The following is a 129,659-nucleotide window of genomic DNA, read 5'->3' as shown; positions in this document are numbered from 1 at the left end:
TTCTCCTTGACCTCAGTAAAGCATTTGACACGATTCCTCATGATGCCTTACTTAATGCTTTGAACTGTGCCGGAGTTAATGATTGCGCTCTTCAGTGGATCCGTAATTTTCTGGTTGACCGTTCCCAATCGGTAGTTCTCAAGGGCATTTCTTCAGACGTGCATTGTCCTTTGAGTGGGGTACCGCAGGGAACTGTGCTTGGACCACTCCTGTTCTCAGTTATTATAAATGATTTGCCATCTTCAATTTCGCACGCGACACCTTACTTATTTGCTGACGATACGAAACTTGGATATCCAGTTCTCATTCCCAGTGATTGCCTCAACCTACAGAGCGACCTTGATCAGCTGCACGTTTGGTCATCCAATCTTGGTTTGAATTTCAACCCATCGAAAACTTTGGCTCTTCACCTTGGAAGAACTAATCCGCAACGCCCCTACACGCTTAACGGTTCACCTATTAAGACAACTTCGATGGTTCGCGATCTTGGAATTTTTACCGATGATCGTTTTATATACTCTTCGCATACGTTAACCATCAGTAAGCGTATTAATTCGATCACTGGTCTAACTCGCCGAAATTTTTATTTTCGCTCGAATACATTTATGAGAACTATATATTGTTCGTTAATTCTTCCTAACATCGACTTCGCGTCTGTTGTGTGGTCTCCCACCCTTGAGGCTGATAAATTAGTACTCACTAAAGCGCATAATCGATTTACTAAGTTAACTCATAAACTGGACAAATCGTCCCCAGTAGACCGAAACAATGCCCTAAGAATTGTGGATCCGATAACTCGCCACCGCATTAATGATCTGGTCTACGTGTTTGATTTGTATTCGCGTTCACTGAAATTGCCAAGTTGCGATCCTTTTAGGGAGCTATTCGTATTGTCACCCAATACCCATACTAGAGGTCACTCTGCTAAATTAGTTAAACCTCTTGTTAAAAGCTCTGTTCGTCAACGTCATTTAGCATGTAGAGTGATTAACTATTGGAATGCTTTGCCACTGGAGATTCTACAATCGCCGTCAAAAACGGTATTTAGAAAGGCTGTTACAAATTGGATTTGCAAATTTGATCACATTAATTCTGTTCCTCTTCATTATTTTCAAAATTAATTGTTGTTCATCTACTTGACTGTTTGTTATATATTATGTTTTTTTTTATTTCCTTCTTTATGCATATATACTATCGATCCCCCACCCCCTTTTCGGACCGCACATAAGTCGCTTGTGGCTTAGTGGTCTTTGTATATATATAAATAAATAAATAAATAAATAAATAAACGTTGCTCGATGACTTGGGCCTAAAGTGGTGCCTTGGGTATTAGCCTAGCTGATTATTATTAATATCATGGCAGCAGGGGATCATGCTATAGTACATAGCTCTTACTTGCATACGTTCTTGAATCTTGATTCAACCAAATAATGGTTTTGTGTCCTGTATTAGAGCAGACTACGCAGATCCAAGAATGGTGCTACTTAATTCGGATGAACGTGGTGCCACCATTGAGTTGGGAATAATACTATCTAGAGCCCTAGTAAAAATTTTCCCCATAGGATTTAACACAGCATTAGTTAAGATAGGAACGAAAATCATGGGAGGGTTATCAACTACGACAAAACCCACCTATTTAAATGAAAAATTCTTCGATGGCCCCTGCCGCCACCTAATAGCGACTTTGTGAACTATTATAATTTTAACTTTTGAATTGAAGAGGGAAAGCGACGCGTTTTTAAGAAAATTTTGAAAACGCATTTTTTAAAATTAAAGTCATGTATATCTGAAAACTCTTTATTAACACAATAAAGGTTTCTTTTGTGAGTTCTTTACTATTTTGTAATAGATTTTGAGTGAAATTTTAAGCATTCCCAACTCAATGGGTGCCACAGCCCCATCTAGAGTCCAGCGGTGGCGATCGGAAAACATTTCTGTGGGGGCACGAGTAATTGGTAGCACGTCAATAGTTCGCGGGAAAGAGCCAGGCGAACTATTTTCCAAACGAACTATTTGTTGGCGAGCTATTTGTTAATGCGAACTAATGGCGCGCGAACTATTGACCGCGATCTATTGACATGGATTCGAGTAATTAATGTTATATCCAAAAAATCCATATTCTTAAAACTTAAGCAAAAGAATGTACAGCTTAAAATTTTTATTATTATATATTTTTTTAAAAAAGTGTTCTTTCTAATGTTGTAAGTCGGAAAAGTTTCCGGAAAATGACCGAGGCCTTTTTTCCGAAAAAAAAAAACGTTTTCATTCCAAGATTAGTCTAATAATATTAACGTTGCAAATTTAAATAAAGCGGCATTTTCGCCTCATTTTTTCTAATCTAAAAGTAAAACTAAACCTCTACACTAGTTTAAACTGATTAAAGGCCTAGGTTTTCTTCTGCCTGTCCCCCTTTAAATTAGGCCAACATGTTCAGCGGTTGGCCTACCACCAGGGTATTTGTGCTCCACTAAGTTTAATTTAAAGGGGGACAGGCAGAAACAAACCTAGGCCTTTAACAATGTCACTTTATTAATGTTTTGTACGAGGGGTCGGACATTTACCAAAATCCCGTACACTTTGTCTAAAATCGCGAAATCTTTTGACTCTCTCTATGGTAAATTAACATTGAAATCCCAAAATCACTTCAAAAAGTAATGATAAAATCGGCAAAATCTCTTCGAAATCCCGTACAAAATAATGGCAAGTGTCCGACCCCTCGGTTTTGTAGTATGTTTACTGATATTAGACATTTTATATCGATAAAAAGTTAAAAAAAATAAAAACCCTTGAAAAGAAATTTATGTTTCAATTCTTTATTTTTCCGATTTGGGAACATTTTCCGCAATTTTATTTTTCCGGAAAATTAACAACACTAGTTCTTTCTAATATCTCATCCAGCCGGGAGTAGTGGCTCACTCCTGTAATCCCAGGCGTCCGGGAGGCAGAGTTTGTGGATGGCCGTGTGAGGACGACCACTAATCCCCCAACGGGTGGTTGTCATACTTCCGCCACGGGTGTCCCAACCCTATCCCCAAGTATCCCCCCGTTGGCCAGTGGCCGTAACACATATCTCGCACCTGATTAATCAAATGGACGAACGGACTGAATTGTCCCACCCGTTACAATCGCTCATAACGAGCTTCTAAAAAAAAATATCTCATCCGTCAATGAATACATTGATAATAAAAGTTAAGTCGATATCTTAAGAAAAATATCTGTGTTCATGGCTAGATTATTAAGCCCTTCTTGGCCATATACTTAACGAAGGTATTTTAGGTAAAAAGGGGTACACGACGGGTCGATTTTTTGTTTGGACGAATCTATCGAAATCAATTTTACGGTTATATCATCTTAATGCTACTCGCATCTGCAATCTCAAAATAACTTTTGTAAAAAGACTGAAGTCGGATCTAAATAAAGGCAGTGAGATTATAAATTTTTCCCTGCTATTTTCCTCAATTTTATTTCTGTGGGGGCTCCGCCCCCATTTGTTTTTCCCTGTGGGGGCTCGAGCCCCAGAGCACCCACGGGATCGCCGTCACCGATCTAGACTCGTTTCGTGAAAAAAAAACATATATTAGCATCGCGGGAGCTAAATTGTCACGACCAAAAGAACCAAGAGTGTAAACCAGTTATCTCTGGTGTAAACACGTACCGATTCTCTAGACCGTAGAAATTGACCTTCTTCCTTAATCCAGCCTAAGCGGCGGCCCAGAGAGGAGCTGCAGAAGAAGTAGTCAAATACGAGGGTGCGAGGAGAACGGTACAGTGTGTCAGAATTTATAGCCCGGTGTACCTAGTAACAGAGACCATACCACCGGAGGCCTATCGTCATAGTGCCCTACGCCAGCATCCACCTAGCCCGGACAGGTGACAAATCCAGCATGGGTAGTAGTACCCTACTACTGATGGTCGCACCTTTGACGCGAGCCACTCAACCCAGCAGAAGGTGCAGCAATGGGTGGACCAATCCCCACTTCGCACACAGCAGTGGGATTAAGAATGGATGCTATAGCAACTCCAGCCGACACCCTACCTACAGAGATAAAGAGTCAAACCCTTTGGAGAGAGCTCCTAAAGGGGAACGACGAGCACACAGCAGCCCAAGTAACCCGGCACAGCTGGCACCGGAGATCCCGGTGTGACTCCAAAAGGCCGGGAAACAGGACCGTCGTGCCCTCATATGGAGGCACGCCGCCCCACAGCAGGCTACCCAATCCGCCGAGGCGGCCAGTTTGCACGGACCCTCTCCGTTAATCTGAGCCGAAGCTCAGTATCCAGCCCAAACCTGACCGAAGTCGGAGGTGGAGATAAGACCATTTGATCAGAGCTAACGTCTCCCAGTGCGCCACCGCCCCTATGGGTTACATGAGCCGGGCAGGAGAACGGTACAAGTAAAATCCAAACCATCGACTTTCCACCAGACCATGGTATTAACGACAAGCCATTTGGTCGATTTCCATTGTCTTGTGACAAACCATGGGACTCGAGGTGGCGAATTATTAGTAACTACTCCGAATAGTCGGTAATTTGAATAACGCGTAAGCCACGAATAGTCGGTATATGGTTTACCGCGTAAGGCATGAATATTCGGTAATCGGAATAACGCGTAAGCCACGAATAGTCAGTATATGGTTTACCGCGTAAGGCATGAATATTCGGTATTTGGAATAACGCGTAAGCCACGAATAGTCGGTAATTTGAATAACGCGTAAGCCACGAATAGTCGGTAAATGGTTTAACGTGTATGCCACGAATAGTCGGTAATTGGTTTAAAGCGTAAGCCAAGAATAGTCGGTAATTGGTTTAACGTGTAAGCCACGAATAGTCGGTATTTGGAATAACGTATGGCACGCCATCCTGGTCAAAATTAAGTTGAAATATAGGGTGATGGTTTGGAAATATAGGGTGATGTTTTGGAAATATAAGGTGATCTTTTGGAAATATAGGATGATGGTTTGGAAATATAAGGCGATCTTTTGGAAATATAGGGTGATGGTTTGGAAATATAGGGTGATTGTTTGTAAATATAAGGCGATCTTTTGGAAATATAGGGTGATGGTTTGGAAATATAGGGTGATTGTTTGTAAATATAAGGCGATCTTTTGGAAATATAGGGTGATGGTTTGGAAATATAGGGTGATTGTTTGTAAATATAAGGCGATCTTTTGGAAATATAGGGTGATGGTTTGGAAATATAGGGTGATTGTTTGTAAATATAAGGCGATCTTTTGGAAATATAGGGTGATCCTTTTTGAATATATAGGGTTATCTTTAGGAAATATAGGATGATCTTTTGGAAAAATAGACCCTCGTCCATTATAGACCTATCTTTTCTCGAAACACCAGGAGGGTCGCATTCCCCGATTTCATGATAAGTGAGCGGTAGCACTGCAAATAATAGTTTTAAAGCAAAAGCGAGAGATGGCGATAGCGTCGCTATTTTAAAATCACCTTGCATAAGCAGCCGATGCCGGGGATGGTGACGTCAGTGGGAACCCGGAAGCTCAGATTTCCTCATTTAAATCAATGCTGTAATATTGTCTCACCTTATATTTCCAAAACATCACCCTATATTTCCAAACCATCACCCTATATTTTCAAAAGATCACCCTATATTTTCAAAAGATCACCCTATATTTCCAAAACATCACCCTATATTTCCAAACCATCACCCTATATTTCCAAAAGATCACCTTATATTTCCAAAAGATCACCTTATATTTCCAAAACATCACCCTATATTTCAACTTAATTTTGACCAGGATGGCGTGCCATAATAACGCGTAAGCCACGAATAGTCGGTAATTGGTTTAACGCGTAAGCCACGAATAGTCGGTAATTGGAATAACGCGTAAGCCATGAATAGTCGGTAATTGGTTTAACGCGTAAGCCAAGAATAGTCGGTAATTGGAATAAGGTGTAAGCCACGAATAGTCGGTAATTGGAATAACGCGTAAGCCACGAATAGTCGGTATATGGTTTACCGCGTAAGGCATGAATATTCGGTATTTGGAATAACGCGTAAGCCACGAATATTCGGTAATTTGAATAACGCGTAAGCCACGAATAGTCGGTAAATGGTTTAACGCGTAAGCCACGAATAGTCGGTAATTGGAATAACGCGTAAGCCATGAATAGTCGGTAATTGGTTTAACGCGTAAGCCAAGAATAGTCGGTAATTGGAATAAGGTGTAAGCCACGAATAGTCGGTAATTGGAATAACGCGTAAGCCACGAATAGTCGGTATATGGTTTACCGCGTAAGGCATGAATATTCGGTATTTGGAATAACGCGTAAGCCACGAATATTCGGTAATTTGAATAACGCGTAAGCCACGAATAGTCGGTAAATGGTTTAACGTGTATGCCACGAATAGTCGGTAATTGGTTTAAAGCGTAAGCCAAGAATAGTCGGTAATTGGTTTAACGTGTAAGCCACGAATAGTCGGTATTTGGAATAACGCGTAAGCCACGAATAGTCGGTAATTGGTTTAACGCGTAAGCCACGAATAGTCGGTAATTGGTTTAAAGCGTAAGCCAAGAATAGTCGGTAATTGGTTTAACGTGTAAGCCACGAATAGTCGGTATTTGGAATAACGCGTAAACCACGAATAGTCGGTAATTGGAATAACGTGTAAGCCACGAATAGTCGGTAATTGGAATAACGTGTAAGCCACGAATTGTCGGTAATTGGAATAACGTGTAAGCCACAAATATTCGGTAATTGGAATAACGTGTAGGCCACGAATAGTCTTTAATTGGAATAACGTATATTCCACGAATAGTCGGTAATTGGAATAACGTGTAGGCCACGAATAGTCGGTAATTGGAATAACGTGTAGGCCACGAATAGTCGGTAATTGGAATAACGGGTAAAAGGTTCTATTTCAGAAAAGTCGGTGATCGGAATAGTTGGAAATCGGAAAAGCGAGGAACGGAAAAAGTGCGTAATCAGAATAGCCCCATCGTCATCTATCGGCTTTAAAACTAACTATTATGATGGTACTGGTCTCACAAAGGGAAGCCTAAGCTGACGTCATAGGTCACGGAGGTCACGCTGAAGTATGAAGTCAAGGTACCATCCTCTTCTGCTTTTTCGTCTAACTGCGAGTGCGTCAAATATTATTGAAACTCGCTTTTTCAGAATAGTAAGTAATCAAAATTAGAGCATAGCGCCGATTAAATTTGGGTCGGCGGCGGCGTTTAGCCGCGCGAAAATCAACCGGCGCGAATGGGTAAAAATGTATCCCGCTTTTGAAAGAAAAAATAAAGTTATGTAAGAAAGCTCAAAATATTTTCGGCGGCGGGATTAAAATTTATCGGTGGCGGCGTCGCGCCAAAAAGGAAATTACTCGGGGGCGGCTATTTGGCGGCAGAGAAAACATTCGCGACGGCGGCGTTGAATCGGCTTACTGGACAGGCGTGTTCAATCGCCCAACATGCATACGATAGCAGACGCTGGTCCAAATTTCCCCCCGCTTCAGCAGTGCTACTAGTGGCGCCTCTAACGGCTGGTCAAAAGCCTTTTCGAAAGTGTTAATAGGTTCTTTGTATGAACACGCCTGTCTAGTAAGCGAAGCGTATATATAGTCTTTGGCTCGTAAACTGTAGAGAATTTAGAAATCTTGAAATCAACAGGAAAATCCCGAAATCTGGACCAAAATTAGAGGTACGTACTAGTCCAGCTCGAAAATCGATGCGATACCCGTGGTAACAAATAAGACTCTTTAAGAGCGTGTTTTATAAGCATACATTGCTTTTATATCTTTAGTTTGTGCAAGAATGTATTTATTTATACCTAGGGAGAATGTCTATGTCGATTGTCGAGACGGTTTTTAGCCTTTCTCTCAATCCACCCGTTGGTCCCCCCAGTACGCTCCTCCGCTTAAAATAAAACGAATAGTCCCGGTATTTCATTGGCTGCTTAAAATTTACGTCACCTAACGCGATGGTAATCAAACGCCAGTGACGTTTTGTCTTTCCCCCCGCGCGAGACGGGGGAAAGGCGTTCAACGTGCCCGGCGATTGTCGCAACATAATCATTCTTCCTAAATATAAATAAATACATTCTTGGTTTGTGCTCCTTTCGCTGTAAATCCGTTTCTCTGCCGTTCTCACAGAAGCTTTGCGGAGAAGACAACGTGTGAGGAGAGCTAGGAAATTACAATATCGCGATGGAAAATATAACTATAGTTGTTAAAGAAGTAATATAATAATAACTATTAAGTATTTTTAATCTAATTTAACTAAAATTTTTACTAACAGCGACTTCCTTATTTGGTGTTTGAGTCAGAGTCCAAAATTCTACCCCCCGTGATCAGTGGTGTTATGTTTAATTTGTTGGAATACGTCGCAACGTCGTTAAATTTCAGGTAATTTATTTCGTTATTTAACTATAATAAGAAATTATTTTCTCGCTGAAGTTTACATTTGAAAAAACCGTAAAGGCCCATTTTCATGCTCGCTGGTAGCGGATAAAAATCGTCAAAATTCGCTTCCGCCACTCGCAAGCGTGAAAATTAATCTAAAATATCTGTTTGAAACAGATCGACGCGGAAAGTGAAAAAGTGTGTAGCGGAAGCGGATTTTGTCGATTTTTACCCGCTACCAGCGAGCATGAAAATGGGGCTTAAGGCGATGAAAAAATTGCGCGTCGATGGGAATTTTGAAATTTTTAATTATCTCAAGAGAAATACTTAAAAAAATCCCTAATTTAATAACACTAGTGATTAACAGATATGAAGGACCTACATTTTCAAGGTCAACAAAGACCATAACTTCTGTATTAGTAAGTCCATTCTCACTTCTATATTAGTAAGTGACTGTAAGTCCATTCTTGCGCAGTGATTTCTGTAGACATTGCTGTAAAAATGAGATCACTAGTTTTTAAAACTAGTACGATGATAAACTTTTGGCCATCTATCTGATATAATTTCTTAATTATTTTGGCGAATAAATAATTATTTATTAATTAGTATTATAATTAATTTCGTCTCAGTTTTACTTTAAATCAATCACTTTATGAATTAACTATTATTGCAATAAATTTTTTATCAGATTTACTTTAAATCTATTGCCTTATTAAATAATTAATAAAATTAATTTTTCTCAGTTTTACTTTAAATCTATCACATTTTTAATGCATTATTATTATTATTAATTTCATCTCAGTTTTACTTTAAATCTATCACGTTATTATTTAATATTATAATTATTGTTCTCCGTTTTACTTTAAATCTATCACGTTATTATTTAATATTATAATTATTGTTCTCCGTTTTACTTTAAATCTATCACGTTATTATTTAATATTATAATTATTGTTCTCCGTTTTACTTTAAATCTATCACATTTTTAATACATTATTATTATAATTAATCTCGTCTCAGATTTACTTTAAATCTGTCACTTTATGAATTAACTATTATTGCAATAAATTTTTATCAGATTTACTTTAAATCTATTGCCTTATTAATTAATTAATTAATATTATAATTATTTTTCTCAGTTTTACTTTAAATCTATCACATTTTTAATAAATTATTATTATAATTAATTTCGTCTCAGTTTTACTTTAAATCTATCACGTTATTATTTAATATTATAATTATTGTTCTCAGTTTTACTTAAATATTTCACCTTTTTAAGTGTTTATTATTATAATTAATCTCGTCTCAGATTTACTTTAAATCTATCGCTTTATTAATTAACTATTATTGCAATTGATTTTTGGTCATATTTACTTTAAATCTATCACTTTATGAATTAACTATTATTGCAATTAATTTTTATCAGATTTACTTTAAATCTATCACTTTATGAATTAACTATTATTGCAATTAATTTTAATCAGATTTATTTTAAATCTATTGCCTTATAATTAATATTATACTTATTTTTCTCAGTATTACTTTAAAAATATCACATTTTTAATATATTGTTACTATAATTAATCTCGTCTCAGATTTACTTTAAATCTATCACTTTATGAATTAACTATTATTGCAATTAATTTTATCTCAGTTTTACTTTAAATCTATCGCCCGATAATCAGTATGGTTCTAATGCCAACGGAGTTTGGAATGGCATGATAGGAATGTTAATCAACCAGGTAAGTTTATTTATGGATTAATGAATGATTTAGTAGTTAGTGAATGAAATTTGTACTCGAAGAAAGTGGACATTGCATTGACCCCGACGACCATGACCTATCACAGAGGGGAAGCGGTGCAATTTTCGCAGCCCGTGTTCACGTCAGAAAAGACCCTTTTGGTCGGCAGGCCGCCCAAGAGCATTTCCATGTTCGCCATTTTGACGGCATTTGATAGTACGGTGAGTCGCATTTGATAGAACGGTGAGTCGCATTTGATAGAACGGTGAGTCGCATTTGATAGAACGGTGAGTCGCATTTGATAGAACGGTGAGTCGCATTTGATAGAACGGTGAGTCCCGTTTCATTGAACCTTAATAAACCAGAATGCGGTCATAACATAAGTTTATAATATATTTCGTACGAGATAAGTATCCGTGTTAGGTTATTAGGTTATTAAAATGAAGTAGGTTCGATGCAGGTCCGTAGCTGGATTTTTCAGTTGAGGGGGCACGGCCAATAGGCCTTTCTATGAAGTAACATTAGCCTGGGATGGTTGACATCAGTAACATAATACCTCTAAAGGCTCATTCACACTGTCCAAATTTAGTCAGCTGACTAAATCAGGCAGACTAGTCAGTCTGACTTTTTGCATTAACATTATCCAACTGACACGTTCACATTACCTGCCTTGCTGGTCCGACAAAAATCTTTCAATTTGTCAGCTGACTAAAGTTGGATAGTGTGAATGGGCCCTAAGTATAACATTAGGAAAATTTTTTACACCATCCTTTCTTCACACTGACGCCAAAATTTTCTTCCCAAACGCAGTGCCCCCAGAGCTGAGGTCCTATAATTCCTATAAAATCCTATATTTTCAAAAATGTCCTATAACATATTATATCCCCAAAACGTCCTATAAAATATTATAATTTGGATATTTGGCCCATTTCAAATCCCGCCACTCACAATTGTCAGTTAAAGTGCTAGATTTAAGTGCATTGTAACCCGGCCACCTGAATTAAAGGCCTTAAAAGTCGCCTAAGGTGGCGCCTTGGGTAATAGCCTAGCTGATTATTATTATTATTATTATTATTATTATTAAGCTAAAGGATAAATTCCTATTAAACAAAGTCATTCTATTCTATACTTTTGTTATTGTTAACATGGTTAGCTACTAGTATATTTTTGTGATAAAATGGTTCAATAGTTCCTATTTTTTTAATTGAAAATCACAGATTTATTTCACTAAATATAGATTTTGTTTTTTAGTAAATGAAATGGCATATATAGTCCTATAAAATCCTATAATTTAAAAAAATAGTCCTATGAAGTCCTATATTTTTATAAATGTTACCTTATTTTTCCTATGAAAAATTTCATAATTTGAGTGGAGGGCCTTGCAAACGTGTTCGTGTTTTGAAAAATCAACGGGAGCCAGCGTAGATACATGTTTCAAACGAATAACATTAGAAAGATAGGGAGATTAATAGTTATCTCGCACGAAATATATTATACACTTTAGGTATTAATTAAAATCGTTGTTATATATTAGGTTAGTTGCTTGTTTTTGGCCGGATTTCTGACGACTTTGATTATACCTCTGGCTATCAGCAAAATCCTGAATTATGGATCGAAATACGGACCTGAAAGATTGTCCCTTTCGGATCATTTGTGGTTGCTGTTGGAAATAACCTTGGGGAAAAGTAAGCCTGATTTCATTTTATTTGTTTTTATTCTATTCGTCCCAGGAAAAATAACGTAATGGTTTTAAAAATGTGACACTTTACTTAATTAAAAACCTAATCGACGCGTTCGATAAGAAAGCCGGGCCCCGTTTTTCATTCACTTATTTTGAAGCTGGAAGTTGGCCAAATCTTGATCAAAATTATCGGGTAGCTAATCAAAATCCAACAAATAAAATCTGTAGGAATTTATATAAAAATAGTAATTCATTTTTGAAACAAAGAAATATATATATATATATATATATATATATATAACCCGAAGAAAAATAAGATTTATATAAATATCGTTAGTTAGAGTAGTTTTTACGTTTTTCATAGTTATGCGCAGTAATTTACGTGGTAAAATGGTTTTGACCTTGAAAATTTCCATCTCGATATTGAAAATGGTGATTTTGACCTTCCAAATTTTGATCTCGACCTTGAAATGGTGATTTTGACCTTCCAAATTTTGATCTCGACCTTGAAATGGTGATTTTGACCTTCCAAATTTACATCTCGACCTTGAAAATGGTGATTCTGACCTTGAAAATTTCCATCTCGATATTGAAAATGGGGATTTTGACCTTCCAAATTTTGATCTCGATCTTGAAATGGTGATTTTGACCTTCCAAATTTACATCTCGATATTTAAAATGGAGATTTTACATCTCGATATTTAAAATGGAGATTTTGACCTTCCAAATTTACATCTCGACCTTGAAAATGGTGATTTTGACCTTCCAAATTTACATCTCGACCTTGAAAATGGTGATTTTGACCTTCCAAATTTTAAATTTACATCTCGACCTTGAAAATGGTGATTTTGACCTTAAATTTTTTTATCTCGACTTACAAAATGGTATCTCAAAAATATAATAAAATCTGATAAACATCAGGCCAATTTCGACCTTGAAACTGGTGATCTCGACCTTCAAAATGACTATCTTTAAAATTAGAAATTTGAGTAGCTCAGGCGTAGAATATTTAATTTTTATGACGTACTTATATATATTATAAACTTTTGGTGTTAATAATTTACATTGAAATACTAAAAATCTGCTTTAAATTTGCAAAACAAGTTCGTAAGTTTGGCCATGGCCGATATTATGATACAATTATTTATTTTTAACTATGAACAAAAATGCAGTCATTTGCTCACAACACAAAATCCAACATTTAGAAATGGAACAAGAAAATATCAAAGAACCCATTAGTTTAATTAAAGCCAATAGCTGCTAAACGTAATCGATTATCTGTACTGTGTATTTAATTTTAAAATATAAATTTAGTTTTCTACCCCTATTGGTTTTCTTTCCGGTGTATTACGTCATTATCAAGAACCAATTTCATTATTCACCTTGTAGTTCAATAATATTCAGCTAGAAAGTTCAAGATTGATATACAAAGTGACCATATCGATTATCGTTACTACATCCTATTTATTTTCGTTTGTTTAAGCACGTAATTAAATATTCCATTGGTTGCAGACTTTATTTAAACTAAGATTGCTATCGGAATAGGATGATTACAATGTCGCGTTTTAAGTAACTCTCCTGGGAAACCAGCAAAATTGCAGTTCTATAAATAAAGTCGAATATAGACGTATAGAACCTTAGAAATTCTAGTAGATATTACAAATGAACACTTTTATTATTGTATCCCGGTCACATGTTTAAAGTCATTATAAGTCGCTAGATGACTTGGGCCTTAGGTGGTGCCTTGGGTATTAGCCTAGCTGATTATTATTAAAATGTTTTTTTTATCAAAAAAGCTCATAATAAATGTATCTTAACACAGAGGTATGAATCTCCCTATACTGTTAATGTTATCAGCTTGAAAAATATATCTTCGAAAAAATGTTTGGGAAGACGAAATAGTTCGTAGCTAGAGATCAGCGTTTGAATAAGAAATTATCCAATTATTTATTTTTATTCATAACCGACAATTATCCAAAAAATATCAGAAAAAAACGATTAACAGTTAACCAAAGTTTTTGTGATTAATCGAAATTTGGCCGGTGCAGTAATATTATAATATTCAAATAATCAATAGTTTCACTTGGATGTTATGGATATTTCTCTCGTAAGTGCTATCTTATAAACTTTTGATAATACGCATTTGACTTTATTTAAATTTATAAACACACACCATAAAGCCCTAGAAATCGAAATAAGTTTCGAAATACGTATTATCAGAAGTATATAAGATTTCTATTACGAGAGAAGTATCCATCTACGACGTACTTTCTCAGGCTCGAGGAAATAAATACGATTTTCCGCCCAAACTGAGCAAGCATTGACCGCTTCACGGCTCACAATTAACCTACTGTATTACTCCGCCTAATATGTAAGAATGTAAAAATGTGCACCGCCTACTTATAAACTATTTTCCCAATGAGAGTGTTTCCCAAAATCACAACAATAACGAATTTCAATCCGCGCCATTTTTCCTCTGAAAAGTCTTTTTAAAAATAACATTAGCAGGATAAGTATATGAATACTTTTCTCTAATTGATATCGTATATACTTCTGGTATTGCGAAATTTAGATAATTTGCTGCGCTTTCGCCTGGAGGCTACCTTTTTTATTATTACCCCGTTTCGAACCCCCAAAGTCACCTTCACTAAGGGTAACCCCCCTCCAATATCACCTATAATAGGATCTTTCAGTAGGATGAAAAAAGAATATTACTTCCCAGGGGAATCCCAGCTGATTACATTGTAGCGGAGACATTGAGACCACGTGAGCTATTGTATATTTTAAGCCTTGCCATTTTAGCCCGTGTACTTTTAATAATTTTGATTTTTGTGTATAAAACATAAAACTAATTAAGCTAACCTTTAATATTTGTGTTCTCTTAGTATTACTAAGAAAATTAATGGTAAATCACAATTTCACAAAGCCCTAAAAGTTATATCCCACGCTACAACTATGTTTTAACACTAATAGAATTAACAGTAGGATAGTAGATACTGTATGGAAAACAGCTTTTCAACAACAGGGCTACCAAAACATGTTTACGAGCTTCAATTTCAGACGCCGCAAAAGGTCTTATAGACCTTTTTACACACAATCTTAAGGATTTGTGAGTATTAGTTTAACGTACAGTGTAGCCGTTGCCGTTGCCGTTGCCGATGCCGATGCCGCCGTGTCGAGCATAACTCTTCAACGGTTAGGGCTAGAAGAGTCAATGATATCTCGTTCGAATGTACATACATCGCCATCATAAAGTTTTCAAATCAGAGCCCTAGAAGTTGGGCATTGCCCAATTTACTATTTTCGGTGGTTTCGCTTTATGTGGTAGATATTTTATTTAAAATTAAGTCCGGTAACGTTAAAAAAATATTTTTGGATAGTTTAGGATTCAGCGGACCTACAACTTCGGTTATATCAGTAAATATTAAATTTGAGTATAGTTTTCAGGGTAATTTACGGGACCCCAATTTTCGTGGTTTTATATTTTCGCCTAAAAATCTACACACAGTTCCTTAATTTAAGTCCGATTTTCATGAAAGTTATATTTTTGAATAGCTGTGGTTTACATATAACCTAGAGTTGGAAATACGTTCCCTAATTTTAATTCTAAGTAAGATTTTTTGGGCAGCGTATACAAACTTAACACATTAGAAGGATTGTGTGTATTCTGACCGTCGTACGTCTTGTTTATATGGATTTCGACAAGTGATCAACCATAATTTCCGTATAGCAGATAAATTCACGCGTAGGTTTTTGACTGGTAGTTATCGGTTACATGTCACTATATCAATTTTACATTTGGTCAGAAAATATTTTTTTTCTTCAAAGTTATTAGTTTTCTGTAAGTCGTATAAATTATGCTGACCTTGAATTTTTTGTTAGTCGTTAAGGCCAACAGATGTTCTTTTTTCGTTTGAAGATTACAGAGGTTAAGCGATTTCCCGAACACGGGTGACAGGGCCATCTTGACCTTTCAGGCGCCCCTGGGTCGATCTTTATTGAATACTTCTCGATAAAATTATAGAGATTATGGGCCCTCGGCTAGAGACTGAATAGGGGCCTCCAGATCTGGCGGTGTGGTTGTATGGAATAAAATTCTATTTATTATTAAATTTTATTATAAGTAATTAGGGGCCCCTGGTAGAGGTGGGTCTGACGGTTGACGCCGTAGATATAGGAAACGTATATAAAGGTCTAGATAAAATATTTCAAAGGGAGTGAATACGGAGGTGACAGCTAGCAGAAACGCGTAATTTCTGCAGGCTATCCTTATAAGACGCTATCTATCGGTAAGAAAGCTCGTGCTATCGTCGCGAGAGCCATTGTCTCCTGCTTAAAAATTATACTAAAAGTCACCAACAGATGGTGTCTAAAGACTACGGCCTGCGGAAAGGTCAAGCACTTAGTACTAAAATTCTAAGAGAGCTCGCGCTCTTGGTCAGTGGGTCACGTGCCTTCCTCGGTGTCTGCTAGGTGTCAATTCCGTATTTTATGTTAGGCTTAGACGCCCCGAAATTTATCTAGACCTTTATATACATTTTTATATCTATGGTTGACGCATGAACCAAGAATATAAGGGGACTCACTGTTCAGGTTTTAAAAACCACGCGTGAATACTGGGAATAGGAGAATCACGAGCAATTTTAGTTCTATGTGGACAAACTTGGCGTCGCTGAAGTCGATTACCGGCGTAGTTTCGTACAGAAGCTGGAGCGTTCACGTTCAATTTTGGCCAAATGGCGCCGATGTTGTCGGTTAAATGATTAGGCTTAGTAAGTTTTAGACCTTTTAATTTTGAAATTGGTTCTTTAAAAGTTTAAGTAATGGTAATTAACTATTATGTTAAGTAAAAATAACCAATAAGCCACTGGAATCAATTTCATTTCTAAACTTGAACTAAGCCTAATTTAACTTCTCGCGCGTACTGTCGCCCAGCGTGGGAAATAAGGCAGTGGCAGTGGGCAAATGACCAGTTTAAAAATTGCCCGGACCAGTTTATTAATTAAATCGGAGGGGGGTTAGTGGTTCACTGGACCACTTAATTAATCCGAGGTGTTTTATTTTTTTGAAGTGATTCTGCTTGAATATTTTGCAATTGGTAGGTTCAAATGTTATATTATTAGTCTTTGGATTTGAAGTAATTCACGGTGAAAAGTTAAAACAAGCTATTCTAATATAGCAGACGACGTGCACTGGTCATGGTCCAGTTTATTTATTCTAAGCCAGGGGAGTCACTAGTCACCTGTCCACTTAAAAAAAATCCTTATTTCCCACCCTGCTCTCGCCTAAGCTCCGACTAAGATTATCGTAGTGACAGTTGAACAGAATTATTGAGGCGCTTTAAAGCGCCTGGTGTACCCTAGTAAGCCTTCCGATTTAGGTCACGCCTACCGTGTCCAAATATCGGGAACAGTGAGTCCCCTTAGATTCTTGGTCCATGTTTCACGGAAACTTCGGAAGCAAAACCTTTTCAATTAGAAGCATTGCCATAAAGTGCTAATAATTTATTTAAACGTCCAAATGCATCGCGTGTATTTTTCAACTTTGCATTATCCAATAGTTCTTTTTATAAACTAACGTGGCCTTCTTGTTGAAATGTTGCTCTTACGTCACAGTCTCTTACTTTGACAAGCCTACTAGCGCGCGCTACAGTCGCGAGGAATATAGCTTTTTCTAGAGCGCGTGCAAATCGCTCGTGCGAAGAATACACAAATAAAGCTGGGTCTTGTGACGTAAGAGCAACATTTTAACAAGTTGGGCAAGACCACTTTTTATTTTATAAAATCAACTATTACCGGAGTGTAGTTAAATGTCGTTTCCGTGAGCAAGAAAGTATTCAACCTTTTTTCCACTAATTAAATATGATAAAATCATAAATTTGCACACATTACCCAAAATTAGGCGAATTCACCCAAAAATAGATAAGTTCTTCAATAGGTGTTTCCTGAAATTGATATATTACTGGTGCTTAAAATACGCGGGAGGTCAAGCGTAAATGTATTTTTCTACGTCACTAGCTATATTTACTGAAGATAGAGAGCAGGCGCTCGAGTCGATAAAGTTTCAAGGTTTTTAATGAAGTATAGTGTCACGTACGAGGGAAATGAGAAGAAATATATCATTTCATTACGAATTTATCTGTTTATAAATGGTCAAGAGGTTCAAACGCGGCTGAGGGGAATTTTTCGGGCAGTCATAATTATTGCTATGTTGACCGTTTGTGACCATTAATGTGGAAAAAAAATTAAAAGTATTTAGGTTTAATGGTTTAATTTAATGATGTACGCTCCAATCAGAACGTGCCACCTATAGGAGCAACAAACACAAGGAGAACGCAGCTAGCCTTTAAACACGCTAACGCAGTGTTGTGTACAAATTTAATTGGACGAGCCTTTACGCTGAACGTTTTACGGGCGGGGGAGGGGACAATTTCCGAATTTTCCCCTTCGGACGGCAGCAGGCGCTAAATCGTCTAACTAATGAAAATTGTCCGCAGGAAAATGCACGACTTTCGAGGGGTTGGAGAACTTGGGTTCTCCTTGTGTGGGGTACTGTGGCCCTAAAGGGGTTAGAGTGTGCAATAACTGGTCGGGGTCCGGCTCTTGTAACCCATAAGGGCGGTGGTGCACTGGGAGATGTTAGCTCTGATCAAATGGTCCTATCTCCACCTCCGACTTCGGTCAGGATTGGGCTGGATACTGAGCTTCGGCTCAGGCTAACGGAGAGGGTCCAGGCAAACTGGCCGCCTCGGCGGTTTGGGTAGCCTGCTGTGGGGCGGCGAGCCTCCATATGCGGGCACGGCGGTCCTGTTTCCCGGCCTTTTGGGGCCCACCGGGATCTCCGGTGCCAGCTGTGCCGGGTTACTTGGGCTGCTGTGTGCTCGTCGTTCCCCTTTAGGAGCTCTCTCCAAAGGGTTTGACTCTTTAACTACGTAGGTAGGGTGTCGGCTAAAGTTTCTACAGCATCCACTCTTACTCCCACTGCTTTGTGTGAAGTGGAGATTGGTCCACCCATTGCTGCACCTTCTGCTGGGTTGAGTGGCTCGCGTTAAAGGTGCGACCATCAGTAGTAGGGTACTACTACCCATGCTGGATTTGTCACCTGTCCGGGCTAGGTGGACGCTGGGCGTCGTTATTAATTTTGGTCACCGATAGATGGCACTATTACGAAGCGCATCCAGAAAATATGGTTCTTCTGCTAGCTATCTCTTCCGTGTTCTTCCCAAAGGCCCGTATGCAGCGTAAGGTATCTACGTTATTTCATATATCTATGGTGTTGTCTAGCGCCATCTTCAGCATTATCGGTTTAGAAATTTTCCTCCTTAAGTATTAAGAGGGCTCTGTTCTGAATTAAACCTTGATTGTCCATTAACTCGATGATAATATTGCTAATTTATGCTTATATTAGTTATGCCAGAGTGGATTATAGATTGAATGATTGAGCAAACAATGTTTCGTCATTCGTCAATCGTGTTTACACATAATCCATAGGGATTGTGTTCACGTACAATGTAGCCGATGCCGCTGCCGCCGATGACAATGTCGCCGTGTCGATCATATCTCTTTGACAATTAAGTCTAGAAGGGTCAATGATATGTCAATTTATTGGGCAGAACATCTTCTTGATAGCCCAATATTGGTTTTTGGGACAGGGTGCTCAGATCTTTAAAGGCCTCCATTTCTGTGATTTTTGAATTCTTCGACTGAACTCTTCGACCGATCGAGTTATTAGAGTAAATGTATTATCAATCGAGATAAAAGGGCCCGACCTCTTGGAAATTATATCAATTTCCGCAATTCGAGCCCAAAACTCGAGCAATTCCCATTTTCAATTTTGTACATGGCCTATTTTTGTATTTCTCATATTATTAACGTTTTCCGCGTATTAAAGCTTTGGAGCCTCAATTGGTAAACATCCCTACGCGGTGTAATTCTTACATTTTACAACTTTAAGCCAAATAAGAGACTCGGTAAATTTTGAACCGTACGTGATGCGATAAACTAGTACACCAACGTCTCGCAGCATGAGGAGCCGGGTTCGATCCCAGCTTGTGACACTAAGTGAATACTTGAAACAGCTACTTCCTCGTTGAGTTGGCGAGTTCTTTCCCTACTGGTCAAAATGGGTTTTCCACCGACTTCTTCGAATTCCCCTTTTCCATAAAAAAGTGTCGAGGTTACCCTTAAAGGGGAACGGACAAGCTTTTCCAAATACGGCCTTATTTCCGTATCAAAAGATTAACAAGGCGTTCTATATACTAACACGTAACTTTTTTTGTCTTGAAAAAATAGCTTTTGGCCCAAAAAGTTGAAACGAAAAATAACGCCAGGTGTTTGGGTTTGAATTTTCGCCACCATCTTAGGGGCTGCCGCCAGCGCCCCTAACCCCGTATGAGCGATTTGCGAACTATCCTATCTTTTAAAATCGCGCAATTTAGGCTTAGGTCTCTTATAACTGGAACGCGCCGTGCGTGCGAAACATTTTTTTTTGCGTGTTCAGCAGCGCGCGCTTTTACGTTGTTTTTCTTCCTCACCGACTTCTCACCAGGTGTTGCGGCGGACGCGCGCTTTTCGATTTCCCGAAATTTCTTTATTTTATTAAAAATTAACCACTCAGTATTTGTTGATGCGGTTTTCGCCATAAATTTTAGTTTTTAATGGGCTATAGGGCTATCTAACTGGTTAAAGCTTGACCGTTCCCCTTTAATAGTAAGTGTAAGGAGCTGTTGGCTCGCGTGGCTTGAATGGCTTGCCACCACCCTCCTACGCATTGTAACCCGGCCACCTGAATTAATGGCATAAAAAGTCGCTTGATGACTTAGGCCTAAGGTGGTGCCTTGGGTATTAGCCTAGCTGATTATTTTTACACTACATCGAACCTACGAAGGTACACGTTTCATTTTAATGACATAGATCCGATACTTATATCTTAATATTTATTAGTATTATCAGGAAACTATATAGGTATACACTTGGAATGTCTAAGGAAGATTTTTACGGCCGTGTTGAAGCTCGTAGAAACGGGCGTGTCTTAAAGCGGGAAAACTCACGAGAAAACTCTCGCGCCTCGCTACCCTAATTCGACGAAAACTTACATGATTATCTCTTTTATAACCATACAAATACCTGAAATTAGGTATCACAACACTTCTTTCGCGAAGTACGTTATAATTACTTCAAAATATTAAGTACGATAACAAATTGAGGTTTTTAAATCCATTGTTTTATAAGCCTACTTTGCGCGGGAAGATCGCCTATTTTTTACCATGACGACGCATTCTTTTCGCGTCAAACCTCGAGCCCATGATTTTGAAATGTCGTGTTACGTCTTACACTTGACGTGGTTAAGCCCCGCCTTTTTCTCGACGCGCTTTCGTATCACCGTCCCAATGGAACCTTAGAAATTCCAAGTGTATACCTCTATAGTTTCCTGCTATTATATTGTTATTACTTAATGATTTTTTTAGGCAGCGTTAAACTCCCCAAGAGGACTTGGGGTCGAGTCTTGCTTTGGTCCTGGATGTTCCCGGTAATCGTGTTAACCGCCCTAATCAGTAGCAAGTTAATATCTTCCTTGTCAACCCATAACTCCAACGATCAAATCAAAACTTTGGAAGATCTATTAAGATTCCCGAAAATCCAACCATTGTTTTCGCAAGGATCGAGCGAAGCGGAATATTTCAAGGTTTGTCTATTTTTGGCCTATTTCCGCCTGTAGAAGTGTTTCACTTGCGGAACGTTGGTGTTATGGGAGAAACAAACATTTGAGGGACGTTATTCTTTCATTATATTTTAGTGTTGTTAATTTTCCGGTAAAATAAAATACGGAAAATTTTCCGCAAATCGTAAAAATAAAAAATTTAAACATAAATTACTTTTTAAGGGTTTTTAATGTTTTTAACTTTTTATCGATATAAAATGTCTAATAACAGTAAACACAAGGTTCGTAAAAATGCTCGCCGCACTATATGCAGTAAACATACTACAAAACATTAAGTGTTACATTGTTAATCAGTGCTGCGAGTCTAGAGGTTTAGTTTTACTTTTAGATTCGAAAAAATGAGGCGAAAATGCCGCTTTAAATTTGCAAACAATAAATTAGACTAATCATGGAATGTATACTTTTTTATTTTTTTCGCAATAATAACGAAAATTTTCCGAAAAAAAAGGCCTTGGTCATCATACAACACTATTATATTTACAGCATATCACCTTCAGTCCATATTCGGATATTTGGAAAAGAGCTAAAAACATGTACGGTTCATTCAAGGATGCGACTGAACTGGAGTCCGACGAGGTTTTAACCGAAGTGGAAAGGAACAAATACGTTATAATTAACGATTTATCCACTTTCGAAAGCAATTTGGCCACTAGATTCGCCAAGTTTAAAAAGTGTAACTTCGATATGGCAAAGCCGTACGTTTCTTCGTACTTAGCCATGATGTTTCGAAAAAATATTAGCCTGATATTCTCCGAAAACGTCAATGGAAAGTTAGTATCTTGCTTACAGCTGAAGCAAGGTTGTAGAGTCTGAAGTTAGCACTCTCGACTCGCAGCCGGGTTCGATCCCAGCTCGTGGCACTGGGTGAAAACTCGGAATAACTCCTTCCGCGTTGAGTTTGCAAAAATATCTCCCCACTGGTTTAAAAGGTCCCCCCCCCCCCCCGGGTTCTTCGGGTTCCCCTTTCCATAAATACTTGAAGAGGTTAACCTTAATAGTTAGTGCTGGAACAGGCCCGTAACCAGATGCCAAAACTCGGGGACACTCAATTTTTTTTGGAGGGGTGCCAATGCCTTGATACTATAAATCGTAATTTAAATTAGTAAATATACCGAAATTGGCTTTATTTTGTAATTTTTTCAATTATGAATTTCGACATCGTTGAAAACAGAATATTTGATTAAAAATACAGGTAACCGATGTTATTTGATATTAGTTGGTAGTTGAGCAATCGATTTTTTTTGGGGTCGGTTGGTTGGTGCTCAAGTATTCATTTGGGGGCGCTGAGTGTGTCAATGGTATCGTTTTTGAAATACACGTGAAGTAAAAGTTAGAAGGGTATTTATTGGGGAGATAATGAAGTGAAAAGGTAGAAACAGTGTTGCCTAGTGAGAGCCTCGAGAACTAAGAAAGCACTGGGGAAGGCTAGCAGGCTTATTACTATTTTGTCAATTCAGTTCAGTTCTCTCCAGGCCCCGGGTAGGTCCCTTTTGGTTCAGGGAAGCTCACTATTTCTTCGCGTTAGGGGCACAGTGGGGGGAACGCGGTTGTGTCACCACGTTGGTGGTTTGGTAGGTATTCTAATCGACCACCATTTATCACGTAGGTGTTTGGTGGCCGTAGTAGTCTTCGTTGTTGTGTTTGATGGCGTTAGTCCCAGCCTTCGAAGGGGATCTGGTACTGGGTTTGGCTCTCCGGGAGCACCGTCTTCGTCGCGGTAATAGCGTAACTCAGTGGGATCGGCGCAGAGTTTGTACTGAGGGTCGCCACCGATAATCTCTTCCTCCGTAGCTGCAGTTGGGAGAGCACCCGTGCGCGCCCGAAACAAAACTTCAGACTGGCTCGGAGACACGTAATGAGAAATTTCAGTTCACTCGACGAAAACGCTACCGCCATCTATCTACGTATCTATATAAAATGTAAATTTAAAATACTGAAGATTCAAAAATTATGTTTCTTTTTCAGAATTTTATTGCTGCAACAATACGGTGTTCTGGATTATTTAGCGAAGAAAGAACTGCAAAGTTTGGACGTTTGTTTAAATTTTCACGAAACTGATGGAGACACAAATTCGCTTGAAAAATTAGCGGGTATTTTTATACTTGGGATGGTTGGTGCTTTTCTCGCTACTGTGGAATTCATTGGAGAAGTATTATCACGCAAACTTTACCATTTGCCCCTAATATTAGCGGGTATACCAAGAAAGAAGATTAAACTTATAAATCGCTTGAAAAGAGGTCGACAGAAATTGAACACTTTTAAAAGAATTCGTTTGTTAAGAATTGCTAGTAAAAAATGAAATATTTTGAATTTTTCATTTTATTCGGCACTTTATCCAGGGTCTGTTATGAACTTAATGGACTATTGGTGTGACCATAAGTAACATAAAAACTATTCATAAATAACATACTATCTATTCATAAATGACATAATATCTATTCATAAGTAACATAATAACTATTATTATGTTACTTATGGCGTGACCCATTAGTAACATAATAACTATTATTATGTTACTTATGGCGTGACCCATTGCCCTTCGAAATCTGAGCATCTCGAACGTTCTACCTGCTACACGACAAACATGGTTACGCAAAATCGCTTTTCCCATGCCCATATAAGCACGTGGTGTTTTTTGAATTGCGCAATATTTTAGTTCGACTTTTTAAAATGGCCGCGACAGACGCCAACAATTTGAAGGAAGAAGGTAATAAAAAATTTAGTTCCGGGGATTTTAGTGGAGCTTTAAGTTGTTACACGCAAGCTTTAAAGTTGTCTGATGAAAAGAGTGAAGAACGGGCAATTTTCCATAAAAATAGAGCGGCAACATACCTGAAGCTCGAACAGTATCAAAATGCTGTCAACGACTGTAAAGCAGGTAAGCCTTGCCTCACGTGGCTTCTAGAACTTTCCCAATGATAAAACATGTGTCTCGTGTCTATAATTAAATCTTTCTTAGCGCTCGATATTAAACCTTCGGATGTCAAAGCTTTATTCAGACGTTGTCAAGCTTATGAAAAACTTGAAAATTATAACGAAGCATTCAAAGATGCCAAAATGGTTCATCACATTGAACCTACCAACAAAGCCATTGAACCCGTTTTACGGAGGCTCAGCACAAAGCTTCAGGACATTGTCAGTTATTGATATATCCTAATTATTGAAGATAAATAATTTATTAATTGATTTAGGCTAAAGAGCAAGCGAGCACAGCAACTAGGGGAAAACAAATGTTTGATATTCTTTGTGATGATAATGCGGCTTTAGATAAAAGAGCCCAGGCTGCGAACAACTTGTTTGTTCTTGCTAAAGAGAATGCTGGCGCTGAATACATAGTAAAAACGGGGGGAATCAAAAAGATCCTAACCATAGTTAATAAAGTTAAAAGTCAAGAAATATTTCTATCCCTAATCCGAATATTTGGGGAGCTGTGCAAAAACAACGCCGAAAGAGTAAGATACTTCTTTTAAGTGTGCTTTTTTAAATTAATTAATTATGGAAAAACATTAATCAAAGCTACATGTTTAGACTAAGCTGGTATTGGCTCATGTTGGTGTAGAACTTATTGTTGAAAGCTTGAATTCAAAAGATGACCTGTTGATCTCAGCAGTACAATATGTTATTCAAGCTATGTTGAACTCCTTGAGCGGAGGTAATCCAATTGGAGGAAAGAAACCGGATAAAAGTTTACTCAAACAAAATGAATTGGATATTGACGAATTAATGTCATGTTTAACAAGACGGACGAATAGCCGAACCATGTCTGCTAAAGGCAGAGATGGTATTTTGGAAGTTTTAATGAAGAATTTGGATTATGAACAGTTAGATTGGGGAAAGAAACTAGTTAACTCTGGAGGTATGTTAAAAATCTGTTCAGTCACTAAACTCTAATCTTTTAATTAATCAATGTTTTAATTTTAATTTATTCACTGGTTTATTTATAAGTGAAAGGGCTTATATTTATAATAAGACAATTTATGATATAATTAAATTTTAAGGCCTCCAAAGACTAATGGAAGTTGCCAGTGAACTCGAAGATGTAAAATACGAGAGCAGTATTGATGTGACTGAGAATACTAAAACCAATTTAGCTGTTATTTTGGATCGCATATACCTTTGCATGGATCACGACAAAGCCAGAGATAATTATAGACAGGAGATTAAAACTTTCATCGAGTAAGTTAATTTTTGTATTCATTTTGATAAAATACTCAATTTAAAATTTTCCTTAAGTGAAAAACTAGGAGATCCTGAGGTAGAAGCCAAAGTCCGTGCCACAGCTGCAATTACAACTTTGCTGCAAGTGAGTACATTTATTTGTAAATAAAAAGCATAATCACTAGACATGTGCGAGCCTTGATTTTTGGGTTTCGAGCTAAATTTCTCTTTTTTAGTATCGAACAGAGCTTTAAAATTTTATCAAGCTTTCAAAGCTTTTAGTCTTGGCTTAAAAAGTAGTTTCGAGTACTGGAATAATTAAGCTTAGCTTAAAAAGGGGGTTTCGAGTACTCGAATAATTAGGCTTAGCTGTATTTCTTCAGGACTTGTACTTTCATCAGATGAGGAATCATTTGAACTAGAATCTTCACTTTCATCACTAGGTTCTATTATTTCTAGGGCTGTGCGGGTAGTGCTTTTTTGGGTTCGGGTCGGGTACGGGTAAATCAGAAATATTTCTTTAGGGTATCGGGTCGGGTAGCCAATTTTTATCGGGTATTCGGGTATTTAAGCCTAAGCAAAATAACTATTCGGATACTAAAAATAACGGGTAATTATCGGGTAGTTACATTATTTAAGGGAATTAAATAATTAAACTTTTATTTATCCAAAATTCAAAAACAATCCTTTTATTTTAGTATTTTAGTACAGTTTCATTAGAGACATATGTTGAAATATCACATTTTAGCTGTAAAATATGATAAAATACATGAACTTCAACTTGAGATCATTTAGATAGCTAAGGAAGACTAGAGTAAAATATGAAAATACTAAAATAGTCGTGGACGGTTTGGTCAAGGTTAACTAATATTTGGCGGCAAAATTTGAATACCCGAATATTTGGCGGGAAATTTGAATACCCGAATATTTGGCGGGAAATTTGAATACCCGAATATTTGGCGGGAAAATTTGAATACCCGAATATTTGGCGGTAAAAAATTTAATACCCGAATATTTGGCGGTAAAAAATTTAATACCCGATCACTTTCGGGTATTTAAAAATTTAAATTTCGGGTATCGGGGCGGATACCCGACCGAGCATCGGGTCGGGTATCAATACCCGCACAGCCCTAATTATTTCTTCATTAAAAGAATATTTACTGCCAGAGCTTTTACATTTATTTGAAGCCATATTTCTGAATTTTAAATTAATAACTGGCCATACAAGGGATTACAAGAAAATAGTGGACTGATGAACCACCAAACAACTGACAGGCTAGTGCACCTGGGCACCCTACGTTATGTAACTTAGGTCGCCTGTAGTGCCTTGTTAAGAATAGTTTCGAATACCCTAAAGTTAAGCTTGGGCCTCAATTTGAGGCTTGAACCATTTTCAAGCTTTTCAAATAAGGCTTTTCGAGCCGGGTCGAAATTGAGTATTCGCACATGCCTAATAATCACATAAATTTTTCTTAATTCAAAAGGGTCCTGTTGACATTGGCAATGCGTGCTTAGGACAGTCTGGTATTGTGGAGATGATGTTGGTAATGGCAGGAACTGATGATCACTTACAACAGAAAGTAGCTGCTGAAGCCATAATAGCGGCTGCTTCGAAGAAAGACAAATGTTCCAGTATTATATCCATGGGAATGGGAATTCTTAAGAAACTCTATCAGTCACAAGATGACAGTATTAAAGTTCGGGCTTTAGTTGGATTATGTAAAGTCGGATCATTCGGTGGAGGGGATGCGTCCATTAAACCTTTCGCAGATGGGTCAAGTTTAAAACTAGCTAATGCTTGTCGAAAGTAATTTTCTAATTTCTAGGCACGTGTGAGCCTTAATTTTTGGGTTTCGAGCAGAGCTTCGAGCATGAAAAATTTCAGTTAAGCCTAGGCCTCGATTTTAGGCTAGAACCATTTTCAAGCTTTTCAACTAAGGTGCTTCAAGCCAGGTACTCTGTTCTAAGCTCGATCGCGTACTCGAACGAAATTGAATACTCGCACATGACTACTAATTGGTCATATTGGTAAACTATTTCAAGAGGGAAATTATTTATTGAAGGTTTCTAGTAAACCCCACAAAAGACAAAGATATTCGTAAATGGGCAGCGGAAGGTTTATCCTATTTGACCTTGGATGCTGAGGTGAAGGAAGAATTAATTGAAGATGCTGCTGCAATTACTGCTCTCATTGAACTAGCGAAGGTGAAGTTCTAAACAAAAATTTAGTTTTACAAATTTTTAATTGCGATATTTTTATAGACTGGAAACAAATCTGTGGTTTACGGTGTAGTGACTACACTGGTGAACCTGACTAATAGTTACGATAAACAAGAAATTATGCCAGAACTTGTTGAATTGGCCAAGTTTTCCAAGCAACATATTCCCGAAGAACATATTAAAGTAATTCATGTGATTCCTAGTTTGGCCACTTTTGGTTTTTAACATATTGATTATAGGATTCAAAAGAATTTCTGGATAAAAGAATTAAAAGACTGTCTGAACTTGGAGTTTCAACTGGCTTAGTTGCTTTATCTACAACCGACAGCAAGAGTTGCCGGGAACTGATTGCCCGAGTGTTTAATTCAATTTGTGAACAAACAGATTTACGTGGCTCCGTTGTTCAACAAGGTGGCGCCAAGATATTAGTCAAAGTAGCGTTAGAAAATACTCAAAAAGGAAAATTAGTCGCAGCTCAAGCTCTTTCGAGAATTGCTATATCAATAAATCCCGAAACCGCCTTCCCAGGACAAAGGGTGGGATGTTATCAAATTAATTCTGATTACTACTTGTTTTTAACAATTTATGATCTTTTTTAACAGGCTGCTGAAGTTGTACGCCCTATTATGGCTCTGTTACACCCCGACTGTTCTGGCCTGGAAAATTTTGAAGCCCTTATGGCTTTGACCAATCTTGCTCAAGTTGGACCTACCATACGGTATGAACTAGGCCTGTGCGAGTACTCAAAAATAGCGAGTTCCCGGGTCCTTTGCCAAGAGTTAAAAAAATTACTCGAATTGGACACTCGAGTTTATAAAAGATAAATACCCAGCGAGTCCGTTTATTTCCCCAGCGAGTCCGTTTATTTCCCCAGCGAGTCCGTTTATTTCCCCAGCGAGTCCGTTTATTTCCCCAGCGAGTCCGTTTATTTCCCCAGCGAGGTCGTTTATTTCCCCAGCGAGGTCGTTTATTTCCCCAGCGAGGGCGTTTATTTCCCCAGCGAGGGCGTTTATTTCCCCAGCGAGGCCGTTTATTTCCCCAGCGGGGCCGTTTATTTCCCCAGCGGGGCCGTTTATTTCCCCAGCGGGGCCGTTTATTTCCCCAGCGGGGCCGTTTATTTCCCCAGCGGGGCCGTTTATTTCCCCAGCGAGGCCGTTTATTTCCCCAGCGAGGCCGTTTATTTCCCCAGCGAGGCCGTTTATTTCCCCAGCGAGGCCGTTTATTTCCCCAGCGAGGCCGTTTATTTCCCCAGCGATTCTTATTTTGCTTTGCTTCTAAATACTCCTCAAATTATTTTTTTTTGGTAGTAAATATTTATCACAAAAGCGATAAATCCCTGATAGTGATAATAAAATTAGGTTTTCGAGAATATATGTAATTTTTTAACGCCAATTGGAAATTTCAAATAAGTCATATTTATTTAATAATTAGTTAAGTACATAATGTATAATTACTTAAAATATTTTTTCATTTTTTTAAATGTTTAGGATAAAATTTAGGGCTAGAGTTAAAATCCATTTCTTATGGACTCGAAGACTTGAATGAGTATTGAAAAATTGGACTCGAAAACTCGCAAGTCCAATTTTCCAAGACTCTCACACCCAAAAATTATTGTATTTATGCCTAAATAAGAAAAATATTTCTATTCCAGGGAACGTATCTTATCCGATACAGGATTTAGTAAAATAGAAAATTACATGTATGAAGATCATTTGGAAATTAAGCGCGCAGCAGTTCAATGCCTTGTTAACTTGATGTTCAGCGAAACGGTTCGTTATTTGGTTTTAACTTAAGTTTTTGTAAGTGCAATGGTATTTATAAGAAAGTTTTTTTATTTGTAGGTCATCAAACTATATGAAGGCGAAAATGACAGAGTGAAGTATTTGGTTATTATCTCAGATGATGAGGATTACGAGACTGCCAAAGCTGCGTCTGGGGCATTGGCAATGTTGCTCTCTGTTAGTAAGAAGGCGTGCAAGAAAGTTTTTGATGTAAGTTTTTACTTCTTTTAAAGTTTATAATAAAACAGCAAGGTGCCAGCCACTGCTGCTCTTTATGTTTTTTTTTCTTAATTTCTAACAATAAGCAAGATTTCCAGATTTTAAGAAATTCCGTGATTTAAAAAACATTGAATATAATCTTAGAAAATCAAAAATAATCGGAAAAAAATTGAAAATCTTTAATTCATTTATTAAAAATCAAAGATTATTTTAGAAAAAGTTAAATATTTGGAATCTAAAGCAATCAGGGAAATCTTTGATAATATATAAAAAATCGTTGATATCATGGTTTTGCCAATAAAAATCAGAATGTTTAATGAAAAGCATAGAAGATAATTTTCAAAATAATAAAATAACGCGGAATCGTAAGAAATAGAGTAAATGTTTAGAAATCTTCTTTTACAAATTTTACTTAAGTGGCTGGTTCCTCTTAAGAAAACTACACAGAGACACTTTAATTTTTGAGAACAAACTTATGGTTTTGGCCAAAGGCCTCAGACACCAAACACAGACACTTAAATTGTATCTAAAAAAAATATGTGATGGCCAGAAAACACATACGTTTAATCTGCATAATATAAAAAGATAACCACTTTTTTAATGTTTAGTGCAATAGTTGGCATGAGATCCTGACCAAATTAACAGCCAGTGAAGATCATGATTTGCAACATCGCGGAGTGTGCATTGTCGCCAGTCTTGTTGAGTCATCGAAGGAAGCTGCTGAGAAACTTGTAGAGACAAATTTACTGGAAATTCTCATGGCTCTAACACGCCCCGAGGTTCCCGTACCAGAAAAGATCAAAATAATCGTTGCCAAAACCTTGGCTAAGGCCGAATCTTGGAAAGTAATTCAGAAACCCGGAGACTCCAAAGAAGCAGACTATGATGACGAATAAATGAACCCACCAAAATGTGTTACTTAATAATTTTATACTTTAGGTTAGTTTTGTACCCTTATTTATTATTAGTTTTAAATATTAAGAAAGCATGTTAATGCCAAGTGCCTTATAGATCATTGTTCAATTTGAAACTTAAACTTGTTTGTGAAATAAATAAAAAGAGAGAGAGTGATATGTTTTAAAATAGATTTTATTTGTTCCATATTGATGTACACGCTCTGTATTAACATTTCATTTTCAAGTCAGGCCTATAAATCTTAAGATATGCAGCGCACGTGTAATTGCCACGATTTCAGGCAGTCTTATATCCTTTTCCAAAGTAACAAATACTGTTGTGGGTGACTAGGTTACGATTAACATAATATTTTCAAGGTAGCAGTGATAAAAAGTAATTATCCATATCAAATTATATCAAAATTTAAATTACTAAAAATTAGTACAATATTTTATAAAAAATGTTTGAAACGAAAATATTGTTCAAATAATAAATATAATACAAGGCTATAGTTAAATTACATTTTTACAAAATATTCCGGCACCCCATTGCAATTATGTCTCATTTTGCCAAAGTTTTCTATATTAACATTATTAATAAGTATATTTTCGCATCAATAGGGGGGATTTTTAAAGGATGTAAATTACACATCTAACTCTAACATGGTTTGCGTTCAAGAATCAATTGAATTAGTACGCGTTAGCTCTTTATAGCAGTGTCGGCAAACTGGGGAGCGTTGCTTGGTTAAGTGTCCTGGAAGAGTGATTTTTTTATCAATACATCGAATGCAGAATACGTCTCCGCAACTCCAGCAATGAAACTGAAAAGTTTCCATTTTAATTATAAAATCTTTGGTGTTAAAATCTTCTACCATTACTTTTCTGCTAAAATGATCAAATGGTGTAGAACAAATACATTCCCGAATGTTACGAAACGTTTTCCAGGACAAAGCGACTGAATCCAATTCTAGAGATAGTTGATGACTTAAGCTGTCTCCTGCTTCTAAAAACCCAAAAAAAAAAACGTTTACTTTAGTTTATAGTCCAATTTTGTATAAACTTACTATTATTACTATCAAGAGCTCTACTTTCAACATCCCCAAAACCAGAATCGCGAATGCTGTTTCCGCTAGAAGCTTCACTTCTAATAGTCCCAGAAGAACTACGTCTAAATCCATCTAATACATCCGATAGACCACTGTCAATCATCTTATTGTCTACGTCTTTACTTGGTGTAGCAGCTGGACCCAACAATTCTTTAAGTTGAGCTATTCTCTATTTAACATTTTAAAAATTGAAAAAAATATATTTCTGGAAGGGTTTTTTACAAAATCCTTTACTTTTTCCAGAAGTTGCACGTGATCTTCTAAACTAGTAATATGATCTCTTGTTGCAACTAAAAGATCTCCAAGTGGTTCCCTCGGATGAACACCATTTTCAAAACGATTGTACATTCCTCTCCAAAAGCTACGTAAGTATTAAAAATTGTTGAGAAAAACAAAGTTGTAAATTTTTTTTTAAAAAGTTAAATACTAACTTTATGGCTTGAGGTGCTAAATCTGGCACCAATAAATCAACATTAGATTGCTTATAGAGAGGGTTTAAATACTCCGTTAAATGATTCCCTAAGTAGCCCCATAATGAGTATGTACGTTCCTTCAATCTAAATTTCAAATGTGAATTTATTTAAGATTGTCAATTTTGTTCAGAAAACTTGTATCACACCTAAGGTCTAAACGATCCTTTTCACAATTTCCAATAAAAGTACCAAATTGGCAAGAATAAACATGATCATGAATAGTAAGCAAGAAACGCTCATTAAATTGGAATGTAGATGGAAATTGTTGCGAAAGTTGCCAAATGGAGTCGATAAATTGGGTGAAAACCGGAGCGACTTCCTTGGGGTCCCCTTGAATATGACCACAACGATCTGTGAATTTATGGCCGAATGATAACCACTCTTTTTCAACCAGTGCCTGATGGAATGACCATTATTAACTTAAATACTTCTCAGAAGAACGCAAGATCATACTTGAAAACCAGTAATGGTACGATAATATGGATCTAAAAGCAAGGCAGCGAGAGAACAAGTTTGAGCTGTTCGGTCCCAACCATCGGAGCAATGAACCAAAACCGTAATTCCATCGTAGACAGCTTTGGATATTGAAGCTGACGTTTCAAGGACTGACCGGACGTGCTTTAACCAACCACAAGCTTCAAGACCACCAAGAAAAGCGCTCATGGAGGGAACTTTAAGTTCGCAAGCTCAAATTAAAGTAATGTTTAATAAACGCATTTAAAACTAATTAGAATAAATCTAACATACTATCAATTAATTTTTGCAAACTGTTCCTCATAACGTGGATATTTTCAATTCCAAAGAATTGAAATTTGATATTCTCGTAATATTCTTCATTTTCATAGCCTTTACCAGCTGCTCTGTTAGCCATAGCGTTTATCTAATGTAGTTAAAAAGTTAAGTCAAATTTGTTTCTACTATCAGTACTAAACCAATTGATTTACTTTAGGCCTGGTGTCCACGACGTACATAAACTTAGACCCCGGATTAGCCCGTAAAATACAAGTGAGCATTTGCTCATCTTCAAGACATCTTGCTTTAAATCCTGATAAAGGTTGACTGCATCTGCATATTGCTGCCTAAAATGTGGAAATTGTTAGTTAATATTTATTTTTGCCTCGCAAATCCCACGTTTTTACCATATTTTTATGTAAATAGGACAAAACTGGTAATCGACCTCGACTCCTAAACCGACTACTACTAACGAGAATAGGTGTTGTTGCGCTAGTAGGCGTGTATAAGAATCGGGGGTAAGTATCACAGATCTATAAAAATAATTCAGATTAAGATGATACCCTTAAAATAAAGTTCCTCAAAAATATATTAACCTCATAATCTTTATTGATAGTCGTTTGAGCCCATAATTTATTAGGAACGCCCATACGTGCAAATTCAGCTTGCAGATCAAATTTATCCCAGCCTGACACTTTAACCAGATCCTCGTTTGAAGCAGTATAGTGAAAACAGTAAAGATCATCCAAATTTACTACAGGTAAAATTAACGTTGTTATTTACCATATTTTGACTTAAGCATTTTTAGTGACTTACAAGGTTGAGAAAGGCTTTGTAATGATACAAAGATATCGTGACAATCTCGTTCACGGGGTATTACGAAAGTAACACAGATAAAATTTTTACACCTAATTTGAAGGGGGGACCCGGTAGTTGAAATAGGTAGCTTTTCCACGTTTGCAATGTGCATGTGAAGCACCTACATTTACAATGGCAATGTTACTTTAACGTATGGCATTATGAGTAATTAAGAAGAATCAAGTTACTCAACCCATGTTTCTTTTTTCCCTTCTGGATCGACGAATATTAAATGGGTAGCGGTCAAATAAAGTGTTCCGTTTGAGGGCTTTTTACTGTTAAACCTGTCTAGCATTCGAACGTTTTCCACCTTTATTATTAAAAACATAGGTAAAAATAAATTCAGTTTTCTAGCCATACTGCTTAATGGATTTTTATGCTTATTAAAAATACTCACTTTCGGTGTCTTAATTAACTCCATTTTTACGAAACGTAGGGTTCTTTAGCTTAAATTAAGATTTCTTCCCTACTAAGTAAGTAAAATTTTAAATATAACGATTACATTAACGTTAATAAGGAGGGGAAGTTAGGCAACACCTGCAAAAGTCATTATTTTTATTTTGCACTCATAGATGGCGGCACAACTTCGGTTTCGATTTTTTTTAAACCCGGCAATACGAGCTGTCTGCTCAAAAGAAATCCAGCCAGAATTGACAATCGAAGAAGTCAAGTTTTTTTTGCCGATTGCCATTTTATATTTTCTACTCAACTCGACAGATAAAACACTGCTCACTTTTTGGTGCTTAACTTTCAATGTAAGTAATTTTAAATTTTTTAATAGTAATTTGATATAACATAATTGAACTATGACGCAAACAAAGGGGCGCTTTTTGCCATTGTTTATTTGGCGGGGAATGATGGGGTGGGGACACGAGAAATAAACAAAGGGAGGCTTATGCAAATAAAGGTTTTGGCAATCCCTAATGAAAATTGCACTTGTAAATATTCACATTTAATTTTTCACTGTGTGTTATTTCTACACCGGAAAAATGCCAAAAACCGCACCCTAAATTCTCTATAAGACGATTTGGGGAAACACGTCATCTCTTCAGGGGTACAACAAAGCGGAAAGTTTGGGAGGCTATTGAATGTTTCACGAATAGTTTTTAAAAAGCTTATCTAATGGAAATTCAATTTTTTTTTATTAATTTGTATAATTAAAAAAAAAGAATACCTGCTAATGTCTTACTTAACTTGCATTATTTCTAACTTTAAACTTTCCAAGTTCTTAAGAAAGTTAAAAAAACACGCCACTTTTTTTATCTGTAAGGACGGGTTTAGTTTTTAACGATTACTTGGAGTGTTTTTTTAGGTGTGGATTTTTTGGTTTTATTCTAAACCTTTTCCAGATCTAAGATAAGCACTCTATAGAGTGTGGGGATCCGAAAAACCTGACAGACATGGGGCAAAATTGTTTATAGCCTATGTCAACGTTCCAGCCAAGGTCTTATGTGTCAAACTTTGGGAAAAGGGGGTCTTCCTTAAAGATATATTAGTTTACTGTATTGATTTCAGATAAAATTAATTTAATGGGACCTTGGCAATGAAATATTGGGGGATGCTTAAGGGGGATGTAAATGTAATGGAAAAGTCGGAAAATGAGCGTAAGATAAACGTTTTTTTTTACCGCCATATTTTGTCGAGAAGTCATGCGTAAAAATATTTAAAAGTCCACAGAAGAGCAATGCCCTTTGGTGTCTACCCAACGCTAATTTATCTATCAAAATCGAAAATAATACCTATTTATTTTTCATTATCATAAACATCGCGATAATGGCTGTAATTACGATGTTAGATTATATATATTCATTTTTTTCATGGTTGAGTACAAAATAAAGTAGTCTTTGTAACCTCTGGTATAAAAGTTCCGTTTTGATTTTGCGGGCGAAGTGAGCGCGCGCAGTGGGCCATGTTCGTACTAACCGTGAACTATGACGTCATTTGGGAACTATTTAATTTGGCGTAAACTCTTAGCCGGAAATGGGCTTTCCCACAATTCCAGACCATTTTTGAAATAATTAATTACTCGCTGATGATTTTTAAAACTAAAAATTATTAAGCAAAGCGTTTAGTGCCAGTGGTGGCCAAATGTTTTCGGATGTTTTACGATTTCGAAAAGAGAGGAAGTTTGGTGTGGAGATAAAGTGTACGTCGGGCCAAACCGGAAACGGAAGTTGGGCTATCATAAATTAGACGGAAGTGTCAAGCTTTGGGGGTTTAAGCTTTTGCGTTTTTATTCCAGTTACGTATTGGGTCGCTGACTTTCTAATATTTGTTTCCCAAGTTAGTCACGCGGGGGCGTTTCGTATGTTACAATTTCCCAAGCCTATTATATCGAGCAATTTCTTTTTATACCATAAGTCTATAATGTTATTCTATAAGTTTCTCACTTTGGGGAATATTTTACTAAGAGCTAGGAACGGATTGACGTCATCGCAAGAAAACAATCTCCCCCTAGCGTGGCGCTCTCAAAGGCTACGTGTGACGCGTTAGCAAGCGGACGCAAAACGGCGGCCAAGCCCGTAATGCAGTCTGTCTGGTGAATAACTCTCAGTAAAACTTGCATGTCAGGAATAAGAAGTGTCACAACAATATTATACACTTATGGTTATACACACTGTTAAATTTGGAGGCCTTTATAAGAGCACCTGCAGAAACGTTTTTGTTGAAAATTAAAGTAGTTGTTTGTGTGGGCTTTAGTTTGGTAAGACCGCGCACATCCGGCACGCGTCTGCCCCCTGGTGGGATGTTTTCACTTAACCTTTTTGGGATGATCTAGTTCCGGTTTCATTGTAAACATATTGCGTTTATTTTCTAAATACAATGAAATCGACGAGACATTTTCGACCTACTCTTAAGACAGATTCAAAATATCGCTTTTGCACGCGACAATACCTTTACATTTTGAGGTATAGCAGGCTTATTTACCCTAACATGGCGGCGTAGTTTCACGCGCAAAATTAATTTATTTAATTTTTTATTAATTAATTTAATTTAATTTAAGGAGTCTCGCTGTTCAGGCTTTATTAAAGCACGCGTTAATACTGGAAATAGGAAAATCACGGTTAATTTTAGTTCAATGTGGACAAACTTGGCGTCGCTGCGGTCGATTTCCGGCGTAGTTTCGTACAGAGTTCATACAAACATGGAAATCAGTAAAAACCTGGAAATATCAGTGAAATTTATTTAAAGCAAAAAAGTCAGGGAAATATCAGGGAAAATAATTATGAGAACTCAAAATTATGTGCAATTTGTTTTAGTATTACTGAAATTATTAGTTAGTATTGAATTCATAAGTTCAATCTTGACTATATTATATTAGAAAGTGTAACAGTAATGCTTTGAGACCCTATTGTTTTAAAAAGTACACCTGGAAAATAATCAAAACTACTCTGGAAATATCAGGGAAAATGGTTTTGAAATATTGTATGAACCCTGTTCACGTTCAATTTTGACAAATCCAACCACTGTTAAATTGCTAGATTTAGCTAAAGGATAAATTCCTATACAAAGTCATTCTAGTCTATACTTTGGTTATTGTTAACAGGGTTAGCTACTAGTATATTTTTGTGATAAAATGATTCAATAGTTTCTATTTTTCAAGTGAAAATCAAAGATTTATTTCACTAAATATAGATTTTGTTTTTAAAATGCACAAAGTTAGTAAATGAAGTAGAATATTTAGTCCTATAAAATCCTATAATTTGAAAAAATAGTCATATAAAGTCCTTTATTTTTAGAAATATAATCCTATTTTTCCTATAAAAAATTGAAGATTTGATTGGCGGCCTTGTGGCTGACATAAACTCGTTACCATGGTAATAGAAATAGGCTTATAAACCATATTCTTCGATGTAATGGTTTTAGAAAGTCACTACATGACATTTCGCCAGGGTTGGCATAGAACCAGCCATACCGGTTATAGCCACCTGGTTAAATCCGGTTATAGCCACTTGAAAAAATCCAGATTTTTGTGGCTTTTTTTAAAAAAAAATTACAATATGAATATTTTAGTAAATTAATAGTTTTATTTAGGAATTTAGTTTTTTTTGTTTCATATTTAGAAACCGTTTTACTTTTACCAGTTTTTCGGTAGGTTTAAAGTTCCAAAGTTCGCTGCCTCGCTTCTGTCGGTGCGTCATACACAAAAACTAGGGGGAATTTCCCGAGGAAATCAAAAGTATTCAATTATTTTATATAGTTATTTCGCTTTATTTGTTTAGTTTCTTATTTACGACAATAACCGCAGACAATTTCTACTTACATAAGTAAAAGGTACTGTTTATATTTTAGCCGGTTATAACCGAAAAAAAACCGGTTATAGCCAATCCTGCATTTCGCACAATTTTTTCTTGAAAAAAATCAGCGGTGAATTGGCAATATACTTTTGATATAAATATTATCATAAGTTAATGATACCTCTAAGTATACAAATAAGCCCATTCAAGGTGGAATCTTTGTCCAGAAAATGTGATGTCAAATCTTGTCTCTCCGATTCCCGCGAAAATGAAAGACTTGAAAAATATCTCGGACCCAGTGCCGCTGTACGGTCGAGAATGAAACTATATTGGGCTGAGAGAAATAAACCAAAAGCAAAAAAACGTTCTTTTGCCTCTGTGGGGGGAACGAATTTTCTAAGGGAATACCGAAATTTATCTCTTTTGGGGAAGCTCAAGCTAGCCTTTCACCAAACGGGATTAAAGAAACGTCAGCTTCGGCAGTTCCAAGTGTATGTTAAGGCTACTTTGATACGCAGTACGGAGAGACATAGGTCGATTTGGACAAGCATATCCGCCATAGGCAGCATAGCCATTTGTCTACTTAGAGGTATCATTAACTTATGATATTATATATTTCTGGTAGTACCTTATTTAATGTAGGTATCTTTTGTCTGTCATTTAGATCTCATCAGATAAATGTCATTTAACCCAAGTTGACTAGAATAGTTTTAATTACATTTTATGTAAGTCATTAACTCTCTCTCTCTCATTTTTGGCACGATGTGTCTTATTCCTCGTGTGGAAAAATCCCGAAAGATAACCCCTAAAATATACCTTAAATATAGAGCAACCATGGGCTTGAACTTAAATTCTCTCTGAACAAAAGGTAATCCTGGAATTTAAGACCTAGAAAATCAAAAGCGTAGCTATTATGGTCAGGGTTCGAAAACAAAAAACCCGACCCAAAAACCCAGTGGGTTTTTTTGGACCCACCAACCCCAAAAAACCCACTTTAAAAACCCACCTGAGAAAAACCCACTTTAAAAACCCACCTGAGAAAAACCCACTTTAAAAACCCACCTGAGAAAAACCCACTTTAAAAACCCACCTGAGAAAAACCCACTTTAAAAACCCACTTTAAAAACCCACCTGAGAAAAACCCACTTTAAAAACCCACTTTAAAAACCCACCTGAGAAAAACCCACTTTAAAAACCCACCTGAGAAAAACCCACTTTAAAAACCCACCTGAGAAAAACCCACTTTAAAAACCCACCTGAGAAAAACCCACTTTAAAAACCCACCTGAGAAAAATCCACTTGAAAAACCCACCTGAGAAAAACCCACTTAAAAAACCCACCTGGGAAAAACCCACTTTAAAAACCCACTTTAAAAACCCACCTGAGAAAAACCCACTTTAAAAACCCACCTGAGAAAAACCCACTTTAAAAACCCACTTTGAAATTTCATATTTTAATGAAATGGCATTTTTTCAAGGTGCAATGACCACTTTAATATATTTAGTAATTTACAAAGTTAACCGGCTTATTAACTTAATAGTTGAGACTTATGACTTATGACTTCAGATTTCTACCAGTCCTTTGGTGTACACTTTCACTTTTCAGCTTTTTCTGACACAAAAAAAGTGAAGCAGTCTACCTAGCAGACGATATCTAGTCCCTACAATCTTTTTTAGCAGGGCGCGACATAAGTCATTTCTAATTTCTCTTGATTTGGGGGTTTTTTTTTGACATATCATGTAATACAAATATGGAAATAGTATACTAAAACCCACCCGAATAAAACAAACCCACTGGGTTGGGCTTTTTGGAAAAAACCCGGGTTTTTTCGAACCCTGATTATGGTTTGCTAGTACTTTCCAAATATTGGTTTTTAACCTTTTTTTACCCCCATAAAAATAAATATATAAATGCACTATGGTGTAATAAAAACGGTATGGTAAGTTTATCGTGACTTTAATAGCGCAACGAAAGCTAGTAACAGGGCTATAGCGGGGTTCTTCTTGTGTTTATTATTTTTAGACTTAAAAAATTATTTTTCTGGGAAGCCCGTACTTTGGCTGAAATCCAAAGGGTTTCTTAACCGAGAGGAACTGGCAAAATCATGCCACTTTTCAGTTCCGCTACCGTCTCTTAAACTTTCGTTTTGACCTATTAACCTTTTTATCTTAGTAAAAAATCGTCTGCTAATTTTCCGACGCTCTGCGTTACGAAATAGGTCGACTTGTGTTTCAAACTTTCGCGTGGTTTTTGGGCTGTGAATTCTTCAGTTTTTATTATTTTATCGCTTGGAATTTTCTATAAATATTTAAATTATTCGACTGCATATTTTATTATTATAAGTGACCCGATTAAAATGAGTGTGACAAATAGGTTGTATTTTTGTGATGACAAAATATCGAAATAACGCCACGTAGTTGCTACTTTCTTAACTATACTAACGGGTATTAATCTGAATGACTAATTTTATTTTATTTTGCTCACCAGTAGACAAATGGAAAACCATAATTTAAACTATTTCAACTTATTCCATATACTTATTTGTCAGCGGTGAAAATTTAGCATTAACAAGCACACTCTGCATGCTTATAGTCGATATTACTTATGATAAGGGGTTTTTTCTCCGAGCTCTTCGGTTTCCCCTTCCATAAAAACTTGTTGAGTTTAACGGTAATAGTTAGTGTGACTTGAAGGGCTTTCCATCACCCTCCTACGCATTGTAACCCGGCCACCTGAAATAATGGCTTTAAAAGTCGCTTGATGACTTAGGCCTAAGGTGGTGCCTTGGGTATTACAGTATTAGCCTAGCTGATTATTATTAGTATAAGTTTTTAAATTTAAATCAACTAAGAAATCGTGATTGGTTTCTAATTAAAATATCTGGGATTTTCTCGAACTTTTCATTAATAATTTTAACGCCAACCTAGAAATTGGTTTAATAATTTAAGTTTCAATAATTTTCACCACAATAGCTTCATTATTTATTTCAAAACAGAAAATTCTTAATGGACTTGCCCTTAAAATGTTTTTTCTTGGATTAGAGATTTTAAGCTCCTTTTTCGTAATCATGCAAAAAGCGCGCTAAAATGTTTAACCATTTTGCAGTGGACAACGTTGGTCGCTAATTTTAGCCGAAAAAACCAGTTCATTTTATCTAAAAATAGCACCGCCTGGAATACTAATTAGGTACGGAATAGTTTCGGGGAATTCAAAACAAAAGGCAGATTGGGGTGAATTTTTACGAATAAATTTGCGAAGAAGATAGGTCACACTTGGTTGGAGCCACCTTGCACTTTTTCCAGGTAACAGCGTTGCCAGACGTACAATATATATCGTACACGTCGATATAGTACGCTATTTACGATAATTCCACCTCCACGTACGATAATTTTTTAATTTGTCGTAAAACCAGTTATTACTTTAAAAAAAAACATAAACATATCTTCTACCAAGTGTAACATCAATATTAACTGTAAAATTCAAATTGACCCAAGTTTAACATCAATATTTGCACCAAAATAATAATTTACCCCGATTGACCAAGTTTAACATCGATATTAACTCCAAAATTCAAATTTACCAAGTTTAGCATCAATATTAACACCGAAATTCTAATTTACTCAAGTTTAACAGCAATATTAGCACCAAAATTCTAAATTACCCCATTTGACCAAGTTTAACATAAATTATATTTTTAAGTGCTAATATTTATCTCCAATTTCCAGCCGTACGATAATATTTTTTCTGAAATCATTAACTTTTCGGCTATTATACGATAATTTGATTTTAAATACCTGGCAACGCTGCCCTCTAGTTTTTTGGACACGAATACCACTTAACCCTTACATTGAATATTTTTCTGTCGTCCAACCATTATTTTGAAGCATGAAAACGCTAATGATTTCGAGGTATGATCCCCTCGTCAGCCACAGCTTTGTCTCTTTTGAATAACGATTCAATGGTGAATTAAAACACCAAATCACGCAATTTTGACGTAGCCTATTGGAAATATTTTACCAGAGCCTTACGTACGCAAAATATTAACATTTTTGTACACGAAAAAGTGGTTGACAATTTTTTTTAAATAAATAATATTAAAAAATACTTAAAATATTTATTTTATTGGTTTGGAACCCATTTTAGTATCGTTGGCTGATTTAAATCATGGTTTATATTACGAATTAAGAAGGAATAAGACCCTTTTACAGGGGTACCACCATTGTGTGTAAACTTTTAATAATCTACTTGTTACTAGATGGCGCCATCAGTTCACAGTCAGAAATATCAAAAATGATAAAACCCGCGGAAGTCTAATTTAAATTGTGGTTATTTAAAAGCTAAAATTTTGAATAACTATATTTTCTAAAATGTTTTATGGAAACTTTCAGCTTGAAATAGGACCTAAATTATAATAATTATATAATGAATATAATAATTTAATTTTTTTTTTTTCAAATTTTGCGAAAAAATATCCACGCTGGCGTCATCTAGTGTAGAAATACGAAATTAAAATTTTATACTCCATGTTGGTTTTTAAATGTTTGTTTCCCTGTATGTTATATGCGAATTGGTCTAATAGACCAATTCGCATATTTAAATACTAAAATAATAATTATACTAAAATGAGCTTTGTGGTATTATTGTGTCACAAAACAAAAAAATTAAATAGTAATTTAAATAAAATAAAATTAAAACTATAAATTAATTTTACGGATAAAAAAAGAAAGTATCCATTAATTATACTGGGAAAAAATATTTTTTTAATTAATGAATTCAGTTAACACAAAAAAAATCCGATTTAAATTATAACGATTTTATGGTATAAAAAATTTAAATTAATCCTAATTAAATTTAAACACTGATTGTTTGGGTTAAATTAGAATTGACATTGCTACTATATTACGTACATTTTCAAATCAGACCAATTAAGTTTCCTACGACCCTGTAACTAATTTAGCAAATGTTTATCAAAATCTCAGGGTTTTTAAATTACACAGTGTACATTCACTAAACATTAACCTCACTAAGAACATTAAAATAACAACTTTTGAAACTAATTAGTGATATAGTTAAGTCCTTCCTAATTTGGTCCTCTTCGCGTAATTATTATTATTCAATTAATTTAGACGCATTCCAGGCTTCGTAAGTTTAATTCCGACTCTCTAATTAATTAAAGTATTAGCGTGAAGATAATTACTCCTTGTTTACGCCTTTCTCCTTGACTCTGTTCTTTTTAATTTCATTATAAAACTAATCCACTTCAAGGTTAATAAATTTGGCTCAACTCCGTCGGCGTTAATTTAAAATACAATAAAGTATCCACTCTTTATTTTGAAAGAAGGATTCTTGAGAGATTCGTGTTGTGGAAGAGTTCGTGATGTTTTACCGTTTATGAAAAGATCGTGTCCCGAATCGCCTGTGTCGGTGCTAAAATGTTGCAACGCAGAATTTTGAGAAATTTATATAAACGTTAATTTTTCTTTCTCTATTTTACAAAATTCCGAATTGTTTGATTTAAATCTTCTATAATACTTCAATGTATTTATTAAAATATACAAAAATAGTTCCTGTAGCAATACCAATTCAGTACAAACTAAATTACTAGTAGCAAATTAAATTTAATTAAGAAGCAATTCGTATTCAGTGCAAACTAAATTGCAAGTTGTAATTAAATTTAATTAAAAAGCAATGCCCAATTCAGTACAAACTAAATTACAAGTAGTAATTAAATTTAATTAAGCAATGCCAATTCAGTACAAACTAAATTATTAGTAGTAATTAAATTTAATTAAGAAGCAATGCCCAATTCAGTACAAACTAAATTTCAAGTTGTAATTAAATTTAATTAAAAAGCAATGCCCAATTCAGTACAAACTAAATTACAAGTAGTAATTAAATTCAATTAAGCAATGCCAATTCAGTACAAACTAAATTATTAGTAGTAATTAAATTTAATTAAGAAGCAATGGCAATTCAGTACAAACTAAATTACAAGTAGTAATTACATTTAATTAAGAAGAAATGCCCAATTCAGTGCAAACTAAATTACAAGTAGTAATTACATTTAATTAAAAAGCAATGCATATTCAGTTCAAACTAAATTGCAAGTAGTAATTAAATTTAATTAATATTAGTTTAAATTTATGTCTACATTACTGCTGCACGTAACTTTTAAATCAATTTGTCACCGTAACATATTAAAAAATCAATTGAAATTTTTGGCATAGAAAAAGATTCTATACCAACCAAATTGAGATTAAAAAACAGTATTTTTAAATTCACGAAAATTCCCATATGGAGATCGTTTTCCCAAAACCAATATTTTTTGAGTTTCGTAATTTTAGCGCCGAGGGTAACATAATGGCCCCTTGGATGCCAAGAAATTTTTCTTCCGCCGCGGATTGGGCTATTCAAAAAACGGGTTATGTTTATGATGCTTTTGGAAAGCTTTTTTTGTATAATGTAAAGGCTTAAGTCCCCCTTTCAATTACGGCAAAGGTCAAATGGAGGTCAATACTGATCGGGGAAAGTTGGCTCATTATAAGCGAGGATTTCTCTCTGCGATTAGTTCCGAGCCAGGTTTTTTGTTGATCGCAGACACCAACGTTGAAATTCGAGGGTTCCTCTTGAAGACAAAAAAAATTTGGTCGTTTAATTATTATCAGAAGTAACATAACACGAAAGTATGCCGTTGCTCACTATTTTTCAATAACAAGGTTTAAATTGTTAAAAATCTCTAAGAGGAAAAATATGTTTCAAAATTAATAAAAAACCTAATTTCAATAAAAATCATTTTTTCGATTTATAAAATATCATAATAATGCTATTGTATTGAAGACAAAAAAAATTTGGTCGTTTAATTATTATCAGAAGTAACATAACACGAAAGTATGCCGTTGCTCACTTTTTTTCAATAACAAGGTTTGAAACCGACCCGAAAAACCTGCAAATGCAAGGTTTCCACACGTCAGGGTAATCAGGGAAAATTTTATAATAAAATATTATTTTTATTTTAAAAAACATTTAAAAAATTTTTGCAAGCTTTCGGGCCTTAGCCCCTTTTCAAGCGTCTTGTTCCTACGAAATAAAGTGTATAAATGAATTGTTAATATTTAATACATTCTTTCCGGTTTTATTCCTCTTATCAATATAAAATTTTTTAGAACATATTTCTTAATTTACAGTTTTCTTAATTTTTAGCTCCCCCCCCATTTTTTATACAAATTCTACCCATATCTAAATTTTCACTTTATTTTGTATGAACAAGACGCTTGAAAAGGGGCTAAGGCCCGAAAGCTTGCAAAAATGTTTTAAATGTTTTTAAAAATAAAAATAATACCATGAAGTATCTGTCGTTGAAAAATATTTTATTATTAAATTAGTTATTAAAACCATGGTAAAAAATTAAACATAACATATACGATAATATACGAATCAGGGAAAAGTCAGGAAATTTAAAAATGGGTCCAAAAAGTCAGCGAAAGGTCGGGAATTTTAAGAATTTTTGAAAAGTCAGGGAATTCAATTTTATCTTGACACTTTTTGAAGGTAATTTTACTCTAGATCTATGACCAATTCTATGATTATCATCAGAAGAAAATTTTCCCTATTTTCTTCTGTTATAATTTATTTCATTGCAATAACCTTTTCACTGAAATTTGTCCTATTTAAATTTATTAACCTCTGATAAAAGTAAAGTATGAAATAAAAATTTTTGCCTTAAAAAGTCAGGGAAAATCTCTTAAAATGGTCAGGGAATTTGAATCTGTCTACATACAAGTCAAGGAAATAACCGGGCTCCCACCAGGTCCCTAAAATGCCTAAAAGCCCCTACTTTTTTTCGAGGTCCCTAAACCACCATAAAATCGGGATTTGGTCACTAAATCACCCTATTTCTAGTACATTTGGTGAGAAGTACCATCGGCTTAAAATATTTCGTAGAAAAGCGAAAAAAAAAACCCGATTTAATGTGATTGAATTATTACAAAAAATTTATAGTCATTTTTGGGATTGATTAAAGTTTTTTTAGAAATTAAAACTAAGTTCTTAATTTTTGTGATAAAACATTTTTTTAAATTAAAACTAAGTTCTTAATTTTTGTGATAAAACATTTTTTTAAATTAAAACTAAGTTAGTTTTAAAAATTTGCTGCTTTTAAAAGTTTAAATAAAGATCTTATTTTTGTTTATTAAAATGGTCCCTATTTGGTTCCTACTTTAAAATATTTGGTTCCTATTTCACCCTATTTCTAACCAGAAAAATCCCCTATTTCCCTATTTTTTTTTTGAGATTTTGGTGGGAGCTATGAAATAATAATTTTTAGTAAAAATCAGCGAAATTTCATTAATATTAAATTAAAATCAAACTGCTTTAATACAGTTATGGAAAACCGTCAGAGTACAAATTTACATCAATAAATTTTTCTTATTAAAGATTTGCCTACATTAATTATCTTATGTATAATATGGAATTAATTTAGTTTAAATGTCAATCGTGAAATGAGGAACCCTATACCTCTCCATGAAAAGATTAATTAAGTTAGCAATAGCTAGCTAAATATTTGCGACACAGTAAGATAAAACCCTAGTTTTTATTAAGGTTATCTTGAAACATTGGGTGCTTTTGCACTTGGAAAAATCAGTGAAATAATCCCTGAATAAGAACTTGTATACAATAAAGATCTTTCGTTGTCCTTTTACATGGGTACCACCATTAGAGGACGATTATTAAATACCCGACGTCATACCAGATGGCGCCAACAGTTTGAAACGTGGAAATTCTTAATATCTAAAAACGGAATTTTATTAAAGCTGAACTTTTATATGAAAATTGATAGTTAATTCATTCCTTAAAATGATTAAATTAGCGCCATCTAGTTTGAAGCTTTAAAATCGAACCACTCAGGGCTGCACTCTAAATGTTTGTTTCACTCTAAGCAATATGCGAAACGGTCTATTTGGGAAGGGGTACTTTGATCGATCGGTCTTCTATCAAAATCATTTGTCACACACAGTCCTCATTTTTCAAAAGATTTAGCGCCCCTTGCGAGTGTAATCGAAACTACGTGATTTTAAACTATTGAACATTTCCGTCGCGACGTTAAGCCTAATTCATTTATTTAAAAAAATGGCAAGACCTTGAATTGATTCGTAAAAACCATCCGCGTGTGACGCACTTCTTAATGTTATGTTACTTCTCAAATTATTAATTACAATAATTATATTAGGGGCAAAAATATTATTTACTGTAGACACGCTAAAATACCTCATAACTTCGTCGGTATTCATTTACATTAATAAATAAACTTAATTTTAAATTCAAAATATCACATTTATTCAAATTAATAAATAAACTTAATTTTAAATTCAAAATATCACATTTATTCAAATTAATAAATGAACTTAATTTTAAATTCAAAATATCACATTTATTCAAATTAATAAATAAACTTAATTTTAAATTAAAAATATCACATTTATTCAAATTAATAAATAAACTTAATTTTAAATTCAAAATATAACATTTATTCAAATTAATAAATAAACTTAATTTTAAATGAAAAATATTACATTTATTTATTTATTTAAATTAATAAATAAACTTAATTTTAAATGAAAAATATTACATTTATTTATTTATTTAAATTAATAAATAAACTTAATTTTAAATTCAAAATATCACATTTATTTAAATTAAGAAACAACCTAATTTTTATTTCAAAATATCACATTTATTTAAATTAATAAACAACCTAATTTTAAATTCAAAATATCACATTTATTTAAATTAATAAACACACCTAATTTTAAATTCAAAATATCACATTTATTTAAATTAATAAATAAACTTAATTAAAAATATCACATTTATTCAAATTAGTAAATAAACTTAATTTTAAATTCAAAATATTACATTTATTTAAATTAGTAAATAAACTTAATTTTAAATTCAAAATATCACATTTAAATTAATAAATAAACCTAATTTTAAATTCAAAATAACATTTATTTAAATTAATAAATAAACCTAATTTTAAATTCAAAATAACATTTATTTAAATTAATAAATAAACCTAATTTTAAATTCAAAATATCATTTATTTATTTAAATTAATAAATAAACCTAATTTTAAATTCAAAATATCATTTATTTATTAATTTAAATGAATAAATACACTAATAAATATTAACTTCGTCGTTAATTATTAATTTAAATTAAAAAATATTAACTTCGTCGTTATTTAATTAATAAATAAACTTAATTTCGCAATCGACAAAATTTTAAATTCAAAATATCAAATTTACAGCAACAACATTATGAACAGAAATAGGCAAGGCTAGAATCAGAATGCGGGAATAATAGCGAAAACTATCTTATATATTGAACCGTGGAATTTGGTTGTTATGACCCGGAGGCATTTCAAGCGGGCATTATTGATTGACGTTTACTTACTAGAGATCTGGCGATTTTGCAAGCTGTAACATAAACAACAGGGTACCTTAAAAACACGGAGCTTTCGGGGTTGTCTTTGGGCCGGGATAATTGCTCCCCAACTATGTTTATAATTCAAAAATCCATATTTTATATCCCAGAGAGAAAGAGAGCTGGGAGGAATTTCTAGGCGCATTGCTAATAACAAGCATTTATTCCGGATGGAATATATTCAATTTAACAGAGAATATGCAGCCGCAACTTTTAACTTATGTTTTCATGATTACCGGATGATAAACTCCGCCTACGTTGAAGCCAGGTTCACACTTACCTCTAAAATTGCTTGGTTTTAGTTAAATAGTTTGCAAAACCAGCGTGAGAAATCGCTTCGTGTTGGTTCGGGAAGCAACTCGTCCAAGTCGGTTCGCTTAGAATCGCTGTCAAAACAACAAGGCGGGGAACTAAAATTGCTCGTATTTTCCAAAAATAATGGGAATAAAATTACAGAGATCCTATAATTCCTATAAAATCCTATATTTTCAAAAATGTCCTATAACATCCTATATTTTTAGCAAAATCCCCCAAAGGTCCTATAAAATCCTATAATTTTTATATTTTGCCCATTTCAAATCCAGCCACTCACGACGTCAGTTAAATTGCTAGATTTAGCTATAGGATAAATTCCTATACCAAGTCATTCTAGTCTATACTTTTGTTATTGTTAACATGGTTAGCTACTAGTATATTTTTGTGATAAAATGGTTAATTAGTTTCTATTTTTAAGTGAAAATCAAAGATTTATTTCTATAAATGTAGATTTTGTTTTTAAATGCACAAAGTTAGTAACTGAAATAGCATATATAGTCCTATAAAATCCTATAATTTTGTAAAAATAGTCCTATAAAGTCCTATATTTTTAGAAATATAATCCTATTTTTCTTATAAAAAAATTGAAGATTTTAGTGGGGGCCCTGAAATTCTAAATAATGTCAAATAATATTACTGTATGTATAGTAAACATGATTAACTAATTGTTTTGGGATACATTTTAGTATTTTCAAAATTCTGGTCATAATTTGAAATGACGATAAGCCTTGGCTATAAGCGAACCGGGGTGAAGCGATTTCGCACGTGTGAACCAAGAATTATCGTCGGCGGTCAAAACTGACATTCAAACCGACCTAAACGGTGTTTTAGGCTCTAGACCGTCTAGTGTGACCGTGGCTTGAGCCCGCGACCATACCGGGAATGTGTTCCCCCCCCCCCCCTTACCGACCGAAAAGGGGCGTGGTTTCGTTTCCTGGGGATCACGAGGTGAACTGGCTGCAACCGGCGCGGCGTATTCTCCATTATCTCGAATAAATTCTTACTAATAGCAGACCCGAGCCGGTCTGGCGCCAGTTAGGCTAGACTGACCCGCTGACCTTTCCTCTACAAAATTAACTGACTTCCCAACAAATGTACCGCCTATTAGAGAGGTTCAGCGCCTTAACTTGAACGCGAACTTTACACGCCTTTATCAACACTAACTACTTATCTTGACTAGTGGATAAGTTACAAGGCTTTATCAACACTGACTACTTATCTTGACTAGTGGAACCTAGTCTTTTCCTTTCGTAACGGCGGGCGCTTAATCTCTCTAACGCTTGGAGTATAAGTGGGATATGGCAGTTTCCATTATAGAAATGTGATCAATTTTTTATTTGGGCGCGTCTATTTTTAGGCGCTGAATAACAGAAATGAGCAGATGTGTTTGTAAAACGTAAAACCCTTACTCCAAATCGAAAATCTATTTTACTGTTTTGTTCCGAAATTTATTGATAATTGGGCTTTCTATAAAGTAACAATGGCCCCCTTGTTTTGATGTTGCCTCTGCGTCACGGGTGACGTATCGATGACGTTTTATTACGAAAAGCCCTGGACATAAGAGTAAATTCGACGAGGCACTCTGTTTATAACTGAACTGAACTTCTACGTTTTTCGTGACGAAAGGCTTATTGTATTGAAACTTGAATTTCACCTAAGAGCCATCTCCCGACGAAAATTCTAAGTCTATTTTGAAAATTTACATGATCAGAAGTACATAGCGTATCTTAAGTAATAAGTATGCTTTAGGATTATGTGTAAAAACGAAATATGTACCCTCGTAGGCTTTAGGAAAATTCAAAAAGATGCAAATGGCGCACCAAACCATGATGTAAATATTCCCAAAACAAATTTCTAAATTCATAATGATTTTATATTTTCTAAATTAATCTTGGATTTCCTGATTTTTAAGATTTCCTGATTTTTCAGGATTTCATGATTTTTCTATTCATATTTTCGATTATTTTAATTCACGGATTTTTGTTTTAAAGAAATGTCGATTTTAAGAAATTGCTTTATCGATTTTTTTAAACGTACACCAGATTCCTAAACCATATTTTATGATAATAATTCATGGTGGCCACACATAAGAGAAAACAGGGAATTTAAAAATGGGCCCAAAAAGCGAGGGGCTAACCACTCTTCGAAAATCTGTACACCGGATTACGCTTAGATTAGCACTGCCAAAGGCAGGGACTTCAAAGATTACGCGTAATCCCATTAGTACAGTCAAAGGTATGGCTCTGTACACCGATTACGCGGAGTGATCAGCCCCTCGCCAAAAAGTCAGGGAATTTTAAGAATTTGTAAAAGGTCAGGGAATTTGATTTTCTCTTGACACTTTTTGAAGGTAATTTTAGTCTAGATCTATGACAAATTCTATGATTATCAAATATTTCTATGAAAGTTTGACCAATTTTTTTAACATTGCAAGTAGAAGGAAAGTGAGGGCGAGACGCCGATCCCAGGTTCAGGTTTAGGTTCGGGATCGAGATCCGGGATTTAAGGGATGAAATGGGGGTAAAATCGTCGAAAAGTCAATGTATTTAGGGTATTTCTCGCGACGATTTGTTTTCCCGTATATCAACATATTGTGTCCAGGCCAACTTGTTCATTTATCTACGCTTATCTCGAAAGATACTTGAACTTATATCTTATCAAGTTTTATCGTACGGAATAAGTTGAAATTATGTAAAAATTGATAACCTAGGCGACGCGTGCGCAGATTACCCCGGGGGACGCGGTTAATTTGAATTTAAGAGTGTTTTGACGTCATGGAATATTCGTTGTTAAAGTAGAATGGAAAAATTTTTTAAACTTCTTTTAATATCATTGTAGTACGCTTGGCACTTGAACCAATCTCACGAGTATTTCTTAAAACGAATACCTCGATCGCGTTTTATCGTACGAAATAAGTGGAAATTATGTAAGTTGTATGATACTTGATAACCTAGGCAGGAAGATAGCGCGCGCGTGCGTGGATTACCTGGGAGGCGCGGATTGCCCGGGCGCGCGGTTAATTTGAATTTAAAACATGGATTCCCTCTCCGAAATAATTCATGTACCCAAAATTGGACCGCAAGTTTTTTTCTTTTTAGGGGAATCTCTATGGGAGTTTAACATTACAATAAAGCTAATAGGTCCAGTTTGGGGTACTTTTGGTCCGAAATGGGGGACATAGGGCCGAAAATGGTGACTTTGGTCGTTTTAAGGGTACTTTTGGTCTAATTTGGTCCATTTTTGGGTACATCAGAAAAGCAGTTGGAAAAACGAAGAGCCTTTTTTTTCCACCCATCTCCAAACTCCAAAAATTTATTGCTTTAATTTATTTATCGCTTCCGTAGGTATAAAATAAGATAAAAACCACTTACCTATATTTTAATTACGGTAAATTAAAAATACTTAATTAGTGTACTAAGTTACGTTTAAAAGAACCTTTTGTAACAATTCCAATATGTAAATATAGCTATAAGGATTGAAAAAATACTTAAAGTGGTTTTACTGATAAACTCTAAAGGAATTTAATTTTAAAGGGTATCTTAGATTATTGTTTTTAATTTTATTCAAGTTGAAAACGTATTAAGAGTCCTTCAAAGTACTATAAAAGGATTTTATTTACGAACTTAATTCATATTTTCTTCAAACTTTCAATTAGCTTTTATTACTATTTAAATACGGTAAAATATAATTCTTATACACAAATATAGTCAGAAAGATACTATAAAACACTAAAATTAAAATTAAATTAAATTTGTGTGGATAAGATTTGTAAATATTATTTTGAAACTAATAACTTTCACGCTTTATTTAAGTCAAGCCAATAAAAACAATTACCTATATTTTAAATACGGTAAAATATAAATACATTTCCGATATGTAAATAGGTAGAATAACACTATGAAAAGTTCCTTTTTCTTCTTTTAATACGACAACACACAACTCTGATACGCAAATATATAAAGAAAATATAAAAAAAATTTACTCTACGTTCAATACGTTAAAATACATTTCCGATACACAAATATAGATAAAGAAATACTATAAAATGTAAAAAGGTAGAAAAATACTACACATTAACCATTATGAATTTAAGCTTACAACATCCTTCACGTATAGAGCATAACATATATGTTCAGAGTTAACTTGTTTCCTCGTTATCTTTATCGCATGTGTTTTAAATAGCGTATGGAATAAGTTAAGAATGTACTGAAATGGTGTATGTTTAAACCTCGTAGAATAAAGAGTAAAACATATGTTCAGAGTCGGCTTGATTACTAAAGCGAATAACACAGAGACGTTTCCGGTGTAGTCACGTAGGAAGAAAAATACTACAACACTCTCTATACTCTACATTCAACACGTTAAAATATACTTCCGAAATGCCAATATAGGTAGTAAAATACTACAAAATCTCTATACTTTACCTTCAATACGTTAAATTACATTCCAATATGTAAATATAGGAGGAAAAATACTACAAAAGCCTCTTTTCTTGGCGTTCAATATGTTAAAATAGATTTCTGAAATGCAAATGTAGGTAGTAAATACTACAAAATCTCTATACTTTACCTTCAATACGTTAAATTACATTCCAATATGTAAATATAGGAGGAAAAATACTACAAAAGCCTCTTTTCTTGGCGTTCAATATGTTAAAATAGATTTCTGAAATGCAAATGTAGGTAGTAAATACTACAAAATCTCTATACTTTACCTTCAATACGTTAAATTACATTCCAATATGTAAATATAGGAGGAAAAATACTACAAAAGCCTCTTTTCTTGGCGTTCAATATGTTAAAATAGATTTCTGAAATGCAAATATAGGTAGTAAATACTACAAAAGCCTCTTTTCTTGGCGTTCAATATGTTAAAATAGATTTCTGAAATGCAAATGTAGGTAGTAAATACTACAAAATCTCTATACTTTACCTTCAATACGTTAAATTACATTCCAATATGTAAATATAGGAGGAAAAATACTACAAAAGCCTCTTTTCTTGGCGTTCAATATGTTAAAATAGATTTCTGAAATGCAAATATAGGTAGTAAATACTACAAAAGCCTCTTTTCTTGGCGTTCAATATGTTAAAATAGATTTCTGAAATGCAAATATAGGTAGTAATTACTACAAAAGCCTCTTACTCTACGTTCAATACGTTAAATTAATGATATGCCTCCGATCAAATCGTTCATTTTTTCCTATTTAAATATACGCATTTAAATTAGAATTGCTTCTAGTGTTCGGCAGTCGATTAATTTTTATCCACAAATTTTCCGATTTATTTAAAAAACGTTGGTAAAAAGAATATCATTTTAACTTATTTAATTGTGTTTTTTACCCAACCAAGCATTTATTTGAAAAAAAGTGGTATTTATTTAAATAACCAATAGTTAAATAAAAATTGGTAAATGTTTAAATAATCGAAAGTGAACAAGCCTATTTTTTAAATAAAACAAACAGACTTTAGAGTTGATAAGATTTGTAAATATCATTTGAAACTAATAATTTTCACGCTTTATTTAAGTCAAGCAATTACATTTTTAAAAATGAAAGAAGTTAAACAATATAAAAAATTGTAAATATTGTAAATATTTTTAGGTAATAAAGAAATTAAGAAATGTTTTAATTAAAATATCTTTCATTTTCTACTACATTTTTAAAAATGAAAGAAGTTTAACAATATAATTATTCTAATATAATTTCAAAATCAGGTATTATTTAAACTACAAATGCATAATTTAGTGAAGCAATTCTTATTGAAATACTTTTATTTAATTAATTTGTGTATCTGAAATTTATTAATTGAAAAATAAGTGGGTTTTACTATTTATCACGGTTTTATATATATATATATATATATATATATATATATATATATATATATATATATATATATATATATATATATATATATATATATATATATTGGAATTGTTACAAAAGGTTCTTTTAAACGTAACTTAGTACATTAATTTATTTTGGAAGTTCAAAACGTATTAAGAGCCCTTCAGAGTACTATAAAAGGATTTCATTTACCAACTAAATTAATATTTTCTTCAAACTTTCAATTCGTTATAATTTGAATTTAAATGAAAACATCATGGATTATAGGTGAGTAATCTACTATTAGACCGAACTAATTAAAAAAAATACTTAAAGTAAGTGGTTTTACTGGTAAACTCTAAAGGAATTTTGGAATTTTCTAGAATAGCAAAGTAAAACTAAAACGTAAACCAAGTTTAAAACGAAACTAATAACTGGGAGAAAGGTTGAAGTAAGTAATTTTTTTGATTTTTCGTTTTTTAATTTTTGAGTTCCCTATATTATTATAAACTAAATTAAATATAATTTTTGAAAATTTGTGATAAAAGATCTGCTCCTTCGTGTTTTACATATATTTAAAAACTCGAGATTTTAATGAATGGTTTTCAAAGCATGAAAAATATAGCAGATCCTTTGATTTTAATTGTAGTTAGTAGTTACTTAAAAAAAAGTCGCTAGCTGACTTGGAGCTGGTGTAGTTAAATTTTAAAAATGTGTATTTTAAATTTTGTTTGTAAAAGTTTTTTTGAAAAAGTTTAGTATTATAGTTTAAATTTATTAAATAAAATAAAATATAAATTATACATTTGGTTTAGTATTTTACTATTGCAAGTAAAATTAATAGTAATTTCAATTACTTTTTTAGTTTTTTTTTTGACAAATATGCAAACTATTTAGTTATTTCAAAAACAAATACGTCGAATTATTTGGTATTCGAAATACTATTGGTTAGTTTTTATATCTTTAATTTATTTTTCAGAACAATTTCTCTTTGTCTAGAGTATAGAGAGTGTTGTAGTATTTTTCTTCCTACGTGACTACACCGGAAACGTCTCGGTGTTATTCGCTTTAGTAATCAAGCCGACTCTGAACATATGCTTTACTCTTTATTCTACGAGGTTTAAACATACACCATTTCAGTACATTATTAACTTATTCCATACGCTATTTAAAACACATGCGATAAAGATAACGAGGAAACAAGTTAACTCTGAACATATATGTTATGCTCTATACGTGAAGGATGTTGTAAGCTTAAATTCATAATGGTTAATGTGTAGTATTTTTCTACCTTTTTACATTTTATAGTATTTCTTTATCTATATTTGTGTATCGGAAATGTATTTTAACGTATCGAACGTAGAGTAAATTTTTTTTTATATTTTCTTTGCGTATCAGAGAAGAAAAAGGAACTTTTCATAGTGTTATTCTACCTATTTACATATCGGAAATGTATTTATATTTTACCGTATTTAAAATATAGGTAATTGTTTTTATTGGCTTGACTTAAATAAAGCGTGAAAGTTATTAGTTTCAAAATGATATTTACAAATCTTATCCACACAAATTTAATTTAATTTTAATTTTAGTGTTTTATAGTATCTTTCTGACTATATTTGTGTATAAGAATTATATTTTACCGTATTTAAATAGTAATAAAAGCGAATTGAAAGTTTGAAGAAAATATGAATTAAGTTCGTAAATAAAATCCTTTTATAGTACTTTGAAGGACTCTTAATACGTTTTCAACTTGAATAAAATTAAAAACAATAATCTAAGATACCCTTTAAAGTTAAATTCCTTTAGAGTTTATCAGTAAAACCACTTTAAGTATTTTTTCAATCCTTATACCTATATTTACATATTGGAATTGTTACAAAAGGTTCTTTTAAACGTAACTTAGTACACTAATTAAGTATTTTTAATTTACCGTAATTAAAATATAGGTAAGTGGTTTTTATCTTATTTTATACCTACGGAAGCGATAAATAAATTAAAGCAATAAATTTTTGGAGTTTGGAGATGGGTGGAAAAAAAAAGGCTCCTCGTTTTTCCAACTGCTTTTCTGATGTACCCAAAAATGGACCAAATTAGACCAAAAGTACCCTAAAAACGATCAAAGTCACCATTTTCGGCCCTATGTACCCCATTTCGGACCAAAAGTACCCCAAACTGGACCTATTAGCTTTATTGTAATGTTAAACTCCCATAGAGATTCCCCTAAAAAGAAAAAAACTTGCGGTCCAATTTTGGGTACATGAATTATTTCGGAGAGGGAATCCATGTTTTAAATTCAAATTAACTGCGCGCCCGGGCAATCCGCGCCTCCCAGGTAATCCGCGCACGCGCGCGCTATCTTCCTGCCTAGGTTATCAAGTATCATACAACTTACATAATTTCCACTTATTTCGTACGATAAAACGCGATCGAGATATTCGTTTTAAGAAATACTCGTGAGATTGGTTCAAGTGCCAAGCGTACTACAATGATATTAAAATGAAGTTTAAAAAATATTTCCATTCTACTTTAACAACGAATATTCCATGACGTCAAAACACTCTTAAATTCAAATTCGAGCTTGAAAAATTTACAAGTTGGTGAAGCCAAATTACGATTGTTTGAAACGATAATTGAAACCGAATTACCTAATCCAGTTGAAACTTTGGTTAAAAAAACGACCGGATTTAAAAAACACGAGGCTATAGGTCAATCCTAAACATGCATTGGGTATTTAAAGGAAAACTTTGGGAGATTATTATCAGTGTTTGATAATATTTCGAACAATGCCTCGTTATTCAGTAGCTGAGCGTACCGAGATAGTTGCCATTTACTATGGAGAAGCAGCGCAAAACCTTAGAAGAGTGACTGAAATCTTCGCAGAAAGACATCCAAATGGAGCACCATCTGTAAATACAGTAAGACGAGCAATTCACGATTTCAATCAATTTGGTCACTTGCAACCTAGGTTTCGCGGATTGGGTCAACCGGATTTATACTTCGAGAACAATGTACTCGCGTACTTTGTGGCATATCCTCGTCACAGTTGCGCTAACGCCGCTGCTGATTTGGGTTGTTCTGCAAATCGTGTGTGGAAAATTCTTCGTAAGAATCGCTATCACCCATACAGAGCTACGCTCCACCAAGGACTAATTGACGGAGACCATCAAAGACGTTATGAATTTGGCAACTGGTTACTAAATGCTGTCCAAGAAGATAGACAATTTTTGCGCCATGTTTTGTTCTCCGACGAAGCGTCATTTTCTAGAGATGGGCCCTTTAATCATCAAAACAGCCATCTTTGGTCTGACATCAACCCACATTGGGGTTTTGAATATCATCACCAGGTTCAATTTGAACGGGTCAATGTTTGGGTTGGACTTGTTGGAAACCGTTTGATTGGTCCCTTTTTCCTGCCGACGAACCTCAACGGCCAAAGGTATTTACATTTTCTACAGAACGAACTGAGTGACGCAATCGACGACCTTCCATTGGCTGAAAGACGTCAGTTGTGGTTTCAGCAAGATGGCGCCCCTCCGCATTTTTCCCGGCAAGTAACTGAGCACCTCAACAACGAGTTTCCTGAAAGGTGGATAGGGAGAAATGGTCCAGTGCATTGGCCAGCAAGGTCACCTGACCTAACACCGCTGGATTATTTTCTCTGGGGATTCGTTAAAGCAAAGGTATACGCCACGCCCATTGAAACTAGGGAGGAACTCATTAGACGAATAATCAGTGCTTGCCGAGACGTCACACCAGAAATGGTAGAGAAAGCGTTTGAGAACTTAATTGTCCGCGCACAAACCTGTGTTGCAGCCAATGGTGATATTATTGAAAATGTTTTGTAAAAATTTATGTGAATAAAATATCTGCATTTAAAAACCAAACGTGTACATTTTTTCAAGTGTGAAAACTCTACTACGTTTGTATTAGACTTGTTCCCTTTTCAATTATCGTTTCAAACAATCGTAATTTGGCTTCACCAACTTGTAAATGTTTCAAGCTCGAATTTTCACTGATAAATAAGTTGTTTTTCGTCGAGTGAACAATTTTTAAGGGTTTTCGATGACGGCCTACAACTTTATAATAGAAATTTTTTATCTCGCACCTAGTGGTCGAAAAATAATTTTTCAAAATTGGTGAAAAACATTACCGAAAACGCTCAAATTTCTCAAACTGATGTCCCCCGGTATAGAGAATTGACCTTCCAAATTTGAAATCGGTACTATAAATAGTTTTTGAAAAAAAACACTTTTCCGAGCAAAAAAAAGACCCTGTATATATATATATATATATATATATATATATATATATATATATATATATATATATATTGGAATTGTTACAAAAGGTTCTTTTAAACGTAACTTAGTACATTAATTTATTTTGGAAGTTCAAAACGTATTAAGAGCCCTTCAGAGTACTATAAAAGGATTTCATTTACAAACTAAATTAATATTTTCTTCAAACTTTCAATTCGTTATAATTTGAATTTAAATGAAAACATCATGGATTATAGGTGCGTAATCTACTATTAGACCGAACTAATTAAAAAAAAATACTTAAAGTAAGTGGTTTTACTGATAAACTCTAAAGGAATTTTGGAATTTTCTAGAATAGCAAAGTAAAACTAAAACGTAAACCAAGTTTAAAACGAAACTAATAACTGGGAGAAAGGTTGAAGTAAGTAATTTTTTTGATTTTTCGTTTTTTAATTTTTGAGTTCCCTATATTATTATAAACTAAATTAAATATAATTTTTGAAAATTTGTGATAAAAGATCTGCTCCTTCGTGTGTTACATATATTTAAAAACTCGAGATTTTAATGAATTGTTTTCAAAGCATGAAAAATATAGCAGATCCTTTGATTTTAATTGTAGTTAGTAGTTACTTAAAAAAAAAGTCGCTAGCTGACTTGGAGCTGGTGTAGTTAAATTTTAAAAATGTGTATTTTAAATTTTGTTTGTAAAAGTTTTTTTGAAAAAGTTTAGTATTATAGTTTAAATTTTTTAAATAAAATAAAATATAAATTATACATTTGGTTTAGTATTTTACTATTGCAAGTAAAATTAATAGTAATTTCAATTACTTTTTTAATTTTTTTTTTGACAAATATGCAAACTATTTAGTTATTTCAAAAACAAATACGTCGAATTATTTGGTATTCGAAATACTATTGGTGAGTTTTTATATCTTTAATTTTATTTTTCAGAACAATTTCTCTTTGTTCAAGTATCATACAACTTACATAATTTCCACTTATTTCGTACGATAAAACGCGATCGAGATATTCGTTTTAAGAAATACTCGTGAGATTGGTTCGAGTGCCAAGCGTACTACAATGATATTAAAATGAAGTTTAAAAAATATTTCATTCTACTTTAACAACGAATATTCCATGACGTCAAAACACTCTTAAATTCAAATTAACCGCGTCCCCCGGGGTAATCTGCGCACGCGTCGCCTAGGTTATCAATTTTTACATCATTTCAACTTATACCGTACGATAAAACTTGATAAGATATAAGTTCAAGTATCTTTCGAGATAAGCGTAGATAAATGAACAAGTTGGCCTTTACACAATATGTTGATATACGGGAAAACAAATCGTCGCGAGAAATACCTTAAATACATTGACTTTTCGACGATTTTACCCCCATTTCATCCCTTAAATCCCGGATCTCGATCCCGAACCTAAACCTGAACCTGGGATCGGCGTCTCGCCCTCACTTTCCTTCTACTATTGCAATAACCTTTTTACTGTTCATAAGTCCATTTAAATTTATTAACTGATAGAAGTAAAATGTAAAATAAAAATTTTGGCCTTAAAAAGTCAGGGAAAATATCTTAAAAAAAGGTCAGGGAATTTGAATCAAAAAATTTTGTAGCAATCATGTAATTATAATATTATTATTATTATAATTTATTATAAATTATAAATTATATAATAATTAAAAAATATATTTTTTCTTTAAAGAAAAAACTTGTTTCTTCGAGGTATTTTGAAAAGTAGTGTGAATCAGCGAAGGTAAAGTTTCCAAATAGCATAAGCAGTCTCTATAGGATGGTTACTTATCCGCTAAAATTTATTTTATATACTTTTGACACTATGATGACGTTCTGGTTACCCTATTGAAAACTAGAGGTCGGGGACGGTTAATCATTATCCATGCTTAAATTGATTTTTTTCTGGAAAAAAATGTAAACAAAGAAATTTACTGGTTAATATTTCGGAAAATGATTAAAAAACATTTTATTCGTAAAATTTGAGCTTTTTATCGAAAAAAACGTCGTTTTCCCGATTAATTTTACAAATTTATCAAAAAATTAATCGGATAATACAGAAATATAAATTACTTGATCAAAACGTTTTACGAATAATTTTGAGAGCTTTATCTATTGAATAAAAGTTAACCATCCCCGACCTCTATTGAAAACATATCATAGTAAGACCCGAATAGCTCTGACAAATCGTTATAGACTGACGACATAATAACTATGATCGTTATCGAAGGTGTCCCAAATAGCTAACATCGCCCTGTACAATTATTGACAAATCACACCGCTCTATAGGTTTAGTTTCAACGAGTAATTCTTTTTTCCTGAATGATTAAGGCCATCGAAGTAGTTAAGCAACGGACGCGACAAAGGGCGCTCTTTTGTTGGCTAAATAGCAGCTAATAAATCGAAAGGGGCTCCACCTATATCTTATTATGATTCGAAACCCATTTAACTACTTTGATTCGCGCGCTTCGGAAAAATAAACCAATTCATTGTTGTGGCACCTTCTTTGTTTACCGCACGCCACCTTAAGGCGACCTCTGTCGCCTAATTTTGATATTTTTTCTCCCCTTTCGGATTCTAAGGAAACTTTTAGGAGCGGCGTTTGAAAGACGCCGCCGTTCGCCGCTGGGGGGTGTTAGTGTCGTTATATATTTTCAAATAAAAAGGGGGTGCACCCGTCATAATACTAAATCATTGGTTTGACATCCATATTAAAAGAAATAATATAAAAGGTTTCCCTTTTTTTTTGCTTTTTGACGTATATACATTTTGCTAAATTTTAAAACCTAGTTATTTAAACCTGATTTTTTTTGCGGCCTTTATAGGGTAAAAATGTCTTCCTTGTGAAATAATTTTATCTCTTGGATTATCAGATATTCAAAATAGGCTTAGATTAATTTTTTCGCGATAAGTCTACCTCACAAGACGATTTTTACCTTATTTCATTTTGATAATCTTTTTGGCATTACGAGGCCAATCCTATTTACTAAAGTTTTCGATTATTTTTTGTATTTTATTTTTTGGATATAAATTTAAATTATACCGTGAAAGATTTTTTGTTATTTATTCTCGCGACGTTGCGTTTTACGTGGTTGTAAATTTTAATTTAATTTTTTTCAACTTATATCGTTTAGAGGTTGAATACGTCCCGTAGTTTGTTGACCTTATTTATTTTAGATAATTTTCTTCCCTATTGTTTAGAACGAGTGGAATCCTTATATTTTTCTTAATGTATTATGGATAACGTCTTAATATGAAGACAATAGACTCCGAAACTGGTTAAGAAATATGTAAAGTAAAAATTGTGTTGATCTATACGTCACGCCTTAAGAATATATTCTTAAGTTCTGTTGACTGCTAACCCTGTTACCATAATAGTAGCTCAAACACCATCTACATTTAAATAAAATAATTTATTTTATTATCGAATTTAATAAAAATTTAATTGTTTATTTTAATGAATTTATAAATTTTTACACAATTAATGGCTCTTTTCGAGTCTAATTGATGAAAACTTTACCTAAATTGGTTATATAACCAAAAAAGTCTTGTTAGCAAATGCCTTCACTCGCGATTCCCGGAATGAAACCCCCCGCCCCTTCGCCTTTCCTCGATATTCCCGGAATGAAACCCCCCGCCCCTTCGCCTTTCCTCGATATTCCCGGAATGAAACCCCCCGCCCCTTCGCCTTTCCTCGTGATTCCCGGAATGAAACCCCCCGCCCCTTCGCCTTTCCTCGATATTCCCGGAATGAAACCCCCCGCCCCTTCGCCTTTCCTCGCGATTCCCGGAATGAAACCCCCCGCCCCTTCGCCTTTCCTCGCGATTCCCGGAATGAAACCCCCCGCCCCTTCGCCTTTCCTCGCGATTCCCGGAATGAAACCCCCCGCCCCTTCGCCTTTCCTCGCGATTCCCGGAATGAAACCCCCCGCCCCTTCGCCTTTCCTCGCGATTCCCGGAATGAAACCCCCCGCCCCTTCGCCTTTCCTCGCGATTCCCGGAATGAAACCCCCCGCCCCTTCGCCTTTCCTCGCGATTCCCGGAATGAAACCCCCCGCCCCTTCGCCTTTCCTCGCGATTCCCGGAATGAAACCCCCCGCCCCTTCGCCTTTCCTCGCGATTCCCGGAATGAAACCCCCCGCCCCTTCGCCTTTCCTCGCTACATAATAACTGTTCACCTGAATACATTCTTGGTCAAACGAATTTAAAATTTCTTTTTAATGTCTAACATAGGCGCCTGTTGATGAGCGTGTTAGTACGTCTTAGTAAAGTGTGAAAATGATTTGACATTTAAACAATAGACTATCTCAATGGATAATTTCGCAACAAAAGCGTGCTTCAACCTACATTCGCGGCTTTTATTAAAAGTCATAATTCCTCCAACGAAACTAAGATGGAAAATTACAGTTTTTAGAAATAACAAAACACTGCAATACGCCTAGTTTTGACACCTTCAGCTGGGTAATTGGACGAGATAAACTTTAATCATATATTCGGTGTCGTAATATCGTATGTTTAATTTATTAAATTTTGTCGCGAACGGCGTTTTCCAGTTAAGTCTTTAAGAGCCAGAGGTGTTAAATATTTCGAAGGTGTCGTTATTAATTTTAACTAAAGAGCCGCCGATTCTGTCAAAATTAATTTGAAGAAATTAGTCTAGATTAAAACCTTTATTTCCTGAGGCTTGAAATTGTAATATCGAGTTACCACGAAATATTGTCTATGAGGATTTTTATTTTTTTGGGTTCCTTTTGGGATCTGTCAGACCATGAATCTGCAAATGAAAAAATAGGGCGTCACTCCATTATTTTTGATGCCAAGATTCCAAGATTCAATTCTGGATCTTTTTAAATTTGTTGCTGAATTGAAATGTGAAAACGATGCTATTTTTTATTTGACATTTTATGCTTGTAACCTGTCATATTTGGTTTAGTTTTTTCTCTTCCAAAGGATGTAGTTCTTATGGTCACCATTATTTAATTAAAATTTTATTTTATGGAAATTTTATATTCAATTGTAAATTTTGAGATTTTTCGCAAATTTCATATTCAATTGTAAATTTTGAGATTTTTCGCAAATTTTATATTCAATTGTAAATTTTGAGATTTTTCGCAAATTTTATATTCAATTGTAAATTTTGAGATTTTTCGCAAATTTTATATACAATTGTAAATTTTGAGATTTTTCGCAAATTTTTATTACAATTGTAAATTTTGAGATTTTTCTCAAATTTTAATTACAATTGTAAATTTTTAAAAAATTTCGGTAATTTTATATATATTTGTAAATTTTGAGATTTTTCGCAAATTTTAATTACAATTGAAATTTTTAAAAATTTCGGTAATTTTATATACAATTGTAAATTTTGAGATTATTCGCAAATTTTAATTACCATTGAAATTTTTAAAAAAATTCCGTTATTTTATATACATTTGTAAATTTTGAGATTTTTTGTAATTTTATATACAATTTAAAGTTTTGAGATTTTTCGGAAAATTTTTATACAATTTAAAGTTTTGAGATTTTTCGGAAAATTTATATACCATTTAAAGTTTGGAGATTTTTCGGAAACTTTATAAACAATTGAAAAATTTTAGATTTTTCGGAAACTTTACATACAATTTAAAGTTTGGAAATCGTTCTCCTTTGATTTTGATATTTCGATAAATTTGATATAAAATATTATCATTTATTAGATAGAAAATTTAATATTAGTTTAATATAAAACGTGTTCGTTGAATAGAAAAATATTCATTTGTAAAATGAAATTGATTCATAGAAAAAATTCGTACATTTTTAATCAAAAATTGCTACAAATGTTTTAAAGGGTTTTTTAATTTCTGTATTTTAAAAATAGTTTTATTTAAAATATAATTTATTAAATAGAAAATAACTTAATATTAATTTAAAATAAAAATATACATTTGTAGAGTATAATTATTTAAGGGTAAAAATGAAATACATTTATATATAAATTAAATATTAGTTTTATCAAAGGATTTTCAAAAATAAATTATAGAAAATAAAACTAGGTTTATGTAAATTATAGAAAATATAATCCTACCTAAAAATAAAAAAAAATAATCGAAAATCACGAATTTAATTAACCCTTTTAAATGGATAATTTATGTATTTACGAAATTTTCAAATAATTTATTTCTTTATAGTAACATTATTTTTTAATCTATTCAATATAAAATACAGGGTTCGTACACTACCTGGAAAACCTGGAAAAGTCAGGGAATTTGAAAATGTTTCCAAAAGGTCAGGGAATTGAAAAACGTTTCCAAAAAGTCAGGGAATTTTAAAATTATTCCAAAATGTCAGGGAAAGGTCAGGGAATTTTAAAATTATTCCAAAATGTCAGGGAAAAGTCAAGGAATTTTAAAATTATTCCAAAATGTCAGGGAAATGTCAAGGAATTTTAAAATTATTCCAAAATGTCAGGGAAAAGTCAAGGAATTTTAAAATTATTCCAAAATGTCAGGGAAATGTCAAGGAATTTTAAAATTATTCCCAAATGTCAGGGAAAAGTCAAGGAATTTTAAAATGGTCCGAAAAAGTAAGGAAATTTTAAAATGACCCCCTAAAAATCAACAAATAAATTTTTGAAAGAAAATATTTTTCAAGATTTTTACCTCAAACCATTCGTTTATTCTACAAAAATGATCAGGGAAAATTTGGCAATTTGGTCAGAGAAAACCTGGAAATGTCAGGGAATTTAATTCCGGAAATTTTGTACGAACCCTGAAATATAGTATTCCATACATAAAAACTGGAACTGTTAATCTAACCTGGGCAAGATTACGAAAAAATGCCATCCCAGACTTCACCCACCGCTACATTATTAACTAATTTTATCAGGAATATTGAGATTAGCTATCGAGTGTTATTACCGACTATAGTGATTGATACGGCCATCAAACATGATTCGATGAAGACCATACTTCCTCAATTCAATCTATTACGAACTACTTGGAAATTTTGGAGTGCGCGGCCACATTGCAAAAGAACATTTACTGCCATGCTTGAACTCTCTAATAGGGGTATGCGAATAGTGATTTTTCAAACCGATTTGAATAGTAATTCCCAACTCGAAAACGGAATGGGTTATTCGATAAACCTGTTATTATTCGTATCCCAAAATAGATTTTTCGAAAAGTTGGTTTTTTCCAAACGATTATTCGAAAAGTCTGTTTTTCCACACGATTATTTGAAAAGTCTGTTTTTCCACACGATTATTTGAAAAGTCTGTTTTTCCACACGATTATTTGAAAAGTCTGTTTTTCCACACGATTATTTGAAAAGTCTGTTTTTCCACACGATTATTTGAAAAGTCTGTTTTTCCACACGATTATTCGAAAAGTCTGTTTTTCCACACGATTATTTGAAAAGTCTGTTTTTCCACACGATTATTTGAAAAGTCTGTTTTTCCACACGATTATTTGAAAAGTCTGTTTTTCCACACGATTATTTGAAAAGTCTGTTTTTCCACACGATTATTTGAAAAGTCTGTTTTTCCACACGATTATTCGAAAAGTCTATTTTTCCAAACGATTATTTGAAAAGTCTGTTTTTCCAAACGATTATTTGAAAAGTCTGTTTTTCCACACGATTATTCGAAAAGTCTATTTTTCCAAACGATTATTTGAAAAGTCTGTTTTTCCACACGATTATTCGAAAAGTCTGTTTTTCCACACGATTATTTGAAAAGTCTGTTTTTCCACACGATTATTTGAAAAGTCTGTTTTTCCACACGATTATTTGAAAAGTCTGTTTTTCCACACGATTATTTGAAAAGTCTGTTTTTCCACACGATTATTTGAAAAGTCTGTTTTTCCACACGATTATTTGAAAAGTCTGTTTTTCCACACGATTATTCGAAAAGTCTATTTTTCCAAACGATTATTTGAAAAGTCTGTTTTTCCACACGATTATTCGAAAAGTCTGTTTTTCCACACGATTATTTGAAAAGTCTGTTTTTCCACACGATTATTCGAAAAGTCTGTTTTTCCACACGATTATTTGAAAAGTCTGTTTTTCCACACGATTATTTGAAAAGTCTGTTTTTCCACACGATTATTTGAAAAGTCTGTTTTTCCACACGATTATTTGAAAAGTCTGTTTTTCCACACGATTATTTGAAAAGTCTGTTTTTCCACACGATTATTTGAAAAGTCTGTTTTTCCACACGATTATTTGAAAAGTCTGTTTTTCCACACGATTATTCGAAAAGTCTATTTTTCCAAACGATTATTTGAAAAGTCTGTTTTTCCACACGATTATTCGAAAAGTCTGTTTTTCCACACGATTATTTGAAAAGTCTGTTTTTCCACACGATTATTCGAAAAGTCTATTTTTCCAAACGATTATTTGAAAAGTCTGTTTTTCCACACGATTATTTGAAAAGTCTGTTTTTCCACACGATTATTCGAAAAGTCTGTTTTTCCACACGATTATTTGAAAAGTCTGTTTTTCCACACGATTATTTGAAAAGTCTGTTTTTCCACACGATTATTTGAAAAGTCTGTTTTTCCACACGATTATTTGAAAAGTCTGTTTTTCCACACGATTATTTGAAAAGTCTGTTTTTCCACACGATTATTCGAAAAGTCTATTTTTCCAAACGATTATTTGAAAAGTCTGTTTTTCCACACGATTATTTGAAAAGTCTGTTTTTCCACACGATTATTCGAAAAGTCTATTTTTCCAAACGATTATTTGAAAAGTCTGTTTTTCCACACGATTATTTGAAAAGTCGGTTTTTCCACACGATTATTCGAAAAGTCTGTTTTTCCAAACGATTATTTGAAAAGTCTGTTTCTCTAAACGATTATCCGAAAAGTCTGTTTCTCCACACGATTATTTGAAAAGTCTGTTTCTCCACACGATTATTTGAAAAGTCTGTTTCTCCAAACGATTATTTGAAAAGTCTGTTTCTCTAAACGATTATTAGAAAAGTCTGTTTTTCCAAACGATTATCCGAAAAGTCTGTTTTTCCAAACGATTATCCGAAAAGTTTGTTTTTCCAAACGATTATCCGAAAAGTGTTTTTCCAAACGATTATTCGAAAAGTCTGTTTTTCCAAACGATTATCCGAAAAGTCTGTTTTTCCAAACGATTATTCGAAAAGTCGATTTTTCCAAACGATTATTTGAAAGTCGGTTATTCGAATTACGAATATTTGGTTTAAACGGCGAAAAGTCGGATTTTTAAACGATTATTCGTTCGAATATTCGGTTAAAAGGCCTAAAATACGCTTCAAAACGATTAATTCGTTTAATTTAACGAGTTGTGAGGGGGGGAAGGTCGGATAAACGAAATATCGCAAAGTTTTAACTCTGAAAGACCAAACCCCTTTAATCTATTACGCACCACTTGAAAATTTTCAAGTGGCAGGCAACATTTGAAAAGAACGTCAGAAATAAGAGTGTACATTTTCAGTCCTGCTTGTCTCTGTAATCGTGATTCACGTTCCAATTCGCCGAGTGAAACAAAATTTGGCCCAGCTAGTAACATCAGAAATCCTTACTCATTATTTTTTCCGAGAACAGCGCTCCTCATTCTAGCTCATGTAGCTTTAGACTTTCGTGTGAAACACAAAGAAAATCGATAGACAGCCTTAGTTTGCTTTAAATTGCGTTGCTGATTCTGTCGGTACTACTTGTTTTCTGTTATTTTAAGCCGTACCTAACAGTTCTGACGAAGTTACCCGTACATTTGAAACGTATAATTTTGTATTGGTGATACTTCTATCATCAGCTTGCCTTTGATAGTACTTTCAAGTTAGATTAAACCCAACTATAATTTTATTAGGGTGGCTTATTTCATTGTCAACTAAGTATGTCTTTTTTATACGGTGATGAGTGATGACGTATACTTTGTACGTTTCCGTCATTTCCTCCCAGAACACTAATAATTAAACTACAAGACAAGAGTAAGCTTAGACGCGCTGACAAGCGACATTGTCACCTTATTATCAGTAATACGTATACATGTGTAGTCAGTTGTCAGTACGTAATCATCCCAACATTTATTTTATAAATTATTTTTATACCAAAGAGAAAATTTTAGCCAGACAATCCAATACTAGACCGGTTTCCCCATTTTGGGGCCCATCAGTATTGTGTAGGAAGTAAAGTTGCGAAATCTACGTATCAATTTTAATTAAATCTCCCAGCGTAACAGATAAAAAGCTACTAAATCACCGCTCATTTATGCTCCTAAATTGTGAGTCGTAAAAAAAAGCTCCACAGTAGGAATATCAATAAAAAGAATAGTAAAAAAATCCCAACGTACGGTATTAATCGTAATTTATTCGTATGACAGTCGTATGAGTCACGATCCTCCGTTTCCCTCTGCACCGGATTTTTCAACTGTTACGGTTGAAGGGGGGTAGTTCGTCCGTAGTAGATTTTTTAGGGGGATCGCGTCGCCCTTTTAGTGCTTTATAGTCGGTCCCCCGCTGGTTGGCGAGCGCGCGAAACAAGGGAATTTTCCCAAACAGCCCTTCGTAGTCAGTCGCTTCTTCTCGCTACGAACGGACGGTTCTCAATTTTATCATCGCTCAAAAGTTGTTTTTGGCGCAAATACGTGGATACAGTATTCAGTCCGGTGCTATTATAGTTTAATTATATTCCACCCTTGCTCAATAAAGCGGTTCGCTTTTCGTCCGGTGCTGTAGAATTTGTTGATCGTAGTTTTTGGTCTTTGCCAAGCTCATTTTTCACGTAAGTTTTTCTCATTTTTTTTGCCATGGCGTATTCATCTCTTCTCCCCCCCCCTCGTCCTTCTTCGCCGGTATGTATTTCCGTCGAACTTTCTACGTGGCTTCATTGAAGTTGAAAGGCAATGGGTACAGTTTGCGTATTGTGTAGTGACTGCCTTTCGTTGTACTTTGATTTGTACTTCGCTTTCGGCTATAGCTTATTTTTAGACATTTTTGCGTCTGATCCATCTTTCGGGTGTTGGGCGATACCCTAAGCTACTGAATTATTGTCATCTCGTTATTTCGTAGCCCCGAACTAAATTTTAAGGGATTTTCATTACCCGTATACGGTTTTAATAAAAATGTTGTCTAATGTAGTTAAGCCTATCGATTGACGCTAGGGCGTAGGCCAATAGATCAAGTTTTATCTGGAGACGAAATGGCTACCGCTTAAGTCAATTTTTACGTTTAACGCTTTTTTAACGGTATTTTTTTCTGTTAACTTTTATTTTTGAGTTTGATGTTAAGCCTAGATTTGTGGGGAAAATATCCTTTTCTAGTTTCCATGGGTTACCACCTAAGCTTAATATTTTCTCGATTCGATCTGACAAGCGTTAGTTGGAAATGGGTGTATTTCCGGCCAATGTGAAGAATAGCCCCCCCTATTATATTTCGATTTTTATTCGATTTATTGGTAGCATTTTTTACGCTGAATTTAATGGTGTATTAATTATTATCCGCAAACATATAAATTAAAAGTTATCGGGAATGGGATTTTTCAATTTTCACTGGTATTATCAGGAGATTTCACTGTCTGTTCTACCCCGAGATAGAGTAGGACACATGAAAACAAACTTTCATTTTGGTCTATACTAATTGAATATCAATAAATGATTTGGGCCAATGTGAAGAATTGAACATCAATTAACTATTTTACTTTTCCGCGTATTTGGACAATACTTGATGCGTTGAACATCAATTAATTATTTGGGCCAATGTGAAGCATTGAACACCAATTAACTATTTTAGTTTTCCGCGTATTTCGACCATACTTGATGCGTTATGGCTAGGTAATGTCCTCTAGGTCGCGTTATAGGCGGCCCATCGTGATAGCAAGAATGGGGTTGGGGTGGCGCCAATAGTCTGTTTTCAATTGCACAAGTTGAAATTCAGTCGATAAGAACTTTTCTTACCCTCGCAAATGCTTTGAAATTGTAGATTTTTCACACGTGTTAACGAAGTCCTTTGGGCTATTTTTAACAATAGGTACTTTGGTTTTTTTTTGGTTTTGTTTATTGTTTTCGGGTTTACGATACTTGATGCGTCAGGCTTGGTGCTGTCCTCTAGGTTGCGTTATAGTTGGCCCATAGCTTTTTTTAGTATGGGGTTGGGGAGGCGCTGCGCGCCCCCAGCGCTCGAGCGAAGTGAGTGCGCGGCGCCGTTAGGCGCCAATACTTAGAGTACATTCGACGTTGTATAAGTCAACATCACACAGAAGTCATAGTATGGTTAAAAAAAACCTAAAATGCGTTGCAATACGAGAAAAATTCCCAACCCTTAAAAGTTAGTACTGTTCTGCATTTCAGCCTTTTCCTTTTTCGTCATCAGTCCTACGGTCTCCAAAACGTATTAAAATCTAGACATTTAAAGAATCGTCCTCCTCATCAGTCCTACGTCATCAAATAAACAAACAAATCTCGAAATATGTCGTATTTCCCGTTGTAAAAATTGCTGGCAAGTAACAATTTTACATTGATCATATCTTTTTAAACAATAAATTGCGATTAAAACGTTTTGCATTGTTAAAAAATCCCGTTCTTTGAGGTACATATCATTAACATATTCAGTTCCCTCCCAAATCCCTTATTTGTAAGAGTTAAGTATAGACTACACTACCACTACAAATTTCATTTTCAGTATTACTCCTTAGTACACACCAAACATAAAGTTTGATTTCACGTGTCCTGCTCTATCTCGGGAGAAAAAGTATAGAACTCACATTAAACTATTGTCGAAAATGCATTAAAATTGACGGTTTTCAAAACGCGTTAACTTAACTAATTATCATTTGCGGTTACTAAAAAAAATACCTTCGTACTCCTTACACACTGGGCTTTCATCTAAGAAAATAAAAAAACCATAAAAGGAGGGGGGGCTGTTCTTCACTTTTGCCGTATTTCCTGTTGTTTGTCGAGAGAGATAAGCTATGGATTTTAAAATTCTAAAAATAAATTTTTAACTTCCTTTTTTTGACGTGGGAATGATGTTGAACCGAAGGTACTGTAGCGCGACTCGTTGATAAAAGATAATATACAGGGAAGTATGTCCCCGCTGTGATTTCTATTAAATGTTGGAATTTAATAAATTATAGTGGTTGTTTCTATGTGGGGGTTGTTGGAAAGGTTCATTGTTCTCTGGGGCAATTTCGGGTCGACCCACACGTGGGTTACCTTTCTAGATTTGTTACGCCGGGTTAAGTTGTTTCTGATTGGAGGCCTGTAGTACACGTTCGCCCTTGAACTCCCACGTCATATTTTTTTATTTTTTTTTCATTCATATTTTTTAAACTAGTTCGTTTTAAGATTTGTTGCCAAGGCTTAAAAATGGCTCCGTTAACAGAATATACCATTATAAAATAGACGTAAAAACAAGTTACAGAATAAAGGTCTGGTATGTTTATTGAAATAACTTAAATTTCCGGAGAACTTTTGGTAAATAAACAGTTTAGTATAGTCCGCAATAACGTATATCGGGAGTTCCACTTTACTTGAACAATCTGTCCATCGATTTTCTTTAGTTAATCGTGGATTAAGATTGCTACTTTACCCCAAAAAGCTGGGCGTAGAAGTTCTTTTTAATTTTCCATTTGGCGCAAATAAATGATTTAGTCTAGTCGTGGGTTCCACTTTACCATAACATTTGTTTATGGAATTTATTTCATATAGCAAATAGTGTTTTGGCAGCTGCAATTTAATCTAAGTTTATCCTTAAAATTGAAAAACAACGGATCACTGGTGCCGCTTTACCCAACTTTCGATTTAAGTAATGTTTTGGCAGCTGCAATTTAATCTAAGTTTATCCTTCAAATTGAAAAACAACGGATCACTGGTGCCGCTTTACCCAACTTTTCGATTTATGAAAAGTTCTCAGAATTTGATATAAGAAACCTGTTTATTGAAATAACTTAATTGCCGGAAAAAATGAGTCTTCGGTTCTATTAGTGAATAAACAAATTAAGTTTAGTTCAAATAAATGTATCGTGGGTTCCACTTTACTAAACTAAGTTTATCTTCCGAATCTCGAATCTGACAAAATTAAAAACGCCTCACGAGTGCCGGTTTACCCGAAAAATTTCACATGAATGAAAACCTATCAAGATTTCGGACAAAAAAATGTCGAATTTCCTTGAAATTTTTCACCGCATCCTTCGACAATTATGTTTATTGGAGTATATTCAACCCCGGGGGAAGCGCTTGCTGATACGCGTATGAATTGACACGAGTTGATTGTTCGTTTTGTTTGACTGACCGTGATTTCAGCCCGACGATAGATAGATATTGTTCCGTAACGCTTGACAGCGCTCCCAAATTAGCCGCGTCTAGGATTTTATTTTTTCGTGATAGGAGATTAGAAGTAAAAAGTTTAACAGGATATTCCCCCGTCGCTGATACAAGATTATCGAGTAGATGCGCTCTAATGACTGATATTAGTCTTTAATTTTCCGCCCTTGAATTTCCATAAAGATTGGGGGGGAAATTGTTGATTGTAATCTAAAATAATTAACGAAATTACTTTGATCATTTAGGCGTCTTAGCTGCTCTAAAAAAAATGAGCTTTATATCAATTATCTTGGTCAAGGCTGACTGATGATTAATTTAAATTTATTTAAATTGAATAGATTTTAGAAAATTTGTTGAAATTTTATTTTAATGGGATATTTATATTTTAAAGCCTGTATACAATTTAAACCAAATAAAACGTTAAATTTATGTATAGGGTCAATGGAGGTAAGTGTGATCAAAATACTTTTTTGGCGGTTTTCTTAAATAGAATTTTAAAACCTATTTATTAGCAGAAATACTAAATTTTCCCAGCAGGTAAAACGATAAGCACACTACAAAATACCAAAATATGAAACCGGTAACAGAATTTTTCTTTTGGGCATAAAATCTCTAAGAGTATATATCGTTTTTTCGACTAAAAGTTTTAAAAACTAAATTTAATTTAAATTATATTGAAAATATACAATGTGTATAATTAAGTATATTTCAGTATCCATTCATCAAATATTTTATTATGTTTGGGGAAATAATAAGGGGTGATCACACTTACCCCCTCCCCTGGTCATACTTACCTCCGTTGACCATAGTCTTTTTTATTTTTCAAATAATCTAGAAAAGGCCAACTCACAGATTTTGGTTTAAAAATTTAAAAATAGACATTTGAATATTGTTAAATAAAAAATGTTCATATTAGTTTTTTATAAAATGTAATCATAAAATTTATATTAATTTCAAAAATGTTTGTTAATAAATTCCCTTCAGTTAAACTAAAAACTAGCACCAACCCGTCATAGGGTTTTTGGTTGCAAAATCTATTAGACGAACGTAATTTTCCCAATAAAATTTCTTTCGTTTTGACGAAACTCATCCCATAAAAACGGAAAAACTTTTATCATTTCACATCGGAAGCGGATGACATTCGAGATAAACAGAACGACAAAAAATTGTCCGTTACATTGCTGACACTAAAAGTAATGTCAACCAGCGGGGGGTCCTCAATATAAAAAATATATTAATTCCAACATAGCCTACTTTTTGACTATACACGCGTCCGAGGGGCTGATCACTCCGCGTAGTCGGTGTACAGAGCCGTACCTTTGACTGTACTAATGGGACTACGCGTAATCTTTGAAGTCCCTGCCTTTGGCATTGGTAATCTAAGCGTAATCCGGTGTACAGACTTTCGAAGAGTGGTTAGCCCCTCGCACGCGTCTACCTTATTCCAATGTGTGTGGTTTCATTTGGAACACTTTCTAAGCAACCATAAAAAAAGACCGTGTATTTCCGATTATAATTACGGTTCTTTTCATTAGCAATTCAGTTTCTAAAGAGGCTAGTAAAAATAAGCGTAGGTTTCTGTCGATAGCCAGAGTTTCTCGCGTATGGGTAGAGTTTGATTACAAAGCAGACGTCTGCCGTGGAACTTGTATTTCAACGTGTTTTCGAGACGTGGGTGGATGAAGGATTTTCAAGTGGGATTTTCATTTTGCGTAATCGAGAGGTTAAAAACGCAAATAAAATACCGTAATACTAGATATGGGTCGACCTCTTATCGTCTAATTTATAATTGGTTGTTTGGGCGATGATGTAAGACATTAATTGGCGTTACACCGTGACGTGTAGTTCAAGCCCTCTTTTACATTTTATACAGGGTGTTTCGAAAGGTGGTGCAAAAATTTGAAGGAGTTGTAGGGGTGAGTTGAGAAGAATGCCTGTTTTTTCCCCATTTTCCTACAATGAGTTAAAAGAGCGCCAGAGAGCTTCAAAGTGTGGCCTACTAGCCCCTGGAAGTAGGCTGCAACAAGCGCGAAATTAAGCAGCGGGGAAACGCGAACATTTAGGTTTGGGTTCGTGTGATAGGTAAAAAAGGACTTTGTAAACAAATTGAGGTAACTAGCGTAAAAAAGTAAACTTAAACAGTATTTTAAGTCCGTGCTGCTTGGTTTTGAGCTTGTTGCAGTTACTTCCAGGGGCTAGTAGGCCACACTTCGAAGCTCTCTGGCGCTGTTTTGACTCATCGTAGGAAAATGGGAAAAAAAACAGCCATACTTCTCAACTCACTCCCTACAACTCCTTCAAATTTTTGGATCACCTTTTGAAACACCCGGTATACCGTTATAAAGGTAGCTGTTTTCACGTGACGTATGGTTTATCCTTCCCTTCAACGCTTATCAAACATCTTGTCTATTTTGCCGTGAAATTGAACCGCCTACTAACAAACCTGTTTCAATTAACGGTTTTTTTCAAACATATTTAGATTTGAGGGTTAATTTTTGTCGTTAATAACTTATGTTAATTACAATAATTTATGGTGATAGCAGGATGTCCATTTTAATTCCTGGTATTTGTTTTGAAAGACTTCAACGTCATCAGGTATTTATGGTGTCTGTACTCGTAAATTATAGAAAATAAATATGCATTTAGGTTTTTTTAATTTGACAAAACAGCATCGGCAATAGTCTTATTACATTATCATGTATGTTAGTTAGTGTAGTTTATCTTGTAACGTAAACACTGAATTTGGAATGTATTTTATGTACATTCTTAACACTGTAGTTTAGCTTTGAGGCAAGGTTACTAAATTACTAGGAAGGTTAGATAATGATTTCTTGTACAGAAACGTATCAGAAAAATTACAAAATCGCCTTCAAATTTCAGTTTGCTCTAACGCAGCAGGCATTAGAGCAGACCAAACCGGAAGTCAACACTTCTGTTCCAATTTTTTTGGCGCCAAATTAATCCTATCTCCCCCCCGGCGAAATATAAATATTAAATTGCAGTTTACAATAAAGAAATTTTATACTAAAATTATAATATTTAGTTCATAAAGTAAAACAATTTTAGACTATTAAAATTATTTTAAAAATACTCATAAATAAATTTCTAAATTAAAACTCAACTAAGTTTCTAAAATGAAGGAAATTTGTTTTAGAACTGCATTCTGATTAGGTATCGGACTTGTTGGAAAAAGTATTTTTATTTGTATAACCTTGCTTCAACCTTTAACCAAATGCCCCCCCCCCCTGGCAGGTTTATATTAGTATACGCCATCCATTGACAAACAGGTTGTACACACTATACAATGTTAGATAATTTAATTTCGGTTGCATATTGGGCGTTTGGTCGTAACGTCGTAGGCAGGGCTCCCAGAGGTCCTATAATTCCTATAACATCCTATATTTTTACCCAATTCCCAAAAAGACTTTGCCCATTTAAAATTCCGCCACTCAACTAAATTGCTAGATTTAGCTATAGGATAAATTCATATACCAAGTCAATTTAGTTTATACTTTTTTTATTGGTTAGCTACTACTAGTATATTTTTGTGATAAAATGATAAAATAGTTTCTATTTTTTAAGTGAAAATCAAAGATATATTTCACTAAATATAGGTGGTATTCACGAGAAGATGGCGGCCATTGCACTAAGGTAGATAATCATGTGGGAGAGGGGGATGACACTAGCCTTCCACTACAGCGATGATGACGTCACGAGAATACACCTTCATTTAGTTTTTAAATTCATAAAGTTAGTAAATGAAATAGCATATGTAGTCCTATAAAATCCAATAATTTTGAAAAAAAAGTCCTATAGTCCTATATTTAAAGAAATTTAATCCTATTTTTCCTATAAAACATAACTTGAGTGGGGGCCCTGCGTAGGCATACTTCGTAGCTAAACCCAGCCTTGAAAAGGCCGCCATGACGTCACAGATCACGAGGCGAAACAACTCACGATCCTGCCAAATAATCACGTTGTCTAAACGAGTTTCCATGGCAACGGATACAGGTCACACCCACGAGCGAGCTACGAATAGGAAACCTTTACTGAAATAGATTAAAAATCGTAATTTTTTGGCATGAAATAAGACAGGAAAATCTACGGAATTGGAAAGGGAAAACCTGGAAAGGTCAGGGAATTTAAATCTGAAACACGTGTGGCAAAACTGCTAAATTTCATTTTTAAGTGGTGATTCGAAGCGCCTGTTAAAACACCTGTAAACACCTTTTCCGCGCCATTAATACCCAAAACGAAGTAATATATTTCTAAAATTAGTCTTAAATATTCTCCACCCTTTTGAAAAATATTAAAATAAAAAAATAGGTCTCAATTTAGTTCGTCTCATTTCTCTTGATGAAGTGAGTCTTTTAACCCTACTAAATCCCACAGTAGAATCGAAAGCGGGGTAGTGGGTGAAGTCAACGCGTTGCGAAAGTGGTGGTTTTCTTGGCGTCAACTGCCGTATTTATGAAAGAAGTCTTAACAGTCACGTCGTAAGCGAGCCCCCTTAGAATTCAATCTTGAGAAAGAAAAGAGCCAAATAAACCCCTTCCCACTTAAGAACGTCACACTTTGGAGAGAAATTTAGGCCCCTCAACTAAGGAAATGCTCTCTCCAAAGAACTACTTTATATACATACTCCACATAGTTTCACCATGACGTTCAGAGTCCTCTAAACAATACCATCGAAAGTGGGACACGTGATCGACTCTCTATATAGTGAAATTCTAGCCTTCAATTGGCCGTATTTTAATTTAAAGACCGCTAGGGGTATTTTAGTAATTAGAAGAATAATTTCGCCTATTTACCGGGACATTGGCCAACATTTTTTCGACGTACTTATTTATTTTATGCATATGTATTTGAATTTGCATAAATATTTTCTGGGAGTTTTTTAAATTGTTTTAGCAACAGGGTGTCGAAAATATTTTATTAGCTAGCACCTTTTATGATTCGTGTTATAGCATTTTTAGTAAAATAAATATTGGGTTGCCACACGTCAGAAAAGCCAGGGAATTTAAAAATGGGTCGAGGAATTTGAATTTGTAAAAAGTCAGGGAATTTCAAAATGGGTCGAGGAATTTGAATTTGTAAAAAGTCAGGGAATTTCAAAATGGGTCGAGGAATTTGTAAAAAGTCAGGGAATTTAAAAATGGGTCGAGGAATTTGTAAAAAGTCAGGGAATTTAAAAATGGGTCGAGGAATTTGTAAAAAGTCAGGGAATTTCAAAATGGGTCGAGGAATTTGAATTTGTAAAAAGTCAGGGAATTTCAAAATGGGTCGAGGAATTTGAATTTGTAAAAAGTCAGGGAATTTCAAAATGGGTCGAGGAATTTGAATTTGTAAAAAGTCAGGGAATTTCAAAATGGGTCGAGGAATTTGAATTTGTAAAAAGTCAGGGAATTTCAAAATGGGTCGAGGAATTTGTAAAAAGTCAGGGAATTTAAAAATGGGTCGAGGAATTTGTAAAAAGTCAGGGAATTTCAAAATGGGTCGAGGAATTTGAATTTGTAAAAAGTCAGGGAATTTCAAAATGGGTCGAGGAATTTGAATTTGTAAAAAGTCAGGGAATTTCAAAATGGGTCGAGGAATTTGAATTTGTAAAAAGTCAGGGAATTTCAAAATGGGTCGAGGAATTTGAATTTGTAAAAAGTCAGGGAATTTCCAAACGGGTCGAGGAATTTGAATTTGTAAAAAGTCAGAGAATCGAATTTTATCTTGTCACTTTTTGAAGGTAATTTAACTCTAGTTATCTGACAAATTCTATGATTATTATGCTTTGCTAATTTTTTAACGTTACCATAATACTTCTGTTCTGAACTGTAGGTTGATTTCAATTTATAAATTTTTGATAAAAGTAAAATATAAAGCTAGAAAAAAGGTCTAATTTTTGCTTTAAAAGGCATGGAAAAACTCTTAAAATGATCAGAATGGTTAGGAAATTTCAATCTGAAAATGTCGCAACCTTGAAGTATATTTAAATATTCAACTCAACATTGACATTTAATTATAAAATATTCCTGATAACTAACCCAAATAATTGTAAATGACGTTTCAATTTAAATTGGAATTATAACTCAAATGTATTAATTATACATAAAAATAAATATTATAGTTATAATTAATTTAATAAACTGAATAAAAGAAAGGTTTGTTCTCGAAATTTGCATTTCAATTTATCAGTTATTTTTAGTTCGTATAAAGAAACTTTAGGAATTTACCACTTAAAAATGTAATAATGTTTTTTAATAGAGTTGTTTGCTTTTGAAAATGTACAAAATAGTTCAATTTAAAATGTTTTTGATGTCAATAATTTTAAATTAATAAATTAGTCACATTAAACTTTTTTGAAGTCAATTAAAAATAGCTTGTTTCGGTTGTAAAATTATTTTATTATTTTAATTTTTTTTATTTTAATTAAAAAAAAATTCCCAAAAATCAATAAATTTAAAACGATAAACGTCAAAAAATAAAATTTATTCATCGGATTTGAATAAGTAATTTATAAAATATCACCAGCCTTTCAGATTTAAATAATCGATTTAAACCCGTCCAAGATTGTCACTAGCTTCCACTAAATGTCAGCAGTATGAGTATTGATATATTCATTCTAACCAACGCGTTAGTGCAAATATTGACTTAATTGTAAATAACCCTGAGCCTCTGCAGTAACGTTTTCCCCATTGTCCACACGTAATCCACTATGCTCCTGTGGGGGATCATTTCGCGATTCTAGAAATAGTTAAGCAGGGTCGTTTCACATCGTTCGTCGAACAATAGGGCTCCTATGACCCGCAATTAAACGAACCTAAATTATCGTGTATTGTTTAATTGAAAGCGACTAAACAATGGGCCGTTTGTTGAATACATCTTAACCAGTATGAAAATCGAGAAGAAAAAAATAATTGTTAAAAAATCTTTTGTACTTTCAACGGGTAATTCAACACATGGTCTCGGTTCTGGCCAAAATCAATAAGAGCGTCTCGTCCCGCGATTCCCTCTTCCCAGTCACGCTCCTTCCCTACACTCTATTACCTGGTACTTGAGCGGGAGACTGGGGCTAAACTGGACGATATTATATTCGTACTAGCAGCTCACACGCTTCCGTCTCGGACGACCGCTTTCCAAGTCTAGAGACTAACAACAGGATGGTATAGCTTTCATCGCGCTGTCTGGATAGGTTGGGTAATCGATAAAAACGCGGTGGGTTGGTGCAAATTAAATTGAGAGCGAAGTCTAAGTTACCCCGGCGCAAACTGCCTAATGCCAGGCTCAATTTAGTCCCCTTTCTGGCTTTAAGGTATTTCGCACTGACATTCGTCTCGGTATAATCCCGTAGGAATACAGCCTCTTTCCTAGCGTATCCTTGCATCGTAAGTAAGGCCATGGACTTGGGAGAACCATTTTGTTATGGGAGGCAGCTTTTCGTTTCACTGACAGGATGCGGGTCGTTTTGACGCGGTTTGTAAGAGGGGAAATGACTCTGTTAGCTTTCAGTGCGTATAAATGGCGGTCTATACGAACGTATTAGGTCCAACGCGTTTTCGTGGCGGGGGTGATGACCTCACGCCAGACATTTGAGAGGGGGTTGCGAAGGGGTACAGCCCCTCAAATCGATGTCTACCAAAGCCCCCACTTCGCCGAAAACGGGGGGGCACTCTCTCTAGTTATTATTTTGCACCCAAACTCAAAATGAAAATGCTGAGTCTGGTTTTTTTCCGTGGGAAAATTCATATTGACGGTGTGGATCGGTGCTAAGCCTAACCGTATTGTAACCCTTTCATATTTGGTCTATTGACGTTACTAAATATGTAAATGAACATCTGCGAAATGCCCGAAATAATGTGTTAGTTATATTGTTTGGTTTTGTTACTTTTAAACGGTTTTATAAACGATTTAAATTATTTATTTAAAACAGGGTTGCCACGGTACCTGGAATTCCTGGAAAAGTCAGGGAATTTGAATATGGGTCTAAAAATCAGGGAATTTTAAAAATTAGGGAAATTTCAGGGAATTTAATTTCGGTTTCAAATAGGAAACTTTTACTAAAATATAGGTTAAAAAACGCCAAAATTTTGGCCCAAAATAAGTCAGGAAAAATCTCCGGACATAGTAAGGGAATTTCATTGTGAAAAAACTGGCAACCCTGTAAAATTCAACGTTTCGTAGAATGCGTTCTTTTTCATGAAAATTTGTTGACATAAAAATGGTTCAAATTCTAAGTATTTTTATGTCACAATGTAATATTGGCTTAGAGTGGTAATCTGGTTATAGCATTTAGTTCTTCAGTATCCGATTTTAGAGAACGTTTTTCAATGGAACAACAAATTATTTTTAAATCCTTCATGTTATTGGCAGGACCCCCAGAGGTCCTATAATTCCTATAAATCCTATATTTTCTAAAATGTCCTATAACATCCTATATTTTTAGTAAAATCCCTCAAAAGTCCTAGAAAATCCTATAATTTTGATATTTTGCCCATTTAAATTCCAACCACTAAGTTAAATTGCTAGATTTAGCTAAAGGATAAATTCCTATACCAAGTCATTCTAGTCTATACTTTTGTTATTGTTAACATGTAGGTTAGCTACTAGTATATTTTTGTGATGAAATGGTTAGTTTCTATTTTTAAAATCCTATAATTTTGTAAAAAGTCTTAAAGTCCTATAATTTTAGAAATATAATCCTATTTTTCCTATAAAAAAATGAAGATAATAATAATCAGCTAGGCTAATACCCAAGGCACCACCTTAGGCCTAAGTCATCAAGCGACTTTTGACGCTTTTAATTCAGGTGACCGGGTTACAATGGGATTTGAGTGGGGCCCCTGTATTGGATTTAATTGTTTTCATAGCAAATCGTATTTAAAATCAATCGTTACTGTTTCTTAAAGGGCCACATAATCGTTTGAATTTTCAGGGTGCGACTACAGAATCATGTTATCATCATATTTCAAACGATTCCTGGCCCTTTAATAGCCCACGATGCCTCGTTTTCATTTTGATACTTTTAAAGATTTCACAATCACAAGACGATTAAATCTTTTTATACCCACCGCCTCTTACTAAAAAATAAATAAAAAATTGTTACATAATTATTGTATGGACGTTTCATCTTTTTGATTAGAAATAAGAAATAAATGTAATTAGTGTTTTGGCGAACGGAAATTCGAATCAACATACACATAATATTGAGCGATAGTCATCTATTTTAACGAACCGCAAAATCAATGTGGCGTATCGGGATGTCTCGAAATATTTCTTTTATGGAGTGTTTTTACATGCCCGCTTTTAAAGGGATTGGGTTTCAAAGACTCCACAAAAAAACTAATAAAGAATATTGGCGGCGAAAGATTTAGTCTAGTGAAGATGCCACGACTCTGGTTTCAAATTCCTAGCTTCCTCCCCAGGGAGGGGGGTTAATATGGCCGTTCTCAAAGAGGTGGTTGTATTTCCTTAAGGGGTTAAAATTACTTTCAAACGTATATGTTGATGAGGAATCTGGAACCAATGTCGACCATTTTTTTTTCCTGTCGATTCAACAATTTTCTGACATCTGCCACGACAGCTGCGTTACACACAAAACGAGTAAAGTTTGAAGCTTATAATTCGGTTGCACCCTTAGAAGTGTTATAAATTCTAATGCGGTTAACGCTTTTAAATACGATGCAGTTTAATTTTTATACCAGGATTCTCTATTTTTATGCACTTCTAAGGATACTACTTTCTATCATAAAATTTTATTTTCTCTCTAATTAGTTTTTTTTGCCTTCATAACGTATTTAATCAAAATGTAATGAGGCAAGCCTATCTTAATGAAACGTTTTGGTAACCCGAAGGCAAGGTCGTTAGGTAATTTTGTCTTAAGTCTGGTTCACACGGGAGCAATTTTCCCAGGCTTCTGCGTTTTCTTTATCATGGCACTGTAGAAGGCAGGGAAGAGCTCCTGTGTGGCTGATTTTCGTATGATTTTAAATAGGGATATCGGTCTATTTTTCTAGTATCGGTATCGGCCAATATCAGCTTCGTTTAAGCCGATATTGGCCGATACCGATATTAGATAAATATTTTAAGGAAAAACTTTTAAAGATAAATTTATCGATGATAATATTTTGTTGGATTGGCCGCGCCACGTACGCCAGACTTCAAAAGCTAGATTATAAGAGTGTAAACAAATTAAAACCACGATATTCGATTCTTGATAGAAAATGTATCAAGTAAAATGAAAAGAAACATTCGGATATGCGCAAACCTTTTTTCATGAAAAATTAGAATAAAATGGTATGACAGTGCACTGAACCGTCTTTTACAATGATTTTATCATAAACACTACTGTTATGATAGATAACTTGCATCCCTAATTTTTCGTTTTTGTGTGTCTCTAAGAAATTCTGAAATTTGGTTTGCTAGTCATTGGAATAAATTAATTTTTGGTATTTTCAATAGTCCTTTTTATAAAGTAACATTGGCCTTCTTGTTTCGATGTTGCTGCTGCGTCACGGGTGACGTATCGATGACGTTTTACTACGAAAAGCCCTGGGCATAAGGGTAAATTCGACGAGGCACCCTGTTTTTAAGCATAAACGTAACTGAACTTCTACATATTTCGTGACGAATGAGCTACGTAAAAACAAGTTCAGCAAGCTTAGCTTATTTTATTGAAAGGCCTATTGAGCCACGTTAGCGGTCAGCTTGTGCAGTGCGTAAAGTGGATTTTCGTCGGTTAAGCTACTAACAAGGAGACGACCCGAGGTGTTAGACACCGATTTGGTTCAAACTCGCTGGATTGGTAGACCCTCCTGTAACTTGAAAAATCCTAAAGGGAATTTATTCAATAGGCAACGGTTTTGCCATGGAAACGAAAAATGTTTTTAACAACATAAAATGGAAATGTTTCCTATTTAAGCCATATCGGTTCATTTTCACCCATTTGGTTCAAATTGATCAAAATTTTTCACAGAGGCCCTTGGAATCGGTCTAAATCCCATGTTATTTTCAATGGGAAAATTTCCATTTTATGTTGCCAAAAAAAAATTTCGTTGCCATGGCAAAACCGTTGCCCATTGAATAAATTCCCTTTAGGATTTTTCAAGTTACATGAAGGTCAAGTTTGAACAAAATCGCTGTGTAACACCTCGGGTCGTCTCCTTGTTAGTAGACTATTTGCTTTTATAAAACACCAATTTGAGCTTCTCCCGTTGGCTAATTTAAATTTAAAAGGCTAATTTGGGTTAAAATGTTATTTTCTCGTAAAAAAATCGTTAGATTTTTTGTTGAAACTTTGTTATTACGTAATTGTTTTTAGTGAAAATGATTTTGATGAGAAAGATGGTGAAATGAAGTGAACTTTATTTCCTGGGAATTGTGTTGGTTCTCTTTGAGCTAATTACCGCGGTGGTGCCTCTCACGATACTTATCGCAAACAGCATTTTCTCTACTTGGTAGCATCCGACGAGCGCACTTTCTCTCCTAAAGAAGGTCATCTTGGAGGCCCATCTTTCTTTGATACACCAAGAATGTTTTCTTACGCTTTTATATATGCCTCAAAGTGCCGTTTTTCCCCCTCATATTTCCACGACATTGGCGCAGTTTTAAGTCTGAGATGTTGTCGTTATTTGACCCTATGAAATAAAGAACGACAAGTTTTTTTTTAATTAAGAAAATGGCCATTTTTAGTTGATAATAGTCGATAAACTATATCTAGGTATTTGACGCTTGGAGCCAAAAACGTTCCTTTCTGTGGGGTTATTGCTTGACACTTCACTTTTATCAGAAACTTCATTTTCTGAATGTTTCTCTAAATATTCTTCTATTTAGAAATGACTAATCAAAGAAACAAATTTATCAGATCTTAATTTGAAGATTTTATTTCGCCAGCAAAATTGGTTAAATCTTAATTTTAAATATTTATTCGCCAAGGTAACTAGTCAAATTGTAATCTTAATTATAAAATTTTAGTCGCCAATAAAATTGATTAAATCGTAATTTTTATTATAAATTTTTAGTCGCCAATAAAATTGATTAAATCGTAATTTTAAATTTTGGTCAAATCTTAATAAATTTTTGCTCAGCAGGGAAATTGGTCAAATCTTAATATTAAATTTTTACTCACCAGGGAAATTGGTCAAATCGTAATTTAAAATATTTAATCGCCAGTGAAATTGGTCAAATTGTAATATTTAAAAAAAAATTATTAGCTAATAAAATTGGCAAAATCGTAATTTAAAATTTTACTCGACAACAAAATGTGTTAAATCTTAATTTAAGTTTTACTCGTCAACAAAATTGGCCAAAAGCTTAATTTTTAATATTCGATGATGATGATAATAATAATCAGCTAGGCTAATACCCAAGGCACAAAATTAAGATCTTAATATAAAAAATGTATTTTATAAATTCGGATTTTAAGAGAAATTTCATCTTAAAAATGAATAAAACTAAATGTTCTAAATGAATCAAAAAGACCGAATAGTAAGAATGTCGCCATCCAATTGGCGCATCCTCATTAGCGCAATCCCTCCGAAATGGGTGCGTTACCCTAACTTTATTTACATTACCCAACCTTTTTCTTTCGCAAAAATAATAAATGATCATTCAAAAAAACAGAAAAAATCCCCGACTCACCAGGCGCAGTCAAAATGTAGGCCACCCTTATTTAAAAAAATTCGAAACTGAACAAATTTATAAATAAACCCCTAACTTACTGCGCGAAACGTTTATACATCTTAAACCGTAGCTTTGGTCCCGCTGTCAATTCAGTCCTTGCCCGACTATAGCAACGTCTCTGAAGAAACGTCATGACCCTCTTGAGTCGTCGTTATAGGCCAACGCGCGTTTCATAAAATTTATTATTTTTTTCCTCTCCAAATATTTGAACGCTTTATTCAGTTCATTGTGACCCAAACTCTCATCCATATTTTTCGCTTTTGCGTTATACAAAGAAAGGGTATTGTTGTCTTCAGTTTGTTTAGCGGCCAATGTTGTTGTAATATTTATTCATCGCGCAGGGTAAGCCCAACGGCTTCTAACTTTACCATATACAGAATGGGGGTGGACATAATGATCCCCTCTTATTTGCGCTAGGTTGATTCATCCTGCTGTTTTACTCCAAATACCCCCTTCCCCCCTCCAGTATTTTGGCGTGCCTTTTGGAAGTATCAAACATAACACAGTACACGTTTTTGTTGTAGAAATGTACCATATTTTCACCCACGCCTGCTTTAGTTCAAATCCAAAGTCACCGGTATGTGACATACGATATGTTTGCTAATATTTAGGTTACCATCATATGCGTGTTAGCATTCCGTAGCTATGGCGATATTTTTTTTATGAATATGCCGGTGGTTTTTTTTTGTTAATATTTGACCCTTAGTTTTAAATTTACTTGTTAATGAAGGTTTTAAACTCTAAAGTATTTAATTTCTACATAAGTAACATAACTATAAGTATGACGCTTCCTATTGTTTTAATGCTAATTTCCTGACCGAACTATTTTGCGACAATGGTTTAGTTGGTTAAATATTATTTACGCGATGTTGCTATGAGTCAAATTACTTATCATACGGTACCAACAATTTCTAAAACCTAACAGCGAGCCACTGTCAGTTAAAATCTTAGGCCTATGTTATACTTTTAAAATTAAAAGTTTTTTGGTTTGATTGTGTAGTTGAATTTAGACAACGCAGTCAACGGACATACAAAGGGGATCGCAAAAGGACTTAAGAAATAATTTAGCCCAGTTCCCCAAAAGGTCTTAAGACGAGCCTGCCAGCCCCGATTTGGACTCTGAATCGAACTGTATAGCGTGTTATCGTCCTTAGTAGTAGTATATTTAGACACAAGAGGGCTCTGTGCTGAGAACTAAACCTTAATTGCGAAATAGCTTTGAAAAATCAGTTCGGTGATAATTTTTACTATTTGACACATAGTTATGTTACTTATGATTTCATTGAACGTGTACTTTACAATAACAATACGTATACACATCTACGTGTTTTTACCACTGTATTAACAATTTCCTATGTTAAATTGCAAATGGACAGTCAAAACCAATTTTGGGGGGTAAACCCTAATGTATATTTGATCAAGGGGTTAGGTCCTTTACCCTGTTTGTATACGTAGATATTTTTAGGTTTTCATAATTCGATTTTTTTTAAATCAAAGCTAAGCGAACGAAATTATTTATAAAATTAAATTACCATGAAATTTCAATTTCCATAAGGAAAAAAAAACATTAAAAGGGTCACATTGCCGTTTGAAAAGTTCGGGTGAAATTGAGTAGCTTCTACTGTTAGCAAACTTTCTTATCTCACCCATGAAACTAGTAAAATTAGACGCCTGTGTGGCCTTTAAATATAATAATATAAATAAATAAATTTAGAATCTAATTTGTATAAAAATGTAATAGATTTTTCTATAACCCCAAAAATTCAAAAATATAAACAAATAAAAAAAACAAAAGTACCTCTTGTTAAAAATAGCCGAAAGCTACGTCAAACAACCCTGACGAAAACCTGTATTTAAATATTTCAATTTCTCCTACACAGATTAAATTAACGTTTATTTCTTGTTATATTTTGAACAGTTTTTGAAAATCCCAGTCAATATGTCTAGCCCAGCCAAGGAAGATTTACCCAAGGTCCCCGCCGACTTCAAGAACGAACTCGCCAAGTTCGACACGAACAAAATGAAGCACGCTGAAACCCAGGAAAAGAACCCCTTGCCTTCGAAAGAAGGTAAGATTTTTATTATCAGCAACCCCCCTCTGTTATTCTTCCCCGTGCCCCCCATAAAAACTAGTTTCTTTGTATTTATACGCTTACACGTCACCTCGGAAACACGCCGCAAATTTCCCTTCCCTAAAATATTCCCTCCATTTGATAGCGAACCCACCCCCGCTTAATCACCGAATCCAAGAATTATCTCCACCAAGCATACATTTCCTGTCTCCCCCCCTGAATCCCAATCCAAAATGATAAGAATAAAAGTCATAGAATTTTTCCATATTTTTATCGTAATAAAGAAATTAAGTTTCTCGAATTTATAATTTTAACATCCGTTTTTTGTGCCATCTTATGATGGTTACAGAAATTCCCGGTTTAATTTAAAGATTAACTTATTTTCCCAACATTATAAGGAGAGCTTTTATATTGTCAAAAAGAATGTTTCCATTGTATTACAGGAATAGCGTGTTTTGGTGAAAATCTTAGATAGGGAAGAAATCTGATAATAACGAGCTACCCCAAAATGATAAGGCTAGAGACCGAAAAATCCACGATGCATGTCCAGCAGGTCTGGTCCGGAGGTAACTGACCTCTTCCTGAGACTCAGTCGAGCGAATTAGCCACCGAACGAAATATTTTCTCTTGAATCGTGGAATTTTTTGGCTAAAATTTATGTCAGTTTTAGCTAAGGATGAGACCGCAGTTTTTTTCTCTCATCCGTTTAATTTGGCGTTTCGCGAAACAAATGAATCTAAAACGCTCTTTTGAATCGTTACGAGGAAAAAACCACTAACAATGCTAGATGATTTGGGCTTCGCGCCCTTTTAAAAATCGCTCCATTAGTCTTTTTTTTTCTTATTCGTTGCCCAATTATTATATTTATTGGCCCCTCATTGATAACAGGAATCACGCGCCTTTTAGTTAATTAGTTCTGCTCTTGTAATAATGTTCTTTATCCTGGCAAAAGGCTTAGGTCAAATACAAGTTCCTTAAAATTTAATAACTACTTTATAAGATTCGTGTTTTCTTGAAAATGAGTTCTTATACCAGACTTGTGTGGTTTTACCAGAAGTGTATAAAATCTCTTACAAGAGCAGAATCAATCTCGTGGTAGTTTTAATTGGGCGAGATAGTTTCTTGCCAAACCGCATCACTACTCGAAATTTTTTGCTTGTATTACTCTGCGTCAGTTAAAAACTTTTTTTTGGATAACATTAGTTGTAAACGGATACTTCTTTCATAAGATTGCAGTATGTGCTTCTGGAAGCACATTCTTGTATAACATTATGACTGATAATGTGGCATATTCTATAAGTTTCTCAAGATATTTGGTTTTCAACGAATTGCACTATGATTTCATAAGAAATGAAATTTTTTCGATACACTGACTCATGCAACTCATAAATACAACAGGAATGCATTTAAGATTTACATTGAATTAACTTAACAAGACACGCCTGTTTTTTCACTAATTATTGCCAAATATATTTAAAGGGCCACACTTGCGTTTGAAATATTCGGCCCGAATTTAGCACGTGGTGGTACGGTGGTAGCAGATAAGATCAATTCTGGAAACTAGCGTGTGGAACAGGTCAAATTCAAACGCCAGTTGTGGCCCTTTAATATTTAAACTAATCTTGTGTAATTTTGAAAGTAATGAACGTATTGCTCATTTTTAGGAGGTTATGTTAGATGGTGGTTTTAAAAGGATGTGTTATAATTTTGATTTGCATATTTTGGAATGCAATTTTTATTTTGTAAACCCTAATCAAATATATCATTTGATTATATTTTTTGTTTCAAATGCATGATACGTTTTTGCACGTTTCTTTTTGTTTTGGTTTGGCTAACGCCATAGTGGTTCAGACTGAAAAAACTTTGAACAACATGAGCACCATTCTTCAAAATGTTGAAAATTTTGAGCGTTCCAACTTGAATCACGCTGAAACTGAAGAGAAAAGTTGCATGCCAAAACCAGAAGGTACTGGTATAAAATATATTAGTCTTGATGATATATTTAATAATTATCACCTTAAATAGAGTAACATTTATATTATAAAATAGTTATTTAGATACTTTTTTTCTTTTTAAACTTTTTCCGCACATTTTGATTTGCCCAATTTCTTCGATTGGATTTTTTTCCTGATTTTTTTTTCTTTGCACTGGCACTTTTTAAGACGTAGCCCAGGAAAAAGTCCTGGTTGATGTTAGGAATTTCAAACGACATTCTCTTAAACGAGCAAATACGGAAGAAAAAATTGTACTTCCCAGTAATTCTGGTGAGAGATAAATGTCTATTTAGCTAGATCAGCTTTGCGTAGGTAAAACTTGTGAAGCGCTGTCTTTAAAGCTAATCTCCTAATATTGGCTACAAAAAGGGAGATAGCTTTAGCCGCAGCTAGACAATGGTGGTGGTGCACTTCAGTGTTAGTTTCTAAAATTAACCTTATTTACATTATATATACTTGTGGTACATAGTCTATCCTGTAGCTTTTATATCTAGCTTTGTTATAAACAGTTAAATTTCCTCAACTAGCTAATTCATATATTATCATAATGCAAAACAAATTCTGTACTAAATGTTTTGCTTTTTTTAAGTAATTTTGCGAATTTGCTAATTGCTTATTAATTAGCTTGCATTTTGCGTACTTTTTTTTGAAGTAGTATTGACATTACACTGCTATGAAATAAGCCAATGTTTTCAGGTTCCTTAGGTTCAAAGTGGATCTTCATTTTAATTTGAAAGTAACTTGGAAAAATTTAAAATGAATCATTGATTTCAGGTTTCCAACCTCAGAATAACAAAAAGAGGATTGTGATAAAAAGAGGCCTTTCTCGATCACAATCGCAAGGTTAGCAGGCTTTTATCGTTCATAGCCTGTTTCCCTTTAGCCCCTTTCACAATGTTTTTTAATAACATGTTGAATAACATTCCAAAGTTTTCTAGTGTTTTTAAAAGCTAATATTAATTAAGTAGCCCATAAAAGTTGTGTGGCTGTGTGTTTCCTTGTGAAATATTTACAGCTTCTATGGTTTAAAAAAAAATGCATGAAAGCCTTGATTGTCCACAGTGTTAATGGTGAGTTTATAACGGAACCATCTTTGCTTGTTGAAATTGGTATTTTAACAATTTGCATTACAGAGGGGCCTACAACGCCAGAGCCATCAGCTGCTCCATTCGGGTACTCCAGTCTTCGTAAAAGAGATGTTTCAAAGTTCCAGAAAGCAAAACCTATTGATCCTTTGGCGGAGCTTTTAAATTCCATTAATGGCTTCTCCAAAAACAATTTGAAGAAAGTAAAAACCGTAGAGAAAAATCTTCTACCAACTGAAGATGATATTGCCGCTGAGAAAGCGTCTAAATATGCTCCTAGAGGTGGAATGCCCATGATGCACGTAAATAAATCAGATTTGCAACAAGCTATGAATAAAAGAGGTGAATAGAAAACAATCTGGTCTTAACATATATAATGGGTTATGGATATTTTTTTATTTTAGCTGCCCCGCAACCGGTGGAAGGTAGACCACCCATGATGAGACAAGATTCAGCGTCTAAAAGACCTAGGCCATCCTTTAGCCGACAAGAATCTCTAAAGAAACCAGGTGAATATTGAAAAGATAAAGGTTAATATCCAGAGGTTTTGGGGATTAAAATATAATTTGGCATGGGAATGAATTTTAGGTAGAACTCATGACAATGAACTGCTAGCGTCAGTTGAAGAGTTCAGCAGAGCAGATTTAAAACCAGCTCAAATGGTTTATAAAGATGTCCTTCCTACGAAAGAAGGTAGATTTGCATTGGCTTTTCTTAGTAGCACATGTGGGAATGTTCGTATTTAGTGCCCTTTCATTTAATTGCTTAAAACACTTGGTAAGACAGACCTAGTATATATTGCGAATGAAAATTTCAGACATAATTCACGAGAAAGACCAGCAAAAGCATTTGCAGGGAATTCAGAGTTTTGGTCACCATCAACTGAAACGTTGTAATACTCAAGAAAAAATAGTTCTCCCCACTGCGGAAGGTATATATTCTCGATCAATTAGTGATTGCTGTTTTTAGGGCGTTTACAATTTAACGATGCTACTAGGCTATTGGAACTTGCATGGCAGACTTAACCTAGCAGCTAAGATCAGATGGTTTTGTAGAGTAGGGTTGTTGTGTAGGCGTCTGTGTCTATAAATAAACGTCACTCCCTTTGGCATATTGCCGCTAGTGAAAGTTTTGGGGACATAGATCATAAGCTGAGGGAATCTTTAAATAGTCCAACATAGTGATCTAGTTTTTTTTAAGGTTGACGTTTATATGTAGAGTGGAGAAAGTGAAATTTGTCCCCCACCCCATCTGTGTGGTTTTTCGTGTTAGTTGTTTTTAACGCATTTTTGACTCTGCTCAGTGCTGCTTTTCACCTGGTGACTTCTAACGCATTGACTAGAGTGTGGGGGTGAAGGGATACGAAATAAGCCAACTTAGCCTTTTTCTAATGCAAAAATTCCTTGCGCGGTTTTTCTCGCAGATGTTCTTCAAGAGCGTCTTCAACAGGATCTAAAATCCGGAGTAGAGAATTTTCCACGTTACAAATTGAAACGTACTAAGACAAAAGAGAAGATTTGTCTTCCTAAAGCCGAAGGTATGTATTGACTTCGTTAATTAAAGGCAGTTTAATCTAAACTGAGAATGTACTCTTAGACATGAAGAATGAAAAAAATATGCAGGAACTTTTAAACAACATACAAGGTTTCTCCAAAGTAAAGTTGAAAAAAACCAGAACGGTAGAAAAGAACGTTCTACCTTCCAAAGAAGGTAAGATTTTTTATCTTTTAAACATCTTAGCTTTTAAAGTTTTAAATGGAAGAAAAAAATTGTTCTATAATTAGAAAGTATTTGGTCTACTATAACTCATTTCTTAAATTTCAACTGTTTTTGTTACTAGACATTGAAAAAGAAAAAGTAGAAAGAAAGGGTTCGTCTTATGTGCCGCAAATACCGATTAGTTTCATGCCAGCAGCTCCTGCAGCTGAAACTTCTTCGCGGTCCCGCAACACTGGTATGTACACCTTCTTATTTTATGGCATACTTCCAATGTCAACTGCTTTCTACTGTGATAAAAATTAGACTTTGATCCAACACTAGAAAGGTTAGGCTTTTCCATGATCCATTTTTAGAATAATATCTTGGCTCCTAATGATTAATTTTTATTATGCATATACAAATTACTACGTTTCTCACTTTCAGGTCCAAATGCCAATGGATCCAAAACTGAATAAAAATTTCCATTCTTTTGGTTTTTTCCCGTTTTACTTTAGATATTAAGCTGTTTTATGCATGGCTTATGTAGTAAATATACGAAAGCAGTTGACATATTCTTTCTCCTATCTTTTTGTATAATGTTACACAATAAATGGGCTAAAAGTCTTGTTAAATACTAATAATTACGCTAAAATTAATGTCTGCAAAAATCACCCATTAAGTGTGTTTACGAATTTTGGATCAAGAATTTATACATGTTGTCCTAATTGTTGTGGAGGTATTATTGTTTGTGTACCACCATTTCAACATGCAACCTTTAATTCAAGTGAGATTTTTTTCATAGACAGACTCCAAGCTCCGAATGGCGATAAATCGAGATCTCGAAGCCCTTCCAATAACCGACAGTTTACCGTTCCTAAACCTGGTATGTTTTGTGAGGAACATTTATTACCAAGGCATAATGACATGGTTTTCTTTATTAATAGAAAACGGTGGGAACGGTTGTAATATGGCAGAGTTTCTTAATGGAATCCAAAGTTTCTCAAAAAATAACTTAAAAAAGACCAAAACTGTGGAGAAAAATGTTCTACCAACAAAAGATGGTAATTATATAATTTGATATCCGTTCATAGTTGAGCGCTGAGGTAAATTGTAATTATGGCTTTGTAGATATTATGGTTGAAAAGAATATAGGACGAGTTGTACCTATGTTTGCTCAACCTCCTCCAACGCAAACCTACGCATCTCCACCTACATCTGCACCAGAATCTCCTGTAATGAAATCCAAGGCCCCGCCACTGCTCTATAATGCTTCATCCCAACCTCCTCTGCCACCTCCTCTGCCTCAAATGGGAGGTATAGCTCCTCCCCCACCACCACCGCCACCTCCAATGCCAGGAAATTTCAGAATACCTCCACCGCCTCCTCCACCACCACCAATGCCTATGAACATACCACCGCCTCCCCCGATGCCAATGAACATCCCACCACCACCACCTATGCCAATGATGGCCCAAGCTGAACCAGAAACTCCAGTATTTGATAATGTACAAGTTCAAAAGGCGAAATTTGAAAGACCAGCTTCCATTCCATCTCCTAAATCGGAGCCACCATTCAAGACAAATAAGTTAGCATTTAAAAGTCAACCGTCTAAGGAGAAAAATGAAAGCTTTGAGGAAGAACCCAAAGAGGAGGAGGTTGACCACGAATTAGAAGCTGAATTGAGCAAACTTTTAGAAGGTAAAGATGTGGATCAGCTAATTCAAGAGTTGCTAGAGGATGAAGATGCTAAATCTCCCAAAAAAGAATTAAAAGGTGTCCCTGATAACATCAGGAAGAAGGCTCGAGCTGGGGGTAACGGAGGGTTTGATGAAGTTTTGGCCAGTATTGAGAATAGAGGAAACATTAAACTGAAACCTACCCAAACTGTTGAAAGAAACTCCTTACCGACGAGAGCAGATATTCAAAATGAGAAAAAAGATGGTATATTTGTAGAATCATTGGCTCCCGTTATTAATAAAAAGGAGAGCTCTGAGGAAGAAGAGGAAGAGGAATCTGAAGAAGAGAGTGACGAAGATGACGAGTACGATCAAATTCAGTTGCCTGTGAATAAACCAGCTCCGGTCACATCAAAATTGGTCATTCAACCTTCTTCTAATACACCAGCTATGAATAGAACGAATGTAACGGCAACACCTCAATCAAACAAACAAAACACACCCACACCAGCTCCTAAGACTCCAATTAAGGTAGCTCCAATGCCTCAAGTAAAGTCAGCTCCAACGCAACCCATTAAACCTAGTCCACCACCTCATGCAGCTCCAACGCAAGCCATTAAAAAAAGTCCACCACCTCAGGCAGCTCCAACGCAACCAGTCAAACCAAGTCCACCATCTCAAGCAGTTAAAACAGTTAAAACGCCTGTTACGGTCAAAGCAGAAAGACCAAGCTTTGCACCTAATAAACCTATTCAAGAGGCCCAACCAAGCAAAACTACTTCAACCCCTACCAGGAATGCAAGGCCAACCTTTGAAGCTCCTGTAACAAATGGTACAGCTAAAGCTCCTCCTGCAGCGTCGAGCCATGATACTACAAATGCTAGAAAACCATCTTACGGTGCTCCAAACCGAAATCAAGCCAGCCAAGGTAGTGTTACTGCAAAATGGCCTCCAGCTAAAAAGGAAGTTTCAGAAGAATCTGAAGGGTCATCTGAAGAAGAGGAGAACGTTGAGGTAGCTAAACCACAACCCAAATACATAACTCCTGCCAGACCAGCGCCAACTAATCAGAATGTAAGCAAATCGCCAAGTCCCCAACCACCAATGGTATTGAATCAACCGCAAAGCAGGCTGTACCAAGCGAGGCAAGGACAAGCTGCTAACCAACAAACTAACCCAACTTATACCCCTGGAATACCTCAGACAAGAACTGTCGCTCAACCAGTCAAAAGTAAGTTATTGCTAAAATATTTGTGTGGGTTGTGCAACTTCATTTCTAAAATCTTTTAATAGAAGAAGAAAGTAGCGAATATGAAACTGAATCCGAGGACGAAGTGCCTCCACCCAAGGCTGTTAGTGCTATGACCATAAGCCTTCAAAAACCACAAACTAATGCCACTCCCAATAAGAATCCAGTGAGACAAGCAGCTCCCAATGCTAACAGCAACTTTGAAAGACAAACGTCCCAGCCGGGGAAACCGGCTCAAAGGCCTATGCAACCTGCAGAAATTCCAGAAGGAAGGCAAACTCAAAGGCCCACATTTGCAACGCAACAATCTGAAAATAGGCCTGCTCAAAGGCCCACATTTGCAACGCAACAATCTGAAAATAGGCCTGCTCAAAGGCCCACATTTGCGACTCAACAATCTGAAAGTAGGCCTGTTCAGAGGCCAAGTACTACCATTATACCTGTCGCAACTCCCGCGCAACCACAGTCAGGATGGGGAAAGCAGCAAAGTATCACTCGATTAAGTAAGTTTATCAACAACTTACAATCACAAAAGTTCAGTTCATAATGTATTTTTTGCTTTTAGTACCCATACAACTTGAACAATCCTCATCAGAAGAATCTGAGAGTGAAGAAGACCAGCCTGCTCCACCCCCTCAAAGGCTTAGAATGGATACACCAATGTCGAGAAATAGAACTGCAAATACCAATATAACTAACAGATATCCTTTTGGTAAGTTATCCATAAGTTTATAATTATAATTATGTTCCATAAATGTGTCAGATAGGCAATATAATTAAAATTACTGTGTCCAGTGATGTAGAATTGTTGTCATACCTCTAGTGATAAATATATGCAAATTAATAACTTTGTTGTGCGTTGATTCTTAGAAACAACATGGTTCCATTGCTCGAAATGGACTTATTCGCGAACCGGAACATGTTTCCTTTCAAAGCTTCCGATTATTCTGAAAAATGGGAGCAGTGCATTAAAAAAGTCTTTATGAACTGGAATGATATGTGGAAACTTTTACGAACTGGAAATGCGTTCCGGTCCATTTCGAGCGCTGTATGGTTCTATATGACGACAAGGTAAACAATGTATTAGGTCTAATGACTTAGACGGAAGGAGCCATAAGATGTATTTTCATTCCAGAAATGATTCTGACGCACTTATGTGACATAATTATGTTTATTGTAAAATATTCTAACTTTTGGTTTTATTTTTAGCGAAGCAACCGACTATTGATTCTGCACCTCAACCCAGAATGAGGCCAGAAACGCCTGATAGCTCTCGATCCAACTCTCAAGAACCTAGGTCACGAGTTGTAACTCGATTGAACATCTCACCAAATGAGTCTCACTCGCCGTCTCCCGATCCCCAACCACAAAACAATAATAACATGCAGCCCAGACGCAGAATTATTGTTAGGAAATCGCCCCAACCCCAAAATGTATAGGATGCTATGAGGATCCTAAATTTGTACATAGTTTTTAAAAGATTTATTCTGCGTATTGAAATTTGTATATCAAAGATTTATCCCCTTGTTGTTATTGTATAGTTGAGATATTTATTTTAGCTTCCGAATGCATTCCCAATAATTAGGCTATGCAATGTAAATACAGCCTCGCGTTTTAAAGAATCCTCGCGCAAACTTTGTTCAAACATATCAAGGCCCCAAGGTGGAATTTGCACGTATATTAACACTTTTTCTAATATTTTTGTTTTTAAATTGCAGGTTTTAATATAATCCTTTTTACAGCCTTACTAACTTTGCCTATACCGAAATTGTCAATACTACTTCATATTTTAAGATTTTTTAGATGTACTCATTATTAACCTTATTAACATTTGTTTTGTTTCCACTTTTGCGCTCTCCTTTCTCCTCGGCAATCATTTTATTTCTGTTGTAAAATAAGAAATTCAACAAGAAAAGCTTCGCCAGAATATCGAAGGTTTTGATCCTTCCGCTTTAAAGCACACAGAAACCAAGGAAAAAAATTGGATTCCAACTAAAGAAGGTAAATTGTAGCTTATTTTTTCGAAACTCGTAACCTTAAATTTCTAATTAAAATATCAATTTTTTTTCTTCCGCAGCGATCGAAGCTGAGAAGACTTCGCAGTAATGAAACTGTCCATTTTTCGGACTTCTTATAAAGGCTCCTCCCCAATTTTTCTCTTTTTTAAAAAACGAATTTTTGTATTATTTTTCGAGAAAAACGTGTGCGTGAAATAAGTATAAAAAAATTGATCTGGAAAACTGGAAGTTTCGGATGGGCTTATTTTTGAGCTTCGGGGTTGGCTAGAATTTTATATTTTCTGTGGATCAATTTCTTTAAATTTTGCATAACTTTTTCCCTTTTCATTGGCAAAGAAAAATTGGGTTTTGTTTGCGTGTATGGTGCCAAAAAGTATTACTACTCTTTTTGAAAACTAATATTTAATTTCTTTATATTAATTCGCTTAAGACGCCTTCACCAACTTAGAACGGCAAAAAGTTTTATATACTACACTATTGTTAAAATTAAAAGCATGACTGTTTCTGTTGTATTTAATTATTTTTTTTGTAAAACGTGTTATTATTACATTGTATTCAGCCCCTGGCCTTAAATAAATTGACCACCAAAAAAATTGATTTTGTTTTTGAACATTTATTAGTTTGCTAGCTTGCAACACAGACCACGTACCCCAAGAGGGACATGTATCGTTGGGAGTAAATTTAATTTAATCATGCCTCTAATGCGATGCGACTTTTTTAAGTGCGCGCCATCTCGCAGACCGTTTTAAAGGTACAGTCCCGATCAAAAGTTTCTGGCTGTTTTCTCTTGGCAGCCATTTAATTTTTATTTTATAGTCAGTTGCAGGCTAAGAAAGACAAAATATATAGTACAGTCGGCGCAAGGATACCTCAGACCATTTCCGGCCAGTCGACCGCGCGTAATTTAAATTTGACCACTTTACGGTCAATTTCAAATTTCGGGAGTTTCATCGTTTTTTCGCGCCATCTAGGAACCGAAATTGGAATCTATTTTTTAATTTCATGTTGTCATGAGTTTAATTACTGAATGCAGCTAAAGAAGGATCGATAATTGGAGCTCCAAATATTTTAAATAGCCCAAGAGGTTACTATAAAAAGCACGATAAAGGTTTGTTGTTAACAAGTAAAGATAAAAACATAATTTTAAACGTCTATAGCTCATTAAGTCAACGTTACCCCCAAGAAAGCGTGGTAACTATTTTAAAAGAAACTGCCGATTTAACTGGTAAGACGTAGAAATAAATTGACAAAATTAAATAATTATGCATACTATTTTAAATTTAAGAATGATAGGAATGCCTTATCTTTTAAATTTGCTCACCACCACAATTATGAAATTTACAAATAAAGATTCCAATTTCGGTCTCTAGATGGCGCTAAAAGACGACAAAAAGAGCAAAATTCGAATTTGACCGTAAAATGGCCAAATTCAAATTTCGCGCGGTGGAATGACCGGAAACGATCTGAGGCATCCTTGCGCCGATTGTACTATATATTTTGCCTTTCTTAGCCTGCAACTCACTATAGGTAGAGAGGAACCCCTTCTCTCCTCCAAGGCCCAATGAGGGCTTCTATGAAAGAAAATCCTTACGAAAATAATGTAGGTGAAATAAAGCACTTAAAAATTAAATAAGGGTTAATGGTGGTAGGGCATGGCTGCCAAGAGAAAACGGCCAGAAACTTTTGATCGGGACTGTACACGCGATAATCAATAATGTATTGTAGTTAGAGCTTGGCGAAACAGATAAATTAACCGCTAAAATTTCGATTAACCATAAAAATTTCGATTAACTGTTTATTCGTGGATATTATCCAGACTAAAAAGCAATTTAACATGTAAAAATAATAGATTTTTTCGGATAATTTGTGGATAAATGTGTGTTTTGGATAAAAATTAATAAAGTAATTAATTCTTATCCAAACGCCGAGCTCTAATTGTAGTAGCTGGCTCGCGCACGACCTTTTTATTTTTATTTCGTTAAATGAAGACTTATGTTTGCTCTTAAAAAGGCGCATTTTTAACCCTTTTTTTCGAAGTTGATGCAAGTCTTTCTTGGGGTAGGTGGTCTATGCTTGCAGTATGCGGAATTAACTAAAATCATGAACATAAATAGTTCCGTAAGAACGTGGAAGTAAGCGTGTATTACTTTACTAGCTTCTCTAACGGATGTATCCTTGAACGCATAAACTTCCGAACCTGAATCTTAAGCAAAAAGGTTTTTCAAATAGCATTGCCCGCCAGCACTTCTACCGAGAGAATCGCGAAACACAAATATTCAAAGCATGGGCAAACTATAATCATTAGGTGACTCGACCTAAAGTCGTTGTTAATAAGAACCACCTACCTGTTTTCTACTTTGTCGCATGGTTTATCATTCTAATGTCATTGGCTAATTAAATTGCGTTAATTTTAATATTTGGGTGGATATCTTTATAATATTGGACAACGGGGCTGTTCTAGATACGGGTCCAGTAGTTTATTCGTCGAAGATGTACCTCAATCTGTAGATTTCTCTGAACATTTGATTATTTGCTAAAAATTTTCCCATTACATACTAGACAAAGCGTAAGTGTATGTCAAGTTACATCTCTGTTTATAACAATGATAATAATTTCGTTGGACCCAGTGAACAACCTACTTCCGCTATACATATGCGACATTTGGCACAAACCCTTTTTTTTCATTTTGAGGTACAATACGTAAATAAATCAGTTGATTTAACCATTGAAGACTTGTTCCCAAAAATATTTGAAGTATAAAAATGAAATTACATTTTATAGTAAACAATAGGCCCTTCAATAAAAAATCTTCAATGAAATCCCCAAGAAGAAATATATCCGAGAGCCAGGACCTGTAAGTTACTATTTATGACGAAACAATTGCAACTTTTCAAATGTAAACAGAACGTCGTGTTTTTCCAAAGCCTTAATATGGCAAAAAAGCTACCTGGTTAAAAGGAAACACTTGTTGCTAGCGACTTTTAATGAAATTAATTCAAGTAGTTACGGCCAACAGTTCCCTACACTTATTATTACCATAAGTCTATAATATTTGTCCATAAGTTTGTCACTTTGGGGAATATTTTACTGAGAGTGTAACGCTCATTTTTAAAAGTGTTATTTAAAGATTAGTGTTATTTAAAACTTATTGCATTTAAAATATTTCCTATTTAGATTAGCGTTATTTAAAACTTATGACATTTAGTTTTTAAGTCCCTTTTATATTTTTCAATTTCTTACGGGTGTCCAAGTCGTAAAAGGGTATCATTAGTATTTTTCTTGTAAAATGTATTATTGTTGTCCGTGTAAAATATCGTATCCTCTCTACATGTGGCTCTCCCCTAACCAGCGTTCGGTGCTAGGAAAACGCGCACATCTTGACTCATCCATTGTGCGCTATAACCCCTCTCTCTCTCTCTCTCTCTCTATTGTTAAATACTCGGCGTCGTATCGTAAATGACTTAGAGATGCGCGCTCTCTATTGTACGGCGTTCGGGCATCTATAGTAAACTATTGAAAGAAGTGTTACTTCAAACGGCCACCTTTAAAAATAAAAACTACAACCACGTGTACCCTTCCCGAAAGACACGTGGCGACATGTGGTACCGTCGTGCGACCTTCTTCCTGGGAAAGACACCAGATGATTTCATCTTTCTACTTTTATACACGAGCCTTCTACAGCCAATAATCTTCAAGCCAAGTCGCCTACTCCAAGCTACCCTTAACCTTTTAACCTCTCCAATAAGATGCCACCAAATGTCAGTTTCCGTAATTAAACCACGCCTACTGAAATGGTGCTGAACAAAACCAGGGAGTTAGAGAGATTTGAGGTCAGACAGAGAGATGGAGTGAGTCCTCAGAGGCCTGAGTAAGTCCTCAGGGTCCTGAGTGACGGAAGAGCCGGAGGTCGGACAGAGCCAGAGACCGGACCGAGCCAGAGACCGGACAGAGCCAGAGGTCGGACAGAGCCCGAGATCGGACAGAGCCGGAGAGCGGACAGAGCCGGAGAGCGGACAGAGCCGGAGATCGGACAGAGCCAGAGATCGGACAGAGCCAGAGACCGGACAGAGCCAGAGACCGGACAGAGTCAGAGATCGGACAGAGCCAGAGTTCGGACAGAGCCAGAATTCGGATCGAGCCAGAGTTCGGATCGAGCCAGAATTCGGATCGAGCCAGAGTTCGGATCGAGCCAGAGAGTGGGCCGAGTTAAAGAGCGGACAGAGCCAAAGGGTTAGGGAGACCCAAACGAGCGACGTTGAACGGCACCAGACCGTTTCATCAATCGGTGAGCGAAAGCCACAGGCTTCAAACTATTGTTATAAAGAGAGAGAGCCCGCGTATCCCCCCCCCCCGCGTATTTCGTGTTTTTGCATGCTTATTGTTATTATTATTAAGTGTTTAAGTATTTTATTGTTATTTGTATTGTTATTATTATTTTGGTTTATAATATACAAAACCGTTTGGACACCCGTACTCTCGTTATATATTTACCTATATCATACCCCTAGACATTCTTGAACCCGGTTACTTAACGTTAAGGTTGTTTTTCACGAGATTCCTTCTACTTTGCTAACGCTAGGGAAACCAATAGACACGTTTAATCGTCCTCTAGAAATTAGCGTTGCATTCTGGGGGTCCGTCCGGGATCGTTATAAAAGGGTTTCCCAATTCTAGAAGGTTTCCGTGAGGAGTTTCCATTGTTTGATTTTGTTTTTGGTTTTGAAAATTTGGGTTTATGAGCAATCTGGATAGTGATTCTGTTTTTGAGGCCTTTTTCTGTGTAGACTGCATCCCTAGCTTGGGTAAATTCCATAGTTGTAGTTCCTGTATTAGAGCATATCAAACCCTAGAACGCCAAGAGAGGTATAACAAATTTCCCCACTTAAGAGAGAATAGTTCTCTCGCTCCTACTCTCCCAATTGGCAGGTAACCCCAAACCAAATACTGCCGAGGGTCACTTGTTAACTGCTTTGGTTAACAAATTACAGGCGCTCAAAGCTAACCTGCCAAATAAATAGCAGTAGACCCAGACAAAGTAAAATCTATTAGAGAGTACCCCCCCTCCCAGAAATGTAAATCAAGTTCGGAGATTTTTGGGAATGGCTACGTATTATCGCAAATTCATCCCTAGTTTCGCGAAAATGGCGGAGCCAGTCACGCGGCTATTGCATAAGGATAGGATTCATAGGTGGGCGTGGGAAGTTGATCAGGAGCTGGGCTTCAATCTGCTGAAAACTGCTTTATCGACGACCCCTATCCTAATGACCCCGAGGTATGATTTTCCATTTTCGGTTAGGACGGACGCGTCCGACGTCGGAATAGGAGGTGTTTTAAGTCAAAATATCAACGGAAAAGAAGGGGTAATTCAATACTTAAGTCGCGCCCTTAGCACGGGTGAGCGGAAATATTCTACCACCGAAAGGGAATGCCTAGCGATAGTTAACACCTCACGAGGACGTTCGGTCTTGGGGAGGGAGGAGTGTAACGCTCATTTTTAAAAGTGTTATTTAAAGATTAGTGTTATTTAAAACTTATTGCATTTAAAATATTTCCTATTTAGATTAGCGTTATTTAAAACTTATGACATTTAGTTTTTAAGTCCCTTTTATATTTTTCAATTTCTTACGGGTGTCCAAGTCGTAAAAGGGTATCATTAGTATTTTTCTTGTAAAATGTATTATTGTTGTCCGTGTAAAATATCGTATCCTCTCTACATGTGGCTCTCCCCTAACCAGCGTTCGGTGCTAGGAAAACGCGCACATCTTGACTCATCCATTGTGCGCTATAACCCCTCTCTCTCTCTCTCTCTCTCTCTATTGTTAAATACTCGGCGTCGTATCGTAAATGACTTAGAGATGCGCGCTCTCTATTGTACGGCGTTCGGGCATCTATAGTAAACTATTGAAAGAAGTGTTACTTCAAACGGCCACCTTTAAAAATAAAAACTACAACCACGTGTACCCTTCCCGAAAGACACGTGGCGACATGTGGTACCGTCGTGCGACCTTCTTCCTGGGAAAGACACCAGATGATTTCATCTTTCTACTTTTATACACGAGCCTTCTACAGCCAATAATCTTCAAGCCAAGTCGCCTACTCCAAGCTACCCTTAACCTTTTAACCTCTCCAATAAGATGCCACCAAATGTCAGTTTCCGTAATTAAACCACGCCTACTGAAATGGTGCTGAACAAAACCAGGGAGTTAGAGAGATTTGAGGTCAGACAGAGAGATGGAGTGAGTCCTCAGAGGCCTGAGTAAGTCCTCAGGGTCCTGAGTGACGGAAGAGCCGGAGGTCGGACAGAGCCAGAGACCGGACCGAGCCAGAGACCGGACAGAGCCAGAGGTCGGACAGAGCCCGAGATCGGACAGAGCCGGAGAGCGGACAGAGCCGGAGAGCGGACAGAGCCGGAGATCGGACAGAGCCAGAGATCGGACAGAGCCAGAGACCGGACAGAGCCAGAGACCGGACAGAGTCAGAGATCGGACAGAGCCAGAGTTCGGACAGAGCCAGAATTCGGATCGAGCCAGAGTTCGGATCGAGCCAGAATTCGGATCGAGCCAGAGTTCGGATCGAGCCAGAGAGTGGGCCGAGTTAAAGAGCGGACAGAGCCAAAGGGTTAGGGAGACCCAAACGAGCGACGTTGAACGGCACCAGACCGTTTCATCAATCGGTGAGCGAAAGCCACAGGCTTCAAACTATTGTTATAAAGAGAGAGAGCCCGCGTATCCCCCCCCCCCCCCGCGTATTTCGTGTTTTTGCATGCTTATTGTTATTATTATTAAGTGTTTAAGTATTTTATTGTTATTTGTATTGTTATTATTATTTTGGTTTATAATATACAAAACCGTTTGGACACCCGTACTCTCGTTATATATTTACCTATATCATACCCCTAGACATTCTTGAACCCGGTTACTTAACGTTAAGGTTGTTTTTCACGAGATTCCTTCTACTTTGCTAACGCTAGGGAAACCAATAGACACGTTTAATCGTCCTCTAGAAATTAGCGTTGCATTCTGGGGGTCCGTCCGGGATCGTTATAAAAGGGTTTCCCAATTCTAGAAGGTTTCCGTGAGGAGTTTCCATTGTTTGATTTTGTTTTTGGTTTTGAAAATTTGGGTTTATGAGCAATCTGGATAGTGATTCTGTTTTTGAGGCCTTTTTCTGTGTAGACTGCATCCCTAGCTTGGGTAAATTCCATAGTTGTAGTTCCTGTATTAGAGCATATCAAACCCTAGAACGCCAAGAGAGGTATAACAAATTTCCCCACTTAAGAGAGAATAGTTCTCTCGCTCCTACTCTCCCAATTGGCAGGTAACCCCAAACCAAATACTGCCGAGGGTCACTTGTTAACTGCTTTGGTTAACAAATTACAGGCGCTCAAAGCTAACCTGCCAAATAAATAGCAGTAGACCCAGACAAAGTAAAATCTATTAGAGAGTACCCCCCCTCCCAGAAATGTAAATCAAGTTCGGAGATTTTTGGGAATGGCTACGTATTATCGCAAATTCATCCCTAGTTTCGCGAAAATGGCGGAGCCAGTCACGCGGCTATTGCATAAGGATAGGATTCATAGGTGGGCGTGGGAAGTTGATCAGGAGCTGGGCTTCAATCTGCTGAAAACTGCTTTATCGACGACCCCTATCCTAATGACCCCGAGGTATGATTTTCCATTTTCGGTTAGGACGGACGCGTCCGACGTCGGAATAGGAGGTGTTTTAAGTCAAAATATCAACGGAAAAGAAGGGGTAATTCAATACTTAAGTCGCGCCCTTAGCACGGGTGAGCGGAAATATTCTACCACCGAAAGGGAATGCCTAGCGATAGTTAACACCTCACGAGGACGTTCGGTCTTGGGGAGGGAGGAGTGTAACGCTCATTTTTAAAAGTGTTATTTAAAGATTAGTGTTATTTAAAACTTATTGCATTTAAAATATTTCCTATTTAGATTAGCGTTATTTAAAACTTATGACATTTAGTTTTTAAGTCCCTTTTATATTTTTCAATTTCTTACGGGTGTCCAAGTCGTAAAAGGGTATCATTAGTATTTTTCTTGTAAAATGTATTATTGTTGTCCGTGTAAAATATCGTATCCTCTCTACATGTGGCTCTCCCCTAACCAGCGTTCGGTGCTAGGAAAACGCGCACATCTTGACTCATCCATTGTGCGCTATAACCCCTCTCTCTCTCTCTCTCTCTCTCTATTGTTAAATACTCGGCGTCGTATCGTAAATGACTTAGAGATGCGCGCTCTCTATTGTACGGCGTTCGGGCATCTATAGTAAACTATTGAAAGAAGTGTTACTTCAAACGGCCACCTTTAAAAATAAAAACTACAACCACGTGTACCCTTCCCGAAAGACACGTGGCGACATGTGGTACCGTCGTGCGACCTTCTTCCTGGGAAAGACACCAGATGATTTCATCTTTCTACTTTTATACACGAGCCTTCTACAGCCAATAATCTTCAAGCCAAGTCGCCTACTCCAAGCTACCCTTAACCTTTTAACCTCTCCAATAAGATGCCACCAAATGTCAGTTTCCGTAATTAAACCACGCCTACTGAAATGGTGCTGAACAAAACCAGGGAGTTAGAGAGATTTGAGGTCAGACAGAGAGATGGAGTGAGTCCTCAGAGGCCTGAGTAAGTCCTCAGGGTCCTGAGTGACGGAAGAGCCGGAGGTCGGACAGAGCCAGAGACCGGACCGAGCCAGAGACCGGACAGAGCCAGAGGTCGGACAGAGCCCGAGATCGGACAGAGCCGGAGAGCGGACAGAGCCGGAGAGCGGACAGAGCCGGAGATCGGACAGAGCCAGAGATCGGACAGAGCCAGAGACCGGACAGAGCCAGAGACCGGACAGAGTCAGAGATCGGACAGAGCCAGAGTTCGGACAGAGCCAGAATTCGGATCGAGCCAGAGTTCGGATCGAGCCAGAATTCGGATCGAGCCAGAGTTCGGATCGAGCCAGAGAGTGGGCCGAGTTAAAGAGCGGACAGAGCCAAAGGGTTAGGGAGACCCAAACGAGCGACGTTGAACGGCACCAGACCGTTTCATCAATCGGTGAGCGAAAGCCACAGGCTTCAAACTATTGTTATAAAGAGAGAGAGCCCGCGTATCCCCCCCCCCCCCGCGTATTTCGTGTTTTTGCATGCTTATTGTTATTATTATTAAGTGTTTAAGTATTTTATTGTTATTTGTATTGTTATTATTATTTTGGTTTATAATATACAAAACCGTTTGGACACCCGTACTCTCGTTATATATTTACCTATATCATACCCCTAGACATTCTTGAACCCGGTTACTTAACGTTAAGGTTGTTTTTCACGAGATTCCTTCTACTTTGCTAACGCTAGGGAAACCAATAGACACGTTTAATCGTCCTCTAGAAATTAGCGTTGCAAGAGGTAGTAACGGAGTGACGTCATCACAAGAAGAAAATCTCCCCCTAGCGAGGCGCTGTCAAAGGCTACGTGTGACGCGTTAGCAAGCTGACGCAAAACGGCGACGAAGCCCGTAATGCAGTCTGTCTTGTGAATATAGCTGTCAGTAAAAGGAAATGTCACAGTTATGCAACAATATTATACACTTATGCTATTACCGTTAACCTTTTTTTATCCAAAGGGGAAACCGAAGAACGAAATAACCTCAGTTACAGGAACCGGTCCCCACGTGTTCTGCTGTTGGCCTACCACCAGGGTATTTGTTTGGAAGGAAAGTAAATTTAAAGGGTGACAGGCAGAAGAAAACCTAGGCCTTTAAGTAAATTTTTCAAGCCTGTTTTTATTTTCTTTAATTTTTCATTTCGGATAATAAAAGAGATATTAGCGACATCTATGATGGAAAGTTTTCACGCAACAGAATGAATATCATCAAAACCATATAAAATTTAAAATAATTTTATTGTACAGTATTTTTTTACAAGTTTCATATTGTAAACAGCAATTTACAAAATAGAGATTTAACCTATGATACCACCAGTACCTCCTTTGTATGGATAGGTTGCCCCAATGGCCCCTTTGCCTCCCTTCCCGAAACCCCCAAATTTCCCCGCCCCACCGAGTCCGAAGCCTTTGGCCCCGAAACCTCCCGCTCCTCCGGCACCGAACCCTGCGCCCTTGTAGCCTCCCAAGCCTCCTAAACCAAATTGTCCGAGTCCGCCAGCTCCGCCGAAGGCTCCCTTGCCACCCAAGGCGCCTCCTTTTCCAAAGCCAACACCGAAACCTCCTTTAGCTCCACCTCCTAGTGCGGAGTCCAGCCTGAAAATAAAACGGATTTATCAATTGTTGGTAGTCACTCTAAGAATATCTGATTATCCCTTTAACATTATATCATGTCACTATCCCTTTAAGAACATTTGATGTCACTATCCCTTTAAGAATATATTATGTCACTATCCCTTTAAGAATATCATATGTCCCTATCCCTTTAAGAATATAATATGTCACTATCCATTTAAGAATATAATATGTCACTATCCCTTTAAGAATATTTGATGTTCATTTTCCCTTTAAGAATATTTAATGTCATTATTCTTTTAAGAATATTTGATGTCAATATTCCTTTACGAATATTTGATATCACTATTCCTTTAAGGATATTTGATGTTCATTTTCCCTTTAAGATTATTTGATGTCATTATCCCTTAAGAATATTTGACATCACTATTCCTTTACGAATATTTGATATCACTATTCCTTTAAGAATATTTGATGTTCATTTTCCCTTTAAGATTATTTGATGTCACTATCCCTTTAAGATTATTTGATGTCACTATCCCTTTAAGAATATTTGACGTCACTTCCCCTTAAAAATTGCCTTTGGTATCTATTCCTTTAAGAAAATATTTGGTAATAATAATTTCCAAATGTTAAAATTCGCGCTTCATGCGGAGAATTGGTATTATTTGATTAAATAGTTTCCAAGATTTTCTATAATTCACAAACGAAGATGAGGAAGCGAGTTTCGTTCCAATAATAATTATTATTCTATTTTACGATCCGTATTGCAAATGGCGCTTTTAATAGCGAATCAGAGGGTTAAACCTAGGAGCAACAAACACAGCACCCCACACAAGGAGGACGCAAAAGTCGTGCATTTTCTTGTGTACAGTTTTCATTGGTTAGAAGGGGGAAATTCGGAAATTGTCTTCCCTCTTTCCGTAAAGCCTCGTCCAATGAAATTTGTACACAGCAATGCGTTAGCGTGTTTATTGGCTAGCCACGTTCTCCTTGTGTTTGTTGCTCCTAGGTTAAACGAATATCATTTTCTTAATGGCGTTAGTGTGAAATACTTTACCCGAATGTCTTTTCATGGGCGAAAGCTTTAGCGTGGCCACCGAAGAATTTTCCACCGAAACCACCTTTATGTCCTTTCGCGCCGCCAAAGCCACCATGTGCGCCGAGTCCTCCCAGCCCGTAACCACCAGCTAGTCCATGTTTTCCTATGGAGTATTTAGCGAGTATTTAGCTCGGATAGACTGAAAAACGTTATTGTTGTTCTTACCAAAACCACCTCCTCCCCCGTAGCCCTGCCCTAAGAATCCTTTGCCTCCGACGCCACCTTTTCCGAAACCACCTTTTAAAAGTCAACAGTTTAACAAATTTTAGTTTGTCCATTTCGACAGGAATCCATACCTCTACTTGGAATGCATATCGCGGCTGATTTTCGTCTCGATGTGGATGACGGTTTTATTGACGTCACTATGTTAACTTAAAGGCCTAGGTTTTCTTCTGCCTGTCACCCTTTAAATTTACTTTCCTTCCAAACAAATACCCTGGTGGTAGGCCAACAGCAGAACACGTTTGCCTACCACCAGGGTATTTGTTTGGAGGGAAAGTAAATTTAAAGGGTGACAGCTAGGAGCAACAAACATGCTCCTAGGCGACAGGCAGAAGAAAACCTGGGCCAAGGAGGATACATTGCCTGGGCCTTTAACAAACAACAACGTGAGATGGGAGCGTGCGCAGAGTGATCTTACCATACGCGATACGCCGGTGTAAGCATTCCAAGTAGAGATATTTTAAATGTTTTTAAAATAAAACCAAATTTTTGTCATGAAGTATCGTGTCTCTTATACAGGGTGTTTCGAAAGGTTATGAAAAATTTTAAGGAGTTGTAGAGGGTGAGCTGAGAAGTATGGCGGTTTTTTCCCATTTTCCTACGATGAGTTAAAAGAGCGCCAGAGAGCTTCAAAGTGCAACTTACTAGCCCCTGGAAGTAGGCTGCAACAAACTCGAAACCAAGCAAGGGGAAACGCGAACATTAAGGTTTGGGTTCGTGTGTTGGTGAAAAAGGACTTTGTAAACAAATCGAGGTAACCAGGGGCTAGTAGGCCACCCTTTGAAGCTCTCTGGCGCTCTTTTAACTCATCGTAGGAAAATGGGGAAAAAACAGTCATACTTCTCAACTCACCCCATAGAACTCCTTAAAATATTTGCGTAATCTTTTGAAACACCCTGTATATCTTAATTTTAACGTATTAGTAAACCATGACTTGCAAAAATTTACATATTAGTAATGTAGTTATATTTCACCTGCCAAACCACCGACCGCTTTACCACCAGCGGCTCCAGCAGCTCCACCTAACTTTCCATACGCGGGTATACCACCGCCACCGACTCCACCTAAACCCGTTGCCGATGCCATCAAGTCCCCGTCTTTTTCTAGGTATTCCATGGCCGCGTAGCCGCTTCCGGTGACGACGGAAGTCAAAGTACAAACCACTGCTATCTGAAAGTAGAACGTTTTTCGTTATATTAGCCGCTTTCGGGAATCTTCTGTCGACTTACGAGAGACAACATTCTGGAACTGTTCTGGTAAAATTGGGGTTTCGTTGCACGCTTTTATACTAGCGTGTGGTTTACGGACCATTTGCATTCTTGAAACGTGAAACTTTGAAAATAAATTTCTATTTCAAAAAGCCAGTAAAGCGTCTAGTGTGATATTATTTTAGCCATTGTGGTTAAGCGTTAGGTGGCTATTTTAGTTTTGGTATCCACGCCTTGAGTGTTTGCCATGAACGGTCTATCGCTTCCCTTTGACATTGGGTTTATTATTATCATTTATGGAAACTCAACTTGCGCGGTGTTCAACCACTTAAATTGTTTTACCTTTCGTTTCGATTGCTTATTGTGACGTAAAAGATCGAGGGGTTGGACATTCGCCAAAAATGTGTACGCGGTTTGGCAATCCGGGATTTATCGCTGGATCTCAAGATTTCTTGTTGGATTTCGGATTTCTCAACTTTTGTCCCGGATTTCGGGATTTCTCTTCGGATTGCAGGATTTATCTTAAGATTTCGAGATTTTTCGCTGGATTTTAAGATTTCTTGTTGGATTTCGGATTTCTTAACTTTTGTCCCGGATTTCGGGATTTATCTTCGGATTGCAGGATTTAATTTCAGATTTCGCGATTTCTCGCTAGATTTCAAGATTTCTTGTTGGATTTCGGATTTCTTAACTTTTGTCCTTTACTTAAGGGTTTATCTTCAAATTTTGAGATTTATCGTGGGATTTCGCGATTTCTCGCTTGAATTCAAGTTTTTACGTCTGATTTCGGGATTTCTCGTCGGATTTCGTGATTTTGCAAGTTCTCAATTTTATGTCGGATTTCGGGATTGGTTGCCGGATTTCAAGATTTCCCGTCGGATTTCTGGATTTGTTGCCGGATTTTGAGATTTCCCGTCGGATTTCGGGATTTGTTGCCGGATTTTGAGATTTCCCGTCGGATTTCGGGATTTGTTGCCGGATTTCGAGATTTACCGTCGGATTTCGGGATTTGTTGCCGGATTTCGAGATTTCCCGTCGGATTTCGGGATTTATTGCCGGATTTCGAGATTTACCGTCGGATTTCGGGATTTGTTGCCGGATTTCGAGATTTCCCGTCGGATTTCGGGATTTATTGCCGGATTTCGAGATTTACCGTCGGATTTCGGGATTTGTTGCCGGATTTCGAGATTTCCCGTCGGATTTCGGGATTTGTTGCCGGATTTCGAGATTTCCCGTCGGATTTCGGGATTTGTTGCCGGATTTCGAGATTTCCCGTCGGATTTCGGGATTTATTGCCGGATTTCGAGATTTACCGTCGGATTTCGGGATTTGTTGCCGGATTTCGAGATTTCCCGTCGGATTTCGGGATTTGTTGCCGGATTTCGAGATTTCCCGTCGGATTTCGGGATTTGTTGCCGGATTTCGAGATTTCCCGTCGGATTTCGGGATTTATTGCCGGATTTCGAGATTTACCGTCGGATTTCGGGATTTGTTGCCGGATTTCGAGATTTCCCGTCGGATTTCGGGATTTGTTGCCGGATTTCGAGATTTCCCGTCGGATTTCGGGATTTGTTGCCGGATTTCGAGATTTTGGAGAACCGGTTAATTTAACGCCTATCGTGACCTCACAAGCAACTCTGCGCGTTATGGATCAGAAGCCCCTGTAGCACATGAAGTCGCTTTATAGTCGACGAGCAAATGCCGACCTAAATACGTCCGAACGTTTTTCGACACTAAAACCGAAAATCCTTTTTTGAGACTATTTATGGTCGGTATGCCGACCATTATCCGACTTAAAATAGACCATACATTTAATTATTGGATTCGACATTAACTTTATGAAACAGACCATATGTTTTTAATAAAAGGCCAAAGCTGTTTACAATGAATTATTATCAAAAAATGTGTTTGATTTATAAACTACTCAATGAACAGGTTGAACTGTCTAGTATCTCGGTTTAAATGAATAAAAATTTATTTATTCGTATGATCTTTAAATTTAACGAAATGCTATCTTAGTTATTTTTAATTTGTTTCCAAAGGTATAGCTCACTTTTACGTGACCCACGTGGCCCAAATGGAGCCATTGCCTATGTCTAGGCCAAATCTCGGGCAATCTCCTTAAGGCCCCACAAAAATTGAACTATTGAAAAATAATTTTTGGGGCGGTGTGTTGTGTTTCAAACACCATCAAAAATATTTTATGTATTTTCAAGTATGTATGTAACCCCTTCTAACTTCATCGAGTTTGATAGTTACAGATTCGTGGGGTCGGACATTCAAAGAAATCCCGTAAACCTTCCAAGAAATCCGAAATACAGCCTGGATTTCTTCAAGATCCGGAGATTTTTCAAAATCTTGAAATCCGGCAAGAAATCCCGAAATCCGACGTGAAATCTTGAAATCCATCGATAAATCTTGAAATCCAACGATAAATCTCGAAACCCGACGATAAATCTCGAAACCCGACGATAAATCTCGAAATCCCGAAATCCGGTGAAAAATCCGACGATAAATCTTGAAATCCTGCGAGAAATCAAGAAATCCCGAAATCCGACGAGAAATCTTGAAATCCTGCGAAAAATCTTGAAATCCCGAAATCCGATGAGAAATCTTGAAATCCCGAAATCCGATGAGAAATCTATAAATCCTGCGATAAATCAAGAAATCCCGAAATCCGACGAGAAATCTGGAAATCCCGAAATCCGATGAGAAATCTTGAAATCCCGAAATCCGATGAGAAATCTTGAAATCCCGAAATCCGATGAGAAATCTTGAAATCCCGAAATCCGATGAGAAATCTATAAATCCTGCGATAAATCAAGAAATCCCGAAATCCGACGAGAAATCTTGAAATCCCGAAATCCGATGAGAAATCTTGAAATCCCGAAATCCGATGAGAAATCTATAAATCCTGCGATAAATCAAGAAATCCCGAAATCCGACGAGAAATCTTGAAATCCCGAAATCCGATGAGAAATCTTGAAATCCCGAAATCCGATGAGAAATCTTGAAATCCCGAAATCCGATGAGAAATCTTGAAATCCCGAAATCCGATGAGAAATCTTGAAATCCCGAAATCCGATGAGAAATCTTGAAATCCCGAAATCCGATGAGAAATCTATAAATCCTGCGATAAATCAAGAAATCCCGAAATCCGACGAGAAATCTTGAAATCCTGCGATAAATCAAGATCTCCCGAAATCCGACGAGAAATCTATAAATCCTGCGAGAAATCAAGAAATGCCGAAATCCGACGAGAAATCTTGAAATCCTGCGTGAAATCCCGGATTTCAAAATCCCGTACACATTTTTATTGGGAACACGCAAGATAGTGCGGTAAATTCCGAAGGAGCTGACTTTTGGTACACAATTTTACTTATAGTTGTTATAAAGACGAGATCAAAACTCAAATCAATTGAGAGTCCGTATAAGTTTCGTGTTTGTTAAATATCTACGTTACTCTTGATTTTACGACAATACCTCCAATTACGAAGTAAAGATGAAAACATTCTCACTCTACAAAAAAAATTTATTGAAATTTGTTCATACAAGAAACAGTTTTTGCGTTGCCATTGGCAAACAGAGGGAAACTAAATCAGCGAAGTCATTTAATCGAGGAAAATTATATTCCTTAGTTACACGAGTAACAATAGCACCTTTAGCTCCTTTTCAACCATTTCTGATTTAGGAATATCACACTGGATAACCTCAACGTTGATCCACCTACGGCAGGAACTAAATTCAAGATATACATTCAACTTTGAGAGAAGAATTAATTTCCCTTATGTACCTACACAGACTTCAGTTGATTTTTTAATCGAAGCTGACAAAGAATATATGGAGAATTTTACAAAACGTTTAACAGTTCTGCGCGAAAACTTAACTAACAAACACCAAGCATTATGAAAGAAGTGTTAAAATGAAACGCATACATGATGATTTTATTTAATTATTATAAGATTGTTGATTTGAAAAACATTTACAGCACAAAACAAAAAATAACTTAAGTCGTTCAATTAATTATTTATATTCCTTTTAAATATTGGATCTAAAAAAATAACGTGTTCATTAAACCTCGATATATATTTTTTTTTCTAAATTTGGACCAAATGTGATTCTTGAAATGTATTTTTATGAAAGATTCAGCGAAATATTAACCCTCGAAAGTTATAAGAAGCATCACAAATGGTATGTTAAAATGTTGTTTTTCCGATTAATTTTACAAATTTATCAAAGAATTAATCGGATAATACAGAAATATAAATTACTTGATCAAAACGTTTTACGAATAATTTTGAGAGCTTTATCTATTGAATAAAAGTTAACCATCCCCGACCTCTACGGTAAAGTATAATAAACATTCAGAGTGCCCTATATGTGAGCAGTCCATTGCAATTTATAATGAAATTCTTCACCAATTATTGCATGGTGGTCGCTATTCAGCAGACATCTTTTACGCTCGGGCTTCCGTTGAATTCCAACGTTAAGATAATTATATCAAAAGTCAAAATTTTAGCCAGAGATTCCAACAGTAGACCAGTTTCGCCCTTTTGGGGCTCATCGGTAAAGTATCTCAATATCTTATTGTGAGTGTTGTGCCCGACCCAAAACGTCTAGTCTATGCTGATTGAGATGGTCGTCAACATTTTAAACAAGGTGTTGCCGCAAATATCGCTATTACGGAGAATGTAGTTAAAATATCCATCAATACGTTTGATAAATTTCGACTTTGAAAACATTCTTTTTACTAAAAATATCAAGCTTGGAATCTGTAAATACAAAATTGAATAAATGAATTCGTACAAACCGTGAAAAAACTCTTCTATCTGAAAATGCCGGTATCATACTAGAATGTCATTGATCGGGACATTGCAATAACTCACTAAACGCCCTGGACAAGGTTTAATTTGCAAATCTTAACGCAAGAGTCAAGGTACTAATTATTACCAATTATGAACCACTGACCAGCACAACTCTTTCTACATTCGGACCTTCTCGAATGCGTGCTAGTAATCTCTGACAAATATAACCCAAAAGTGTACCATTTGTACTTTGAAGAATATATATAATTTTCCGACTTTCCCCTGTGACCCCGAACAAACAGGTTAATAGGGCGCCAAATGTCAATTATGGACTGGTAAACATTATACTATCTTAGCTACTAAACCTACCACCATGGACTGTCAATTATCCTTCCATAAACCCTTTGATCAGATATCAATTTTCCTGGAGCAGTGGTGTCGTTCGCCTATTTGGTTGGAGGCTATAACCCCTTCACAAATCTTCCCCAAGCCCCCTTAAAAAGTGATCGTAACCCCCTTTATAAAGTGATCGTAGCCCCTTAAAAAACTTGATCGTAACCCCTTTATAAAGTGATCGTAACCCCTTTATAAAGTGATCGTAACCCCTTTATAAAGTGATCGTAGCCCCTTAAAAAACTTGATCGTAACCCCTTCATAAAGTGATCGTAGCCCCTTAAAAAACTTGATCGTAACCCCTTTATAAAGTGATCGTAACCCCTTTATAAAGTGATCGTAACCCCTTTATAAAGTGATCGTAACCCCTTTATAAAGTGATCGTAACCCCTTTATAAAGTGATCGTAACCCCTTTATAAAGTGATCGTAGCCCCTTAAAAAACTTGATCGTAACCCCTTCATAAAGTGATCGTAGCCCCTTAAAAAACTTGATCGTAACCCCTTTATAAAGTGATCGTAACCCCTTTATAAAGTGATCGTAACCCCTTTATAAAGTGATCGTAACCCCTTTATAAAGTGATCGTAACCCCTTAAAAAACTTGATCGTAACCCCTTTATAAAGTGATCGTAACCCCTTTATAAAGTGATCGTAACCCCTTTATAAAGTGATCGTAACCCCTTTATAAAGTGATCGTAACCCCTTTATAAAGTGATCGTAACCCCTTTATAAAGTGATCGTAACCCCTTAAAAAACTTGATCGTAACCCCTTTATAAAGTGATCGTAACCCCTTTATAAAGTGATCGTAACCCCTTTATAAAGTGATCGTAACCCCTTTATAAAGTGATCGTAGCCCCTTAAAAAGTGATTGTAGCTCCTTAAAAAACTTGATCGTAACCCCTTTATAAAGTGATCGTAGCCCCTTAAAAAACTTGATCGTAACCCCTTTATAAAGTGATCGTAGCCCCTTAAAAAACTTGATCGTAACCCCTTTATAAAGTGATCGTAGCCCCTTAAAAAACTTGATCGTAACCCCTTTATAAAGTGATCGTAACCCCTTTATAAAGTGATCATAACCCCTTTATAAAGTGATCGTAACCCCTTTATAAAGTGATCGTAGCCCCTTAAAAAACTTGATCGTAACCCCTTTATAAAGTGATCGTAGCCCCTTAAAAAACTTGATCGTAGCCCCTTAAAAAGTGATTGTAGCTCCTTAAAAAACTTGATCGTAACCCCTTTATAAAGTGATCGTAGCCCCTTAAAAAACTTGATCGTAACCCCTTTATAAAGTGATCGTAGCCCCTTAAAAAACTTGATCGTAACCCCTTTATAAAGTGATCGTAGCCCCTTAAAAAACTTGATCGTAGCCCCTTAAAAAGTGATTGTAGCTCCTTAAAAAACTTGATCGTAACCCCTTTATAAAGTGATCGTAGCCCCTTAAAAAGTGATCGTAGCCCCTTACAAAACTTGATCGTAACCCCTTTATAAAGTGATCGTAGCCCCTTAAAAAGTGATCGTAGCCCCTTACAAAACTTGATCGTAACCCCTTTATAAAGTGATCGTAACCCCCTTAAAAAGTGATCGTAACCCCTTTATAAAGTGATCGTAGCCCCTTAAAAAACTTGATCGTAACCCCTTTATAAAGTGATCGTAACCCCTTTATAAAGTGATCGTAACCCCTTTATAAAGTGATCGTAACCCCTTTATAAAGTGATCGTAGCCCCTTAAAAAACTTGATCGTAACCCCTTTATAAAGTGATCGTAACCCCTTTATAAAGTGATCGTAACCCCTTTATAAAGTGATCGTAACCCCTTTATAAAGTGATCGTAGCCCCTTAAAAAACTTGATCGTAACCCCTTTATAAAGTGATCATAACCCCTTTATAAAGTGATCGTAACCCCTTTATAAAGTGATCGTAGCCCCTTAAAAAACTTGATCGTAACCCCTTTATAAAGTGATCGTAACCCCTTTATAAAGTGATCGTAACCCCTTTATAAAGTGATCGTAACCCCTTTATAAAGTGATCTTAGCCCCTTAAAAACTTGATCGTAACCCCTTTATAAAGTGATCGTAACCCCTTTATAAAGTGATCGTAACCCCTTTATAAAGTGATCGTAACCCCTTTATAAAGTGATCGTAGCCCCTTAAAAAACTTGATCGTAACCCCTTTATAAAGTGATCGTAGCCCCTTAAAAAGTGATTGTAGCTCCTTAAAAAACTTGATCGTAACCCCTTTATAAAGTGATCGTAGCCCCTTAAAAAACTTGATCGTAACCCCTTTATAAAGTGGTCGTAGCCCCTTAAAAAACTTGATCGTAACCCCTTTATAAAGTGATCGTAGCCCCTTAAAAAACTTGATCGTAACCCCTTTATAAAGTGATCGTAACCCCTTTATAAAGTGATCATAACCCCTTTATAAAGTGATCGTAACCCCTTTATAAAGTGATCGTAGCCCCTTAAAAAACTTGATCGTAACCCCTTTATAAAGTGATCGTAGCCCCTTAAAAAACTTGATCGTAGCCCCTTAAAAAGTGATTGTAGCTCCTTAAAAAACTTGATCGTAACCCCTTTATAAAGTGATCGTAGCCCCTTAAAAAACTTGATCGTAACCCCTTTATAAAGTGATCGTAGCCCCTTAAAAAACTTGATCGTAACCCCTTTATAAAGTGATCGTAGCCCCTTAAAAAACTTGATCGTAGCCCCTTAAAAAGTGATTGTAGCTCCTTAAAAAACTTGATCGTAACCCCTTTATAAAGTGATCGTAGCCCCTTAAAAAGTGATCGTAGCCCCTTACAAAACTTGATCGTAACCCCTTTATAAAGTGATCGTAGCCCCTTAAAAAGTGATCGTAGCCCCTTTATAAAGTGATCGTAGCCCCTTACAAAACTTGATCGTAACCCCTTTATAAAGTGATCGTAACCCCCTTAAAAAGTGATCGTAACCCCTTTATAAAGTGATCGTAGCCCCTTAAAAAACTTGATCGTAACCCCTTTATAAAGTGATCGTAACCCCTTTATAAAGTGATCGTAACCCCTTTATAAAGTGATCGTAACCCCTTTATAAAGTGATCGTAGCCCCTTAAAAAACTTGATCGTAACCCCTTTATAAAGTGATCGTAACCCCTTTATAAAGTGATCGTAACCCCTTTATAAAGTGATCGTAACCCCTTTATAAAGTGATCGTAGCCCCTTAAAAAACTTGATCGTAACCCCTTTATAAAGTGATCGTAGCCCCTTAAAAAACTTGATCGTAACCCCTTTATAAAGTGATCGTAACCCCTTTATAAAGTGATCGTAACCCCTTTATAAAGTGATCGTAGCCCCTTAAAAAACTTGATCGTAGCCCCTTAAAAAACTTGATCGTTACCCCTTTATAAAGTGATCGTAACCCCTTTATAAAGTGATCGTAACCCCTTTATAAAGTGATCGTAGCCCCTTAAAAAACTTGATCGTAACCCCTTTATAAAGTGATCGTAACCCCTTTATAAAGTGATCGTAACCCCTTTATAAAGTGATCGTAACCCCTTTATAAAGTGATCGTAGCCCCTTAAAAAACTTGATCGTAACCCCTTTATAAAGTGATCGTAACCCCTTTATAAAGTGATCGTAGCCCCTTAAAAAACTTGATCGTAACCCCTTTATAAAGTGATCGTAGCCCCTTAAAAAACTTGATCGTAACCCCTTTATAAAGTGATCGTAACCCCTTTATAAAGTGATCGTAACCCCTTTATAAAGTGATCGTAGCCCCTTAAAAAACTTGATCGTAGCCCCTTAAAAAACTTGATCGTTACCCCTTTATAAAGTGATCGTAACCCCTTTATAAAGTGATCGTAACCCCTTTATAAAGTGATCGTAGCCCCTTAAAAAACTTGATCGTAACCCCTTTATAAAGTGATCGTAACCCCTTTATAAAGTGATCGTAACCCCTTTATAAAGTGATCGTAACCCCTTTATAAAGTGATCGTAGCCCCTTAAAAAACTTGATCGTAACCCCTTTATAAAGTGATCGTAGGCCCTTAAAAAACTTGATCGTAACCCCTTTATAAAGTGATCGTAACCCCTTTATAAAGTGATCGTAACCCCTTTATAAAGTGATCGTAACGACTTTATAAAGTGATCGTAGCCCCTTAAAAAACTTGATCGTAACCCCTTTATAAAGTGATCGTAGCCCCTTAAAAAACTTGATCGTAGCCCCTTAAAAAGTGATTGTAGCTCCTTAAAAAACTTGATCGTAACCCCTTTATAAAGTGATCGTAGCCCCTTAAAAAACTTGATCGTAACCCCTTTATAAAGTGATCGTAACCCCCTTGAAAAGTGATCGTAACCCCTTTATAAAGTGATCGTAGCCCCTTTATAAAGTGATCGTAACCCCTTTATAAAGTGATCGTAACCCCTTTATAAAGTGATCGTAGCCCCTTAAAAAACTTGATCGTAACCCCTTTATAAAGTGATCGTAGCCCCTTAAAAAACTTGATCGTAACCCCTTTATAAAGTGATCGTAACCCCTTTATAAAGTGATCGTAGCCCCTTAAAAAACTTGATCGTAGCCCCTTAAAAAACTTGATCGTAACCCCTTTATAAAGTGATCGTAACCCCTTTATAAAGTGATCGTAACCCCTTTATAAAGTGATCGTAGCCCCTTAAAAAACTTGATCGTAACCCCTTTATAAAGTGATCGTAACCCCTTTATAAAGTGATCGTAACCCCTTTATAAAGTGATCGTAGCCCCTTAAAAAACTTGATCGTAACCCCTTTATAAAGTGATCGTAGCCCCTTAAAAAACTTGATCGTAGCCCCTTAAAAAGTGATTGTAGCTCCTTAAAAAACTTGATCGTAACCCCTTTATAAAGTGATCGTAGCCCCTTAAAAAACTTGATCGTAACCCATTTATAAAGTGATCGTAGCCCCTTAAAAAACTTGATCGTAACCCCTTTATAAAGTGATCGTAGGCCCTTAAAAAACTTGATCGTAACCCCTTTATAAAGTGATCGTAACCCCTTTATAAAGTGATCGTAACCCCTTTATAAAGTGATCGTAACGACTTTATAAAGTGATCGTAGCCCCTTCAAAAACTTGATCGTAACCCCTTTATAAAGTGATCGTAGCCCCTTAAAAAACTTGATCGTAGCCCCTTAAAAAGTGATTGTAGCTCCTTAAAAAACTTGATCGTAACCCCTTTATAAAGTGATCGTAGCCCCTTAAAAAACTTGATCGTAACCCCTTTATAAAGTGATCGTAGCCCCTTAAAAAACTTGATCGTAACCCCTTTTTAAAGTGATCGTAGCCCCTTAAAAAACTTGATCGTAACCCATTTATAAAGTGATCGTAGCCCCTTAAAAAACTTGATCGTAGCCCCTTAAAAAGTGATTGTAGCTCCTTAAAAAACTTGATCGTAACCCCTTTATAAAGTGATCGTAGCCCCTTAAAAAGTGATCGTAGCCCCTTTATAAAGTGATCGTAGCCCCTTAAAAAGTGATCGTAACCCCTTTATAAAGTGATCGTAGCCCCTTAAAAAGTGATCGTAGCCCCTTAAAAAGTGATCGTAACCCCTTTATAAAGTGATCGTAACCCCTTTATAAAGTGATCGTAACCCCTTTATAAAGTGATCGTAGCCCCTTTATAAAGTGATCGTAACCCCTTTATAAAGTGATCGTAGCCCCTTAAAAAACTTGATCGTAGCCCCTTAAAAAGTGATTGTAGCTCCTTAAAAAACTTGATCGTAACCCCTTTATAAAGTGATCGTAGCCCCTTAAAAAGTGATCGTAGGCCCTTACAAAACTTGATCGTAACCCCTTTATAAAGTGATTGTAGCTCCTTAAAAAAGTGATCGTTGCCCCTTTATAAAGTGATCGTAGCCCCTTAAAAAGTGATCGTAGCCCCTTAAAAAACTTGATCGTAACCCCTTTATAAAGTGATCGTAACCCCTTTTTAAAGTGATCGTGACCCCTTTATAAAGTGATCGTAACCCCTTTATAAAGTGATCGTAGCCCCTTAAAAAGTGATCGTAACCCCTTTATAAAGTGATCGTAGCCCCTTAAAAAGTGATCGTGGCCCCTTTATAAAGTGATCGTAGCCCCTTAAAAAGTGATCGTAGCCCCTTAAAAAACTTGATCGTAACCCCTTTATAAAGTGATCGTAACCCCTTTATAAAGTGATCGTAACCCCTTTATAAAGTGATCGTAGCCCCTTAAAAAAGTGATCGTGGCCCCTTTATAAAGTGATCGTAGCCCCTTAAAAAGTGATCGTAGCCCCTTAAAAAACTTGATCGTTACCCCTTTATAAAGTGATCGTAACCCCTTTATAAAGTGATCGTAACCCCTTTATAAAGTGATCGTAACCCCTTTATAAAGTGATCGTAGCCCCTTAAAAAGTGATCGTAACCCCTTTATAAAGTGATCGTAGCCCCTTAAAAAGTGATCGTGGCCCCTTTATAAAGTGATCGTAGCCCCTTAAAAAGTGATCGTAGCCCCTTAAAAAACTTGATCGTAACCCCTTTATAAAGTGATCGTAACCCCTTTATAAAGTGATCGTAACCCCTTTATAAAGTGATCGTAGCCCCTTAAAAAAGTGATCGTGGCCCCTTTATAAAGTGATCGTAGCCCCTTAAAAAGTGATCGTAGCCCCTTAAAAAACTTGATCGTAACCCCTTTATAAAGTGATCGTAACCCCTTTATAAAGTGATCGTAACCCCTTTATAAAGTGATCGTAGCCCCTTAAAAAAGTGATCGTGGCCCCTTTATAAAGTGATCGTAGCCCCTTAAAAAGTGATCGTAGCCCCTTAAAAAACTTGATCGTTACCCCTTTATAAAGTGATCGTAACCCCTTTATAAAGTGATCGTAACCCCTTTATAAAGTGATCGTAACCCCTTTATAAAGTGATCGTAGCCCCTTAAAAAGTGATCGTAACCCCTTTATAAAGTGATCGTAGCCCCTTAAAAAGTGATTGTAGCTCCTTAAAAAAGTGATCGTTACCCCTTTATAAAGTGATCGTAGCCCCTTAAAAAAGTGATCGTGGCCCCTTTATAAAGTGATCGTAACCCCTTTATAAAGTGATCGTAGCCCCTTAAAAAGTGATCGTAACCCCTTTATAAAGTGATCGTAGCCCCTTAAAAAGTGATTGTAGCCCCTTAAAAAACTTGATCGTTACCCCTTTATAAAGTGATCGTAACCCCTTTATAAAGTGATCGTAACCCCTTTATAAAGTGATCGTAACCCCTTTATAAAGTGATCGTAGCCCCTTAAAAAGTGATCGTAACCCCTTTATAAAGTGATCGTAGCCCCTTAAAAAGTGATTGTAGCTCCTTAAAAAAGTGATCGTTACCCCTTTATAAAGTGATCGTAGCCCCTTAAAAAAGTGATCGTGGCCCCTTTATAAAGTGATCGTAGCCCCTTAAAAAGTGATCGTAGCCCCTTAAAAAACTTGATCGTAACCCCTTTATAAAGTGATCGTAACCCCTTTATAAAGTGATCGTAACCCCTTTATAAAGTGATCGTAGCCCCTTAAAAAAGTGATCGTGGCCCCTTTATAAAGTGATCGTAGCCCCTTAAAAAGTGATCGTAGCCCCTTAAAAAACTTGATCGTAACCCCTTTATAAAGTGATCGTAACCCCTTTATAAAGTGATCGTAACCCCTTTATAAAGTGATCGTAGCCCCTTAAAAAAGTGATCGTGGCCCCTTTATAAAGTGATCGTAGCCCCTTAAAAAGTGATCGTAGCCCCTTAAAAAACTTGATCGTTACCCCTTTATAAAGTGATCGTAACCCCTTTATAAAGTGATCGTAACCCCTTTATAAAGTGATCGTAACCCCTTTATAAAGTGATCGTAGCCCCTTAAAAAGTGATCGTAACCCCTTTATAAAGTGATCGTAGCCCCTTAAAAAGTGATTGTAGCTCCTTAAAAAAGTGATCGTTACCCCTTTATAAAGTGATCGTAGCCCCTTAAAAAAGTGATCGTGGCCCCTTTATAAAGTGATCGTAACCCCTTTATAAAGTGATCGTAGCCCCTTAAAAAGTGATCGTAACCCCTTTATAAAGTGATCGTAGCCCCTTAAAAAGTGATTGTAGCCCCTTAAAAAACTTGATCGTTACCCCTTTATAAAGTGATCGTAACCCCTTTATAAAGTGATCGTAACCCCTTTATAAAGTGATCGTAACCCCTTTATAAAGTGATCGTAGCCCCTTAAAAAGTGATCGTAACCCCTTTATAAAGTGATCGTAGCCCCTTAAAAAGTGATTGTAGCTCCTTAAAAAAGTGATCGTTACCCCTTTATAAAGTGATCGTAGCCCCTTAAAAAAGTGATCGTGGCCCCTTTATAAAGTGATCGTAGCCCCTTAAAAAGTGATCGTAGCCCCTTAAAAAACTTGATCGTAACCCCTTTATAAAGTGATCGTAACCCCTTTATAAAGTGATCGTAACCCCTTTATAAAGTGATCGTAGCCCCTTAAAAAAGTGATCGTGGCCCCTTTATAAAGTGATCGTAGCCCCTTAAAAAGTGATCGTAGCCCCTTAAAAAACTTGATCGTTACCCCTTTATAAAGTGATCGTAACCCCTTTATAAAGTGATCGTAACCCCTTTATAAAGTGATCGTAACCCCTTTATAAAGTGATCGTAGCCCCTTAAAAAACTTGATCGTAACCCCTTTATAAAGTGATCGTAACCCCTTTATAAAGTGATCGTAACCCCTTTATAAAGTGATCGTAACCCCTTTATAAAGTGATCGTAGCCCCTTAAAAAGTGATTGTAGCTCCTTAAAAAAGTGATCGTTACCCCTTTATAAAGTGATCGTAGCCCCTTAAAAAAGTGATCGTGGCCCCTTTATAAAGTGATCGTAGCCCCTTAAAAAGTGATCGTAGCCCCTTAAAAAACTTGATCGTAACCCCTTTATAAAGTGATCGTAACCCCTTTATAAAGTGATCGTAACCCCTTTATAAAGTGATCGTAGCCCCTTAAAAAAGTGATCGTGGCCCCTTTATAAAGTGATCGTAGCCCCTTAAAAAGTGATCGTAGCCCCTTAAAAAACTTGATCGTAACCCCTTTATAAAGTGATCGTAACCCCTTTATAAAGTGATCGTAACCCCTTTATAAAGTGATCGTAGCCCCTTAAAAAAGTGATCGTGGCCCCTTTATAAAGTGATCGTAGCCCCTTAAAAAGTGATCGTAGCCCCTTAAAAAACTTGATCGTTACCCCTTTATAAAGTGATCGTAACCCCTTTATAAAGTGATCGTAACCCCTTTATAAAGTGATCGTAACCCCTTTATAAAGTGATCGTAGCCCCTTAAAAAGTGATCGTAACCCCTTTATAAAGTGATCGTAGCCCCTTAAAAAGTGATTGTAGCTCCTTAAAAAAGTGATCGTTACCCCTTTATAAAGTGATCGTAGCCCCTTAAAAAAGTGATCGTGGCCCCTTTATAAAGTGATCGTAGCCCCTTAAAAAGTGATCGTAGCCCCTTAAAAAACTTGATCGTAACCCCTTTATAAAGTGATCGTAACCCCTTTATAAAGTGATCGTAACCCCTTTATAAAGTGATCGTAGCCCCTTAAAAAAGTGATCGTGGCCCCTTTATAAAGTGATCGTAGCCCCTTAAAAAGTGATCGTAGCCCCTTAAAAAACTTGATCGTAACCCCTTTATAAAGTGATCGTAACCCCTTTATAAAGTGATCGTAACCCCTTTATAAAGTGATCGTAGCCCCTTAAAAAAGTGATCGTGGCCCCTTTATAAAGTGATCGTAGCCCCTTAAAAAGTGATCGTAGCCCCTTAAAAAACTTGATCGTTACCCCTTTATAAAGTGATCGTAACCCCTTTATAAAGTGATCGTAACCCCTTTATAAAGTGATCGTAACCCCTTTATAAAGTGATCGTAGCCCCTTAAAAAGTGATCGTAACCCCTTTATAAAGTGATCGTAGCCCCTTAAAAAGTGATTGTAGCTCCTTAAAAAAGTGATCGTTACCCCTTTATAAAGTGATCGTAGCCCCTTAAAAAAGTGATCGTGGCCCCTTTATAAAGTGATCGTAACCCCTTTATAAAGTGATCGTAGCCCCTTAAAAAGTGATCGTAACCCCTTTATAAAGTGATCGTAGCCCCTTAAAAAGTGATTGTAGCCCCTTAAAAAACTTGATCGTTACCCCTTTATAAAGTGATCGTAACCCCTTTATAAAGTGATCGTAACCCCTTTATAAAGTGATCGTAACCCCTTTATAAAGTGATCGTAGCCCCTTAAAAAGTGATCGTAACCCCTTTATAAAGTGATCGTAGCCCCTTAAAAAGTGATTGTAGCTCCTTAAAAAAGTGATCGTTACCCCTTTATAAAGTGATCGTAGCCCCTTAAAAAAGTGATCGTGGCCCCTTTATAAAGTGATCGTAGCCCCTTAAAAAGTGATCGTAGCCCCTTAAAAAACTTGATCGTAACCCCTTTATAAAGTGATCGTAACCCCTTTATAAAGTGATCGTAACCCCTTTATAAAGTGATCGTAGCCCCTTAAAAAAGTGATCGTGGCCCCTTTATAAAGTGATCGTAGCCCCTTAAAAAGTGATCGTAGCCCCTTAAAAAACTTGATCGTTACCCCTTTATAAAGTGATCGTAACCCCTTTATAAAGTGATCGTAACCCCTTTATAAAGTGATCGTAACCCCTTTATAAAGTGATCGTAGCCCCTTAAAAAGTGATCGTAACCCCTTTATAAAGTGATCGTAGCCCCTTAAAAAGTGATCGTGGCCCCTTTATAAAGTGATCGTAGCCCCTTAAAAAGTGATCGTAGCCCCTTAAAAAACTTGATCGTAACCCCTTTATAAAGTGATCGTAACCCCTTTATAAAGTGATCGTAACCCCTTTATAAAGTGATCGTAGCCCCTTAAAAAAGTGATCGTGGCCCCTTTATAAAGTGATCGTAGCCCCTTAAAAAGTGATCGTAGCCCCTTAAAAAACTTGATCGTAACCCCTTTATAAAGTGATCGTAACCCCTTTATAAAGTGATCGTAACCCCTTTATAAAGTGATCGTAGCCCCTTAAAAAAGTGATCGTGGCCCCTTTATAAAGTGATCGTAGCCCCTTAAAAAGTGATCGTAGCCCCTTAAAAAACTTGATCGTTACCCCTTTATAAAGTGATCGTAACCCCTTTATAAAGTGATCGTAACCCCTTTATAAAGTGATCGTAACCCCTTTATAAAGTGATCGTAGCCCCTTAAAAAGTGATCGTAACCCCTTTATAAAGTGATCGTAGCCCCTTAAAAAGTGATTGTAGCTCCTTAAAAAAGTGATCGTTACCCCTTTATAAAGTGATCGTAGCCCCTTAAAAAAGTGATCGTGGCCCCTTTATAAAGTGATCGTAACCCCTTTATAAAGTGATCGTAGCCCCTTAAAAAGTGATCGTAACCCCTTTATAAAGTGATCGTAGCCCCTTAAAAAGTGATTGTAGCCCCTTAAAAAACTTGATCGTTACCCCTTTATAAAGTGATCGTAACCCCTTTATAAAGTGATCGTAACCCCTTTATAAAGTGATCGTAACCCCTTTATAAAGTGATCGTAGCCCCTTAAAAAGTGATCGTAACCCCTTTATAAAGTGATCGTAGCCCCTTAAAAAGTGATTGTAGCTCCTTAAAAAAGTGATCGTTACCCCTTTATAAAGTGATCGTAGCCCCTTAAAAAAGTGATCGTGGCCCCTTTATAAAGTGATCGTAGCCCCTTAAAAAGTGATCGTAGCCCCTTAAAAAACTTGATCGTAACCCCTTTATAAAGTGATCGTAACCCCTTTATAAAGTGATCGTAACCCCTTTATAAAGTGATCGTAGCCCCTTAAAAAAGTGATCGTGGCCCCTTTATAAAGTGATCGTAGCCCCTTAAAAAGTGATCGTAGCCCCTTAAAAAACTTGATCGTAACCCCTTTATAAAGTGATCGTAACCCCTTTATAAAGTGATCGTAACCCCTTTATAAAGTGATCGTAGCCCCTTAAAAAAGTGATCGTGGCCCCTTTATAAAGTGATCGTAGCCCCTTAAAAAGTGATCGTAGCCCCTTAAAAAACTTGATCGTTACCCCTTTATAAAGTGATCGTAACCCCTTTATAAAGTGATCGTAACCCCTTTATAAAGTGATCGTAACCCCTTTATAAAGTGATCGTAGCCCCTTAAAAAGTGATCGTAACCCCTTTATAAAGTGATCGTAGCCCCTTAAAAAGTGATTGTAGCTCCTTAAAAAAGTGATCGTTACCCCTTTATAAAGTGATCGTAGCCCCTTAAAAAAGTGATCGTGGCCCCTTTATAAAGTGATCGTAACCCCTTTATAAAGTGATCGTAGCCCCTTAAAAAGTGATCGTAACCCCTTTATAAAGTGATCGTAGCCCCTTAAAAAGTGATTGTAGCCCCTTAAAAAACTTGATCGTTACCCCTTTATAAAGTGATCGTAACCCCTTTATAAAGTGATCGTAACCCCTTTATAAAGTGATCGTAACCCCTTTATAAAGTGATCGTAGCCCCTTAAAAAGTGATCGTAACCCCTTTATAAAGTGATCGTAGCCCCTTAAAAAGTGATTGTAGCTCCTTAAAAAAGTGATCGTTACCCCTTTATAAAGTGATCGTAGCCCCTTAAAAAAGTGATCGTGGCCCCTTTATAAAGTGATCGTAGCCCCTTAAAAAGTGATCGTAGCCCCTTAAAAAACTTGATCGTAACCCCTTTATAAAGTGATCGTAACCCCTTTATAAAGTGATCGTAACCCCTTTATAAAGTGATCGTAGCCCCTTAAAAAAGTGATCGTGGCCCCTTTATAAAGTGATCGTAGCCCCTTAAAAAGTGATCGTAGCCCCTTAAAAAACTTGATCGTTACCCCTTTATAAAGTGATCGTAACCCCTTTATAAAGTGATCGTAACCCCTTTATAAAGTGATCGTAACCCCTTTATAAAGTGATCGTAGCCCCTTAAAAAGTGATCGTAACCCCTTAAAAAACTTGATCGTTACCCCTTTATAAAGTGATCGTAACCCCTTTATAAAGTGATCGTAACCCCTTTATAAAGTGATCGTAGCCCCTTAAAAAGTGATTGTAGCTCCTTAAAAAAGTGATCGTTACCCCTTTATAAAGTGATCGTAGCCCCTTAAAAAAGTGATCGTGGCCCCTTTATAAAGTGATCGTAACCCCTTTATAAAGTGATCGTAGCCCCTTAAAAAGTGATCGTAACCCCTTTATAAAGTGATCGTAGCCCCTTAAAAAGTGATTGTAGCCCCTTAAAAAACTTGATCGTTACCCCTTTATAAAGTGATCGTAACCCCTTTATAAAGTGATCGTAACCCCTTTATAAAGTGATCGTAACCCCTTTATAAAGTGATCGTAGCCCCTTAAAAAGTGATCGTAACCCCTTTATAAAGTGATCGTAGCCCCTTAAAAAGTGATTGTAGCTCCTTAAAAAAGTGATCGTTACCCCTTTATAAAGTGATCGTAGCCCCTTAAAAAAGTGATCGTGGCCCCTTTATAAAGTGATCGTAGCCCCTTAAAAAGTGATCGTAGCCCCTTAAAAAACTTGATCGTAACCCCTTTATAAAGTGATCGTAACCCCTTTATAAAGTGATCGTAACCCCTTTATAAAGTGATCGTAGCCCCTTAAAAAAGTGATCGTGGCCCCTTTATAAAGTGATCGTAGCCCCTTAAAAAGTGATCGTAGCCCCTTAAAAAACTTGATCGTTACCCCTTTATAAAGTGATCGTAACCCCTTTATAAAGTGATCGTAACCCCTTTATAAAGTGATCGTAACCCCTTTATAAAGTGATCGTAGCCCCTTAAAAAGTGATCGTAACCCCTTTATAAAGTGATCGTAGCCCCTTAAAAAGTGATTGTAGCTCCTTAAAAAAGTGATCGTTACCCCTTTATAAAGT

At 35.8% G+C, this 129,659-nt stretch overlaps 5 protein-coding genes across 12 annotated transcripts; 3 read left to right on the top strand and 2 right to left on the bottom strand.

Moving 5' to 3' along the window:
• The first annotated feature begins 20,624 nt into the window (after window positions 1-20,624).
• LOC149944213 (uncharacterized) lies at window positions 20,625-23,813 on the top strand. Its single transcript, XM_090176306.1, has 4 exons — window positions 20,625-20,680; window positions 21,261-21,478; window positions 21,998-22,284; window positions 23,480-23,813. Exons 2-4 carry the CDS (start codon window positions 21,314-21,316, stop codon window positions 23,811-23,813), a joined length of 786 nt encoding a protein of 261 aa, XP_090032432.1. The 5' UTR covers window positions 20,625-20,680; window positions 21,261-21,313.
• Window positions 23,814-24,111: 298 nt separating this feature from the next.
• unc-45 (unc-45 myosin chaperone) lies at window positions 24,112-30,963 on the top strand. Its single transcript, XM_090174709.1, has 14 exons — window positions 24,112-24,392; window positions 24,474-24,649; window positions 24,706-24,966; window positions 25,043-25,370; window positions 25,513-25,690; window positions 25,748-25,817; window positions 27,157-27,479; window positions 27,736-27,877; window positions 27,935-28,075; window positions 28,132-28,428; window positions 28,495-28,610; window positions 29,544-29,661; window positions 29,734-29,883; window positions 30,501-30,963. Exons 1-14 carry the CDS (start codon window positions 24,185-24,187, stop codon window positions 30,786-30,788), a joined length of 2,796 nt encoding a protein of 931 aa, XP_090030835.1. The 5' UTR covers window positions 24,112-24,184; the 3' UTR covers window positions 30,789-30,963.
• Window positions 30,964-30,968: 5 nt separating this feature from the next.
• Window positions 30,969-36,590, bottom strand: Mtmr6 (Myotubularin related protein 6). 4 transcript variants are annotated; one of them, XM_090174711.1, is made up of 15 exons: window positions 36,573-36,590; window positions 34,352-34,423; window positions 34,148-34,264; window positions 33,913-34,075; window positions 33,693-33,850; window positions 33,504-33,629; window positions 33,309-33,443; window positions 33,112-33,244; window positions 32,818-33,050; window positions 32,511-32,761; window positions 32,323-32,448; window positions 32,126-32,252; window positions 31,850-32,060; window positions 31,664-31,788; window positions 30,969-31,606 (listed from the first exon to the last, which is right to left on the bottom strand). In XM_090174711.1, exons 2-15 carry the CDS (start codon window positions 34,373-34,375, stop codon window positions 31,460-31,462), a joined length of 2,076 nt encoding a protein of 691 aa, XP_090030837.1. In that variant the 5' UTR covers window positions 34,376-34,423; window positions 36,573-36,590; the 3' UTR covers window positions 30,969-31,459. The 4 variants fall into 4 exon arrangements, with proteins under 4 accessions (XP_090030837.1, XP_090030836.1, XP_090030838.1 ...); XM_090174710.1 differs by lacking the exon at window positions 36,573-36,590 and adding an exon at window positions 34,492-34,603; XM_090174712.1 differs by lacking the exon at window positions 36,573-36,590 and having other exon boundaries at window positions 31,859-32,060; window positions 34,352-34,489.
• On the top strand, window positions 34,628-97,701 carry LOC149944210 (uncharacterized). 5 transcript variants are annotated; one of them, XM_090174705.1, is made up of 16 exons: window positions 34,628-34,709; window positions 87,954-88,104; window positions 90,876-90,944; window positions 91,235-91,528; window positions 91,591-91,695; window positions 91,775-91,879; window positions 92,004-92,117; window positions 92,610-92,723; window positions 92,783-92,896; window positions 93,027-93,140; window positions 93,687-93,767; window positions 93,829-93,945; window positions 94,013-95,791; window positions 95,854-96,312; window positions 96,375-96,521; window positions 97,019-97,701. In XM_090174705.1, the coding sequence occupies exons 2-16, from the start codon at window positions 87,975-87,977 to the stop codon at window positions 97,246-97,248; spliced, it is 3,972 nt and encodes a 1,323-aa protein (XP_090030831.1). In that variant the 5' UTR covers window positions 34,628-34,709; window positions 87,954-87,974; the 3' UTR covers window positions 97,249-97,701. The 5 variants fall into 5 exon arrangements, with proteins under 5 accessions (XP_090030831.1, XP_090030829.1, XP_090030832.1 ...); XM_090174703.1 differs by lacking the exon at window positions 34,628-34,709 and adding an exon at window positions 69,504-69,828; XM_090174706.1 differs by lacking the exons at window positions 34,628-34,709; window positions 92,004-92,117 and adding an exon at window positions 69,519-69,828.
• A 10,091-nt stretch (window positions 97,702-107,792) lies between these two features.
• LOC149944209 (uncharacterized) lies at window positions 107,793-110,634 on the bottom strand. The gene is made up of 5 exons (XM_090176305.1): window positions 110,623-110,634; window positions 110,368-110,563; window positions 109,337-109,408; window positions 109,130-109,274; window positions 107,793-108,090 (listed from the first exon to the last, which is right to left on the bottom strand). Exons 1-5 carry the CDS (start codon window positions 110,632-110,634, stop codon window positions 107,793-107,795), a joined length of 723 nt encoding a protein of 240 aa, XP_090032431.1.
• Between the last annotated feature and the right edge of the window lie 19,025 nt (window positions 110,635-129,659).

The sequence above is a fragment of the Leiobunum rupestre genome, chromosome 5, assembly GCF_980474605.1.
Source record: "Leiobunum rupestre chromosome 5, qqLeiRupe1.1.hap1, whole genome shotgun sequence".
Taxonomy (NCBI): Eukaryota; Metazoa; Arthropoda; class Arachnida; order Opiliones; family Sclerosomatidae; genus Leiobunum; species Leiobunum rupestre.
The sequence above is the reverse complement of the archived record's forward strand: the minus strand, read 5'-3'. Positions and strand labels throughout refer to the sequence as shown.

Excerpts from the sequence above, each read along its gene's own strand:
- unc-45 (XM_090174709.1), top strand. The coding sequence starts at position 24,185 with ATGGCCGCGACAGACGCCAACAATTTGAAGGAAGAAGGTAATAAAAAA. Across the intron at positions 24,967-25,042 it reads GCAAAAACAACGCCGAAAGA|ACTAAGCTGGTATTGGCTCA; the intron begins GTAAGATACTTC and ends CTACATGTTTAG. Across the intron at positions 27,878-27,934 it reads CTCTCATTGAACTAGCGAAG|ACTGGAAACAAATCTGTGGT; the intron begins GTGAAGTTCTAA and ends ATATTTTTATAG.
- LOC149944210 (XM_090174705.1), top strand. The coding sequence starts at position 87,975 with ATGTCTAGCCCAGCCAAGGAAGATTTACCCAAGGTCCCCGCCGACTTC. Across the intron at positions 88,105-90,875 it reads CCCCTTGCCTTCGAAAGAAG|GTTTCCAACCTCAGAATAAC; the intron begins GTAAGATTTTTA and ends CATTGATTTCAG. Across the intron at positions 91,880-92,003 it reads TGTCCTTCCTACGAAAGAAG|ACATAATTCACGAGAAAGAC; the intron begins GTAGATTTGCAT and ends TGAAAATTTCAG.
- Mtmr6 (XM_090174711.1), bottom strand. The coding sequence starts at position 34,375 with ATGGAGTTAATTAAGACACCGAAA. Across the intron at positions 34,265-34,351 it reads AGTTAATTAAGACACCGAAA|GTGGAAAACGTTCGAATGCT; the intron begins GTGAGTATTTTT and ends TTAATAATAAAG. Across the intron at positions 33,051-33,111 it reads TTTGCAAAAATTAATTGATA|CTTGCGAACTTAAAGTTCCC; the intron begins GTATGTTAGATT and ends CTTTAATTTGAG.
- LOC149944213 (XM_090176306.1), top strand. The coding sequence starts at position 21,314 with ATGTTCCCGGTAATCGTGTTAACCGCCCTAATCAGTAGCAAGTTAATA. Across the intron at positions 21,479-21,997 it reads GCGAAGCGGAATATTTCAAG|CATATCACCTTCAGTCCATA; the intron begins GTTTGTCTATTT and ends TTATATTTACAG. Across the intron at positions 22,285-23,479 it reads TCCGAAAACGTCAATGGAAA|AATTTTATTGCTGCAACAAT; the intron begins GTTAGTATCTTG and ends TTTCTTTTTCAG.
- LOC149944209 (XM_090176305.1), bottom strand. Across the intron at positions 109,275-109,336 it reads CGGGGGAGGAGGTGGTTTTG|GAAAACATGGACTAGCTGGT; the intron begins GTAAGAACAACA and ends AATACTCCATAG. Across the intron at positions 108,091-109,129 it reads GCCCATGAAAAGACATTCGG|GCTGGACTCCGCACTAGGAG; the intron begins GTAAAGTATTTC and ends TTTTATTTTCAG.